At 53.2% G+C, this 132,404-nt stretch overlaps 5 long non-coding RNA genes across 16 annotated transcripts; 4 read left to right on the forward strand and 1 right to left on the reverse strand.

Moving 5' to 3' along the window:
• Positions 1-484: 484 nt before the first annotated feature.
• On the forward strand, positions 485-92,545 carry LOC112677310 (uncharacterized). 11 transcript variants are annotated; one of them, XR_004818851.2, is made up of 8 exons: positions 485-618; positions 7,265-7,472; positions 71,660-71,740; positions 72,288-72,675; positions 76,177-76,418; positions 77,082-77,169; positions 77,616-77,737; positions 89,072-92,545. It is a non-coding gene; the product is annotated as an uncharacterized LOC112677310 (long non-coding RNA). The 11 variants fall into 11 exon arrangements; XR_003146976.3 differs by lacking the exons at positions 485-618; positions 7,265-7,472 and adding an exon at positions 57,069-57,207; XR_003146975.3 differs by lacking the exons at positions 485-618; positions 7,265-7,472 and adding an exon at positions 63,284-63,479.
• LOC118355772 (uncharacterized) lies at positions 49,932-51,396 on the forward strand. Its single transcript, XR_004818862.2, has 2 exons — positions 49,932-50,562; positions 50,709-51,396. It is a non-coding gene; the product is annotated as an uncharacterized LOC118355772 (long non-coding RNA).
• On the reverse strand, positions 56,750-70,126 carry LOC112677311 (uncharacterized). Its single transcript, XR_007413256.1, has 4 exons — positions 69,398-70,126; positions 65,339-65,651; positions 57,098-57,200; positions 56,750-56,870 (listed from the first exon to the last, which is right to left on the reverse strand). It is a non-coding gene; the product is annotated as an uncharacterized LOC112677311 (long non-coding RNA).
• Positions 79,076-87,289, forward strand: LOC125755847 (uncharacterized). Of its 2 annotated transcripts, XR_007413258.1 has the most exons (3): positions 79,076-79,727; positions 80,625-80,711; positions 85,872-87,289. It is a non-coding gene; the product is annotated as an uncharacterized LOC125755847 (long non-coding RNA). The 2 variants fall into 2 exon arrangements; XR_007413257.1 differs by having other exon boundaries at positions 79,076-80,711.
• Positions 92,546-114,449: 21,904 nt separating the features above from the next.
• On the forward strand, positions 114,450-116,911 carry LOC118355774 (uncharacterized). Its single transcript, XR_004818864.2, has 3 exons — positions 114,450-114,584; positions 114,890-115,068; positions 115,532-116,911. It is a non-coding gene; the product is annotated as an uncharacterized LOC118355774 (long non-coding RNA).
• The last annotated feature ends 15,493 nt before the right edge of the window (positions 116,912-132,404 follow it).

Below are 132,404 nucleotides of genomic sequence, written 5' to 3' on the forward strand. Positions count from 1 at the left end.
GGCAGTGCGAGGCTGACAAGAGGGTTGGAAGGAGGTAGTTCTCAGGGTGAGGAGGGGATGCATGGAAAGATAGGACAGCAGGTTGGGACTGCTCCAGGGGTGGAGATGGGGGTTGGGGGGTCAGGATATCTCCTGGGGAAGTGGGAAGCCACCAGGGGGCTGGGCTTTTCAGGGGGCATTCAAGGTGGTCAACTGTTGGCAGCCCTGACCTGGGGGCTCTCTGGGGCAGGTGCACGTGCTCGTGAGTGCCTGTTTGTGTCATGTGTGTAGGTCATCGTGTGTGTACTACAGGTCAGTGCTAGGTCTGAAGGAGGAGGGGGCCTGGAGATCACCAATGCTCCTCCATCCCCCAGTTTTCTTGCTGGGAGACTGAGCAGCAGAGGCCACAGCCTCGTCCCAGCCCCACTGGACTGTGGGAGCTGTGGGAAAGCCCTGGATGGAGGTGGTGGCTCTTCTTACTAAGATTAAACAAAACCCACGCTGGGGCCAGTTCACAGCCCCTGTCTCAGCCTGTCCAGGCTTGAGAATGGAATCCTGGCACTGGAGCCACGCAAGCTGGCCTCAGTGGGGTGGACAAGGGGAGGAGTGAGCAGGTGGCAGGTCCCTGCAGGGTAGCAGGTAAGGGCACCCAGTGACCTCAGTCTTGGCCTCCCCGGGGCAGCCTCACCCAATGCAGGAGGCCCCTGGTGCCTCCAGGGCCCAAGCGCTCTGATCCGGGGACCCTCATCAGCTTGGGGAAGAGGTCCTGGGACTCCTGCTCTGGCCCCAGGGGAGCCCGAGGGGAGCAGCTCGGAGGATGGGTGCGGGGTGGTTTACGGTGCTGGCCGGGTGCCACCCCAGCCGGCGGGGGCCTGCCCCAGCCCCAGCTTCTCAGGCGGCTCAGGGCGAGCCCCCTCCGCTCCCAACCCCGGCGGGCGGAGGAGAGGGCGTGTTTGTTCAGTGCTGGGGGGCTGGGGGGAGCAGGAAGCGGAATTTCAAAGCGGCCTCACCCTTTGTTACCCCTTCCCGGCCCCGCCCCCACACCCCAGGCTGCATTCCAGAACCAGAGGGGGTCCTGCCCCGGGAGAAATCCGCTTACCCGGAGGCTCGGGTTACAGCCTCGGGGCTCGGGGAGGAGCCGGCCCTTCCCGGCCCCACATTCCGGACGGCGGGGCACGGCCACCCGATCCCCACCCTGGGACCCCCTCCAGGCCTCCGGCCCCAGGGGGGAGGGGGAGGAGCTCGGAAGAGGAGGGGATGGGGAGCAGGACTGACCCCTCCCTGCGGGCTCCCGTCAAGGTCGGAGAGAGGGCTTCGGGTCGTGTGCGGGGTCGGGAGCCCCGACTCTTGTTTTCTGCTCAGGAGCTGACCTCAGACAAGGCCTGCCAGGCGCCTCCTGATTTGATGAGGTGGGCTGGGCCGAGGTGGGGTCCTGTCTTTCCAGTTAGGGCGGCGGGGGGCCTTCTTACTTTCCAGTGCCACTTTACATGGGATCAAATGCACTAGTCTTACTGTACAGCTTCACGAGGTCTGGCATTCGAGTGACCGCCACCCGGAACAAGACAGTGAACATGCCACACTCCAGAAAGTTCCCTGGTGCCCCTCCCAGTCAGGCCCCCACCCCAGGCGGAACCCCTAGTCTGATCTCCATCACCTCCTTTGGGCCTGGCTCCCATCATTCATATCTTGGGGATCGTCCATCTCATTGCAAGCTGTCCTTTTTCGTGGCTCAGTTTATTTCATTGTTGTCCCTTCTGTCCCTGGCCATCCCAGTCCTTCTGGTCCCAGACTGAGGAGTGAAGCTGCTCTGGACTTCTGTGTACCTGTCTTCTTGTGGAGAGGGAGGGACTCAGTGGGACACTTTTGTTTGTTCCTTGATCCCTCATAGGAGCATACGAAGACACAGGGCCTTTGCATGTATTATTCCCGCTACTGGACTGCTCTGCTCCCTGTCCTTGGTGTAGGAGTTATTATCCTTTGGGTCTCAGCTTAAATGTCACCTTCTTAGAGAGGCCCTGGCCTACCACCGGGTCTACTCATGTCCCCCAGCCCTTTATTCATTGGCTTCATTGTCTTTGGGGTGCTTATTGCCATTTGCAACCATCTTGTCCCTGTACTTGCTTTTTGGGGTGTGAGGCCCCTACTGGAAGTTTCCTGCTCTCTGAAGGCAGGCACTTCTGCTTCAAGTATCCCAGTGCCCAGCATGACTCAGAGTGGTGACGAGTTAAATATTTGTAGGTGCATCTATAGGGTGGTGGGGACCCTGCTGGGCTCCTAAGTGCAGTCTCCCCTGGGGAGGTTTCCTGCAGCCATGACCCTTGGCCCAGGAGGCCTGCCAAGGAGGGATGGGAGCCAAGGTGGGATGGGAGCTGTGTGGGCCACATTCATACCTTTCTTATCTTCTGGCTAATGGTTTGCCAACGGTGTTGGGTGTTGCGCTTCTAGAGGAGGGGGTGGGTGGGGCCGCGTTCCCCCTCGCCCCTGACTCCTGCCTTGCCTCCACCTGCGCTGCTCAGCGTTCAACTGTTTTTTTTTTTTTTAAGATTATTTATTTATTTATTCATGAGAGACAGAGAGAGAGGCAGAGACACAGGCAGAAGGGAGAAGCAGGCTCCATGCAGGGAGCCTGACGTGGGACTCGATCCTGGGTCTCCACGATCAGGCCCTGGGCTGAAGGCAGCACCAAACCACTGAGCCACCCAGGCTGCCCCCAACTGTTTTATAATCATAGGTACAGGAGGCAAGTCTCTCGGCTCGGGAGCTTTGGAAACCACTGCTGTAGGTGATGGGGAGCCACTGAGTAAGGAGGGGAGTGATATGGAGGTAGCCGGCAGTGGCAGTTGAGCCTGGGTTGGTAGAAAGAAGGGCTGGACTTGGACCAGTTTGCCATCAGGCTGCCATGGGCTGGGGGACTGCAGCCCCTGTCTGCAAGGTTGCTTGATGCCTGAGAGCAGAGTGGGGAAGGACCCACTAGCCCTTGGAACTGGGCCAGTTCAGCCGTTTGGGGGTAACAGGTTGGGCTAATAGCAGGGAGCAACAGACCCCACTCTGAGCTGGGGAGTATGAATCCCCATAAAAGACATTAGTGTTAAAAGCAAATCCTGGCCATCATGTCTTCCAACAGGAGATGGGGGCCCAGATCCTGAGCTCTGCCTTTTTGGCCAAAGGATGGAGGACCAGGGCAGGAAAGGCAGGTGCTCATGGTCAGTCATTCATTCAGCTGGATAGAGGCAAGGACGGGTGAGAGAAGCTGGTGTCCCAAATCCAAGGTGAAGCTGGTTCCCCTCATGCTGCCCTTCCCCAAACCTGGCTTTCCAGCAGGGAACGCCACATGCAAGGCCTCGGGGCAGGGCTCCTGGGAGAGCTGTGGGGCAGGCTGGACAGAACTGGTGAGCTGCACAGGACTGGGACCTCACGGCCCCAAAGAGGCTGCCGTGAGCCAAAGTTAATTCTCACCAGTGTTCTCTGGTGTAGCTTAAGCCTGGATCACCTTTCTGTTCTGCCGCAGAAGCTCCTCACACTTCCCTGTGTGGCACTGCTGTGCAGCAGGAGGGGGAGGAAAGAGCTTGCTTAAAACTCAGTCTCTGGCCCTGCATTCAGAGCTTTTTGTGGGGGCAGTTTGTGGATGGGACCAGGCATCTGCATTTTAATTACCACCCTGTCTCTGTGTCCTCCAGCGGCTGTAGCAAATGACCACCAATTGGGTGGCTTGAAACAACAGAGACATATTCTCCCACAGTTCTGAAGGCCACAGCCCAGGCTGAGTCTCACCGGGCTAACATCAAGGTGTTGGCAGAGCTGGGTCCTCCTGGAGGCTCCAGGGGAGAGTCTGTTCCTGGCCACTTCAGCTTCCAGTGGCTGCCGGCATTCCTTGGCTGGTGGCCACATAACTCTGCCTCTGCCTGTCTTCACCTCCCCTTCTCCTCTTCTGTGTCAAATCTCCCTCCTTCCATTTACAAGAACACCGTGATTACATTCACAGCCGGTCCAGACAAGCCACGATCATCTTCCCATCTCAAGATCCTTAATTTAATCACATATTCCATGTCCCTTTTGCCTTCTAAGGGAATATTCTAGCCGTTACAATCTGGATGTCTTTTTTTTTTTTTTTTTTTTTTTAAGATTTTATTTATTTATTCCTGAGAGATACACAGAGAGACAGAGACACAGGCGGAGGGAGAAGCAGGCTCCATGCAGGGAGCCCGATGCGGGACTCGATCCCAGGTCTCCAGGATCAGGCCCTGGGCCAAAGGCAGATGCCAAACCACTGAGCCACCCAGGCATCCCAATCTGGATGTCTTTAGGGGGGATTATTCAGTCCACTCCCGTTCCTGTAGAGATTCCAGTGTAGAAGGTCCTGATACTCTCATAAGAAACCCCGGTTGGAAGGATCGTCTATTTAACTGATGGCTGCTCTCTTGTGGCTCTCGGAGCTTACAGAAACAGGGCACCATTCAGCATTTATTTAAGAAGCCCTCGTGGAGCTCCCGCTCCGTGCCGAGCCTGTGCTGGATGCTGCGGACATTCAGGTGGGGTAGACCCAGCCCCTCATGCTCTGAGTCTGGTAGAGAGAGAGATCAGGCTCCTGCCTCCCCTACCCCTGCTCCTGCCATCCACCCCAACCTCCCCAGAATGTGAGGGCACTGTTCTGGAGCTACCCAAGCGCAAGGGTGGGCCTTGTCTTCTGTAAGCCAGCCCCTCACTAGTTGCTTGGTTCTGGAGTTCTGTTCTAAGCCACAGTGCCCAGCATCTCCTGAGATGGGGACCGCGGCACATTCGTAAGAGAGGGCCTTGGGACCAGTGGCTGTGGGATGCCCTTTCTCCCTCGTGTGGGACTCAAGCAGGTGGCCTCCACTGTTCCCTGAGGATTAAGCTTTTGCTGCAAAAGGGACAGCACTACCTCCCCCCCCCCCACCCTGGACTGGCCATTCTGTTCTGGTGTCCTTACTGCTAATGCCAGCCTGAGTCAGGATGCCCACTGCTTGCAGCAGGGAGCATCCTCACTGATGCTGCATGTGGCAATGCCACCCGGTTGTCCAGCTGCCCTGCCTTGAGACTCCTCTGATCCTGGCCACCCTCTCCTCGTCAGCTCCCACCTGCCTATGTGCCGTTTCCTGGATGCCCCTTCACCCGCCACTCCCTTTGCTTGAGCCCTCCAATTCTTTGTTCTACAAGGTTCTGCTCAGTGGTACCTCCTCCATCCTATCTTCCCAACCTCCCAGGTTAGAAAAATCACAGTGACGAGGGCTCACCCACACTGCTGAGCCCTCACTGGGCCACAAACTGCCGAATCCTTTACAACGTGCTCTTATCATCCCCATTCTATAGCCAGGAGGTTAGAGCGCTTGCTGGAAACTAAGCACCCACCCTGGCTTTCTTCTTTCTCCCAGGCTCAGCATTTGGTTCCCCGGCCTTGGGCATCCTTTGCCCCTCATGCCTCCCACACCTCAGCCCTGGGGCATGGTGGGGGCTGAGGAAATTCTGCTGGGGACAGCAGCTCAGTGAGCAGGATCTTCTTATCACCTCTCTGATGGGTAAACTTGCAGACAGCACCCTGCAGGGCTGAGTACTGATAGACAGGTTCCAGGTGCTGGGGGAGCTGAGCCAGGAGGGGCATTGGCCGGTGTTGCCACAGACCCTTTAGCAGAGGATTGAGGCCACCCCTCACTGCCATCCCTGTGTATGCCCTGCAGCAAAAAAACATCCAGTCTAATTTTTGCCAAGTTATAAAAACCACTTCTCTAGCAACACTTCATTTAATCTGGCGACAGCGAACATCAAATTGAGTGCCTTCAGAGGGCTGGGAGCCCTCTGCTAAACACTCTGTGTCCTTGACCTCACTGGACTGCAAAATTATCCTCCTTACGAGGAGGGGGAAACAGGCTCAGAGAGGATGGGTGAATTACCCAAAGTCACCTTGCGTGGGAGAGGAGGACGCAGGGTGAAATCAGGGCTTCTGGTCTAGATAGAACATTTCCACTGCACACTTCCATTCATTGCTGCCCCCACGAAAGGCTTGCTAAATGATCTTCAGAAAGGGGTTCAGGGCAGGGGGCAAGAGGGGGACAGGGGAAAGTGCGTGTAGGGGAAGGCCTGGTTCTGGAGCCTGCTCTGCCCAGTCCCAGTGGAGTGACCCCACGCAGGCAGGAAGGAATTTTACTTTTCTAAGCCTCAGTTTCCTAGTCTATAAAATGGGCACATGGTAGTTGTGAGAATGACAGACCTTTTCATGGACTGTTCCTCTGTCTGGGCCATTCCTCTCCGGCTTTTCAGAGGACAGGCTTTTCTCAGACCCCTGACATCTCAGCATGAAGGCCCCCTCCTCAGGAATGCCCTCCCTGACTACTCCCACACAAAGGAGCTGGCACCCCACCTCCTGCCTTGCCCACTGGTTGCTGTCTCATTCACTGCCTTGCTTAGTTCATCCCCAGCCCTCATCACAGGCTATGATGTTCATGAATTCATTTGTTTGTCTGTTGCCTCTTCCCCAGCAGACTGTGTGCTCCACGAGGGCAAGCATGCTCTCTAGTAGTCTGTCCCCAGCATCTGGCAGGATGCCTGGCAAGAGGAGGGGCTCAAAACACACTTGTTGCCGTGGCAAATAAATCACGAGAGATGATGCATATAAAATGCTCAACACAGTGCCTCCTGCCCAGCAATCGCTGGAGAAGTGCTAGCCAATGTTCTTACTACAAAACAAACACAGACACATTTGCAGCCTGTTTACAATAACACTGGGACCTTTGGGTCAGTGGCTCTTTGAGCACCAGTGCCCTAGAGAGAGCGCAGGGTCTGCCGCAGTTGGGGAGCACCCCTCTCCCCCAGGTATGCCTTGCACACTGTTTATTGTTGTGAGAACAGAACGGGACAGGGCCTTGCCGTTGAGGCCGGTCCTGGGAGCAGGGAGGCTGGGCAGCAGGCTAAGTGCAAGGGACCTGTGAAGTCCTCAGAGACACCCTTGTCCCAGCCCAGGTTGGGCTCACCTGTCATTCCTGCCGCCGCTCACCTTGGCAACTTCCCAGCCCCAAAGTGCCAGGGGGAAAAATGACGTTTCTTTATAGAGGATCATCCTCCAGAGTTCATGGCTGCATCTCTAGGACTTAGCAGGCACTTGGCACATAGTAGGTTTCAATAAATATTTGTTTGGTAATTAATTGATGAGATGAATGGAAAGCATGTCTAGGGTTGTGAGTATTCATCCTTCCGAACCGACTTCTTTGAAAAACCCGTGAAACCTTTGGGTCCCTTCCCCCGGGGCCATCTGGAGTGGAATGTGTCATTTCAGGGATTTCTTGGGCTTCTCGGCGCCAAGGTCACCCAGAGAGCTCAGCTTAAGATCCGCCCGGGGGGACAGGAGGGCCCCCGAGATCCCGGGGAGCCCGTGGGGAAGCTGGTACCACGCACGCTGGGGCACACCCGCGACAGGCCGGCGAGGAATGGTGTGAGCGGACCTCTCTCCTCTTTTCTCGGACTTTGTGCTCCCCAGGAAGCCGGTAAGAGGCGAGCTGGCGGGGGGCAGGCGGCGCGGGAGGGGGCAGAGGGGGAGAAGATGCGAGAACCGAGGGGCGGCGTGATGGAGAGGCTGGGCCCCTCGGAGGGCCGCGCGGGCGAGCGGGCCGGGGGCTCCGGGAGCGGGCGCAGCGGCGCCGGGAGGGAGCGGGGCCGAGGCCGGCCGCCGGGCTGTGGCTCTGCCGTGAGCCGCCGCGGATTCCCGGGCCGCCTTCGGGCTCGAGCGCGCCGCCCCGCGTTCCTGGCACCGGCGCGCGGCTTCCTGGCGGAGGCGGGGCCTGCGGAAAGGTTACATTTGCACAAAGTGCGGGGCGCAGGCGGCGCGGAGGGGCTGCGCGCGGGGGGCGGGCGCGGGGCGCGGGGCTGCTGGCGAGCGGGGCCGCGCGACGAAAGGCTTTGGCGTCGCGGAAACATGCGTCTGGGGGCCGCGCAGAAAAATACCAGGTTACACGCCGGCGGCACACGCGGCTCCTCCGACCGGAGCCTCCCGCCGCGGTTCGCGGGGCCTCAGGGTTGCCGAGGGGCGCCCCGACTGCGCGCTCCAGCCCGTGCGCCCGGCCTTGCGCCCCACCGCGGGCGGCTGTGCTCCTCGCGCCCCGGCCTGTGCCCGTTGGGGCCTCGCCCTCGCAGCTCCCCTGCTCTGCCCCCGAAGGCAGGTGAAAGGGCGCCGTTTCCCCACGTCTTAGTGTCCCCCACCCCCGCGAAGGCCGGTGTGGGCTGGGTCGGGGTCGCCCTGACCGCGGAGGCGGGCTGCCGCTGGCATCCGTCGCCGCCTTCCCTCGCGCCTCGCCACTGTCTGCTCCGCTCTCGGCTCTCGAAGGACTGGGCTGTGGCCTCCAGCACCCGACTACACTGTGCTGCGAACAGTGCCACCACCATCCCCCCCCCCGCCCCCCTCGCATTGCGTCATTCTGCTTCCAGACCATCTGCGGCTCCCTATTACCGCCCTCACATTGTAGTTGACACCCTTGGGTCTTGCCCAGCGCCGGGGGTGGGGGTGGGGTGTGATGTCAAAACTCCCGACACCTGCAGTGCCCCCTGCCCCACTGTGGTTGGGGCTGGGAGTAGAAGGGCTTCTGACAGACACCCACCTACTCTGTTTTTTGCTCCCTCTCTCCTTCAGTCTCAGACTCTCTGTCTCTGTCGCACTGAACTGGGTCTGTCGGTTGACTCTATTCATTCTGGGCCTTGCACGGGGCCTGGGAGAAGCCTGTCCTGAAGCAGGAGCAGTCCCCATCCTCAGGGAACTCAGGCCATGGCAGGCAGAGTGGACACTGCCCAGTGGGAAGGTTAAGAGCTGAACTGTGTAGTCCGGTAGATCTGGGTTTAAATTTTGCTCCTTCATTTCCTCGCTGTGTGCGTCCTTGAGCAAATTGCTCTCTGAACCTCAGTTTGCCCAGCTGTCAAACAGGGATGGAAGAGCAGGAAGGGCCACTCATGGGGCTCGGCTGGTGGATTTAAAGAGACAACCTCAGTAGCTCTTGGCATTGTGCACCGTGGCACCCGCTCGCCAAAATATTTTATTACCATCAGGGCTATAGAGAAGGCCACAAATAACTGGAGCCTCATGCATGGCAAGAATTTCAACTGGAAAAGCCTAAGCAAAGGGGTTCAGGAAGCAGATGTTTAGCGTGGGGCTGCGGGGTGGACCCCAGCACTCCAGGAGCAAGCACATCTAAACATCCAAAGCTTGACTACCCAGAGGCACACTCCCCGCACCTGGATCAACCAAGGTCAAGGCTGCAGTACTCCTTTCATTGGGCCCGGGGAAGCCTGGCTCCCTGGCTCCCAGTGTGGCTGTAACCCGGGAGGGCACCACCCTCCACCTAGCTGAAACAGCTTTTCTCTGAACTCTCAAAAGTAGCAGGTGGGGCCTGCTTACTGCCCCCCCCGCCCCCAGGAAGGCTGGCTTCTGGGAGCCCCGAAATGACAGACCAGGGAAAGGGATAGACCATGGAGGGAGGGAGGCCTGTCATGCAGGTCCCTCCAGAGATTAATCATGCCCTTGCAGAAGCTTTGGGCCCATGGGGTCCTGGGCCTCTCAGAAAATCATCCAAAGACCGGACACCTGGGTGGCTCAGTGGTTGAGCATCTGCCTTTGGTTCAGGGTGTGATTCTTAAGTCCTAGGATGGAGTCCCCCACTGGGGTCCCTGCAGGGAGCCTGCTTCTCCCTCTACCTGTGTCTCTCTGCCTCTCTCTGTGTGTCTCTTGTGAATAAATAAATAAAAATCTTTTATTTTTTATTTTTTAATTTTGATTTACTTATGATAGTAACAGAGAGAGAGAGAGAGAGAGGCAGAGACACAGGCAGAGGGAGAAGCAGGCTCCATGCACCGGGAGCCCGACGTGGGATTCGATCCCGGGTCTCCAGGATCGCGCCCTGGGCCAAAGGCAGGCGCCAAACCGCTGCGCCACCCAGGGATCCCAATAAAAATCTTTTAAAAAGATCCAAGGGCAAATGGGGAAGGGGGTAGTTGAGAACATCCTGTGTTCACTGCTGCCTTGTTGTCACTCTGGGGGCCTCAAGAACAGGGTTGCCATCAGAAGGGGTCCCAGCTTTGCTTCTGAGCTGGGGACTTGTTCCAGGCCACTGTGGTTGCCTTGACCCCCTGGAGCCCTCGGCCAAACACAAAGTGACAGTTGACACTGAGTGGCCACTTAGCATGGGCCATGAGGTGTGGACTCTTAGCAATCTGAGGAAGTGGGTATCTGTTCAGTTATTTATTTATTTATTTATTTATTTATTTATTTATTTATTTATTTAATTTTTTAAAAAAGATTTTATTTATTTATTCACGATAGACATAGAGAGAGAGAGAGAGAGAGAGAGAGAGAGACAGAGGCAGAGACACAGGCAGAGGGAGAAGCAGGCTCCATGCCGGGAGCCTGATGCAGGAGCCAATCCCGGGACTCCAGGATCACACCCTGGGCCAAACGCAGGCGCCAAACCGCTGAGCCACCCAGGGATCCCCAGTTATTTATTTTTTAAAAAAGATTTTATTTGTTTATTCATGAGAGACACACAGAGAGAGAGAGAGGCAGAGACACAGGCAGAGGGAGAAGCAGGCTCCATGCAGGAAGCCTGATGTGGGACTCGATCCCAGGACCCCGGGACCATGCCCTGAGCTGAAGGCAGACGCTCAACTGCTGAGCCACCCAGATGCCCCTGTTCAGTTATTTTTTAGATGAGGCTGAAGATCAGAGATCTTAGCTGCTTGTCAGGTAGTTAGTCATTGGTGAAGCGGGAACCTGAAGCCAGCCTTGCCAGACACCAAGGTCTGGACTCAGTTTTAGCTAAGTGGCCCTGAGCCACTTCCACTGGTGGACCCAAGAAACCAGCAAGCAAGCAGTGTGTTGGAGTGAAAATCCCAGTCTAGCTGACAGGCTGCCTCTGGTAATGTACCCATTTTATGGATGAGCTAGCAGGGGCTATGCTTTGGAGACTTGCCCAAGGACACACATCCATAAGGAGTGGAGTCCATAAGAAAAAGGAAATCTTAGCCTATGGGACTGGAAGGAGTCTTGGAGCTCTTCTAATCCAAAGTTCATTTTCCAGACAGGGAAAACTGTGGCCCAAAGAGGACCCAGGCCTGCCCACCCACTGAAGCATCATCTTAGACTGCATGCTCCTCCCCAGGGAAGTGATGATCCCCGACCCTGTGAATTCCACGGAGCATTTGAGAGGAAATGGAAGGTGGACTGCGGAGGGCAATGAAATAAATGGGACCGGGCTCTCCTCCAGAGAACTCCCTGGACTCTCTGGCCAGAATTTCCCCTGCTAGAATTCTCCAGGGGCGGGAGGAGGGAGGGCATGGGGGAGGGGAAGAATGCAGCCTGTCAGCCAAGGTCACAGCCTTTCCTTCTGGGGCCTCCCAAGTCCCAGAGCTGATTTGCCCTCGCTGGCCCTGTGGAGGGTATAGTGGGGTCAGGGCAGGGGAATGGAGGGGCTCAGGGGCCCTTGGGAGTGAGGGCCTCTATTGGTGTCCTCACTTTTAGGAGTTCCTTGCAAACCAGGAGAGAAGAATCTTCCCTCACCCTTTCTTCCTCCATTTGCTCTGCCTCTCTCCCTCCCCTCCAGCATCTGGAGGTGCTTAGTAGAACCCCCTACAGCCAGATACAGCGCCTCGCTTTGGCACCTGAAAAATGTGGGTGCTGCTTACCTTTCTGGGGACTTGGGTTCAGAAGCAGGAAGGCTAGCGGTCTGTGATGCTACCAATGAGGGACCGGGAACCTAATATTCTGATTAAGGGAGTCTAACATCCTGTCCTCCTTGACTTCACCGAGATTTATTAGGCTCCTGGTTGGTGCAGGCAGCCCTGGGCAGGGACTAGGGTGTGGCCAGGAGGAAGGAGAACCCTCGCTGGGGCCCCCAGGGAGCTCCAAGTACACTGTGGGCTCAGCCTAGGAGTCAAAAGCTATGAGTATCTGAGAGCCTTGTTCACACCAGAGTGGTTCTATAGGACCCATGACTTTTCTGGAAGGAGGAAGGAGGAAAGAAGGGGTGTGGAGAGAGGCAGGGGTCACACCAGGGCACTAATTTTCATGTACACTTTCAGCGAATTTAATCTTCTTGGATCTCTCACACCTATGAATACAAATGTCTTAAAATACTGCCCCTAACAGAATAATAGCACTTGTCCCTTTCAGCAGGCCGTGCACCCAAGCATCTCCAGTGCTCTGTGAACATCCATTAATTAAGGCCCAATTAAATAGTTATCATTGACTGAAAACATACTTACTGCACACATGCAACTGGCTATTGGTTTACTGATGTGGCTTAACCCCTGCTATCGCTGTGCTTGAAATACATGACCCGAGGGCATAAGAAGATGGGGTTCTTTTCTGTCGATGTGCAGGGAGCCGCCGGGGAGACTGTCTGCTAGGTGCATCAATTCTAAGCACCCTGAATGGGCCCTCAGGTCTTGTCCATTCCCTGCCCTACTGCCTCCTTCTATGCTGGGAGCTTATTCAGACAGACCATGCATGCCAGACTCTTCCAGAAGAAAGAGTTCTGGAAGTTCTCAGTCAGTAGCAGCCTGGTTACCACTCCCGTCATCTAAGTCTCACCCTTCTCTTTTCTCTCTCTCTCTCTTTTTTTTTCTCAGAGAGAGAGAGGCAGGGGAAGGGAGGGGCAGAGCAAGACGGAGAGAGAGAATCCCAAGCAGGCTCCATGCCCAGTGTGGAGCCCAATGAGGGGCTCCATCCCAAGTTCCTGAGATCATGACCTCAGGGTCAGACACTCAACTGACTGAGCCACCTGGGTGCCCCTTCTCTTTTCTCATTTGAAGAGTGGGTCCCTGTAATTATTTATTTTTTAAAGAGTATTTATTTGAGAGAGAGAGAGTGAGAGAGAACACGAGTGGGGGGTGGCAAAGGGAGAAGCAGGCTCCCTGCTCAGCGGGAGCTCAGAACCCTGAGATCCTGACCTGAGCTGAAGGTAGATGCTTAACCGACTGAGCCACCCAGGTGCCCCCTGAGTTCCCTTTAAACTCCGAATTCAGTAATGCCTCCAAGTCTCCTGTCCAGTGGCTTAGGGATCCTTCTTTGCTTTCTACTAGAAGACATTTCTCCCTGGAAGAAGTGCTGCTTGGCCAAATTCTGTGTTGCTGTCGGGCTTGGAGGAAAGAGGATGAAAGATGTACCATATACTGAGCAGGGGGCCTGCGGTCAGTGTGTCAGGCAGGAGCGGAGCCACCAGTGACCTGAAATTTCTCATCAGTGTTTCTCCAGGGAACTGGGGCCTAGGTGTTGGGTGGCTGGCACAGAGTTCTGTGATTCTCTGGCCATCCTAGTGCAGAACAGCAGGCAGGAGCAGAAGCCCCCACTCCAGGACTGGGGTGATGTGGCACAAGGAAAAGACCAACTAACTGGTCATCAGGGACTCTCTGGAGGTATCTGAGAAGGAGATAGAAGGGAAGTTTGTTTTTCACGGTGGCCACAAATGTGGAATTTGGATGAGTGCCTAGGTACAGGGGAGTCCTAGGACGGTGTGAGACATACTCCTATGGGATTTCCCAGGGCTTCTATTTCTTGAAATTTTACTGTGACATGATTTGAGTTCCACAAATGACAGAAACCAGACTGAATTTGCTTAGGAAAAAAAGGGGAATTCATGAGCTTGCATGAGAAAAAAAAAAAAACAGTGACGGGGCAGGAGTGGAGCAGACATCAGTGAGGACTGGGGCATGGGAGTCAACTTCTTCCAGATTTCTAGCTATTCTTGCCCTACTGCTTCTGCCTGTGAGGAACAGCTCACTGCACCTGGGGTTTGAGGGGAGCTCACCGGTGGAGAGGGGTGCTTTATAAAACACTGATTTATCTTCTTTCCTAGCCATTGCTTTATTTAGGTTTTTTTGTTTGTTTTTTTTTTGTTTTTTTGTTTTTTTTTAGTGAACTTTGATCATCTCTATTTCATATATAGTAACATAAAATCACTCATGGTATTGAGTCTTTTATTTTTTTATTAAAGATTTTATGTATTCATGAGAGAGAGAGAGAGAGAGGCAGAGACACAGGCAGAGGAAGAAGCAGGCTCCCTGCAGGGAGTCCTATGCAGGACTCTATCCCAGGACCCCAGGATCACAACCTGAGCCAAAGGCAGATGTTCAACTACTGAGCCAGCCAGGTGCCCTCTTATGAGTCTTAAAACTTCAACTGTATCTGTACTTTACTTTCTTTTCATTCTTAATATCAGATATCTGTGCCTTTACTCTTCTTTGTGTTGATTAATCTTGCTAGATGGTTGTCAATTTTATTGTCTTTTCAAAGAACCAGCTTCCAGCTTTGTTGATCATTTTCGTGATTGTTGATGTCCTTTTCATTTATGCTCTTATCTTTACTGTTTTCTTCCTTCCAGTTTTTTTTGAGCTTCTTTAGTTAGTTGAAAGCTCTATTCATGTGTGTTTAAATCACTCCTGTTTTAGAGTAAATGCACTTAAGACTATATATTTCTCTATAAATGTCAGTTTAGTTCCAATCTACAAATTTAATTTTGCATTTATCTTTTTATCCTCAAGACCAAATATTTCATAATTTCCATTGTGATTTCTGTTGATGTCTTTGAGGGGGGCTAAGTAAATAATTTCCCTTTTTCTCTCCCGGATTCTGAACAGATAAGATAAAGGTGGGGGTGGGGGAGAGTCATCTTTTTAATTTATTTTTATTTTTTATTTTATTTACTTATTTATTTTAAAAATTTATTTATTCATAAAAAAAACAAAAAAAAATTTATTTATTCATGAGAGACAGAGAGAGAGAGAGAGAGAGGCAGAGACATAGGCAGAGGGAGAAGCAGGCTCCACCCAGGGAGCCCGATGTGGGACTCGACCTGGGACTCCAGGATCATACCCTGGGCCGAAGGCGGCACTAAACCCCTGAGCCACCCAGAGATCCCCTATTTTTATTTTTTAAAGATTTTTATTTATTTATTCATGAGAGATACACACACACACACACACAGGCAGAGGGAGAAGCCAGCCTCCTGCAAGGATCCTGATGCAGGACTTGATCCCGGATCCCGGGATCACGCCCTGAGCTGAAGGCAGACGCTCAACCACTGAGCCACCCAGACGTCCTGAGAATCATCTTTCAAAAAAAAAAATTTTTTTTTAAACTGCTAAAGGTGGAGGGCCTGGCTGGCTCAGTCAGTAGAGCATCCCATTCTTGATCTCAGGGTCTTGAGTTCAAGCCCCACGTTGGGCATGGAGCCTATTTAAAAAACAAAACACCCCCCCACCCCCCGCCCCGCCAAAACCTGTTAAAGGTAAGGTTGGCGGATGAGAGTAGGTGTGACAGCTAAATTGGTGTCCTAACACTGAAAATGGGGATTTGGCAGCCTTAACCCCTAGTCACTGTGCTGCTGTGTGTGGCGGTGGTCTGGTGGTCAGGGAACAGAGAAGGACCACTGCCTGCAGGCAGCTCACTCCAAGAAGAGAAGAGAAGTTGGTCAGTGGAGCAGCCCACTTTATCTTCCCCACATCGACCCATCAGCAGTCGCTTCCTTCTCTGGGCGGAGAGGCTCAGTGTGTTACACTAACTCAGCTCCCTCTGCGTGGAAGGAAAGGTCAGGACAGGAAAGAACTGTTCCTGCAACCATTTCCTGATGAACCCATGAGATCGTTGGGAACATGCTTTTTAGTTTTCAAAGATACATCTGTTGTTGTGTTAACTCTGACTATCTTGTTGTTGACTTATTTTGCGGCATGGTGGGAAGAGAATGTGGTCTGCCTTGCATCCACTCCAAAATTCGTTTAGGCTTTCATTTATGACCCAACACAAGTCAGTTTTGTTTCTTTTTTTAAGATTTTATTTATTTATTCATGAGAGACATACACAGAGAGAGGCAGGGACATAGGCAGAGGGAGAAGCAGGCTCCCCGCCAGGAGACTGATGTGGGACTTGATCCCAGGACCCCAGGATCACAACCTAAGCCAAAGGCAGACGCTCAACCACTGAGCGCTGTGGCACACCCAGGTGCCCCACAAGTCAGTTTTTCTAAGTGTGCACATGCACTTGACCATCATGTGTTGCATTGAGTTGGCTGCAGCTGTGGACATGGGAGTCAAACAACAGAGATTCCTTCTCTCACCGTTCTAGAGGCTGGAAATCCGAGATCAATGTGTCAACAGGTTTGGTTTCCTCTGAGGCCAATCTCCTGAACTTCTCCTATGTATTCACACACCTCCCTCTGTCCGGCACCCCTGGTGTCTGTCTGTCTGTCCAGATTTCTTCTGCTTGTAAGGACACCAATCAGACTGGAGTAGGGCCCCCAAAGGGTTTCATTTTAACTCAGTCACTTCTGTAAAGGCTCTGCCTCTAAATACAGTTATGTTCTGAGGTACTGGGAGTTAGGACCTCAACATGTGAATTTGGGGGATCACAGGTCAGCCCCACACGTGCATTCTCGGTTGGGATAGGTGCATGGATTCCTGCAGGTTCTGTGTGTATTCACACATCAAACTTGTTCATTCTGTCGTTCACATCTTTCATATCTCATGTAAATTTTCTTTGCTTGCTCTGTTAGTTTCTGGGGAGCATCAAAATCCCCATTCCTTTTGTGGATTTCTTGATTTTCCAAAGCAAATCTTCTAGTTTTTGCTTTTCTTATTTTGAGGCTGTGTAGTGAGGTATAGAAAATTTAATTTTTGTTGCATTCTTTTGGTGGGTTGTTACTTCAATCATTCTATAGGGTCCCTATCTCTTAACGTTTCTTGGACTTACGTGTATTTTGTCTGATACTGGTATTACTATATTGGCTTTCTTTTGGCCCATATTTGCCTAGTATATCTTTTCTCTTTGTTTTATTTTCTGCCTTTCTCTTTTCTTTTGCTTTAGAGTGTTTCTCCTAACCAGCATAATATTGTATTTTGTTTTGTTTTGATCCAATATGACATTCTCGGTCTTTTAAGAGGCAAATGAAATCAATTTACATTTATAATGATTGTTGATATATTTAGATTCACATCTACCATTTTATTTTGCTGTCCTACTCACCCTATCTTCTAAAGTTGTTTCTCATGTTCTATCATCTATTAAATCTGCAGTGTTCTGTACTCTCCTTTTTGCTTTGATAGTTTGGAAACTATAGATATGCTTCTGTTGTTTCCCTAGTTGCCCTTAAATTTTTGTTTGTTTGTTTTTTAAAAGATTTTATCTATTTATTCATGAGAGACACACACACAGAGAGAGGCTGAGACACAGGCAGAGGGAGGAGCAGGCTCCACACAGGGAGCCTGACATGGGACTCGACCCTAGGTCTCCAGGATCACGCCCTGGATTGAAGGTGGCACTAAACCGCTGAGCCACTGGGGCTGCCCATAAATTTTTGTTTGTTTTTAAAGATTTTTTTATTTACTTATTTATTCCTTATGATTATTTTTTTAAAGATTTTATGTATTTATTCATGAGAGATACAGAGAGAGGCAGAGACATAGGCAGAGAGAGAAGGAGGCTTCCTGTGGGGAACTGGATGCAGGACTCGATCCCAGATTCCCAGATCATAACCCAAGCCAAAGGCAGATGCTCAACCACTGAGCCACCCAGATGCCCCTCTTACCAATGTTTAAAGCAGTGCTGTCCAATAGAGGAATAATGTGAGTCACACACAGTATTTTAAATTTTCCTGTAGCCATATTAAAAAGCAAAAAGAGGGGCACCTGGGGTGGCTTGGTCAGTTAAGCCTCTGACTCTTGATTTTGGCTCAGGGCATGATTTCAGAGGTCATGGGATCAAGCCCCCTATTGGGCTCTGTGCTGGGCCTGGAGCTTGCTTGGAATCCTCTTTCTCCCTCTCCAAAAAAAGCAAAAAGAAACAGGTGAAAATAATTTTAGTAATACGTTGAACTTAACATTATACATCAAAAATAGTATCTCAAAATGTAATCGTATAGCATTATTAACGAAACATTTTGTATTTTTGGTGCTAAAATCTTGAAACCTGGTATGTATTTCACACTTAACAGCACATCTCAATTGGGACCAGCTGCATTTCAAGTGCTCAGTAGCCACATATGGCTCATGGCTGCTGGATTGGACGGTGCACGTCTAAGATACTCAGCCCCTCTGCGCTCCTGGAGGGTATCCTCTGAATGCCTCCTCCCCTCTGCCTTGTTAACTTACTCTTTTAAAATATCAGTTTTATTAATATATAATTTACATATAATACTCATGCAATTTTGATGAGTTTTGAGAAATGAATATACCCGTGAAAGCTCCACAGGAGTGAAGAGAGAGAACAATTGCTTTTTTGCTTTCTTTCACTCTAGATTAGTTTTGCCTTTTTCCGGAGTTCATCTAGATGGACCTACACCGGATATGTTGTTTTGTTTCTGGCTTCTTTCACTCACCATAATGTTCTTGAGATTCATCCACGTTATTGCACGTGTCAGCAGTTTGTTACCTTATTACTTGTGTTGCAGAGTGGCGTTGGATTGTGTGGATGTACCACTGTTGGTTTCTGCATTCGCTCGTTGGAGGACATTAGGCTTGCTTCCATCTAGGTCAGAGCTGTCATGAATCCGGTTGCTATAAACATTCATGGGCAAGTCTTTGTGTGGACATAGGTTTTCATTTCTCTTGGATAAAGAAACACCTAAAAGAGAACTGGCTGGGTTGTATGGTAGTGATGTTTAACTTTATTTTTATTTATTCAAATTTTTTTAATTTTAAAGATTTTATTTATTTATTTGAGAGAGAGCAAGAGCATGAGAAAGAGAGAGATCACAGGCAGGGGAAACACAGATAGAGGGAGAGGGAGAAGCAAACTCAGGAGGGGACCCCTTTGTGGGGCTCAATCCCAGAACCCCAGGATCATGACCTGAGCCAAAGGAAGATGCTTAACTGAATGAGCCACTCACATGTCTCTATGTTTAACTTTATAAGACCCTGCCAAATGGTTTCCCAAAGTGTTACATCTCTATCAGTATTGTCTGAGAGTTCCAGTTGTTACAAATCCTCTCTCACATTTGGTATGGTCAGTCTTTTTATTTATTTATTTTTATTTTTAAAAAATTTTATTTATTTATTCATGAGAGACAGAGAGAGAGAGAGGGAGAGAGGTAGAGACATAGGCAGAGGGAGAAGCAGGCTCCATGCAGGGAGCCCGATGTGGGGCCTCGATCCCAGGCCTTCAGGATCATGCCCTAGGCTGAAGGCGGCGCTAAACTTCTGAGCCACCCAGGCTGCCCAGTCTTTTTAAATTTAGCCTCTCCAGTAGGTGTAAAGTACTAGCTCATCGTGGTTTTTATTTTTTATTAAAGATTTTATTTATTTATTCATGAGAGACACAGGGAGAGAGACAGAGAGGCAGAGACACAGGCAGAGGGAGAAGCAGGCTCCATGCAGGAAGCCTGACGTGGGACTCAATCCCGGGTCTCCAAGATCACACCCCAAGCTGAAGGTGGCGCTAAACCGCTGTGCCACCGGGCTGCCCCATCGTGGTTTTTAAATTTACATTTCCCTGATGGCTACTGAAGTTGAGCATCTTTTTCATGTGGATGAAAAAATATACATATTTTCATAGGAATGAAAGAATACACATTGGAAAATCTGTATATCTGGTTTTGCGAAATATCTGTCCACATCTTTTAATTGAGTTATTTGCCTTTTCTCTTACTGAGCATAGCAGTTCCTTAAAGTATTTCAGATACCAGCCTTTTTGTTAGATATTTGTGTTGTGAATATCTTCCCCCAATCTGGGGCTTGTCTTTTCATTTGTTTCACTGGCCTCTTGAAGGGTGAAAGTTTTAAAATTTTCTCCCTCACTGTGTGTGCTTTTATGTCTTTAAGAAATCTATATTTGCCAAGATGGAGAAGATTTTTCTCCTATATTTTTGTCTGGCAGTTTCCTTGTTTTGCCTTTTAAATTTATAGCTATGACCTATTTCAGTGTAGTTTTTGTGTAAGGCATGAGGTAAGAGTGGAGGCTCATTATTTTTCCAGGTGGGCATCAAGTGATTCAGCACCAACTGTTGAAAGGTGTCTTCTCTATTGTCTTACTCTGACACCATCACTGATATCAATCAACGGTGTGTGTGGGGTCTGTTTTTGGAATCTCTGTCCTGCTCCAGTGACCTGTTTGACCTGAGGCCAACATCCCATTGACCCAATTTCTGTAGAATTATTGTAAGTCATGAAATCTATTCTTTGTTATTCTTGTCTGGAATTTCAATGCCATCTTCCCCCCTCCCCTCAAAATTCATTTATTCATTTTAGAGAGAGAGAGAGAGGGAGAGAGAGAGAGAAAGCACCAGCAGGAGGGACAGAGGGAGAGGGAGAGAGAATATCAAGCAGAAGCCATCCTGAGTGTGAGTGTGGAGCCCGATGTAGGGCTTGATCCCACAACCTTGAGATCACAACAATGAGCCAAAACCAAGAGAGGGAGTCTTAACCATCTGAGCCACCCAGGCACCTCACCTTTTTGGTTTTTAACAGGTAAGTGATATATAGGTTTATGGCATATCTGCTGAATCTGACTTGACATAGCCCATCAGCCTGGTCCTTAACATCGTCTCTTGTTTTGTGTTCCATCTTTGTGGAAGGTCTTTACTTGCTCTGTCCCAGGTGGAATCTCTTAAGTTTAGATGGAAATTTCATTCTTTTGTAGATACCTGACAGTGAGTGAATGTGTGTGTCAGTTTCAAATTGTGCACATTATCACTTCAAAACAACTTATTGCAGGCTTTTTTTCCCCCGGAAACATTTCCTTCTTGATGTAATTTAATTTTTTGTTTTGTTTTTAAAGATTTTATTTATTAATTTGAGAGAGAGAGAGAGAGAACGTGTGCAAGAGCAGGGGGAGAGGGAGAAGCAGACTCCCCACTGAGCAGGGAGCCTGACCCAGTGCTTGATCCCAGGACTCCAGGATCATGACCTGACCTGAAGGCAGATGCTTAACTGACTGAGCCACCCAGGCACCCCTTAATTATATATATATTTTAAAGATTTTATTTATTTATTCATGAGAGGCAGAGACATAGGCAGAGGGAGAAGCAGACTCCATGCAGGGAGCTTGATGTGGGACTCGATTTCAGGACCCCAGGATCATGACCTGAGCTGAAGGCAGATGCTTAACTGACTGAGCCACCCAACCACACCTTAATTATATTTTTTAATGTAAAAATATTTAGTTAGGATTATATGGTTTTTCTACTCATATGGTGGAGTTGCTGGTCGTCACCCAATATCTGTTCTCTCTATTTGCAATGTAATAGAACTTGTATCTGGGCTACAGACTACTGTGTTTCAACTTATCTTGAAGCTAGCTGTGGTCAATGGGATGCAAGTAGGAGGGGCATGTGTGCAGTTTACAGATCATGCTCTTGAATGGAAACTGTGCCTTGCCCTTTCCCTGTTTCTGCTACCAGGGAGTAGATGCAATGGTCAGCTATCCTGAATTCTGGGTACCAAAGCACCACGGGGATCATGAAGCAACAAAACAGAAGGAGCCTGGGTCCCTGACACCTCAAAGCTGTTATATGAGCTACTTGTGTCCATACTGTTACTTAGGGATAAATAAGATTCTATCTTTGAGAGATCCTGGTGTTTTGGATCTTGGTCAGATCAGCCAAATCTGTATCCTAATACAATAATTAGATTTACTAATATCATTTACCAACTTAGTTTTTGATACTCCTTCCCTTTTGGTTTATATTTCTTCTTGCAGAGAACATCCCTCAGGAGTTTTTTTCACCAAGAGTTTAGGGGATGAAATATTTTTGCCTTTGAACATTTTTTTAAAAATTTTTATTTATTTATGATAGGCACACAGTGAGAGAGAGAGAGGCAGAGACACAGGCAGAGGGAGGGAGAAGCAGGCTCCATGCACCGGGAGCCCGACGTGGGATTCGATCCCGGGTCTCCAGGATCGCGCCCCGGGCCAAAGGCAGGCCTTAAACCGCTGCGCTACCCAGGGATCCCATATTTTTGCCTTTGTAAGTTAGAGTTTTCATTTGCACTCTTCAGTGACACTTTAGCTAGGTATATTATTCTAGGTTAGTAATTAATTTTTCTCAATACCCTGAAGGTATTATTCCATTCTTTTCTTGCCTCTCTTGTGGTTGAGAGTTCTCCTACTGGCTTATATATTATTTCTTTTTTGGATAATCTGTTTTCCCCTTTAGGACTGCTTTTAAGATTTTTCTCTTCATCTTTGATATTCTGAATTACAATGTATCTAAGTGGAATTTTTGTTTTTATTTATTTAGCATGGTCTTTCTTGGTCTTTATTTTGAGAGAGGGAAAGCTCTCTCTGTGTCTAGTCAAGAGTTTTCTCCATATCTTGAGCTGTTACATCAATAGTTATCATTTTCTTATACCCTTTTCTTGATTCATATCCGCTTACTTATATGTTCGGATTCTTTGGGTTATTCCTTTCCTTATCTCTTTGAGGAGTTTAGCATGTTAATTTAAAAGCATTCCTTTTTTAATAAAGATTTTATTTATTTATTTGAGAGAGAGAGGGAGAGAGAAATCACAAGTGGGGGAGGGAAAGGAAGAGCAAGAGGGAGAGAGACAGGGACAAGCAAACTCCCTGCTGAGTGCAGAACCCAATGTGGGGCTTGATCCCAGGACCTGGAGATCATGACCTGAGTCAAAGGCAGATGCTAAACCATCCGAACTACGCAGGCACCCCTCTTTTTATTATTTTCTATACATTTTAGTATTTGCCAAGTTTTAAAATATAATATATATGCAAAATAGCCAAAACTGTTTAAACATTTTATTAAAGACTAACAACATACGCATAGAAAATAGCACAAATCTTAGTTTCAGTTTGATGATTTTTTACAAAGTGAACACATTTTCTGTAGTCACAATCCAGGATGAGAAATAGAATGTTAGCAGCATCCCAGAAGACTCCTCTCTTGTCCCCTCAGTAAGCAACTCCAAAAACATAATTATTAGTCTGGTTTTTATTACTGTTGCCTTTTATACGTGGGATTCAGTGTATTCATTTGTGTCTGACTTCTCACTGTCTCTCTTTTTTTTTAAGTAGGTTCCATGCTCAATGTGGGGCTTAAACTTAGGACCCTGAGATTTAGAGTCATATGCTCTGCTTACTGAGTCAGCCACATGCCCCATGTGTTTGACTTCTTTTATTCAATATTATGTTTGTGAAGTTTATACTGCTGTCTTGTGTAACAATAATTTGATCATTCTTTTTTTTTCTTTTTTTTTTCATTTATTTATGATAGTCACACAGAGAGAGAGAGAGAGGCAGAGACATAGGCAGAGGGAGAAGCAGGCTCCATGCACCGGGAGCCTGACATGGGATTCGATCCCGGGTCTCCAGGATCGCGCCCTGGGCCAAAGGCAGGTGCTAAACCGCTGCGCCACCCAGGGATCCCATAATTTGATCATTCTTAACAGTGGTTAGGATTCCATTGCATGAATATGCCCCAATTTAGCTATATATTCTACTGTTGATAGAAGTTTGGGACTTCCAATAAAGCAAGAAAAATAAATTTAAAGTATAACATTGGAAATAAAGAACTGTCATTAGTCACAGACACGATGGTATAGATAGAAGATCCACACAAAATTAACAAAAAAATTATTAAAATTAGTGAGTTTAGCAAAGTCCCTGGCTAAAATGTCCACACTAATTATAATAGCCTTATAGAAAAATCTTGAAATCTAGTGTGAGTTCTGAAACTTTGTTCTTTTTTTTAAATTTGTTTTTGTTTTTCTGGTTTCTTTGTCTTTTCATGTAAGTTTAAGAATGAGCTTGTTGGCTTTTACCAAAAAGCCCATAAGGGTTTGTTTGGAATTAGATCAAATCTATAGATCAATTAGATCTAGACAGCTTAATAAAATTGAGTCCTCCAATCCATGAACATGGTATATCTCTCCGTTTATTTTGGTATTTTAAAATTTATTTCATTAGTGTTTTCTAGTATTCAGCATACAGATATACCCAAGTATTTTATTTTTTTCCAGGGATTTTTTAAAAGATTTTATTTATTCATTCATGATAGAGAGACAGAGAGAGGCAGAGACAAGGCAGAGGGAGAAGCAGACTCCATGCCGGGAGCCTGATGCGGGACTTGATCCCAGGACTCCAGGATCGCGCCCTGGGCCAAAGGCAGGCGCCAAACCACTGAGCCACCCAGGGATCCCCCGCTATTTCTTTTTTTTTTTTAAAGATTTATCTATTTGTTTGAAAGAGAGAACTGGAAGAGAGGCAGAGGGAGAGGGAAAGAGAGTTTTAAGCAGACTCTGTGCTGACCACAGAGCCTAACATGGGGCTCAATCTCAGGACCTTGAGATCATTGAGATTCATGACCTCAGCTAAAACCAAGAGTCAGATGCTCAACTGACTGAGCCACCCAGGCACCCCTCCAGTTCTGTTTCTTAATTCTAATTTCCAGTCATTTGTTATGAGTGAGTATATAAGAATACACTTTTTTAATATACTGACTTATGTAATCTTGCTAAACTTATTAGTTATATGGTATTTTTTACTTAGACACTTGTGGTGAATAGAAACATGTTTCTTTTTTTCTTTCTTTCCAAGTTATATGTCTTGTTTTCTTGTCTTATTGCAGTAGCTGTTGATTAAGAGTAGTGAGAGGAGATGTTCTTTTCCTGACCTTAAGAGGAAAAAATTCAATCTTTTGTATTTTTTTAAAGATTTTATTTATGTATTCACAATCACAGAGAGGGAGGCAGAGACATAGGTTGTGGGAGGAGAAGCAGGCTCCTTTCAGGGAGCCCAGTGTGGGACTCGATCTCAGGACCCTGGGATCATGCCCTGAGCCAAAGGCAGACGCTTAACCACTGAGCCATCAAGTGTCCCTCTGCTTTTGTAATTAAGTATGATGTGTGAATAATCCAACACCAAATCCTAAACCAGAGGTCTGGATTCTGGGACCTTAGTAAGCAGAACTCAGGTGAAAGTAAAGTGCCACTAATGTTTTAGGGAGTACAATCCAAGAAAAACTGGAGTGAGAGAAAAGGAAGGGAGAGAGACACAGTATGAAAATACATTAGTGAGCTGGCTACTTCTTGATGTTAATCCCAAATGATTGATCTTGTGGACCTGTCTTGCACATGCCTGGGTGTTGAGTGGATCCTATGGCAATGCAAGCACCAGCAGTCACAGGGAAGCCCATGGGAGCAAGAGGCATAAATGCTATCCGGTTGTGCCTGTGTGGAGTTGATTTTTTAAAGTATTTATTTATTTATTTGAGAGAGAGAGAGCGAGAACATGAGCTGGGGGGAGAGGCAGAAGGAGAGAAAGAGTCTTTTTTTTTTTTTAAGATTTTATTTATTTATTCGAGGTGGGGGGAGAGGCTGAGAGAGAAACAGACTCCATGCAGGAAGCCTAACGTGGGACTCAATCTCCAGTCTCCAGCATCATGCCCTGGGCTGAAGGTGGTGCTAAACCGTTTAGCCACCCAGGCTGCCCAGAGAAAAAGAATCTTAAGCAGACTCCACACCCAGTGCAGAGCCCAACACAGAGCTCCATCTCACAACCTTGAGATCATGACCTGAGTGCCACCTTCAGCCTGGGCCATGATCTTGGAGACCCGGGATTGAGTCCCATGTTGGGCTCCCTGCATGGAGCCTTCTCCCTCTGCCTGTGTCTCTGCCTCTGTGTGTGTGTGTGTGTGTCTCATGAATAAAAAGATTAAAAAAAAAAAAAAAAGAGTTCAATGCTTAACTGACTGAGCCACCCAGGTACTGCATTGCTGAAAATGTTTTTATTCTATCCTCACTATTGATTGATATTTTATCTGGGTATAGAACCTCAAGTTTGAAATATATTTTTCTCAGGATTTTCAGGGCATTGGCTTCATTTTGGTCTAATTTAGTGGTGCTATAAGAAGTCTGATGCCATTCTGATTCTTGATGCTTTGTATAAAACCTAGCTTTTTGTCTCAGAGAGTTTGTATGATTTTTCATTTGTTCTTAGTGATCTGAAATTTCACAATCATGTGTCTCTGTGTGCAGATATTTTCATCCATTTTGGATACTTAGTGGGTATTTTCAATCTGGAAAGTCATGTTCTTTAATTCAAAGAAATGTACTTTAATGACTTATTTGACGATTACCATCCCTTTCTATTTCCTCTGTTCTTTCTGGGACTCCTCTTATTTGGTTGTTAGATCTCCCAGGCTGATTTTCTAATTTTCATGTATTTTCTCTCCTATGTGTTGTCCTCTTCTTCTGTTTTCTGAGCTATTGCATCATCTACAAATTTTTCTTCCAGTCCTTTCACTAAACTTTTAATTTGTTCTACTCAAGAGATATTTTTTTTGCTTTCAGAACATTCCTTCTTAATAACATACTGTACTTGTTCATTGTGTGCTATATGTCTTATGTCTTTGATGATATTAATGATTTTTTTTACATTTTTCTTCTTATTATGATTATCTGTGTTCCCTCCAAAGTTGCTTTTTATCTATTTGTTGTTGTCTGACTCAGGGTTAGGAGCCTCCCATGTGTGCCTGGTGATCCTTGGCTTCTGCAAACAGAGGTTGCTCAGAGGGGTACCTGGATGGCTCAGTTGGTTAAGCGTCTGCCTTTGGCTTGGGTCATAATCCTGAAGTCCAGAAATCTAGTCCCACCGTGGGCTCCCTACTCAGTGGGAAGTCTGCTTCTCCCTGTGCTCCTTATCTCACTCATGCTCTCACTCTCTCTCAAATAAATAAATAAATAAAATCTAAAAAGAAGAAGAAGAAGAAGAAGAAGAAGAAGAAGAAGAAGAAGAAGAGGAAGAAGAGGAAGAAGAGGAAGAAGAGGAAGAAGAGGAAGAAGAAGAAGAAAGAAGAAGAAGAAGAAGAAGAAGAAGAAGAAGAAGAAGAAGAAGAAGAAGAAGAAGAAGGAGGTGCTAAGAAACTCAGCTCAGATTTGGCTGCCCACCAAAAACTCTACTGGTAAGGGAACTGGCTAGGCTCCTTCATTGGGAAATTTCTGATGTTCCCATCTTTAGGTCTTTCCTCTTAGACTTCTCCGATACGCATAGAGTTTTCTTTTAATCTCCTACCTGGAAGTTCATTCTAAGCCTGGTTGCCAGTTGGGAGTGTCAATACTCAATGTGAAGACTTTCATTCATTCCCCATTTTCTCATTCATTTCCCCCAGCTGGGTTCACTTTTCTGCAGTAGAGTCCTTTGGTTTTACCCACTCTGGGGAATAAACCATCTGTTTTCTGTTGGAATTGTTGGGATATGACAGAGACAGTCACCTTGGAGGGTGGGCTCTAAGGTTACCAACTACTCTATAAACTGTCTTTCAACAAATTCCTTGTGGTTCAATCTTCCCTTTCACCTCTGCTGCCAGTAGTACTTGGTACTCAATTCCTGAGCCTTTGAGGGGTTCTGCACTCTCCTCACTGCTGGTTTAGAACTCCATTTTTCATATCCATTAAGTTGGTTCCCATTCATTGATCTACTTTCCAATTTCAAAATTATCCCATTTTCTTTGCCATTGTAGTATGTTAAGAATTCCTTTTCTGCCATTTTAAAGGAGTTTCAGGAGGGAACAGTGACAAATGCCTGTGTTTGATCTGCTTCATCTAATCAGAAACTCTGGCTCTTTTTTTTTCATGATATTTAATTCTTTTTGATATTTCCCAGAACTTCTTAGTCATTTTAATCACAGCTGTTTTGTAGTCTCTAGCTCTTGGATCTATCATGTGAGGTTGTGGCAGGATTGGGAGGGGGGAGGGTGTCCAAACCTACTGATGGTTTTATCACTGACCTTCTCTTATTACTGCTATTGTTTGTAATTTTTTCTTTGTGAGCTCATCTGTGGGGACCTTTGTCAGTGGGGTGAGCTTGAGTGAAAGTCAAGGCCCTCTAGTGTCTAGTGAGTATTCACATTTGTTTCTGCCTTGTGCACAGGGCATCTCCAGCCAGAGACCCCTGTAGACATTAAGTTCTTGCTTTCAGGGTAGGGTCTCCAGAACACACCGGGAAGCAGGGTAGTGTAAATTTAAATCCCAAATACCTTGAGGCTAAGTCTGTGGTTACAAATTCCCAGAGATGCCTGTGTCCCATCCGAAGCCCAGGCAGTTGCAGAGCAGCTTCTTGGTGATCTGTCTGAGCAGGGAGTGGGTTTCTTTTTATTTGTTTGTTTTTGATCCTCATCTACCTTTTCACTGAGAAAATAACTCAGAAGAGTCTGGCTTGGAGGTGGGTCTCATTTACAACTCCCTGCTTTGCAGAGCCCAAAGCCTTATTTCTTGTCCCCACGGGGACCGTAAAATCCAATCCTCAGGCTGCTGAGACCCACAGCCCTGCCCGCCTGGTGCGACACAGCAGCCAGCACCAGCCTTCCTGATTCTCGCTCTGGTTTTCAGCTACTTCTTTGTTTTTATCCCTGGGGAGGTCCCTTCCTTTCTGGCAAGCTCAGCCGTGCATTTAGGAGGATATTTGTTATATTTTAGCCACCATATCCAAGTAGTATTTGTAGCAGGATGGTTTTCCACTGTGTAACTCACCATTCTGCTAGAAATGGAGTCCTGTGTTTTTTGTTTGTTTCCAACCTCTTTTGCATCTCTGAATACCTCAGAGCAGAGCATCAGTAGAGGCCTATGAATGTCCGGAAAATGAAATCCAATTGGCATGTTTTCACCTAATTACCTAATTGGTGATTTTGCCAAAGGCCACAGCAAAACTGAGTCAGAGTTGCTGTGGCAGTCCTGCTGTTCAGAGCAGGATCTCAGGGAACATTCAAGACCTATCCTGGGCTGGACTCAACCTACCGTGGGTACCGCATGATGTCCAGCTAGGGCGCCTCAGCACCCTGCCCTCCAGCCACACATCTATTCACAAGCTCTCCCCCAGCCTTCTTTGACCGTGTTGATTCCACCTCTCACCAGCTTTGCTGTGTCTGCTTGCTTGTTGTCCAGCCTCCCTCACTAGACTTGCACTCCCTGGGCCAGGCCCTGTTGTTTTTTCTCTGTATCTCCAGCATCCTCACGGTAACAGTGCAAACATGCGAGGCGTTTGGTAAATGTGTGTCTAATGTGTGAATGAGCCAGTTAGCATTCCCACACAACCAGCTCCAAATGCCGACTTTAGATTTTTACAAAATTAAAGCAGCTGTTAAAGCCCCATCACTAAACCCAACCGTAGCCATCCTCCTGCCTGGCAGACACCAGCCTTGCACCGTAGGAGCAGAACTATCTGGCATTTTAATAGGGAGGTGGCAGGTCATTTGGTATAAAATGGTCTCTTATTAGCCCTCCTAAGAGCAGCGCTGCTCTATCTGGGGGAGGAGGGGAAGAGGGACTTGGTCACTGACTCCTCCTCCAAATCTACCCTCCTCCTCCCCTGGGTGACTGGGGATTCGTGCCCCAAGTTTGGAAAAGAGAGATCTCTTTCCACAAGGAAAACTGGGTGTGTGATTCCCCAAACCTGTGTAAATGGATGAAACGGTTGCAACCACTGGCTCACAGTGTTTACAAAGCACTTTCTCTCTGAAATCTCTCTCTGACGAAGACATACTCTGAAGGGACTTGCTCAAAGTCACACCAGGCCAGGGTCCAGGCTGCACTATTCCAGCAGAGCAGCCACTCACTAGCCACCTATTGCCACTGAGTGAGAACTTAAAATGTGGCTGGTCTGAATTTAGATGTGCCTTAAGTGTAAAACACATGACAGCTTTCAAAGACTTCAAAGTATGGAAAAAAAATCCCAGTAATAATTGTAATATTTGTGACATGTCAAAATCATAATATTTTGGGTATATTAGGTTAAATACAAATATTATTAGAATGAATTCCACCAGTTTCTTTTTACTTTGTTTTAATGAAGCTGCCAGAAAATTTTAAATTACCTATGTGGTTTGCATTTGTGACTTGAGTCCTATTTCTTTTTATTTTTTTTTAAGATTTTTTTTTTTTTTTTTTCATGAGAGAGAGGCAGAGACACAGGCAGAGGGAGAAGCAGGCTCCATGCAGGGAGCCTGATGTGGGACTTGTTCCTGGGATTCCGGGATCACACCCTAAACTGAAGGCAGATGCTCAACCACTGAGCTACCCAGGCGTCCCTTGAGTCCTATTTCTATTGGTTGCTAGTGGTGCAAGAGCAGGGCCTTGTCTGTTATATCCTGCACAGAGCAGGAGGGCAAGAATTCTATGCTGAATGAATGAATGAATGAATGAGTGTTTGTTCAACACCACTTGGTATTGGCTTCTAAATGAAACAGTTCACTTTGGCTGTGAAGGCAAGTCATCTGCCGTTCTCCATCTATTTTCTACCTTCGCATGTATATCCTCTTCATGAGATGCACAGCCATGAATGCAACCAGATTTTAAGAACTGACTCTGTCCTAACTCGGGGTCCCTTGGAAGCAGAGTCTGAGTTAAGTGACCTCAGGAGGCAGGAAAGCAGGGCCAGGCTTGGAAGAGGAATGATGTGGGTATCCTGTCCTGCTGTAGGCAAAGGAGAATCTTATTCAACCAGGAACTCTGGAAGCATACAGAATGCCTCCCAGAATTGTCATCCAGAAGCTGAGAGGTGGGAGCATCTGTCCACTAGCTCCAGGCCTCCATTGCAGGAGGTTGCTGGGGGGACCTTTACTCTCCCACACTTCTAAGATGTGCTAGTGGCTTCAGGAGCCCTTGGGAAAAGACCTTAGGCAGAAGAGCATCCACTAGGGGTGCCTGGGTGCCTCTGTTGGTTAAACATCTGCCTTTGGCTCAGATCATAATCTTGGGTCCTGGGATTGAGCCCCGCATCAGGCTCTTTGCTCAATAGGGATTGTTTCCTCCTCTCCATCTCCCTCTGTGATCTCTCTTGTGCTCTCTCAAATAAATAAATAAAATATTTTTTAAAAGAAAAAGAAAAGCATCCACTTGAGGTGGCACACTCTGACTCGTCAGAGAGTCAGGACTGTCCACTTCATTGCATCAAAGAAAATTCAGAATTGCTGGGCGCCTGAGTGGCTCGGTTGAGTGTCTGTCTTCTGTTCAGGTCGTGATCCTGGGGTTCTGGGATGGCGTCCCATGTCAGGCTTCCCGGTCCATGGGGAGCCTGCTTCTCCCTCTCCCTCTGCCTGCCACTCCCCCTGCTTGTGCTCTCTCTCTCTGTCAAATAAATAAATAAAATCTTTTAATTAAAAAATAAAATTTATAACTGCTACAACAATAGACAAAGATCAGCAGCTGAACGTCAGAGTGGTGCATAGAATGGGATATGGCTTATGGACAGTTTCTGGAAAGCTAGCTGACACCTTGTTTGTTTGTTCATAATGCATTCATGCATTCATTCAGTTGTCAACCAATACTTCTTGTACACCACTTCTAGGTAAAGTCTGGGCCCACCCCAGAAAGGATGACAGAATGAAAGAGAGAGGGTAAGGATGTTCTCATATCAACCAAGTGGAACCTTTTCTAATTCACAAATTGGGTAAATCACTTGCAAACTTCAATCCCTTAATCTTCATTGGTAACAGGGTACTGATGCTGAATTGTTGGGTGACAGCACTCAAAGCCTCTGATGAGGGCTCAGCCTCTTCTTGGGTTAAGCAAGAAATTAACTTAGAAATTAACTCTCCCAGAGGCTGTGTGTGGCTGGCTCAGTCAGTTAAGCATCCCACTGATGATTTCAGCTCAGGTCACAATCTCAGGGTCATGAGATCAAGCCCCGTGTTGGGCTCCCAAGCTCAGGGGGAAGTCTGCTCAAGATTCTCCCTCTACTTCTGCCCCTCTCCCTGCTTGCTTGAACTCTCTCTCTCTCTTTCTAATAATAAATGAATAAATTAAACCTTAAAAAAAAAGAAATTAACTCATTCTGCCTTCCTGTATTCGTTCAGCCTGCAACCCCTGAGTGTCTGCTAGGTGCTGGGTGCTGCACGGTCTGGGGGTGTGGTGGTGAGTGAGAAGGATGCCCTGTGCTCAAGAGCTCACAGTCTGAAAGGAGAGAGGGTGTCACCCTTGTAGAGAATCTGGAGGTAGGCTCCAAGCCCTGAGGAGAGAAGGGAGGGGCTGCATCCTGCTAGGTCCTGGAAAGCTTTCTGGAGGAAGTGCAACCAAACATTCACCCCAAGGCCTCTGGGCCCCAGATGTGAGCTTCTGGCATAGACCAGTCCTGGCTGAACCCCATAACTGGCTACTTGGCAAAGGACATTGGCAAACCCAGGCTGACTCTAGGCCATTTGCATATCATTTGCATCAATCTGCATATGTGGTGGCACAGCCTGGTCTCTTATGCATTTAAATTGCAAGTTATTTGTCTCTCTTTGAAAGCTCTCATTTTTTTCCCCAAGAGGGGCTGGCTCCATCTCCCCTGCTTGCCCTTATAAAGACTGTTGAGTTTGCCCAGCACAATGGAAGGCTCTAGATTTGGGGTGGAATATATACTTTTTATTCCGAACTTCATAGTACTTTATTTTTAAGGGCCCCATGATAGCCTGGTACAGAACAGGGTGTTGGGCATGTGCACCCCATGTTATATATAGGGAAGCTGAATCAGAGAGATTTTGATTGTTTTGTTTGTTTGTTTGTTTGTTTGTTTGTTTGTTTGAAGCAGGGTGCCCAACCTCACTTGGCATGCTGGAGGTAAGTCCATGACTAAGGATCTGATCCCATGGTGAGAGGAACCCCAGAGGTCACCTCTTAGTAGGAGGAAGTTCAGAGAGGGGCAGGGACTTGCCCAAGCCACACAACTGATCCAGAATGCAGCCTTCGCTCCCACAGCTCTGCCTAAAGACAATGGGCCCCTCTGCCAAGCTACTTGTTTTGGCTGCTGTGTCAGTGGCCTGAGCTACTTCAAAGAACATCTTCCCCATAAATACCAAGTGTATTGATTTCTACCTACTTGGGTTGTTGTTTAAGCCTGGTGAGTAAGTGTCACCCAGCCTAGCACATCACATTCAATGAGGACCTGACTTGGCCAGATATGAGCTAGCAGGAGCCCTTACTGGTGATCTAAATGGAGACTTTCTACGGTGCAGAAGGTGTGGTTCACTCCATCGTAGAGGGTGCCGAGTCCCTCCTTGTACTCAGCAGATGCACCCTTGACTTGACTGTGAAGACCAAACTCGTGGACATCAGCTTGTACTTTAAAATCTATTAACAGGGATCCCTGGGTGGCGCAGCGGTTTAGCGCCTGCCTTTGGCCCAGGGCGCGATCCTGGAGACCCGGGATCGAATCCCACATCGGGCTCCCGGTGCACGGAGCCTGCTTCTCCCTCTGCCTATGTCTCTGCCTCTCTCTCTCTCTGTGTGACTATCATAAATAAATAAAAATAAAAAATAAAAAAAATTGAAGAGCAATAAAATCTATTAACAGAATAGGGTGGGAACTTACTCAAGGCCAATATTGAGTCTAGCTGATGGTCATGTCATTTGGAGATCTTATAAGAAGAGAATGATGTAATTCACTGTTAATAACAGCTCCCGGGATCTCTGGGTGGCGCAGCGGTTTGGCACCTGCCTTTGGCCCAGGGCGTGATCCTGGAGACCCGGGATCGAATCCCACATCAGGCTCCTGGTGCATGGAGCCTGCTTCTCCCTCTGCCTGTGTCTCTGCCTCTCTCTCTCTCTCTGTGTGTGTGACTATCATAAATAAATAAAAATTTATATAAAAAAAATAACAGCTCCCATTTACTGAGCACTTTATTGCATGCATGTATGGTGCTGGACTTTCACTCAGGATATTTCCATTCCTCATCCTGCAAGACAGAGACTGTTATTCTTGTTATACAAGTGAGGCCACTGAACCTCAGTGAGATAAAGGACTCTGTTCAACAAAGTATCAGGGTCAAGACTCAACATTGGGAGTAGCTGGCTCCAGACCACAACAAAACCATATTACTTCCAATGTCAAGCCTAAAACTAGACCTAACATGAGCATTAACTTATAAGTCTTAGGCAATATACTGTAATGATTTACAAAGCACAGACTTGCTGATAGTGGAAGAGTACTTATATCAGATTAACCTTCTGCTGGTAACAATGATAAAATCTGGACAAATATATAAAACACATCTGTTTGGAACTACTAGAGAGTGACCAAAAGCAGACAGAAACTGGAGGAGATATGACCCTTGAGAAAAGGAAACCATACGGTGAGAGACACATTTATCTGGCCTTTCCCCTGAAGGCATTCTCCAGTTTATATAGTGCATAGGGGAGTAGAACACAAACAGAAATCAAAAATCTTATTAGCTGAAGAGTAGGAAATTGGAGTTTAGAGCCTCTAGAGAGCTGGAAATTGAGAGAGAAAAATCCCAGAAAAGAGAGCCACTTAGGGAGAAAACTCCCCTAAGTCCTTGGCTGACTCTGGCATGGGTTCTGACACTAAGGAGAAAACACAGCTGGAGGACTGAAAATGCTGAGCAGAGATTTCTGTAGCTGGTTGGCATTGAGGAAACACATTTCCTAGTTCAGATTTCATCAAGTTAGAGTGGTTTGTTAAACACAAGGCTTTTCAGTGAGATCCTGGGAGACAATGACTTAGAAGTAAACCTGTCCTAACGAAGTCTAACACCAAGCCTCTACAAAATCAAGGTAAAGGGCCAAAAATTTAATAGGACAATATACAAAATTCTTCAGAGGAAGATAACACAATCCAGAATTTCTACATTGTATCACACAATGACCAGCATAAATTTAAAAATTGCTAGATATGGGATGAGACAGGAAAATGTGACACATAGACAATTTTTTTTTAAGTCAGTAGAAACAGATCAAAGACAACCCAGAGGGGCACCTGGGTGGCTCAGTGGTTGAGCATCTGCCTTCAGCTCAGGTCATTATCACCAGATCCTGGGATTGAGTCCTGTACTGGGATCCTGGCAGGAAGCCTGCTTCTCCCTCTGCCTGTGTCTCTGCCTCACTCTCTGTGTCTCTCATGAATAAATAAATGAAATCTTAAAAAAAAAAACATATGTTGGAACTAGTAAGTAAACTTTTATTTAATTTTTTCCTTAAATTTAAAGATTTATTTAGTTATTTGAGAGAGAGAAAGAAAGAGTGAGCACACAAGCAGGTGGGGCAGGGAGAGGGAGAGAGAATCCTAAGTATACTCTGTGCCGAGTGGAGCCTGATATCTGGCTCAATCCCACAACCTTGAGATCATGGCCTGAGCCAAAACTGAGATTCAGACACTCAACCAAATGCTGTGCTACCCAGATGCCCTAGTAAGCAAACTTTTAAGTCCTTATGATACATTTGTTAAAGAGTCTATGGGAGGGATACCTGAGTGGCTCAGTGGTTGAGCATCTGCCTTCGGCTCAGGTCATGATCCTGGCCTAGTATTGCGTCCTGCATGGGCTCCCCACAAGGGGTCTGCTTCTCCCTCTGCCCCTCTGTGTCTCTCATAAATAAATAAATAAAATCTTTTTAAAAAAAGTCTATGGGAAAAGGCAATTATAATGGATGAAGACATGAGAAATTTTAGTAGTACATTAGTTTCCTAGAGCTGCCAGAACAAAGTACCTCAGATTGGATGGTTTATTCTCTCAGAAATTTATTCTCTTGGGAGGTCCTTGGGTGGCTCAACGGTTTGGCACCTGCCTTTGGCCCAGGGTGTGATCCTGGGGTTCTGGGATCGAGTCCCACATCAGGCTCCCTCTGTAGAGCCTGCTTCTCCCTCTGCCTGTGTCTCTGCCTCTCTCTCTGTGTGTGTCTTTCATGAGTAAATGAATAAAATCTTAAGAAAAAAAAGAAAAAAAAATTTATTCTCTCACATATCCAGAGGCTAGAAGTCTGAAATTTAGGTGTTGGCCAGGGTTAGTTCCTTCTGAAGGCCCTGAGGAACAATCTATTCCATGCCTGTCTCCTAGCGTCTGGTGAGGCTGATAATCCCTGATGTTCCTTGGCTTGTGTGTGCATCACTCCAATCCTAACCTCCCTCTTCACATGGTATTTTCTTGGTCTCTCTTCTTTTCTTTCTTTCTCTTTTTAAGATCTTATTTATTTGAGAGAGAGGGAGAGAGAGAGAGAGAGAGAGAGAGAGAGAGAGAGAGAGAAAGAGAGAGCATGAAGGGGGTGAGGAGGGGGAGAGGAAGAGAGAGAAGGAGACTCCCGCTGAGCAGGGAGTCTATATGGGGTTCGATCCCAGTACCCTAAGATCATGACCTGAGCCAAAGGCAGACGCTCAACTGACTGAGTCCCCCAGGTGCCCCTCTCTCCTTTTCTTACAAGGACACTGGTCTTACTGGATTGAGGACTCACCTTACTCCAGTGTGGCCTCATTTTACTAATTACATCTGTAATGACCCTATTTTCAAATAAGGTCATATTATGAGGTCCTGGGGCTTAGGACTTCATATCTTTTTTTGGAGCAGGACATAAAAAGGAGATAAGGAAACTTTCTTTTTAAAGCATCAGATCAAATTCTAAACTATAAAATCAATATCTCAAAAGTCAAATGTTCACTGGATGGGATTAAAAGCCATATAAACATCCCCTGGATGGGCTAGACCCAATTTAAAAAGACAAGTTTAAAATTAAAATTAAAATTTTTTAAAGATGTATTTGTCTATTTTGAGAGAGAGAGAGAGTGTATGGTGCAGGGGGAAGAGGGAGAAGGAGAGAGAGAATCTTGAGCAGACTCCCCACTGAGCACATAGCCCAATTCAGAGCTCAATCTCACGACCCTGAGATCACGACTGAGCTGAAACCAAAAGTCAGATGCTTAACCAACTGAACCACCCAGGTGCCCCAAGGACCAATAAATTTAAAGGCAGGTCAATAGGGGCACCTGGGTGGTTCAGTTGGTTAAGTGGTTGCCTTTGGTTCAGATCATGATTTCAAGGGTCCTGGGATTGAGCTCTGAGTCAGGCTCCCTGTTTAGCAGGGAGTCTGCTTTTTCCCTCTGCTCCTCCCCTTGTGCCCTGTCTCCATCTCTTTCTCTCTCTCAAATAAATAAATAAAATCTTTAAGTACAGGTCAATAGAAATTACCCACACTGAAGCATGAAGAAAAAAATGACAAAAATGAACAGAATCTCAATAATCTGTGGGATGGGATTGAGCAGTCTTAACACACATGTAATTGGAGTCCCAGGGGAGAAGAGTCAGATAATAGGGCAGAAAAGAAGTAGGTGATGAAAAAATATTGGCTGAGAATGTTCTGTTTGAAAAAACAGTCAAGGATGTTCAGTAAACCCTAATCATGATAATGACAAAGAAGACTGTACTTAGGCACACCATGGCCAGACTGCTGAAAACCAGCAATCAAGAGAGAATCTGGGAAGCAGCTGGAAAAAAAAGAAAAGAGAAGAGAAGAAAAGAAACAAACCAAAGAACCAAGACAATTATGCAATGAACAATGATGTAAGAGACAACAGACTTCTCATAAAAACAATGTAAGTCAGAAGACAATGGAGCAACACCTCAAAAATGATGAAAGGGAAAAAAATCTATTAGAATGCTCAGTGAAATATCTTTCCAAATGGAAAAAGATTTTAAATTCTTGGGTAAATAAAAGTAGAGAATTTGTTGCCAGGAGACCTGTATGATAAGAAATGCCAGTGCTATGTGGGTGGTTCAGTTGGTTAAGTGTCAACTTTTGATCTCAGCGTAAGTCTTGATCTCAGGGTCGTGAGTTCAAGCCCCACGTTGGGCTCCACACTGGGTGTGGAGCCTATTTTAAAAACAAAGAAATGCCAAAGAAAGGTTTAGGGTTTTTCCTAAGCATTTTACTTATTTTTTTATTTTTATTTTTTAGAGAGGGAGAGAGGTGAGGAGGGACTATGGGGGGGGGGAGAGAGAGAGAGAGAGATCTTAAGCAGGCACCATGCCCAGTGTGGAGCTCAATGCAGGGCTCCATCTCATAGCCCTGAGTTCGTGACCTGAGCTAAAATCAAGAGTTTTAACCAACTTCTTCCCTGGGACTCCAATTACATGATTAAACAATCATGTTTAACCAACTGAGCCACCCAGATGCCCTCATATTAGGTTTAAGGGAAATTATTTACCAGATAGAATTTCAGATTGACAGGGGAAAAAAAATAGCTCCGGTAATGTTAAAGACATAAGTGGGTACATAAGACAATTTTTCTTTTCTGAACTTCTTTAAAAATAATGGACTCCTTAAAGCAAAAATATCAGTGCATTCTGGGATTTATTACATATAAAAGTAAAATATATGACCACAATAATACAAAAGACAGGAGAGGCAAAAATAAAATTCTACTTTTGTAAAGTTCTTACAGAATATATGAAGTAATGTTTTATTACCAGAAGGTAAATGGTGATAATTTAAGAATACATATTGTAGCCCCTCCTAGAGCAACCAAAGATATAAAGAGGTATAGCTAAAAAAGTAAACAAAGACAGAATGGAATATTTATAAATACTTGATTAACCCAACAGAAGGCAGTGAAAGAGGCACGGAGAAGAGAAGGAACAAATAGATGATAAATAGCAAGAGGCTAGATGTAAACCTACCTACTACGACGAGTACATTTAATGTAAAAGGACTAGACACTCCAACGGAAAGGCAGATACTGTCAGACTTGGTTTTAAAAATAGTCTTGTGTGAGTTCAGGGTCTGTAAATGGGAGGATTAAATGAGCTTGTGCATCAGAGCTCTGAGCCCCGTGCCTGGCCCACAGTGGGTGCTTCTTAAGCAAAAACTCTGAGTCTGATTTTACAATCCCATTTTCTGGGAAGGCTGTCAGTGAGCTTCCTGTGGGGAGGCCCCAGTCAGCCATCCACACAGCATCCCGCCCTGCTGAGCATTCATCCACCTGGCCTTTGTGGAACACCAGCTTCATGCAGACAGGCAAGGCCCTCCTCACTGGCAGCTGCGTGTGGGTTATTTGTCCACTTTTCAGGGGCAGGGAATGGCCCTCCCCCCTTTACTCGCTCTAAAGCAGCAGGGCAGGGGAGGTGAAGGCACAAACAAATGGATGATCAAAGCCAGGGCTGGAGCCGAGCTTGCCTGAGGCTGGCCAGGGTCGGCAGCTTGTGCCAATGTGGCGGCCTCATGTTGCCCGGCGCCCACTCCTCCCCTGGAAGCTGCTTACCAGTGTCCAGTGTCCCAGCACTGCCTGCAAGGCCTCTCCCCTGGAGGAGCTCCCACTTTCTGGCCTATAGGGTCAGCCCCTCCCTTATCCCTGGCTCCCACCGCCAAGCCAAAGCATCTCTGGTCAACAGTTGTGGTACAGAACAGCAAGGCAATGTCATGGGGTTGAAGGAGGACAAGGTGCCTTAGGCTCTGTCAGGCCAGGGTGGGCTCTATAGGCCTGGGCTACTGCTTGCTAGTTTGGTGGTCCTTGTGGGTAAGGAAAGGAGGCTGGGGGATCCCGGGCTGTACCTCTTGGTCCCTCCCTCCCCACCCCACCGCACCCCATCTCTGGCCTTTCAATTGAATTCAGAGCTTTGAGGACCAACGTGCTGTTTCTAGCAACTTCCTCCCCTGTCCAGTCCAATGGTCTCCTCCTCCTCCAAATCCCTGGTCACTACCCCACCTCCTCATGAAGGTAATCTCCATCTACCATGATGCCTAACATCTACCATGATGCCTAACCAGTTGTACCTGTTTCTGTCATCTGTATATAAGACATCTTTTGCACAGGATGTTTGTGAGCTTTGTCTATATTGTGGCTTATAGTTATAGATCATGCATCTTGAAAGCTGGCCAGTTGTCTACCACACGGATAGTTTGCAATTCATTTATCCTTCATTTTTTTCTACAGCTGCAGGACAGTTGGGTTCACTCCATTTAGGACTATTACCAATAGTGCCATGGTGAATATTGCAGGTCACGTCCTTTGGTGAACGCACGGATGTGCTTCTTTTTTTTTTTTTTAATTCTTTTTTTTTTTTTTTTTTTATTTACGATAGTCACAGAGAGAGAGAGAGGCAGAGACACAGGCAGAGGGAGAAGCAGGCTCCATGCACCAGGGAGCCCGACGTGGGATTCGATCCGGGGTCTCCAGGATCGCGCCCTGGGCCAAAGGCAGGCGCCAAACCGCTGCGCCACCCAGGGATCCCCACGGATGTGCTTCTGTTGGATCTGTGCCTAGAAGCGGAAGTGCTGCGTTAGAGGGCAGGGCGTGCTCAGCTGGAGTAGACCTAGTGCACGCTTCCCACGGTGGTTTGACCAATTCACATTCCCACCGGCCACGAGGCTTTCTGGTTGCTCATCTGGCCCACCAACACTTGGTACTGTGGGTCCCCCTCCCCGAAGCTGTGCTGGAATCTGAGGTGGTAGCTCCCTGTGGTCCTAACTTGTGTCCCTTCCGATGAGTCATGAAGCTGAGCACCTTCTCATGTGTTTGTTGATCATTTGGATATTCTCTCGTACTTTAATTCAAGCATTTCTTCCCCGTTCCCCCATGTCTTCCCTCTTGAATTGTCTGCCTAGGTCTTATTGATTTACAAGGCCAATCTGCACTGCCCCACAAACTCAGAACCACAGTAGTTGGGCCATGTTCTTACTGGAGCTGGTGACAGGGTTTCAAACAAAAGACATACTAAATCACATAAAATTAATCTGATTTGAATTGATTTTGTATTTGATCAATGTGTCTTGGTTTTATGGTTGTCTAAGAGCTACAGGGAATTTATGCCTCATTTTATGTTGGTACATGTTTAAGTAACACCACGGTAAAAACTATTCAACGCATCAGTGTCAGCCCGTGAGAGATCCCCTTTTCCTCTCGGTAAACAGGAGATTTTCAAGACAGAGATCCAAACTGGTGATTCCCCTGTGTAATGCATCTCAGAGGATCCCTTCTGTCTGAGATGGAGATGAGGCTCCTCAGCCCGACACTGTTGCCTCCCATGCTTGCCTCATACCTGTACCTGCTGCCCATGGTTCTTTCTGAATCATGATCTCTCACACCCCAGGGTGTGTCTGCACCGGCCCCCAGTTCCTGCTGCCACTACCATGGCCACCCCATTGGCTTAGCATTACTTCCTCGCTCAGACCTCCACTTAATTGCCACTTCTCAGGGAAGCCCTCACGAGGCCCCTAAGCACACCGTCCCAACTGAGCACTGTCCTTCTCTGTATAATCTCGATTGTGATTTTTTTTTAAATTTTTATTTATTTATGATAGTCACAGAGAGAGAGAGAGAGGCAGAGACACAGGCAGAGGGAGAAGCAGGCTCCATGCACCGGGAGCCCGACGTGGGATTCGATCCCGGGTCTCCAGGATCGCGCCCTGGGCCAAAGGCAGGCGCCAAACCGCTGCGCCACCCAGGGATCCCTCGATTGTGATTTTTGATTTAATTGTGTCATTCTAGACTGCAAGTTCTATGAAAGCAAGAACAGAATTTTTTTCCCGACTTTTTTTTTTTCCACCAATGTCTGTGCCAGTGTTTGGCATAGAGAGGACACAGTGGATGTTTGTTGAGTGACTTAACGACCCACGCTGCGTGACCCTCTGGCTGTACTGATGCTGAAAGGCAGGGAGGGCCCAAGGTCACATGCAGGAGGGGATGGAAGGCCTGGGGCCAAGTTCTTCTTGTCCAGTCACACGGAATGAGACAGAAAGTCCTCTTTGGCCAGCATCACGGGCCCTGGAGACCACTCAGTATAATCTAGTCCAATTCCTTTGTGCCTCAAATGAGGAAGTTAAGTACCAAAGAGAGGATAATGATTGTCTAGAATTACTCAGTGAGACAGAGCTTGGCTAGGTCTAGGACCCACTTGCCTGAAACTCAACATGCTTTGATCTGCCCCTAACTGTCCCAGAGGCAGGAGACCCAGGGGGTCATGGGAGTGGAGGTCATGGTTCTCACAATCCTGATTGAACGCCTCTGAGCATGGCTGGGTTTCCCCGCCGCATGCAGACAGGAGACTGATGACAAAGGCCTTCCTTGTCCTCCTCCAGAATCTATTCTAGAGTCTCATGGGGCGGTATTGAATTCTTGTCTATGGGAAGGTGGAAGAGGGCAGGAACATTCTGGAGTGAAGACTGGGGATACTCTGAGTGAGGCAGGAAGAATAATTCAGTGAGGAAAACTCTAGCTGCCAGGCAAATGCCCCCTAGTCCCTGGCCTGGTCTGGATGCTGTGATGGGGAGAACTGCACACAGTAACTCACTTAACCCTTTTGAGGCAGAGGCAGGTGACATTTTTTATTTTATTTTATTTTTTTAGATTTTATTTATTTATTCATTCATGAGACACACACACACACACAGAGAGAGAGAGAGAGAGAGGCAGAGACACAGGCAGAGGGAGAAGCAGGCTCCATGCAGGGAGCCCGATGTGGGACTCGATCTCGGAACTCCAGGATCATGCCTTGGGCCCAAAGCAGGTGCTAAACTGCTGAGCCACCCAGGGATCCCCAGATGACATTAAAAAAAAAAAAAAAAGATTGTATTTATTTATTTATTTGAGAGAAAGTGAGAGAGATCACAGAGGGAGAGAGAGAAGCAGACTCTCCACTGATCAGGGAGCCCGATTTGGGGCTCAATCCCAGGACACTGGGATCATGACCTGAGCTGAAGGCACACATTCAACTGACTGAGCCACCCCGGCGCCCCAGCAGATGATATTTTTTAATTAAAATTTTTTATTAAAAAAATAAAAATAAAAAAAATAATTTTTTTTATTGAGCTAACTGTAGATTGAGATGCAGGTGTGAGAAGTGATGCCAAGAGAGCCCAGGTACCCTGCCCCTGGTCGCCCCCAACAGAAAAGTGTGGCAAAACGACAGGCTGATGTCCCAGCTGGGGCATGGGCACAACACAACCCACCCCGCTCACTCAGCCTTCTGCTTCTCCTCCTTTGCACCTGCACTTAGTTCCATACAGTTTTGTCACAGGGTGTCCCTCGGCGTCAGGATCCATCACCACAAGAGTCTCTGCTGCTGTTCCTTTATAACCACACCCCATTTCATCCCCATCCAGCTGTCCTGAATCCCCAACCATGTCTAATCTGTCCAACATTGCTAAAATGTTATTTCAAAAAATGTTATCTGAACAGAATCGCAGAATATGTAACTTTTGGGGATTGGCTTTTCCCCTTGGCAGGTGCTGCTTTTGGAGCCAATGTCACTTTTGGGGCCAGCTCCCATCTACATGAGCTCCTAGTCCCAGGGGGTGGGTCTTGTCATTCCCATTGTACAGCTGAGCAAACTGAGCCCTTGAAAGTCCAGAGCTAGTGCTCTTGATGGTCACTGAAGGGGAAGAGAACACAGGGAAGTGGGCTGTGGGTCAGGGACGCGATGCCTGTCCCCAGCCTTTCACAGCCCCTCTGTCATCCACCCTGTCCCCTGCCTGCCCTGCGGGTGAGCGTTCTCCTGTGTCCCTCCAGGCCCTCCCCTGGGCTGCGTCTGCCCTCCACAGAGACGCGGTGACTGGGGCTGCTGGATCGCAACCCAGTCTCCTAACCCGAGGCCCAGCTTGGGCCCTGAGAAGTTATGCGACTCAAGCGGGCACCCGATCCTCTGAACCTCAGGTCCCCTCTTGGTGAGCCAGGGGGAGGGGCAGGATCGCACCCTGCAAACCCGCGAAGATGCAATGAGGCGACGTGTGAGAAGCAGTCAGCAAAGTGCCAGGCGCAGAGTGAGCCCCCAGCTCACGGCGCAGTGAGCCGCCCGCGGTCCCATTTGGCAATGAATTATGTATGGCCTTCTGGCAGCCCCTCTTGCGCTGGGGCTGGCGTTCTCGGAGCTTCTCCTGGGCCTCTCTCTCCAGTGAGGGGCGCAGGCTCCCCCAGGTGGGCGGGCGGCATTCTTTGTCTCTCCTGCAGCTACTGCTGCCTCCCCCCACCCCACTCTCCAGGCTTCCCTGAGCTTCTGGAGCCTGGTTCCCCAGGATGCCCATTTCACAGGCTGGAGAACCAAGGTCTGGGATCAGCTCAGGAACATAATAAGATGATAATAATAGAAACAGCAAGAGCATCAATAACATCAGTAATGACCATGGTACCAGCAAGGCTTTACTGCGCTGGTCTGATGTGCAGGGCACTTGAACAGGCCGTTGTGCATGCCGGGGACTGGGAGGGCCCCTGTGCAACATTGTCGTAGGTGCTGGCACCCAGTGGGCAACAGGAAAGAGACCCACCCTGGAGGAGCTCGCACTCCACGGAGAGGGAGGGAGAGAGAGAGAGAGAGAAGGCAATTAATAAAGGAGTCCTTGGGCGGCCCCGGGTGGCTCAGCGGTTTAGTGCTGCCTTTGGCCCAGGGCGTGATCCTGGAGACCGAGGATCAAGTCCCACGTCGGGCTCCCTGCACGGAGCCTGCTTCTCCCTCTGCCTGTGTCTCTGCCTCTCTCTCTCTCTCTCTCTGTGTCTCTTATGAATAAATAAATAAATAAAATCTTAAAAAAAAATAAAGGAGTCCTTGATTAAGTTCTAGGTCAGGTGGCAGGTGCTGGGAAGGAAGAGCAACCTGGCTGAGTCCTCGTGGAAGTGACAAAGCCATCTTCTGAGATGTCTGGGGAGGGATATTCCGGAAAGGAGCAGCAAGTGCAAAGGGTGGGGGGCAGGACAGGAACCTGGGTCTGAGGCACTTTCAGGCCGGCTGGCACCATGGGAGGCATCAAATTCTCAGGACCACCCTGGGAGCTGGGCACCACGTGGCCTCATTGGTAAGACAAGGAACTGGGATTGAGTGAGTAGTCATCATCTTTGTTCATCTGCTCTGCTGCGGACATGTTAATGTGTGTGATTACACGAGTTGCCCCACACCTCATTGGGGGGTGTTGGGAAATTGGCAGTATATGTGTCATATCATCTTTCTACAACTGAGAAAATTCTGAGTTCTCGAACCAGGGGTTTGGGGTCAGAGATGACAGGCCTGCGTGATTCAGGTCTACACCAGTAGGCTACCGTACCTTCCTCGTCTGCTTTATGTCCCCTGCCTGCCCCGACTTTCCTGCTGTCCCAGCGTGTGAAGCCCCAGCATCAGATGGGCAGCACAGCACTGCACCATCTGCGGACAGGAGGTGCAATGTCCGCTTGCCCCCAGCTCCCTCTTGGGCCTATGCTGTGCACTCCGAGTCAAGTCTGGAGATGTGATGACCCGGGCCTGTGGCCGCGTCGCTCTGAGGCAGACCCAGAGGTGGCAGGCTCCAAGCTCATCAGTGGATCTGCCAGCGTCAGCCCCTGGCGGCCACGAGAGGTGTTCAAGCATGGGCTTGCGCGTTCTGACATTTCCCTCCATGGTCTGCATCTTCCTTCCAACTCCAGCTGGTGGGGGTGGGGGTGGGGGGTGGGGGCAGAGTGCAAGGCAGCGCATGGAGCGGGGAGGTGGTGCGGAATCAAAATGACTGCAGAGGGAGGAGAGGGTGGAGGTGAGAAGGGAAACCGACTTGGCAGTGACCTCTTCTCGGCCTCCCTGCCTCCAAGTGTGCTCTTCTGAGCCATCCTGTGAAGGTTCTGGATTAATCTTCCCAATTAATCCTCTTCCTAAGCCACCAAACCTTTGCTGCTCCCTATACCTTGCTTCTTTCTGAAGGCCATTCAGTACCTGGCCTCATTGCCTCGGGGAGCACGCCAGGCTACCCTCGCCTCCAGGCCACCACTTCCCATGTCCGGAATGACATGGAAGACACACCTGTAGGCCAGTCCCCAACATGAGGGGAGGCCATCTTTGTATAACGGGGCAGGCCTCTCCATTCCCCCCAGCCTGCCCCCTGCAACATCCCCAATTATCACGGCTCTGCCTGCCTGCCTTAGGATAAGTACCAGCTTCCAGCTGGCTTTGCGATCAAGGCCCCTCCTATCAGCCGGGCTCTCGCCTCCCTGACCCCCACTCCTGTCCAGCCTGAAGCTGCTCAGGGTTCCCGGGTCCTCTGAAATTGACCCCATTTCTCTCTCACTTTGGGACTTTCTTACGTGTGATTCCCTCTGCCAGGAACACCCCTCCCTTCCTTCTAGGCCTAGGTCTTACTCATCCTCCAGGGCAATGTTGATTCCACCTCCTCCAAGAAGCCTTCTTGGATTTAGGGCCCCTCCCCTCGGCTCCCAGAGACCCTGTGCCCCTTGAGCATCATCATAATTTCCACTCAAGATGGAAACTGGCGGACTTGCCAGTCATGGTCTTGTGATGACAGAGCCCCACCTTGGCCTCTGTCTGCTCCAGCCTGGCCAGAGCTGCATGCCCAGGAGGTGCTCAAGAAGGCCCAGAGGGAAGAAGTGGAAAATGGCACAGAAGCTTCTACTTCCTGTCAAGCCTTTTACGGAGAGATCCTGGATGACCAGGCCTCTCTGCACTATCTGGCCACACCCAGCAGCCCTCAGCCATGCTCTTTTAGTCTGTATAATGGACAGAACCCTGGATCCTACCCAACAGTGTCATGAGGCTAAAGGACATAATAAGTGTAAAGTGCTCATCTCAGCCCCAGGTATTCAGTAAGCGTTTAATGTTTGTACCATTGGTAATTACTGGGGCTGGAGCCAGCTTCTGTGGCTTCAAATCTGGGCTCCTCCATTCGCTGGCTCTGTGACCGCTACTTAGCCTCCCTGGGTCTCAGTTTCCTCATCTGTAAAATGGTAAATAATAGGCTCATTCCCTTTCTCTCTCTCTCTCTTAGTGAGATTAAATAAATGTTGGGAGGTTAAATAAATGAATGTTTGTACAGAATTTGCACAGTGGTCAGAGCAGGGAAAGGGCTGAGCAAACGTTGGATGTTATTATTATGGTCTTGACACCCAGAGGGCCTCAATTCTGACACCAGTGAGGAACCTCTGGCTCCTGGGGAATCTTCCAGAGCTGCTGACCTGACCTGGGGTGGGAATAGACCTTAGAACTTGTGAAATCCGACTTCCCACTCCTCACACCTCCTGAAACCACTCCATCCGTGTCTGGTGGTTGGAGGTGCCAAGAAGTGCCACCTCTCCTAAGTCCCTCCTACTCAGGTTCCTCTGGGTTCCCATCTAGGTCTGGATGGAGAGGGGAGGGCAGGGGTGGGGTGGATCCCAGAGCTTCCCAGCTCAGCCCCAAGCCCAGCAAAGTGAGGGACCTCCTGCTCCTGGGCGCCTATAGCCTCCCCCAAGGTCTCCCAGCTGGAGCCAAATGCACAACTGGCCTCTGTTCCCTGGATTTCAGGGGAGGGAAGGGGGTGAGTGTGTGCCCGCCCAAGGGTGGGATGGGGAGAGGGAGCCGGGAAGGTCTGAGCAGGAGGGGCGACCTGGGGGGGGGGCAGCCAGAGAGGAGAAGGGGTATGGGAAATGGGGGGCGTGGAGCTGGGCCGCAGGGCTGGGAAAGGAGCCTCGGGGAGGCCGGGGAGGCGCTGGAGAGGGAGGCCTCATACCAGACACTGTCTAGACGCAGCAATTATTGTCAGCTCGGAACACCCAGGCTCTGCGGGCTCAGCTGAAAGGGAGCTTAACAAAGAGCCAGGAGAGGAAGAAAGCGGGGAGAAAAGCGCCCGCGGAGCCGGCTCCTCGCCTGTCGGGCTCTTTCTCTGCCCGGCTCCCCTCCTTTGTGCTCCACCACGGAGAAAGCACAGCTCAGAGATGCCTGACGGGACGCAGCTCCTCCTGGGCGCAGAGGGCCGGCCCAGGGTCACTGTGCGGGTTTGGGGAGGGAGAGGACGGCGTCCTGGAGGCGGAGGCATTGTGCACTTGTTTGTTTATTTGGAGGGCAGGGGCAGTGGGAACAGAATTCCTGAGGCAAGGGGTGCGAACCCACAATCCCCCACCTTCCTGCTGTGCAGGGCTGGACCCAACACATGTCTCTGAGCCTTGGTTTTCTCCTCTGCTAAATGGGAGCCATACCACTGCCTGGCCAGTGCAGAGAGGGTGGCGAGGCTAACTCTTGCACTTTGGAGGCTGCCGCCCAGCCCCCTCATTATTCCGAGGCAGAAATTCAGCCCTGCAAGGGACCCTGGTGGGACAGGCCACTTCTTCACTAAGGGCCTAACCTCCATTGCTTCTCTGCCGTTGTCATTATTATCTTCATTTTGCACACGATGTGAGGCACACAGAGGCCAGAGCCACTTGCCAGAGCTCACAGCCAGTCATCAATGGGTTTGGATTCAGGTCTGTCCCTTAACTGTAATCATGACTTTATGAGGTCATGAGCCACCTGTGGGGGAGTGGCTAAGGGTAGGTGGAAGGACTGATGGGAAGGCCACAGGCCATGTGGCCTAGGGTGTGCAGGGAGGTTCGGAGCGGAGCTGCGGGTGGCCAAGCTCTGCCCCCAGGTGCTGCCTGGAATCAGGCTTTGGCGGAGCCACTCCCTGGCACAGGCTGAGCAGACCTGCCTTCCCATCCTGGGACAGGACAGACGGGACCCAAGAGGGAAGTGGGTGCGAATGATTCCATGATGCCGCAACAAGGCCTCCTTGGCCCTCAGCAGGCATCAGGGTACAGACATTGCCCACCAGCCAAGAGCCCAGGACTCCTGGCTTCCTGCTCCTTGGGGCGGAGTCTGATCCTGGGTTCTAGAGTAACAAGAGGTGGAGAGGGCAGTGCCGGATTTCCAGCCATGGGTGGGGTCCTCCATCCATCATCCTCTGGTATGGCCAGGCCTGGCCATTCCTGGTACTGCAGGGGCTGGATGTGTGCCCCCCTTGCCTCAAGTGGAGGGCAGGCCACTCAGTGCAAGGGACACACCCACACCCACACACCCCCTCTTCCAGGCAGCCCAGGGAGTTCTGCGGGTCTGGACTCCTCATTCTGCTCTATGGAACTCTCCCCAAACATCTAGCCACCTCCATGACAAGGGCCACAGTCTCGGGCCACACTGATCCTCTCTGAGGCTCTGTCTGTGCCCTGGGACTCCATCCACCGTCATGTCACTCTTCACCTAGTTAGCACTCCAGGTGCTCCGGGAGCCCTCCTATGACCCCCGCTGAGATTAGGCCCCTGGGACCAGCCCTCCAGGCCCACTGCCTGCTTGTTGTTATTTAATGCATTATTCCTAGTGGTTTGTGCAGCCTCTGCTTGGAGGCAAGACAGCAGCCCTGTGTGGGCCTGGCTGTGTCTCTTGTTTGTCATTGTGTCCTAACGCCCCTCCCTGGGCTTAGTTTTCAGCCAGGCTCTGCCCCAAGGCTGGAGAAAAGGAGTCCTGGGTGCCTTATGCCCTCTCCTCCTTTCCCTTTGGGGACCATGAGGTTTTGGGGGCAGCCCTCCTGCCCCCTCCCCCAGTGGTTACTGCTTGGGCCAGGCCTTGTCCCTGTGCTGCCTGTCGGGTGGACAGCTCCCTAGGACTTCCACTGCCTCAGGGGACCCCACTCTCTCTTGGCACAGCCCTGGGTTGGTGATAGCCCATAGGGTGCTGCTCTCAGGAAGGCAGCCAGGGGTGGGTCCAGCAGGAAGGCCCCGGCCGAACCGGGGCAGAGAGAACAGCTGCAGGGGTGCAGTGAGGGCCAAGGAGGGTGGCAGTGCCCCCTTCACATCCATTCCCCTCCCAGAGACCCCTGCCAGCTGGCCTCCCTGGCTGGACTGGCCCTGGCCCTGCCTCTCCTTCCACTCCCTTCCATCACCCCCTGCCAGCCCCTCCTGCCCTGCCCCTCCCTGCCCTCTCTTCTGCTCTCAGCCTCTCTCCTCCCCTCTCCCCATTCCCCTTCCCCATCCTCTCCTCTCCTCTCCTCTCCTCTCCTCTCCTCTCCTCTCCTCTCCTCTCCTCTCCTCTGCAATCCTCTCTTTTTTCTGAGTCCTTCTCCCTCGCCTCCTTCCTTTCTTCTTCCTGGGTTAAAAATAATCAACTTTCTGGGAAGCAGCAGCTCCTGCTGAGCCGCCCTCCCCACACTTGGGAGCCCCTGAGAATAGCTTTCTGCGGTTCTCAACTCCAGCCCCTCCTCTCCCCCACCGCCCCCTCCCCGCGAGCTGACTAATAAGCCCGGCCGCCGCGGCCCTGCCAGCTCGGCTAGAAAGGCTTTAACCGCTTCGTTCCCGGATCGCGGGCTGCCGGGAAGGAGCCGGGGACGGACAGCCCGGGGGAGGGCGGGGGCGACGGGGAAAGGGTGCGGCGGGGGGGGGGAGGGGGGGGGGCAGCGTGCAAGCCCCAGGCTCCGAGCGGCACGCAGCAGGCGCTCAATTAATATCGAACTTTGACCTCTGGTTAGGAAACCTCCAAGTCCAGCTACTTCTGCCACGAACCCGGGGCTTGGTGGCAGCGAAGGGACGGAGGGCGGGTGTCGGGCGCAGGTACCCAAGGGGGGAGGGAGGGGCTGACGGGTCGGGCCCACGTGGAGGGTGGAACTGGGCCCGCGAGGCTCCCTCCGCTTGGCCCCGGGGACTCCTCGCGCCGCCCGCTGACGCCCGGGCCAAGGGCGAGGAGGCGCTGAAGACTCCCGGGATCCCGGGACGACCACCTCCGCTCCGGCCTTTAGCCATCACCGGCTCCCACCTTGCAAAATGGGAAACTGAGGCCCGGAGGAGGCAAGAGGTCTCCGGGTCCCTGCTGGACCTTAAAGGACCCAGGGCTTCCTCCCCCCTATCCCCCGGACCCTCCGCTGCAGCACCGGGGTATACCGCGGGGATGCGGCCGGGGAAGGGTCCTCAGGGTCAAAGGTGAGGGGTAGGTGGGGAGAGGGAACGTGAGCGGGGCGAGGTCCCCGCCGGCCCCGCCCACTGCTCGCGGCCCCGGCATTACCTCATCGCGGCGCGCGCCCATTGGCTGGTTCCCCCGGAGGCCGGCCCAATGCGGCGGAGCTGGTTAACCCGTCCCGCCCCGCGGGCGAGTCCCGGCCCTGCCCCTCGTCCCCGCGGCCCCCCGCGGCCACCGGGCGCCCAAGGGCCACGGAGACCGGGGAGAGGTAAGGTGTGGGGGCAGGCCTGGGCCGCAGGGCCGTGATTAGAGCGCAGGTTGCCCGGCCTGGCTCGGGCTGCTGTCCCGCTCCAGGCTGTGTGACCTTGGGCAACCGGCCTCACCTCGCTGAACCTCCTCTGCTTGTTTTCTCAGCTGTAAAAAGACGTGAATGATGTAACTCCTGCCCTTCCTAATTCCTTCCCCGAGTACTTGCCAAATGCTGGGCACACGTGGGCTCCGCGTTCCACATTGCCTCCTCGCTGCGAGAGGTACGGTTATGATTATGGGTTTTCAGAAGTGGAAAGAGGCTCAGAGCAGCGAAGCCGCCTCCCAAGGTCACACAGCAAGAAAGTCACAGAGCTGGGATTTGACCTCAAGTGTGTGTGTGTTCTGAGCTAGACTCCTACCCTCTGCAAGATACTGGTTCTGCCGGGAGGTGCTGCTTCTAGGAGCTTCTGATGCTGCAGGAGGGACAGGGCCCACATCCTTGCGCATTAGACCACCACAGGCCCCTGTGAACAAAAATACCAGCCACAAACTGGAAAGCCACCGCCTCTGGGGAGGGAAGGCTTCCTGGAGGAGGAGGGGCTGGAGATGAATTTGCAAAGGGTAACGCAGACATAAGCAGAAGGACTGGATAGAGCACAGTGAGGTCAAGATGCTGGGAAGGAAGCCTGGAGGATCCCCAGGAGTCTACCTGCTGGTCAAGGTCAGCCACTGGATGGCTGTGCAGGGGCCCAGGGAGGCTGCTTCTCTCTGGGCAGTACTGGCGGGCAGGAGTACAAGCAGAGGTCTAAGTATTCACAAGTTATAAATCAAGCTAATAAACTGCTAAATAAAATATGTTCCATCCTCCTTCTTTGATAAATACGCCTTCCTAAGGTCAAATACAAACCTAGAAGGTTGGGTTTGTACTTAGAAGTCTCAGATTCCTGGGATCCATGGGGAGAGACAGCCCCGCCCACTGGGCCCACCTTTTCTTTCAGCCTCCTCCCAGGTCCTGTCCTTTTCTATGAGGGGCTTTGTGTGCTCTGGCACGGACACTCCAGCCTGTGTGCATAAATTCTGTCCACATCCCCTGCAAACAGCCACCTCTGGGCCTGCCCTAGAGCTCAGGGGTGTCCAAATGGCCAGCTCAGGCCATCCTCAGGAAGATGGACCCAGGAAGTGAGCTGGGGGCCATTGAGCAGGGAATTCCAGGATCCCAGTGCCCAGATCATGGATCTTGGTGGCAAAGATTCCTTGCCCCATGAGGAAGGGCATACTGACAGAAGGGACTGAAGCGCTGTTCCCCAAAGCCTGGAACTCAAGCCACCAAGGTCCCTGGGTGCAGCTGCAGCTGGAGTGGCCCAAGTGGGATGCACGATCTTTTCTCCTCCTTCAATTTCCAGAATATCAGTTCCAGCCATGCACCTGGACCCTGGCTGGATCCCAAGTCCATCCTGGATCCCCCCGCCCCCAACTACTAGCTCAATACTTACCCAGACCCTAGGAGCTTCCCACCTAAAGGAGTCCGTTCCCTGTGTCTACAACCTTTGCCCCTGTATGGGTTGGGCTCCCACTCTCCCTTGGCCCCCCTCCCGTCCAATGTGCCCTCTAGGTCAGCCAGCAGATCCTTCCAAAATGCAAGCCTGACCACTTCCTTCCCTTCTAGCCATCCCTGGCTCTGTGGACTCTGTCATTCCCAGGCACCAGATGTCTGACCCCCTCTGCCACTCCTCTCTTCTCTTCACCTTTGGTCCCGATCTCCAGCCGTGTGGACCTTCTGGGGGAGCTTTAAGTTCTCTGTGCCCCAGTCTTCATGCATGTTATACCTTCTGCCCAGTGTTTTCTGCCCCTCTTCTTGCCAACTTCAGATCTCAGGCATTTCCCAGCTTGACTGTGAGCACCAGAAGGGCAGGCTTGGTCTTCAATGTTGGCAGGGTGCCTTGTCCAGAGTAGGTGACCCTGAAGGTCACCACTGGGCAAATGGGTTTGTACTGAACTAGAAACCCAGAGACTGGCAATGACAGATTACCATGAACATCTATTGCATGCTCACTGCGTACCAGCCCCCCCGTTGTTAAGCATAGTATGTGTGTTCATTCACCTGTTTCTCACAACTGCCTCTGTCATTCTACAGAATGACGAACTGAGGCACAGAGGGCTTAGAGACTTAGGCTGACAACTGGCAAGGAACAGACCCAGATTTGAACCCGGGAAGTTGAGTTGCAAATCTCGCCCCCATCTAGTTTCCAAATCCAGTTCTCATCTAGCCCCAACTGGATCAGAACCTTGCTGTGGGTCACCAGGCCGGTGTCTCCACCTCTCTGAGCCAAAGCTTTTCTGTAGGCACAACATACAGAAAAGTTGCCAAAGTGGTGACTCCTGAGGTCTCTTCCAGTTGTGACATCCTGGGGTCTCAGAGCCTTTATCCAGGAAGTTCCCACTGATGATCTGCCTTTTAGTGAGCATCTGCTTTCAGCACCCCCTCCCCAGGTCTCATGCCAAGGGTTTCTGAGGAGGGCCTGGGGGTGATACCCAGGAGTTGGGAGGACGGAAAACAGTTGGGTGTGAGTTAGGCAAGTTGGGCGCTTCACAAACCTGTTTCTCTGCTCACAAGACCAGAGCCCCTTGCCGCTAACCGGGGAGGGGGGGGGGGGCTTTTCCACACAACAATCGCTTGGCCTGAGGCATGGGATTTCCCCTTCCCAGCCTCAGTTTCCTTATCTTTTGTGCCTCATCTACACTGCAGAAGCTTCAAGGGGCTGTTGGAATGCCTCACAGTACCTGGCCCACATGGGTGGGTATGGTCAGTTCTTAGAGGCTGTGGTGGATTTTCCTTTTTGATTTTTGAAAGATTTGATATATTTATTTGAGAGAGAGAGAGAGAGCCTGCAAGCAGGGGGAGTTGCAGAGGGAGAGGGAGAAGCAGGCCCCCCACTGAGCACAGAGCCTAGTGTGGGGCTCCATCCCATGACCCTGAGATCACGACCTGAACCAAAATCAAGAGTCAGACATTCAACCCACTGAGCCACCCAGGTGCCCCTCAATTTTCCTTTTTTTAACAGGGTGTCCCAGCAGGCAAGAGTTAGGGCCCATGGCTCCCCCAAGCAAGTTGCCCTTGTGTTTCTAGAACTCATCTCCATTTGAAACATTCCACCCCAGAGAGGCAGGAGCCCAGAGTACACAGTTGGGTAACCAAACTGTCCCTGGCAGTCTGTGTCATCCTGGCCAGCTGGCTCTGGGCCTCCAGTGAACAGGGACCGCTCATACCCTCCTGGGGTATGAGCTGCAAGGTACTGGAGTTCAGGCAAAGACTACAGGCCTACAGGGTCTAAGCAGGGCAGTCAGGGGCCAAGGGCGCTTGGGGTGGTCAAGCCTGAGCTTTACACACATCATCTGGAGGATTCTTCACAACAGCCCTGCAGGATATGCACCTATTTTACAGGGGTCGTCATAACCTGGTGGCTCACAGAGGGACAGGGACCTGCCCCAAGTCACACAGCCAGAAGGAGGAGTCTGGACCTTGCTCATAATTACTCTGCACCCTGCTTCAGACCAAGGTGTTCCAACCACATTCATAGACAGGACGAGTGAACTAAGAAACGTTCTGGAAGAAACCCTGGGACACACACAGGGCCCAGGTACAGAAATGTTTGTAAATGAGCCAGGGTGCCCCTTCTTTTCCATCCCAGCACATACCCCACTCACCCCTGCTATTGCAATCATGTCCTGCTGCGTTTGTTTGTTTGTTTGTTTGTTTGTTTGTTTGTTTGTTTTTTACTGGCTTGTGGCCCTTTGACTCCATAAGCCTCCAAGGCCCAGAGAATCAGCCGTTTTGTCTCTCACCATACACCTTGCACGACATTCCAGGTGGCGTATGGAAGCTTCCCATGAGCACCTGTGAATGAAGGCATTCGAGCAGCAGATGGCTGCTCCACCTGGCCAGCCCTTCTGGGTGCCTGGCCAGTCCCCTTCCCACCCTGGCCTCTGTGTCTCCATCTCTCCATAGGAGGTGGGTGATCCTGCTGGATGGAGGGAAGGCCCCCAGCACCCAAGAGGCAGCCAGGACGAAGTGGGCATGTGTGGGCGTTGGGCAAGTCATCTTTGTCTGTCTCCCATAAATGCGTCCGCCTCGGTGAAAGCAGGCAACTCTGCTCCTTCCCCATGTTACTCATCTTACCCTCCTGGTTCTCCTGATTCTGGTCACCCACCAGGAGAGGCTCGCCCTCCTGCCTTATAAGCTTCTCCCAATTCAACAGGGTTGGGCACTGGGTGGTGTTCTGCCGGATGGAGGAAGCCATCTGAGGCTCCAGCCCAGTCCCCCAACCTGCAAGGCTCAGCCTGAAGAGGGACTGCTGTCCCCAAGGCGGGGTGCTTGGGACAGACAGCCAATGCTTCCCAAGGGAACTCCAGGGATCCCTCGGTGGCTCAGCAGTTTAGCATCTGCCTTCAGCCCAGGGCCTGATAGTAGAGACTGGGGATCGAGTCCCACATCAGGCTCCCTGTGTGGAGCCAGCTTCTCTCTCTGCCTGTGTCTCTGCTTCTCTCTCTCTGTGTGTGTCTCTCATGAATAAATAAATAAAATCTTTAAAAAAAAAAAAAAAAAAAAAAAGGAACTCCAGCCAAACCGCCCACCTCCGAGGGCTCAGCACCAAGTGCCTCAGAGACCCAGTCTGCAGGAAAGGCATGACTGACCAGGGCGCTCACCTGGGCAAGGGCTTCACCTAGGGGATGGGTGGCATCCACCAAAGCTCAGTTCAGCCATAAATTCAGCCCAGCAGGGGCCTGAATGGCTGTGCTAATGGCAGTCACCATGACATCTCTGAGTTTCTGTAAAGTACATTCAATGTTACCCCATTTTACCAATGGGAAAGTTGGGGCCGCAGACCTTAAGGCTCTGGCCCAGTTCACATCACCAAATATTCCTGAGGCGCTGGGCTGGGGCTGGTGGGGGTGCAGTTGCAGGACAAGGACCGATCGAACATGGCCCTTCCTCTTGAGTTGCTGTTGCCTGGGTGGGAGGGGAGCTGAGCAAAGCCCAGGTGAGTATGAGCTGTGGGTAAGAAGGCCAGGCCAGGAGCAGCTCTACAGGGAGTGAGGAGAGCCCCTGGTAGAGATGAGGTGTGTACCCACTTGAGGAGGCCTTGATTGGAGGTGACCAATGTCACCAAGGGAGGGGTCCAGGGGTCCAACCACTGGCTGCACGAGACTTGATGCAAGATTCTGTGCTTGAAGGGGGAAGGAAAAAGTGGGTCCCGGCCTTCCTTCAGTGAGGGCATAAATACCATGATGGAGGTAGGGGGTCAACATTAGAAGTTTTAAGAGCCCAGAGGCAAGGCCCCAATACAGCCTCGATGCATGTTGATGGTCTGGGTGTGAACGTGTGTGTATGCTGTGTGGTCAGGGTGTGTAAGGTGTACCTGTGAGTCATCTGTGTGGTGTGCGTGGGGGATGTGTGTGTGCAGTCTGTGGCATCTGGAGTGTGTGTGCCTTTGGGTCTGTGCCTTTGTGTGGTGTAGTCTGTGACCAGGGGTGGGGTGAGGGGAGTGTGTGCTGATGTGTGTCTATGTTGTGGGATGGTGGTAACTGGGACACCCTCCAGGAGACAGGGTAAAGAGAGCTGGAAGAGGAGATGTCCACCTGGAAGATGGGAAACGAGGGTGAGAGTCTGGGGCCAGAGGGGAGCAAACAGCATGTGCAAATCCTCAGGCAAGAAAAGGAAGCCTGGAGCACCAGAGGAGTCTCAGTAAGGCTTGGGGGGGGGGGGGGGTAGGGAGAGGCAAGGGTGCGGAGGCAGCAGGGCAGGCTTTTCTCAGCACCAGGGGCAGATATTGGATGGAGGTGGTAGTGCATCTGGGGAAGAGCCACAGCCCTGCATCCCAGATTACAGACTTGAGCCTAATCCCCACTCAGCCCCTGAGAGCAGCAGCCAAAAGGCTCTTAGTTCCCATCTATAACTTGGGTCCCGAGATCATGTGTGGAAGGCCCAAGAAAGAGCTTAAGATTTGCAGAGGTTTGGGGCGTACCCTGTGCAGCTCTGGTGAAGGCCTGAGGGGCACCTCTAACAAGGTGGTGGGCTGTGGCACAGGGCTCAGCTTTTAGCACCGCTGGCCTGAGGGCACAGAAGAGGGAACAGGAAAGGAGTGGGAGAGCTGAGATTTGAACCTAGGTGTCCGGATTCCAAAAGGGCCTCCTCGCCCACCTTCAAGAGTGACCAGAATCTTAATCACGCCCGAGCAGCCCATAGGGTTTGCACAGCCACGTGGCCTTCCTCGGTTTTCTTCATCTTCATGGATTCCACAGGGTTAGTATTCGAGATGATGGTGGCTGCTTCAGGGATGAGAAAGCTGGCCTGAGTCCCATGGCCTGGCGGGACTCAAGCCCCTCCAGTCCTGCCCCAGAACTCCCCGGGCCCCCATAGGATGAGGGTGGGGGGTTTCTGGGCACCTGCTCCAAGCCCTTCACCGGGCCTTGCACGTGGCTACAGCATGTGGCCTAGCAGAAAGAACGTGTGACTCCCGGCCCAGGGACCCAGCAGAGCTGTGTGACTTGCCCACCTGCTGTGTGACTTGGGCAGAGCCCCTTTCCATCTCTGGGCGTGGGTTCATCCAGCTGCACAACTGGCTCGGAGTCTGCGAAGACTTGCTGAGCATCTGCGAACTGGCAGGTAAGGAAACACGTTCAGAGAGCTCAGAGGAGCCGGCCGAGATGAAGCCAAGGGCAAGAGGTGACGCGGGGTTTGGACCCCAGCGCCCCGGGGCTGACGCCCACCCCCTCATCCCCCCACCCCCGGCCCCGCGGCAGCACCGGGCTGAGGGGCCCCACGCGGTTCCGGGCCGCGCCAGCCTGACGTCAGGCCGGGGCCAGCGGGGCCCAGCTCGGCACAAACAGACGGCGCGGCCCGGGCCGGGGGCGGCTATGACTCAGGGCCCCGAGCCCGGCCGGGAAGCGGAAAGTTTTGTGCCGATGACATCACCGGGCGGCGAGGGCGGGAGGGGGCCGGCTCCGGGAAAAGGCGGCCTGGCGGGCGGCCCGGCCTGGGGCCGAGCGCGGAGCGGGGCGCCGCGGGCGGGGCGGCGGGGGCGCGAACCACCGCCCCCAGCCCCGAGCCCCGAGCCCCGAGCGCCGAGCCCCGAGCCCCGAGCCCCGAGCCCCGGCCCGCGGCCCATCCCGCGTTCGCCAGCGAGGAGCGGGTTCCACCCGCCTGCGAGGACGCCGCGCTCCCCAGCGCTCCGGAGGCAGCCGCATCCATCCTGCTGCGTCCCTGCATTTTAATTACCGCCGCATTAATATTCATGAGCCGGGACTCGAGGGGGACCGCGGGCTGTCATTTCCCTCGCCCGCGCACCCCCCCACCCCGCACCCCTCTTCCCCGGCTGAGTCGTGGGTTTTGTTCCTTCCCGCTCCCAGCCCCTCCCGTACCAACAGTTGGTGCACAGCAGATGGGGGGGGGGGTTAAGTGTGAGCAGGAGTGTGAGCAGGTGTGCGTGTCTGGGCAAGAAGGGCAAGGGCACAGGGTGGGGGGCTGAGCATGGGATGGGCCAGTGAGGTCTGTGTGTAAATGTGTGTGCTTTTGCCTGTGTGTCTGCTTGTGTGAACGTGAATGAGCATGTGCCTTTGTGAGGGTGTGTGTGCACTACATGTGAGCCGGTGTGCACTGTGTGTGTGTGTGTGTGCACGTGTGCACACGTGCCTGTGTGCCTCTGGGCAAGCCCAGCCACTACGTGCAGGTCTGGAGGGGGCAGCTGTATGTGCAGGTCTGGCCTGTGGAAGGGGCAAGGCTGGCGGGGTTAGCAGGGCCTGACTGTACCATTGGGGAAACAGGCCTGGTGAGAAGCTGGGCCTTGTCCAAAGTCACCCTATAAGTTGGGGGCACGGGGCCCAGAGCCCAGGCCTGGCTATCTGGCCATCTCCCCGCAGCCGGCCCTCCCTATACTGTTGTTGATAACAATGGCAGACAGAGTGTGCTGAACTGACACCTCTAGTGATCTTCCCAGTGAACATGTGCAGCAGGTGGTGCTCTCAGTCCCCTTTGCAGATGGGGAAACTGAGGCAACTGGTCCAGCTAGTCAGTGGTGTGGCTGGAGCTCAGAAATGTCTGAGTCCAGAGCCCCTGGCTTTAATGACCTCAGCATGCTGCCTTCTGGGGAACTATGTGGGGAGGTCCCCACCGGGGTGATGTGGGGGTACCTGGTGTGAGGGTGCCTTGGGGCTCCAGGCACTGCCCATGCCCAGGCAGCAGAAGAGGTGTTTCAGCAGAAACATGGCTCACTGTCTGTGTCCCTCCCCAGGGGGTCCACTTTTCTTAGGCTTTCCCTGTGCCCCCCCCCCCAGCCTCTCCCAATCCCAAAGCCTGTCCCAGCCACCCTGCACTTTTGGGGCTCCCCAGACACAAGAGGTCTGTGTTATAAGGAGACAGACAGACAGACAGACATAAGGCTCTCAGCTCTCCTCCCTGGGCTGGGGTCAGACAATCATTCATTCTTTCACTCAGGCTTTCTTGTGCTCCCCAACATATGCTGAAGCGTCCACTATGTGCCACTATGTGCCAGTCACTGTCCTTGGCACTGGGGTTCTCTGAGTTTATGAGTTGCCCACACTGCTCTGTTTCCAATTCTGGTCATCTCTCTCTGGGATGGGGGCCTCTGGGCTCTGACAGGGGTCTTTTAATCTCCATGTGTGCATGCTCACTAGGGATGGGCGGGGGTGGGGGGGCTGGCGACACCTGTGCACAAAAGGCAGCATCCCACCCCAGCCTTGCCACAGAGGTCCAGTGTGCGCATGAGCTGGGACGCCCAGGCAGGAGAGGGCTGTGTCATCTTTGGGCTGCTGGAGAGCCGGAGAGGCCATGCTTAGGCAGCCTCAATGTTTCTCTCTCCATCTGAACTTGTCCTTCTCCAGCCTCCAAGCCAAACGATCCCAGGGGCTGCTTGATCTGTCTTTCCCTGGGTTGAGCCAAGGCCATCCTCTCTCTCATACCCACCCTGCTCCAATCCTGCCCTTCTGAACGCCCAGAACAAGCTGATTGTTCCCTCTTTGCTGTCATGCAGGGCTGGGCTGGAACTCTCATCCCAGCCATGTCTCCTGAGCATCTTCTCTTCTCCCCGGGGAGCTCCTTAGGAACAGAACACAGATAAGGAGACTGTAGGGGTGGTCTGGGGTTCTCTGGGGAGGAAGTAGTGGCTTCACTGGGTTTCACAGGTCGAGTAGGGGTTTCCTGTAGATGGTGCTCAGAGGGGAGGAGAAGCATCCCACGCAGAAGGAACGGCTCTGAGGGGGAACTATAGCTCCTATTCCAGAAACAGGGCAGGCCCCAGGCACAAAATCTAGGGACACCTGAGAGATAGATTTTTCTCCCGAAGAGCCCGTGGCAGTACAGCCTAGTGGTAGGGACTTTCAGGTGATCTCCCCACCTCATAAGAACCCACTCCCCCCTCACTGTGAAAGCTCGGGTGAGTGAGCTACTAAGCCCCCAGTTTCCCATCTGTTAAATGGGGAGAACAACACATTTTTTAAAGATTTTATTTATTTATTTATCTGACAGAGAGAGAGAGAGAGAGCGTGTGCACTGCGCACACAAGCAGGGGGAACAGCAGGTAGAGGGAGAGAGAGAAGCAGCCTCCCAATGGAGCAGGGAGTCTGATGCCGGCTGGATCTGAGGACCCTAGGATCATGACCCAAGCCGAAGGCAGATGCTTAACGAACTGAGGCAACCAGGCACCCCTACTTTTTTTTTTTTTTTGCTGTATTATATTCGGATTAAGAGACACCACCAGTAAAGCACCTAGCACAGTGCCCAGTGCTGCTACAGGGGACAGTCTGTCCTCAAGGACATAGGGGGGCCCTGGGATAACTGCCCCATTTAGCATATACAGTAGGACTGAAGTATCAGCCTGTGCCCCGCAGCCCAGCCACTGGGCAGATCAGGGAGGACAGACTTCTGGGAGGGGTAGGGACAGGCTGAAGCCACCGCCAGTCAGACAAGGAAAAGGCTCTAGATTAAGAGGAGGGTCCCAAACGCCCCCCCCTTGCCTTGGCCCCCCCCTGCCAGATTGCCCATCACTCAAACAGCCGGGGAGCCAGCAGTCAGAGAGGCGGCCTGCCCACCAATCCTGGCTCACTCCAGCTTCAGCCTCCCACGTCTCTCTGCCTCCCAGCTCCCCTCTTCCTTTTGAAAATGTCCTTTTTTTTTTTTTTTGAATAGTTATACCTGTACAAGGCAAAAAAAAAAAAAAATGTTTTTAAAGGAGGCACTGTAAAAGTTTGTGCATCCTGACCCTGGGCTTCTAGTCATTTTGTGTATGTTTCCAGGACATTTCACAGCTTATAGAATTCTCTTTCTAAAACTCCCACAGAATGATGTCCACCTCTGCCCAAGACCTTCGACCGCTCCCCATTTTTACAGAGCAAAGGCCTAAGGCCTTTGCAGCCCAGCCCCAGCCTCAGCAACACCCCTCCTGCTTCTCTCCCCACTGTCTTCCTTGCCCCCAAGGGGGGGGTTACATCTTCTCATGCAGCCAGGCGCCTGCCCTTGCTGCTGTGCCAGCCTCCACTTAAACCCTGGTGCTTTTCTTTTTTCTTTCTTTTCTTTCTTTCTTTCTTTCTTTCTTTCTTTCTTTCTTTCTTTTTTTTTTTTTTTAGGATTTTATTTATTTATTTGAGAGAGAGTGAGAGCGAGAGAGATCCCAGAGGGAGAGGAAGAGGGAGAAGCAGACTCACTGCTGAGCAGGGAGCCCATTGCGGGGCTCCATCCCAGGACCCTGAGGTCATGACCTGAGCCGAAGGAAGACAGACGCTTAGAGCCACCCAGGTGCCCCTATGCTGGTGCTTTTCATATTTAACTTTCAGGAGGGTCCCATTGGAGTCTTGTGTCTAGACTCAGTTATGAGCTTCTGGCAGGCTGGACCAGGCATCCTTAATTTTATTGCCACCTACCTCAGTGTCTTACGCATAGTAGGTGCTTGAAATGTTTTATTTTTAAAAACATTTAACTTGCTTTTCTTTGGAGATTCAGCCAACAGATAAGGGTTTGAATCCTTGAGAAAGTGAATTGACCTCTCTGTGCCTCATTATTTCATCTGGAAAATAAAGTTAATGATAAAAGCTCCCTCCAAGAGTAACTGTGAACTAATAGCTCTAGCCTGGAGCAGAGAGCAGTTGACATGTTCTACTCATTAGTACTACTCACTCTACTCATTCATACTCAGTGTTACTCGATCTTGTCTTAGTCTCATCAAATTTGTCCAAGGTCATCTGTCTGGTCTGGGGCAGTGCTGGGACTTGACCTTCATTTCCTCCTCCTCCAGTACTCCTTATTTCCCTCTGCTGAGTGAGGGTCACAGGCCACTGTCCCTGTTTCTGATAGGAAACACCAGGTCCAGAGAGGCTGAGTTGCTCACCTGAGGTCACACAGCCCGGTGAGCAAAGCAAAGGTCAGGCTGTCTGCCAGGTCTGCAGGGTCCCCAGGCCACTTGGAGCAGGGACCCTACAGCCCCCACAAGCCCAGCAAGACCCACCATCCTGTGTGAGTGTGTGTGTGTGTGTGTGTGTGTGTGTCTGCTCCTCCCGGTGGCCAAGGAAGCCTGGTGGCTTCTAAGATTGGGACAGTCACTAAAGCAAACAGCCCCCACTTACGGAGATTTGGGATTTGGGGAGTGCTGTGCTAGGGCTCACAGGCATCATCTCTTTAATCCTCTCAGTGATCTTGTTACCCTGTTTTCCCGGGGTGCTCATTTAGACTTCGGGGGTACAGGCGCTTGCTAAAGGAGGGGTAAAGCCCTGAGCCCCACACTGACTACAGGCGACAGTGGGGTTTTCCCGTGCTGGAGCGGCTCTCGCGCTAGAGCTGGGGGCCAAGTGACCCCCCTAGGGTTGGGGTGCTTCCTGGGTCTCACAGAACATTCCCAGGATCCCTCCCTAGCCCTGGCCCTGCAGCGCCTACCCAACTGCATCTGGGAGCCGCACCCAAACTCTTCCAGGCTCTGCCAGGGAGACTGGAAATTTCTGCTCAGCAGCTTCTCCGGGATGGTTTCGACACTCAGCTCAGTGGGGGGTGGGGAGGAGGAGTGAGGCTGCTCAACAGGCTCAGCTTTCTCCAGCTCTGCTGGGGTGGGGGGAGGGATGGGGGGGGTCACACAGCTTCCCGATCCGTCAGAAATAATAATAACAACAACCAGCTCCAACAACAGGGACCGCGTATTGAGAGCTTACTGTGTGCCAGGCCCTGTGCTAAGTCGAGACTTTCATGGCCTCATGGAACCTTCCAGTGCCCTGGCCAGGCTGGCAGAATTAGTGACCCATCTCACAGATGAGCAAGAAAGGCTTAGAGTGGTGGAAGGGGCAGCCCCAGGCCACAGAGCTGAGAGCCTGAGGCCAGGCCGGTGACATTCCAGAGCCTCCGAGCAGATCTAGGTCACTAACTGGCTGGGGGCTGAAAAAGCTAGAAGAGGCCAGGTGGGGGCTGGGCTGGGGGAAATGCTGAGGGTCCCTTAGGGAAGCTGAAGTACACAGAAGACATCCATGACTTGACCAGAAGAAACTCTGAAGCCTCGGGGAAAGCATGCTTGGAACCCGGGTCTCTGTTAGTATGTAGGAGTGTCCTCCTGGGACACAGTGGGTCCCCCTGGAGTCTCAAGGGGTCTGGAAACTTTTCTCTATTACTGGTCCTGGTAAACTAATGACTCCAGATCCATACCTCCCTCCCCCCAACACTCTTCATCCTCCCCCCTGCCCGCATCCCTACCCGGATGGCTGGCTGGCTCGGCATGGTCAGATGGACAGGCAGGCGTGGTGCCTTAGTGGGGCTCCTGGCAAAGCGCCCTGCTCTAAATCTGCGCGATGGCTGGGGTGCCTGGACTGCGTGCCTGGCCCTGAGCCCCTAGGCCCCAAGTCAAACCGGAGGAATGTGTATGGGGGTGTCTGGAGAATCTCAGGCCTCAGGTAAAAGAGAAGGGCTGTGAATCAGGCACCTGGGGCGGGGGTGGGGGTGTGGGGGGGCAGCTGAGCGACCCGCAGCAGTGATGACCATCACTGGACTCAGGTCCCCAACCCGTTAAATGGGCACACCGATCCCTTCCCTCCAGGGCAGGTGAGGGCCCAGTGGGTTCCTGGGGAACAACGCTGGGGGCCAGAGGGGGCCACCCGAGGCCTCGCTCCCCACCCCGCCCCCGCCGGCGCTGTCTCCCAGCCCCGGGCCCGGCCGCCTAGGGCGAAGCGTGCAGGGCGCGGCGGCGGCGCGGGCCCAGGCGCCCGGTTCAGCGGAAAGGAATGTCTTGCTCGGCGGGGGAGGCCGCGGCCCCCGAGGCCGCGTAAACCCCGCCGCCCTCCCCGGGCCTCAATTATTGCGGCCCTAAAGCCCGGCTCGTTCCGCCAACCGGGCCGCTCGCCGGGTCCCCGGGATGACTCATCCCCGCCCCCTCGCCGCCGACTCCCCCTGCCCGCCCCGCCCCGCCGCCACCCGACCCTCGCCCCACGCTCGCCCAAAGCCGGGGAGGGTCTGCGGGGTTGGGGAGTGGGTGCGCCCCGCCCCCACGCCGCTGCGGCGCGCCCTCCCCGCCCCGCCCCTCCCCCGCGCCCCCTCCGCGCGCCGCCCGCCCGCTCCCTCCCCTCCCCTCCCCCCTCCATAACTCAAAAGCTTGTCAAGCTGGTTCCAGACTCCTGGCGCCGGGCTCCGCTCCAGGAAAGAAAAAAAAGGAAAAAGAAAAAGGGAAAAAGCCGGCGCGAGGGAGCGAGAGGGAGAGAGAAAGGCCCGCGGAGCGCAACTGTGCGCCACTTGCGCGCTCGGCGCCGCGGGCCCCCCCCACCCCCCAACCCTAACGGGGAACCCCGCACCCCCGGGCAGAGGCCGCGCGCGCGGCGCGGATCAATTATTTATGGGCGAATCAATTATTTAGCTGTCCCGGGAAGGGGAGGCGGCTGCGGAGACCACCCCGCCGGAGGTCGCGGCTCTCCCGCTGGGCCTCGGGGGTCGGGACGCGTCCCCTAGCCGGGGCTGGGGGGGCTGGGGGGGCCGGGGGTGTCGGTCCGAGAAGGCTGCCTCGGGGTGGGCTCCGGGAGGAGCGCGGGGGAACCTGCAGAAACCTCCCAGTTGGGCCGGGGCGGTTGGGGGGTGGCGGGGTGAGAAGGAGCGGGCTGGCGGGGGCGGGGGCGTGGGAAGAGCCTAGCCTGTGAATTCTTTCCTTCCTCGCTTCATGCATCCCCGTGCTGCTTGCGAGCCCTCTGCTGCCACGGAGCCCACACAGAGGGCTGTGGTAGGAGAGGGTTAAGAACTGCAATTTGGAGTTAGAGCTGGGTCCGAATCCATCAGTATATTGTATTCACCCCTGCTGTGTCCCCTTAAGCTAGGAACTTGCCCTCTCTGAGCCTCCACTTCCTCTCGGGAGGGATGAAGAGGAGCAGCATGAGGGCTTGAAGGAGGTGGTGTGGGGATTCAGGGAGGTGAGGCACCTGGGCAGGGCCTGGCACGGAGTAGGCATGGAAGGAGCACTTCTCATACTGGGGGGAAGACTCCCAGACCCCCAGTATCCCTCCCTCTCCCCTCTCCCTGCTGTGAGTTCTGGAAAGCCTTCATCCTCTCCTGGTTTGAGACATTTGAAGGTCATTATCAAAGCCATGTCAACCCCAAGGCCTCGGCCCAGGGCCCTTACCTCTGGCTGGCTTCTCACCAGCCTGGTCCTTCAAAGGCTAGTGCATCTGGCAGCCAGAGGGGTCTGCCCCAGGCTCAATCTAATCCTCTTGCTAGTCACTTCCCTCCTCTACAGCCTCCTTCCCTCCCCCATGTCCTCCATTCTGCTTCCTACCTGCTCCTCTCTGCTTCCAGCCTGGGTGGGAGAGGTTTGGAGTCGTGAGGTCATAGGGGCCAGGGGATGTCAGAGTCCAAGTGGGGCTCAGCTCTCAGGAAAGTCCTGGCCTTCCAGGGGACAAACTTTGCTCCTGTCCAACGAACTAGTCTGTTCTCTTTCCAAGGCTCCGGAAGTTGAGGAGGCTTCTGTTTCCAGACCCAGGCTTGCCAGGGGCTCACTGTCTTGTCATTAAGTCTTCCAACAACCATATGAAGTGGGCCTCGGCAGATCCTGGTTTGTGGGGCCCAAGGCTTTTAGAATTGGGGGGACCCTGTTTAAGAAAAATAATGTGAAGTAATGAATACACATTTAAGCCCAGGGGCCTTGGCAGGGCCCAGGCAACGAGAGTCCCTGGAGCTAAAGGGTCCTTACTTTCTTGGCAAATCACCACTGCAGGTGGCTGGCACCATTGTCATCCCTTTGCAGAGGTGGAAATAAAGCTTAGGAACAGGGAAGGTGCCGGCCCAAGGTCACACAGCTTGGAAGGATAAAGCTGAGCTCCGAGCTCATCAGCAACACTGAACGGCCTCAGTGCATATACCACCTTACTGCCTCATCTACAAGGAATCCCCCACCCCCGACCCCTCACATCCCCAGCACAGGCAAGGTCAGGCACAGCAGCCTTTGCTTCCAGACCAGCCCTGGCCCCTCCCTCCCAAGGCCTTCATGCCCTAAGGCCCCAGCCTAGGAGACTTTCTGTCTTGTGACAACAACCACACAGTGCCAGGAGGTAGGTCTCTTCTGACCTTTTGAATTCCCACAGCTGTCCATGCTCATTCCAGAACTCAGCCGACCCTGAGGGAACACCCCCTATCAGGCGGTGAGCTCCCTGGGGGCAGGGGACTGTTGCATCTTGTTTGGCTTCTGTTTGGCTTCGTGTTTCCCGGTCTGAGCTTCTGGTCCCAGCACAGAGGCACAGAGTAAACGTGCATGGTGCCTGTCGCTGGAACATCTATTCCCAGCTTGGGAGGAGGGGCAGCGGAGGCAGATGTGAGGCTGTTAAACTGCACGTTCCTGGGGCCTCTCCAGACCTTCTGAATCAGGCTGGGCACTGGGCCTGGGGCTCTGCATTTTCCAGCTCCCTGGATAAAGTAAAGCTCACTAAAGTTTGAGACTCACTGACTCAGGAGCCAGAAAGGGCAAAATGTTGCATCAGACCAAGCCCCTCTCACAAAGGGGATTCATCCCCCCCTAACTCTGGCTGATTTTTATCAGTGTACCAAGCTCATCTTCCAGCTGAGAATGAATTGTTTCTTACACTTATTAAAGACCTCCTGTATGCCTGGGACTGGATCTGAGGCTTCAGATACTCAACCTCAGTGGATACTAAAAAAAAACCAAAAAAACAAAAAACTTCTAAGAAGTGGGGACAATTATTATCTCCATCTTTCAGATGGAGAAACTGAGGCCTGCAGAGGCAAAGTGACTTGCAGAGGGACAAAGTGTTGGGGAATGAGGAGGCTCGAATAGGAGCATAGTCTACAGGACCAATGACCTCAGGAATATAGCTTACAAGGGTCTAATGAGAATATCTAGAGTTGAGAGTTTATCCACCAGCCCATGAACAGCTTGGAGAATCAGTCATGCTACAGTCACGATAAGAACCTCAAGCAAAGCTATGCAATGAAATTAGGCCACAGACCCCAAAGAAATCTAATCAAGTAGGCCTCCTCTCCCTGGTATCTTCGAGTCAGCTTTTGAGGGGCTGGGGGTTGTGAAAAGATTTGCTGTATTTGCTTCAGGCAAATCTTTGCCTTTTTCTCTGTCTGCAGTTTTGGTACAAAAGGGAAGGATCCAGGCCAGCAAGAAGAGAGAACCAGGGTGGTGGTGGGCAGGTGGGCATTGCAGGCCACCATGACTCCCTGGGCTTATCTATGGGGCTGTTATCACTTTGCTTCCCCTGAACCAGTGCTCTGTGCTAATTCTCACTCTAGGAGGGTGATCAAGGCATCAGGGAGATTTCAGGTGGGGAGGGGCCAATTTAGTGGTCACTGTGCCTATTGCTGGAGGGGCCAGCTGCAGCGAAAAGTGTGGACTTGCTCTAGGAGGACCCCGAAGACAGAACCAGTGGAGGCCACCCAGAGAGGTCGGTTTTGCCTCACAAGATAAACTAACAGGGCAGCCTTGTAGGTAATGAGTGACCCACCTGGGGAGGTATTCAAGGACAGGCAGGGCTGTGTGTGTCAGTGTGTATACAGAGCCATGACTCAGGAAAAGGATTGGCTAAGGCTACTACTTTGAGACCTTTTTCAATGTCGGGACTGGGAATTTCCATTCCTAACATAACTAACCAACCCAAGTAGGGCTGATGGGAAAAATTTACAGAGAAGAAAGGTGGCAGGGTAAGGTGCCCAGATTAGGAACCCACAGACCCTAGTGAGGCACCCAGGGGCACTGAATCAAGACCCCTCCCTTGGCTTCCAACAGAACTGCCATTTCTTGACACTCAAATGTCCTCATTTCTCTTGCAATCATCTATAAATGTCCAAGAACCCTTCATTATAATGATTAATAATATATTACGATGACTGACGATCACTAACCATAACACTCATAAGCATGAATGGAGCAGTTACTGAGACAGGCTCTGTTCTAAGTAAATAAATAAATAAATAAATAAATAAATAAATAAATAAATTTATTAATGTATATAATTGACATGAAAGTCCTATGAGCAATGTCTTTACTTCTACTATCATTCCCATTTTACAGATGAGGAAACTGAAGCTAAGAGAGTGACATGAGAAGTCCTAGGACTCAGAGCTGGGCTCAGGAGGGGAGCTGGGAAGTGCTGGCAGAGGGCCAAGGAGTGGCACGCTGCCCTCCATCTATGGGGCTGCTTCTGCCCTCATGGCCCAGAACTCTGGCCACTGTCAACTGCAGTGGCCCAGGGTAGCAGAACCCAGAATGAGAATGGGGGAAGGGGCCATCTCCAACTTCTTCATTTTACACCAGGGCAGTAGGTATCAGAGAGTGGAAGAGACTTCTAAAGGTCATCAGCAAGTCCAGTGGCCACTGGGTCTCCTGAGTCTTCCTGATGGGCTTCTCCTACTGCACTCCCACATTCCACTCCTCTTTATTTATTTATTTTAAAAGATTTGTTTATTCAGGTGTCCCTCCACTCCTCTTTAAAAATGATATTTGAAAAATCACCATTAGGGACACCTGGATGGCTCGGTCAGTTGGGCATCTGACTCTTGGTTTCAGCTCAGGTCATGATCTCAGGGTCTTGGGACTGAGCCCCGTGTCAAGCTCCAAGCTCAGCTTGAGATTCTCTTTCTCTCCCTCTCCCTCTTTCCCTCTCTTGCTCATACTCTCTCTCCTCTCTCTCACACACACACAAATAAATCTTTAAAAAATGAAATTATAAATAAAATTAAATGGGGGGCACTGAAGTGCCCTAGTTAAGCATCTGCCTTTGGCTCAGGTCATGATCCTCCCTGGCCTCCCCTAGTTTGGCTCCCTGCTCAACATGGAGTCTGCATCTCCCTCCGGCTTGTGCTCTCTTTTCTCTCTCTAGATCTCTTTTAAATAAAAACATATCTTAAAATATAAATAAAATTTAAAAATTGTCAGTAGTAGCATATTTCTAAGAAAACATTATTGAGGGACAGCTGGGTGGCTCAGCAGTTGAGCATCTGCCTTCAGCTCAGGGCATGACCCTGGAGTCCCAGGACCGAGTCCCACATTGGGCTCCCTGCATGGAGCCTGCTTCTCCCTCTGCCTATGTCTCTGCCATTCTCTCTGTGTGTCTCTCATGAATAAATAAATAAAATCTTAAAAAAAAGAGAAGAAAAGAAAAGAAAACATTATTGGGTTGGATGGGTGGCTCAATGGGTTAAGCAACCGGCTCTTGGTTTCTACGCTGGGCATGGAGCCTGCTTAAGATTCCCTCTGCCCCTCCCTCACTACAAGTGCCTGCAGGCTCTCTCCCTCTCTCTCTCTCTCTCTCTCAAAAAAATAAGAAAATAAAAAAAATAACCACACGCACACACACACACACACACCACAAATTACCAAAGGAAGCAGAAGACCCGTTGCAGGTGAAGCAGTGATGTGCCCAGAGATTGTTTCCCTGCTTGCAAAATGGGAATCAGGACAGTGCTTCCCTGCTGACCTCATAGGGAGGGTCAAGGTTAAAGGGAACAGTGGGTATGAAGCCACTAGTAAACCGGAAGATATTATCAAAGTGATCATCTTTGAATGTTGGGCGTAGAAATTAGAAGTACGAGCTGCAGCTCCTCCCAGGGAAATCGAACTCAAATTCAGGGCTGCTCGGAAACAATCAATTCTTCTAGGGTTAGAACCTCCCTAGAAAGCACCTATTTCCTCATCTGTCCACCTGGAAGTCACTCACTGAGCCGTCACCTGTGTGCAGCAGTGCGTTCAGCTCAGCGGCCTCAAGCACAGGCTCTGGGTCACTCTTCCTTGGCCTGAGTTAAAGGGTCGGCTTGGCCACTCCGAGCTAACGCCAACTTCCCTGTGGGAGCCTCAGGGTGTCTGTTAGGATGCAGCCTAGCTCTTCTGGCAGAACCCAAGGAACCCGAGCTAGAGGAGAGAAGAGCTGATTTCCTTGGTGTGTCAGTCTAGGGGGCTCCGCTCTGGGAGCTGGTCCAGGGCCCACGCTCCTTCTGTCTTCCCATCTTGTGCGGGATCGCCTCCGTGCACAGGGTGGAAGATGGCCGCCGCCTCCCCCTCCCCAATCTTTCCTGGGAGTGTTGGGAAGACCCAGGAGGTGGAGACCACCCCTTCCTTTTAAGGGAAGCTGGAAGGGGCTTGGACACCTTGCTTGTGTCCCATTGGCCAGAACAGATCACATGGCCGTGCGTAGTTGCAAGGGAGCCTGGGATATGTAGTACTTAGCCTGGCAGCCCTGGACCTCTTTAAAACCCCGGAGGGGGATGTTCTGTTACTAAAGGGAAGATGGCAGAATGGATACTGGGCAACAGCCGGCAGTCTCTGCCGTGTAGGATTCAAGGAGATACTCTGGGGAGACATTCAGCACAGGGCCAGATATACGGCCCTGCTCAGGGAATATGTGACATTAATTGGTATCATAAGTGTGTCCTTTTCACTTTCCCAAGGGATCCAGGGACCTTGGGGTGGCTCGGGTGGCTTCGTGGGGGCTCCATCCCATGCCCTCCACCCTCTAGGTGATCAGGAGAAGCACCGAGAGACAGCAGACCCCAGCCACCCCACAGCCCAGGCCACGGAGGATCTCAGGCCTCCTGTCTCTCTTCACGGAAGAAACAGGAAAACAGCCTTTACTTCAGGGCTCAGAGACAAGGAGAAATGGTGACATTGGGGCCCTTGCAGCCCTGCCCCCCGGCTGCCTCTGAGGAGCATGGCAACCTTTGTTGCTTTGTGACTCAAGGCCGGGTCCGCTCTGCTATGTTCTGGCTCTCGGACGCTGGTCAGGACACCAGACAGGCATCCTTGTCCCCCCAAACGCAGCACCAGCTGATTTGAGCTCAGAAGCATTCCCTCCTTAAATATTCTCCTCTGAACTCAGAGCTCTTTCCAGCCCTAGGAGGACTGACAGATGACATGGGAAGGTGTGTGCTGTGTCCCTACAGGTCCAGCTCCCCCCAGCCACCGAGTAGAAGGGTCTCTTCTCCTGCAGACGCTGGGTTCAGTGTCAGGAGCTGCGACCCCCTGATCAGATGACCCTGACTCTGCCTCTTAGTAGCTGTGATCACTGACCTCTCCGATTATAATGGGGATGATTAGGGCATCTGCATCTCCATCTTACTATAAAGATTTATAGAATAAACCACCCAAGGTGTTTGTGGAGGGAAAAGGTTCACTGAATGATGCCTGCTCAGATCAGGATTATGCCAATTATTTTCTTCCATGCGTTCCATGCATGCCTGCCACCTGTCCATGCCTCCTGCTGTCCACATCCTAAGCCTTTCCAGAGGCCCCTGGATGGATGGGCAGGTCCTCCGCATATGCCAGCTTTGCACCCCAGCATTCACACTTTCCACAATCATGATGAATTAATCCTGTGGGTGGAACACTGCCTTCCAGACAAGGAATCCCAAGCCAGCAGGGATTGTGACTATTTCATTCACGCAGTACCCTAGTGCCGGGCACAGGTCTCGGCGTGACGAGGATTCTAGGAAATGCTTGTGGAATGAATGAATGGATGGGCAAATGAATGGGCGGATGGATGAGCAAGGAGTTTTGCCATTAGCCTGAGGTTGTGTATCTAAGAGCAGAGTTTACAGACTTGGAAAGACTCTGATTTGAATGTCAACTCTGTCATTGACTTGCTAGGTGACCAGAAGCAAGACCCTGCTTCTTCACTTGATCTCAAAACTGGACTGACCCTCTCTCCTCGACTACTAGAGAAGTCAGGTTTGGCTAATAAAAGCTTTCATTCGTTCATGAACACAGTGAATCCACAAACATTTTCTGAGTGTCCTCTGGGTGCTGGGGGCCCGGGCTGGGTGATGGTAGCTGGGGATAAAAAGGAAGACCCTGTACCAGAGGGGGAGGGGGAGGAGGGAGAGACCCTCAGGTCCATCCTCTGCACAAAGGAAGTGGCTGAGGCCCTCTGTCCGCATCCTGTCCTCCTCAACCCCCCATGGCCCTTCCATCTGTGTCCTTTTCCTTTGGCTCTTTCATCTGGGCTTGGGCAGGGGGCTCTGTGCCCCCAACCCCCACCTGCAGCCATTTCCTGCCCTCCTGTCATCTGCTTCCTTTGATCCTTTTGTCAAGAGACTTCTGGAAGCCTCTGGACCATTGGCAACCTTGGCAACCTCCTCCCCTGGGCTGGTCCTAGTCTGTTGACCCCACCGGGACAGGGGGTCAAAGTGGGCTTCTCTTGGGATGCTGCCCTGGAGGCAGGTGGGTCCTGGTGTCATTCATTCATTCATTCATTCATTCATTCATTCATTCACAGGTCCCAGGCCTGTGTGGGGCTCACAAAGTAAACAAGGCAGTCATGGTCCCTGTCCTCATGGAACCCCCAGTCCTTTGCACACCAAGTGGATTCTCCCCAGAGCTGCCACAGCAGGAGTGGCCCGAGGACCCAAGGAAGGAACACTGAGCTAGAAATCAGGCCTCTAGCTAGCACCATTATCTCTGAGCCTCGGTTCCACATCTGGTGCGTGGGGGCGGCTGGAGATAGCACAGGACCACATGCTCTGCAAGCTCTCCCAATCTGGAAGATCATGAGAGGTCATGGGAGTGCCTTGGCCTTGCCAGAATGGACTTCCCGGACACAGGAAGGAGCCTCCGGAACCAGCAGAGAGGCAGGGGAGAGGCCAGAGGTCCAAGTATGAAAAGAGGTAGATACCCATCATTGGTCAGAGAGTGAACGGGGCCTTGGCCTGTGCCCTCCACTTGGCACGGGCCTCCACGCCTGGCTCGGGGCAGGAGCTCAGCTGATGCTTGTCCGGGGGCTGCCATTTACTGAGCACTTACCATGTGTCAGGCATGCCGGGCTGAGCTATTTACACCAGGTCCCAGTCTGTTAGCTCCTCATGCTGGTCCTATGAGATAGATGCCATTATTCTCCCCATTTCAAAGATGAGAAAAGAGAGGCACAGAGATGAGTTCTGCCCAGGGCCCCGTGGTTTGCGGATGGCAGAGCTGGCTTTTGAACTCTACTGACCTGACTTCAGCCCCTGTGCTATTCTGTCCCTTGGTGAATGACAAGGGGGCTGGGCTCCAGGCATCAGGACCTTGGGCTCACCTCTGCCCTTTCCATCTTTCCCCTCAGTGGTTTCAGCAGGGTGGCTGGTGAGATGTCACCCAGGGGAGATGGGAAACAGTCAGGAACCAGAATAGAGGGCAACCCAGGTGGCTCAGCGGTTTAGCACCGCCTGCAGCCCAGGGCGTGGTCCTGGAGACCCAGGATCGAGTCCCACGTCGGGCTCCCTGCATGGAGCCTGCTTCTCCCTCTGCCTGTGTCTCTGCCTCTCTCTCTATGTGTGTCTCTCATGAATAAATAAATAAAATCTTAAAAAAAAAAAAAAAAAGGAACCAGAATAGAGGCCCACCTCCCAAGGGAGGTCGTCCAGAGGACAGCAGCGTGGGCTGACAGTAGTCTTCTTCCCAGCCCACCCCCGACCCCTGGCGACCCTTTCCTCTGCAAACCCAGGAAGGCCCAATCCATCCATCCACTCGTCCATTTGTTCCCTCATTGGCTCAGGATACACAGATGAGCAAGTGTCTGTCCCCTGGAGGACTGTGTCCTTAGGGAACATCCTGAAGGACAGCCAAACGGACACAGGTGAACAGGTGAGGGAGGTAGTTGGGGGCGTGGTGGGGGGAGGCAGGCAGAGGAGGGAATGTGGCCTGGGGGAGAGGCAGGATGGCTCTTGAGGAGGTGACATCTGAGCTGAGACCTGAGGATCAGGAAGCAGAGGGCTTTCAGATATCAGGACCGGTGAGTGCAGAGGTCAGGAGGGTGGCAGGAGAGGGAGGGAGGGCAGGAGGGGAGGGACCCGATGGGGCAGCAGGGTCGCGATGGGCTGGCACACTGAGCCAGAGCTCGACACCTTCTGGGTAGAGCGTGTAGCTGTCACGAGCCAGTCGAAACCCGATCGAGTCCTTTAAAGTTTCCATAGGCTTCCCAGGGGCTGCATGAGTAGGAGGCTGAGGAGAAGGGGACATGGAGGCAAGGAGGCCCAGATGAGGCTGGTGTAGGGGGGAGATGATGAGGCTAGACTTGGGCGTGGCTGTGGGCAGGGAGAGGGGATATGCTTGCCTGTGACTGGGCATGGGGGTCAAAGAGGACTCTGACTTTGGGGACCTTCACTTTTCAGCATGTGGAGCCAGGGGACAGAGGAGGGCCGGAGGCTGGGGTGAAGGGGCCAAGCCCTGGACTGCAGCTCGACTTAGACTGTCCAGGGACTCGCAGGGCTGTCACCGCTGCCCACAACCCACCCCCAGCCCTGCACCCCCATTCTCTCATGATTGATGAAGGCCCCATGCAGTGTTTGCTCAGCTGGCTGAGCCCTCTGGGGCCGGCTGCGGGTCTGTCCGTGCACATCTGTCTGTCTCGGGGAGGAGGAAACCAGAGGGGAGGGGAGCTGAGGCAGAATGGAAATCCACCAGGGTTGGGAACCAGGCCCTCCCCATTCTGCTTTGCTGGAGTGACTCACCGGGGGAAATGGACTAGTCCAGACCAAGAGCCCCTGCTGGCTACGGGTGGTGCAGGCCTGGGGACTGGGCCCCCACCATTGCCAGCTGTTTACCCTCAAGGCCTTCCACCTGCTAGAGACCCCAGGCTCCATCCAGGACTGTTCCCCCTGGGGCCTGAGGAGGGCAGTTTTCGGGTCACAGGCTCTGGGGGAGCTGTGGGGCCCCAGGACTGGGAAGATACCACCCTGCCCGCTTCTCCTCCATGACCTGACTCAGACATGGCCCCACCACCGACCCATCACCCCCTTTTTGCTCTCCTCCCTCACCCCTCTGTCCAACAAATCTAGCCTTTAAGGCTTTTTGTTCAGGCCACTCAGCCCCTCTGTCTGCCTCCCCAGACCGGCCCCCCATTATGTCTCACCTGGATATCTAGCAGCGGCCTCACCGGGTCTTCCTGCTCTTACCTTTGCCCCTGCACTCCCTGCTACTCAAGGCAGCCAGAGTGATCTTTCTGGAAGTGCTACTGAATATGTCACTTCTCTGTCTCAAACCTTCCATGGCTTTCCATTACCCTCAGCCTGACATGGAGACTAACACAAAGCCAGAATGGCGTGACCCACACTGACCTCTCTCCCTCCCTCCCTCAGTGCTACTTTCTGTAGCTCCCTGCTTGTGAAATGGAGGATTTTTCAATTTTCCTAATTAGCCCTGTTTTAGTCTCACCCCCTGGATCTTTGCACATGCTACTGTGTCCTTCAGCAGGAGCATCCCCACAGCCTCTTGCCTGGCTGATCCTTTTTTTTTTTTTTTTTTAAGATTTTATTTATTTATTCATGAGAGACACAGAGAGAGGCAGAGACACAGGCAGAGGGAGAAGCAGGCTCCCTGCAAGGACTCCGATGCAAAACTCCATCCCAGGACCCCGGGATCATGCCCTGAGCCAAAGGCAGGGACTCAACCACTGAACCACCCAGGTGCCCCTGCCTGGCTGATTCTTACTCAAGCTTTTTAGACCTCTCCTTCTCTGCCCTCTCCCCGTCAGAGCAGGCTGGGTCAGGGGCCTCCTCCAGGCCCCCATGAGACCTTGGGCTTCCCGCAGCACAGCCCTGACAGCCCTAGACAGGGCCTCTCCTTCAGGGCCTGTCCATGCCCAGAATCTGGTAGGTGTCCGGGAGAAGGTTCAAGGGCAGCCAGGGAGGACCGCTGGGGAGCAGGGCTGAAACAGGCCCTGCTCAGGCCTCCTGGTTTTTTTTTTTTTTTTTTTTGTTTTTAATTTTTATTTATTTATGATAGTCACAGAGAGAGAGAGGCAGAGACACAGGCAGAGGGAGAAGCAGGCTCCATGCACCGGGAGCCCGATGTGGGACTCGATCCCGGGTCTCCAGGATCGCGCCCTGGGCCAAAGGCAGGCGCCAAACCGCTGCGCCACCCAGGGATCCCTGCCTCCTGGTTTTGTATGGGGAAAGGAGAGGAGGGGGCTCTTGGAACAGTTATTACAGCAAATGTGATGCCCCCCCCCCGCCCTTCCAGGGCTCTGGCATAGTGCCACAGAAGATCCTCATCCCCTGCCACTAATGGAGGAGGCAGCCGGAGGTCACCACCGGGCCTCTACCCACAGGATGATAACAAGGCTGATGAGCAGTGCTCTGTGCTGAGGGCCGCACCTGCCTGAGCTCATTCTGTCCCTTTATCACTCCCAGTTCACAGACTAGGAAGCTGAGGCTCTGCGGGGCACAGTGACTTGCCCAAGGTCACTCGATCCTGCCAGAGCTGGAATGGGAACCCAGGATCGCGGCTGCTCACCACAGCTGGTCACCGGTCACCACCTGGCTGAGGGTGGACACTTCTCCCAGACTCAGCAGGCCTTGGTTCTTCCTCCGAGAAATGGACATCCCAAAGCAACGACCATGCAGAGGGCGTTTGTGAAATCAGTGTGCTGCTGGTTAGTGCAGTGGCAGGTGAAGTTTCCAGAAGAGGAGGGTCAAAGAGGGGCAGTGATGTAGCCATGGTCACAGAACACGTGGCGATCTGTATGGGCCTCTGAAGCCAAGGCAAGTGGTATCCAGTGAGATTTTTCTCAGTTAAGCTCCTCTCTGTAACCACAGCCATGGTGACTGGCCTGCTGGGTGTGGCCTATTCAGCCCTGTTCTGAGGGAGTCGGGAGACTCTGTGGTGACAGGGCTGTGGCTTCAGGCTCTCTCCCATCCTGGGCAGGAGCAGGGGTAGGGGATGCAGGCGGGGAGGCACACTTCCATCCCACTAGGGGAGGCAGCTTCAAAGGGACCATGGAATCCTGAGCCACTGGAGGCTAGAGCCTCCTTCCCTGCAGAGGCTTGGGGGACTCAACATAGCACTTTACCTCCCCTTCCCTAGCACAAAGCTGGGAAGCTCCCCTGGGAGCCTTGGTGGCAGCAAAGGAGCCAGGGACTGGTCTGCAGCCTGGCCTGGCCCCATGGAAAGAGTACTGGACAGGGAGTCTACATCAGGCTCTGGCATGGCCTTGCTGCACACCTGGGCCATCGTGCCCCTCTTGGACCTGGTGGGGGCACCACTGGTTTGCCCTGGATGGAGCTAAGTGGTTAACATTTTATTCCTGAATCCTCAGAACCATCCCTGTGAGGCTGCCAGTATAATTCCCCTGCTCTCTGTGAGGCTTGGAGGAGTGAGGGGACCCACCCAAGTTCACACAGCAGGTGAGTGACACAACAGGAATTTGGCTTTTCAATTTATGGAGGTCTAATGGACATAACAATAACTGCAGAATTTGAGGGGCTTGGGCATCTATATATGCCCAGAAAACCATCATTGCTATCAGGGCGGTGAACATATCCACCGTCCTCCAAAAGTTCTCTTGTGCCCCTTTGTGGGACTTCCTGGTCCCCAATGTCCCACAGCAGCCACTGAGATGCTTTTTGTCACTACAGGTTAGTCTGCATTTTCTAGAATGTTCTATAAATGGAATCACACAGTATGCATTCTTTGTTGCCTGGCTGCTCTCACTCTGCATTCGCGACCTTGAGATTCCTCCATGGTGTTGCGTGTCTCAAGAGTTCATTTCTTCTTACTGCTGAGCCGTGTTCCATGTCAGGACGTACCACAAACTGTTGAGCCAGTTGCCTATCGATGGGTTGTTTTCCAGTTTTGCTGGAACTCCAGTTTTCCATGAAGCTTCCATGAAGATTCGTGCGTTAAGTCTTTGCATGGACCTAAGTTTTCATTGCTCTGGGATAAATGCCTTAGAGGGGAATCGCCTGTCCTGTGGTAAGTGTACGTTTCAATTTTTAAAAAGCTGCCAAATGTTTTCCCAAGTCGCTGAACCACTTGACATTCCCACCAGCCATGGAGAAGGGTCCTAAAGGGGGATGGGGACTGGAATCGAGGCCTGCCCAGCTCCGGAGCCATGGGCCCTCACTGCCAAGCCCCAGACCTCCCCAGCCCTCCCTCCTAGCTGGCCTGGCTCCCTGGGCTGGCTGGCTAGCTGGAGAAGGAGCCGACGGACAGCAGGGGCTGAGATGCTCTCCACCCGCAGGAGCAGGTGCCCCCTGCCCACCTGCCCACTGCACTGGCCCCCCCACCCCTGCAGGTCTGGCTTCCTCTTTGAGCAGGGCCATGCCTTCCCAAGGGGCCCAGAAGCTCCTGGAAGGCAGGGCTGGGCACATAGTGGGCTCAGGGGAAAGGCCAGTGTGTGGGGGGGAGCTGCAGGGCTGCACCCTCTGTGGACCCCTGTGGCTTCTGGCTTGCAGAGGAAGGAGGGGGGTCTCCCAGGCCAGTGACAAAGGCTTCTGGGGCATTGGGGGGGGGTGCTGAGGATTTTATTGGGCTCCTTACCAAGGCTGCAGGGGAGAGGGGTGTGTGTGTGTGTGTGTGTGTGTGTGTGTGTGTGTGTGTGTGCTGGTAAAAGACAGTCCCTTTGAGCTCCGAGAGAGGAGAAAGAAAGAAGCCATCGGAACCTTGGCAGAGGGGGAGACACAGAGACAGAGACCCAGAACCGGGGAGAGAGGCGGTCACAGCCAGGAGGGGCCACTCCCCCTGCAGACCCCGGGGAGGGGGAAGGAGGCGGGAGGGGAGCGCGAGGGGAGCAGGGCTTCTTCATTAAAAATGAACCCCCGGAGCCGGGCCCGCAGCGGCCGAGGAGCCGGGCTGCCGGCGGCCTCCCTCTCGCTGGAGCACAGAGGCCCGCGCCGGCTCCAGCCGCCCGCGGCCGACCTCACGCGTCCTCAAAGCCAGCCTGGCCCACTTCCCCCGCCGGTTGCCACAGCAACTGAGCTCTGAGTAATCAGCCGCACGGTGACCTTTCTTCCCCCGGAGAGAGGGAGGGAGGGAGGGAGGGAGGGCGGAGGGAGGGAGGGAGGGAGGCAGCGCTCGGGAGGGGGGAGGAGGGACGAGGGAGAGGAGGAGGGACGGGAGGCAGAGAGGAGAACAGAGGGAGAGAGATGAAGAGGAGGAGGGGGGAGGATGGAGGCGAGAGGGGGGAGCGACGGAGGAGGAGGGGAGGAGGAGGAGGGAGGCTGAGCGCGGTCAGAGCAGTAAAAACACTGCATCTGGGGTCTGGGGGCTTTCGGGGATGGAGCTGGCGTCGGAAGCTGGAGAGAGGAGGGGCAGCTGGCCCTGCAGCGCTGCGGTGGGGGTGGGGAGGCCCCCCACACTCCCTCACCCGCCGCCCCCCAGCTCTCCAGGGCTGCCTCTCCCAAGTCCTGGGGGGTTGTGAGAGCATGAGCAGCCCCTGTGTGCTCTCTGGCTCAAAAGGTGCCCTCTCCCGGCGGCAGCAGCAGCGTGGACTCCCCCATTCCCCAGATGGGAACACTGAGGCCAGGGAGCCGGTTGGCAGTTTCAGGTCCGGGTGCTTGAACCCTATGACACCTCTTTCTGCCTAACTGCTTACCCCTGGGAGGCGAGCTGCAGCCAGAAGAGGTGGGGGTGAGTCCTCCACCACTCCCACGTCCCCCACTACCCAGGTCTCTGGCCTCAGTTTCCTTGGTTGTAAAGTAGAGATCCTGGGGTGGGAGGGATGCTTACTGCCCAAGGAGACAGCACTGGTTAAGGAGGATCCAGGCAGCCTCTACACCCAGATTTTTTTTTTTTAAGATTTTATTTATTCATTCATGAGAGACAGAGAGAGAGGCAGAGGGAGAACCAGGCTCCCTGCAGAGAGCCCGATGCAGGACTCATCCCAGGACCCTCCCAGCACCTCCCAGGACCCCAGGATCACCATCTGAGCCAAAGGCAGAGGCTCAACCACTGAGCCACCCAGGTGCCCCTACACCCACATATTGATTTGAGATTCGCTAAACATAGAGAGAGCAAGGCAGGTAGGATGGGAGACCCAGACAGGCTGTGAGCTGAAGGAACCCGGAGAGGCATGGGTGCAGAGGGGAGCCCCTGGGGTTCAGGGGCACCACCCTGAGAGGGCACGGAAACTTCGTGGGCCCTGCTATCCTGCCAGCCCACCCTCGCTCCTCCGTGGCTCCGCAGCCCTGGGCCACCACCAGGCCCATCACCCGCCTGGCCCTGGGGACCCGCCAGCCGCCTGTTTATGAGGCGAGCCAGTCCTGGAGTCACAGCCGCGCCCACGGGATGGGGGAGGGACGACAGATGGTTGGAGGTGCCATTTTAACCAGAGTCTGCAGCAGTTGGGGAAGGAGAGGGGGGAACCTAGGGCTGGAGGGGGGCTGGGACCTGGCATTGCTGCTTCCTCAGGGCCTTCGGCTCCTACTTCTCCCACCTGGGCACCTGTCCCCAGCTCTGGTTGCTCACCTGACCCAACAGCCCTGTCACTTGGGCTGCCCAAACTCCTGTGGACTCTGTGGGTGCCCCTTGGGTCTTATAAGGTGTGTGGCGAGGCCGGGACAACATTGGCAATCTCTTAAGTCCCTACCACCCACGAGGAGAACCCCGTGACCACCCAGCATGCAGCGAGGATGCGGCCACTGACCAGGGACTGCCAGGAGCTGGCAGGGGAGTAGCAGGAGGGCTCATGGGCTGTGGGGTGCTGAAGGTCCCAGAGTCCAGCCCTCGGCTCCAGGCTTCAGCTGGAGTACTCAGGGCACATGAGGAGCAAAGCTTGGGAGGGGTCCATGTTTCTATCCTAACTCAGCACTGAAGTTAATTCCAGAACTTCTCCAGACCTCAGTGTTTGCTTCTCCATCAGGGAAGGGTGTCGGCCCCACCCAGTGGGCTGGCAGGCAAATCACCTACTTTGGTGAAGGAATGGCAAAGCGAGGCTCATCTTTTACAGGTGAGGAAAGCAAGACTCAGAGAGGCCAGACTGCTCACCCAGGGTCACCTGGCTGCTGAGGGGAAGCCCCGTGCCCTGGGGTGTGGGGAATGAGGTGCATGTAAAGCTCAGGCTGTGAGCCTGCCTGTTCCCTGGGGTTCTTGGCTCCCTAGAACTTCCTCATTCCAGAAACCTGCATGCCCCAGAGCTTTGTGAAATAAGGGACAAGCCCCACGGGTGGCCATTTGGCCCCAGGGCAGGAATACTAGCATTGTCTCCCGGAGCCCACCTGGGGCCCCACGCCTGGCTGAGCACCCAAGATCTCTGTCTTGTCACAGAGATCACCCTGGGAGATGGGTGCAACCCATCTCTCTGTTTTCAGATGGGGAAAGTGAGGCTCAGACGGGTGCAGGGACTTGCCTCAGACCCCACAGCACTGAGTGCCAGAGCTGGGATGAGAATCCACTTCTGGGACCTCAGAGATGGCCTCTTAACTCCAGACCAGATCAGCCAGGCTCGACCAAACTCGAGGGACTGTTCCCTGTGTTGGACTTGGCTATGAACAGAGTTCCCTGGGCACCATCAGAAAATATTGATGGGAGCTGCATGGAAGGTCCCTGTGGTGCAGGAAGGAGCAGGCTCATCACAGGATAGGCACGTGGCTGGGTGAGACTGGTCAGTAGGGTTGGGAGGCCATGTTGCCAGGAGTACTCACAGCCCAGGAATCTTTTCTGATCTTTGAGCATTGAGGGGCAGGGACCATTTCCCTTCTTTTTTTTTTTTTTAAGATTTTATTTATTTATTCATGAGACACACACACACACACACACACACACACACAGAGGCAGAGACACAGGCAGAGGGAGAAGCAAGCTCCATGCAGGGAGCCTGACATGGGACCTAATCCCGGGTCTCCGGGATCAGGCCCTGGGCTGAAGGCGGCGTTAAACCACTGAGCCACCCGGGCTGCCCCACCATTTCTCTTTTTGACAGATAAAAAAGCTGAAGTCCAAAAAGGCAGGATGACTTACTACAAGTCCCATTGGGCTTTAGGGACAGAATCAGGGCAAAGGGGGCAGCCCCGAGTGGGATCGAGTCCCACTTCTGGCTCCCTGCATGGAGCCTGCTTCTCCCTCTGCCTGTGTCTCTGCTTCTCTCTCTCTGTGTGTCTCCCATGAATAAATAAATAAAATCTTAAAAAAAAAAAAAGAATCAGGGCAAAGGCAAGATTCTTTGACCCCCAACCAGTGTGCTTTTTTGCTGTGTGTCAGTGCTACCCATCCACTCACTCATTGATCTCTCCTCCCATCTATATACCCCTATCTACCTACTCACCTACTGATCCATCTACCCAGCCTCCGTCCACCCATCCATCCACTCACCCACCTATCCAGTCATCTATCCATTCTCTCATCTGCCCACCCATGCATTCACATGTCCATCCACCCACTCACCTATCTACTTACCCATCCATTCATAGAACCTGTTCACTTATCCATCTTCCCATCTTACATCCATCTACCACTCACCCACTACTCATCCATCCACTTACTTATCCATCCATCCATCCATCCATCCATCCATCCACCCATCCGTCCATCCATCCATTTATTCATCCCTCCCTCGCTCCCTCCATCCATCCACACATCCATCCACTATCCATCTACTCATTCAGTTATCTAGCCATCACCCATCCAATGACTTTTCACCCACCCAAGTATCCATCCATCTAACCCACCATCCATTTATCTCATTTTATTTTTATCCTATAACCATTCTGAGTCTTGTTTCTACAGCCTTTAGTTAGGAAACATATGTTCAGGTGAGCTGGGCGCTGATCCTTCCTCTCTGCGGAGGTGCACCAACTCCCCAAACCCCCCTTTCAGCATATCAATTCCAGAGGTTGTCATAAAATGGACCAAGAGCCATCAGCCCAGGAGCCAAGGACCAAAAGGATTGTTTGGACCAGGGATGGGGCAGCTTCTGCTCCTGCCTCTAACATGCTGTGTGACAATTGAGCAATTGCGAACTGAGAATAATTGTCCGGTCCTCTGACAATTGGAGGAACAAGCGGAAGCTTTAGAAAGGCAATAGCCCTTCACCAACATGAGGGAGAGTTTTTTTGAAGGGGTTAGTAGGGCTCAGTCTTTGAGGCATACTCTCTCTTATTACTAAAACCTGCCAGAAAGTTCAGTTGATTCTGCTCAGACCAGCTAGATAGTCATTCATTCATCCATCCATTCGTTCATTCTGCACCAACTGTGTACTAGGGCCCATATAAGACTCCAGGGATCTAGAAATCAATACAGATAGCTTCTGCCCTCAAGAAATTGGCTGATACTTGGCTCTGAACAGAAATCAGTCACTTCACATGGGTTCTGGTTGAGGCTTGAACTTAGTCCTGGGGGACTCGAGGAATGTCAGCTGTGGGCTGCGCAGGTGAGGACGGAGTCCCCGAGGGGGGACGTACTCATGATCTGGAAGGACAGGGCCGAGGGTGTGGAGAAGGACGTGGAGGCAGAAAGGAGAGCACATGCAAAGTCCTGGGGGCCCGGGGGAAGTTCTTTGAGTACCTACTAAGTGTCAGGCACTGTAGCCAGTGTTCCCACCTCATTATCTCAGTGGATCCTACCCACGATGCTACAGGGCTGGCAGGATCCTTTTGCACATTTCACTAATGAGAAAGCTAAGGCTCAGAGAGGACCAGCAGCTTTCCCAAAGGTGCACAGCATCCACACGCTAGATCTGATACACCAGCCTAGGCCTGTTGGTCTGACTCCGAAGTCTGGAGCCTTTGCCCATTCTCCCTCACCTTGAGCATCTCCTCCTCAAGGTGAGGGTAGGGGAGAAAGCACTCTGTCACCACTCATGTCTTTCAGGCAGCTTAGGAGGCTCATGCATTCATTCAATTAACAAATACTTACCCATTCCTCCTCCGGATCAGGGATCAGGCCAGGAGGTGTTGGAGGGTTGAGCAGTGACAGGACAGGACCCTCCCTGCTCTGGGGCCGGCAGGGGGGACTCCCAGTTAAGGGGATGCTCAGGGGACTGACCTCAACCTCAAAGCCCTGAGTCACCCAGGCCTAAAAATAAACCCAGGTGCCATCCAAGCCCAAAGAGTGGGGACCACAGGCTCCCAGAGCAGAGGCTGGGGAGGCATCAGGCAGAGCTGTCAGCTCGGAGCAGGCTCCTCTCATCAGCATGGGGCCCCAGCCTCCCTGCTTAAAGATCGCCTCGGGTGCTCTCTTAAAGATGCTAACGCTGCAGCTGACATTTGGGAGATCCTGGCAGGCGATCAAACCCAAGCTGAAAATCGGAGCTTCTGGGCGGGGGCGGGGTGGTGGTCACCAGGCAGCAGGGACCCAGGTTGGTTGGAGCTGAGGGCGACAGGGCTTGGGCAGCTGGTACCGGCTGAGTCTGTGCCTCCAGCCTGGCCCTGCGTGGCCAGGCTGGGTATCCGGCTCTCTGCTGGAAGAACTCCAGGACACAGAAAGCAAGGACGCAGGAGGACAGTGGATCAGGAGACACTCAAGCTTCTTAGCCTTCTTAGCTCAGCCTCAAACTCTAGCTCACTGTCAATAATCAGACCAACTGGCTAAAAACATAAACAGAGTGATGAGTTATGGAAAAGAGGTAAGATGGAAAGAAGTTGCTGGTGCTAATTCCATCTCTCGCTGTACCCAATGCTGGGTCCCTCCCAGTGCAGAGAAGAGAGTGCAGCAAGGAAGCTGAGGGTCAGAGGGAGGAGTTAGGAGAGAACATCCCCAGGCCACCTCCCACCTCTGCCTTGGACACCATTGCCCTTCCACAGACTTTGACAAGCCTGAGCCAACCTCATCTCCTTTGTCTTCCTTTATATCCAGTCTCCTTCTGCCCACCCATCTACCACGATCCACCCACTCCAACCCACTCATCTAGCCAATCTACCTACCTTCCACCTAATGGATTCACCCACTGCTCTTCCACCTGTCCAACCATCCATCCATCCAATGAATCAATCATCCTCTTCATCCGTCCATCCGCTGACTCGTCCACTCAGCCCATCCATCTCCCTCCGTTCAACCGTGTCCCCTCCTGATACCAACATCCATTCATCCATCCCTCCAAATGTCCATCCATTCTCCATGCGTTTGGGTCAGGCCATGCTGTGCACAGGAGAGGTGCACCCAGCTCAGTGTTAGGGGGTCAGGAAAGGCTTCCAGGAGGGAGAGCCCTCTCTGCTGAGACATGAAGAATAAGCAGCAGGAATCCAGGTAGAATGTGGAAGGGAGAGTCTTCCCCAAAGAGATGGGAGGCGAGAGACAGAGACACTCTGTAGCCGACCAGAGAGCTGAGAGAGGCTGACTCTGGGGCTGAGTGGGTGGCAGGCCGGGGCCTGAAGCTGGGACAACTTGTCTGGCACAGAGTCAGGCCCACGGGATTGTGGGAGGGGAAGTGAAATATTCAGTCCCATGGCTGTCTACTGCCCTGATGCCTCCAGATGGGCCCCCTCCGGGTCCTGCAGCGCTCCCACCCACCTGTCCCGCCTCCGAATCCCAGGGATGCTCACAGCCAGATATCCCTACAGACCTCCCCTCACAGGCTTTTACTTAGTGTGTGGGAATTCTAGAATTCTAGCTTCTCCGGGTCAGAGTTGTGCCTTATCCTTCTTGACATCCTGTTCTGCAGCACTGAGCCAAAGTTATCCATAAATAAATAGATAGATGATAGATAGATAGATAGATAGATAGATAGATAGATAGATAGATAAATAAATATCAAGAGATAAAAAAATTTTTTTCTTTCTCCAACCTCTCTCCTCCCTCCTCTTGGAGAGCCCTTCCACACCCCCAGGCACCCTGTCCTAAAGCCCCTGTGCCGTCTGCATCTCTTTCCTCTTTCCCAGGTGACCTCGCCTTGTCGGGTCGGTCACCCAGATCTGTCAGTTCCATCTGACAACCATGAATCTGTCACTCTTCTACCTGCTAGGCCACCAACCTCCTCTGTCCTCCCACTGCTCTCCATCCAGGACATGTACAAGAGGCACTCTGAGAGAGGCTCTAAAATTTAAACTTGACCACTCTAGTCTCCTACTTAAACCTTTCATGGCTTCCCATGGGCTTCTGGATAAAGCCCTAGGTCCCTGTCATTGCCTCTATGACCCTTCCCAAGGTGGCTGATGCTGTCTTCTCTGGTCTCCAGGTTCATCCCTCAAAAGATATGAAAGCCATCAAGTTCACTGCTGTCTATACTGGGTCTTCAAAGCCACCCTGGCCCTGGCTGCTGGACTGTCTCAGCCAAAAAGCCTAGAAACATCCTGAGTCTTCAACTCCCTGCCCGCCCCTACACTTGACTCCTCTTAGGCCTCACATTCTGTCCCCATGAGCCTGGGAGCAGTCAGTTCCATATTCTCAATGTCACGTCAGGCACCCAGTTGGCCCTCAGGTAAAAGAACATATTGCTCAATCTACAATAATATTAGGGTTTACCTCCAGACTCTTTCTCCCCATATCTGACCATTTCCATTTGCAATTCGTGCCTGAAACCAAAGCCAACTGCTTGGCCTCTTCTCTGCCTACAAAACATTTTTTACTGATTTTTATGGCTACAAAAAAAATTTCCTTCCTGTCTTCACATTCACAGGAAAGAGAGAGCCCTGGCCCTGACTCAGAATTGGATTCTAGCTGGAGGCGTCCTCTCCGAGGCTGGCTCTAGGGAAAGGGTTTATCTGTTTGTTCCCTGACCTTGAGCGGGGAGCTAAGGCAGCAGGAAAGGGGACACACAGGAGCGGGGAGGGGAATGAGGAGGGAAAGCTGGAGCTGTGGCCCTGGGACCCCGCACTCTGCCCCAGGGACCAGCTAGGTGACAGGAAGGGAGAGAGAGGGAGGAGACAGGCCGTGCTGCCTGCAGCTCCTGCTTTTGGTCTCCCAGGATCTCTGGGTTGCACGACCTGCCTAGTCCCATCCCTGGCTCCCCCAGAAACTGAACAGACCAGGTATGCGGATTGCTGTAGGGAGTCCTCAACCACGCAGGTAGAGAGCAGCTTGGCCATCCACACACCTGAGGGCCAGCTGTGACTGTCACACCCCCAGTGCCCCATGGAGGGACTCGGTCCAGGCAGCCTGGCCCGGCACAGCCAGCCCACAGGGTAAGGACAGTGGCACTAAGGGAGGCAAGAGACCAAGAAATAGGTAAAGAAAAGAACCCTTCCTAGAAAGGGTCTTCTTCCAATTAATATGTGACTGAGTTTGAACTCAAACATGTATTGAGCTCCTTTGCCAGGATCCTTACCATCCATGAACCGACCATCTTTTCTCCAACTGAACTGTAAGCGAACTTCGAGTCCAAACTATTTATTTCCTCCCAAATAACCTTTCTCTTGCTACAAAAGTAAAGCATGCTTTTTGTGGATATTGCCAGAGGGGCCTCCGGGTGGGTTAGTTGGCTAAGCATTCATGATCCCAGGGCCCTGAGATCGAGCCCCGCTTCTCCCTCTCCCTGTTTTGCTCTCTTGCGCTCGCTTTCTGTCAAATAAATAAATAAAATCTTTTAAAAAAGCGAGATTGCTGAAAATGCAGATGAGCTCAATGAAGAAAATAAAAACACTTTTAATCCCATCACCTGGAGATGACCCGGCTTTTTTGACATTTGGAGGAGTTGGATCCCCTCCAGCGTCTCCATATCCAACATCTTGGTCTGGAGTCCCATACATGATTGACACGTAGGAACAATTTTGTGTCTGATTGTTTACCTTTTTATTCATTATTTATTAATTCCAAAAGTACCCATTGAACCCAATGTAGTTATCAATTTAGTGGTGTTTCAGATTCTTAGAGGGTGTCAGGAGAGGTATAGCACCTAAGATACTCAGATACTCATTGTGAGTTAGACTCCATGGCCAAACCCTTCTCAGCCCCTCTGCCAGGTAAGTGGTCAAGGCCCAGACTTGAGTCCAAATCCTGGCCCCATCCCTCACCAGCTGTGTGGCCTTTGGCAAGTCCCTTAGCCCATGCTACCCAAAGTGTGGTCCACAGACTGGTGTTGGCCCACGCACTATGTGTTGACATCATAAGAAAAGCACCAGAACTGAGCATAATTTAGAAACATTCATTCCAACCAGACACTGTTCACATCCAGTTGTGATGTGTTCATTACAATAATATCGTTCCAGGCAGATTGGAAAATTGTCTCTACAAGTTCCTCCACCTCAGATAGCTCGAAAAGCACAGAGTTAGCCTACTCTGTGACTCAGTTTCTTCAGTAGTAAAATAGGAATAATCATGGTCCTTAACCTCATCAGATCCCTGGGAAGGGTAAGTGAACTAATTGGTGGAAGGTTCCCAGGACAGTGGTTGAGCATTGCAAACTCTCATTAATGTCAATGCCACTGGTGTTTTGCATATTTTCTGTATTCTGCGTTGAAGATACCCAATTTCTGGGAGCGGGAGGAGAAGGGCTAGAAAGGGGAGTGGACCCTGATTAATGCATCCTACCCTACCCCCCAGTTTCTATGAGTTTTAGTCAATCCTTGAGATTGAGACACCGCTGTGACCTGCCTTCCAGGTCTCCAAAAGAACCATGGCGTCCTGTGTTCATCCACTTACCAGGTATCTATAGACCACTTACAGAGTGAGGCCGGAGTGCCCAGTGGCTAAGAACTCAGAACACTGGAGAGACAGGCTCAAATCCCAGCTCTGCTCCTTACTAGCTGAGTGACTTTGGGGGCATCACTTAACCACTCTGAGCCACAGTGTTCCTGAGTGAGGGCCCGGAGGGGTTCCTGAGGTCAGAACTCAGGCCAGGCGGGGCCCGGGCAGATGATCCCCACATGCCTGTAGAGAGCATGACTATACAGGGTGCTCCCTGGCTGTGTGCTCAAATGTGACCATTGTGGGGACCTCCTGGATATCCACCCTCAGGGACTTTTTGTGGACTAGGGAAGAATAGGTGGTAGCTTGAGATGCCAAACTTGCCAGGTATTACTTCTAGAAAAATGAATGAATTTAAAAACTTTGAATATTGGAAAGTGGAGAGATGTAAACATATAAAGGTCTCCAGATAAGAAGAAGGCTTGCCAATTAGACTTGTATTGTATGGAACAGGGGAGCTCCCCTAATGGTCTCTTCTCTGCAGAGGGAGGCCTGAGCAGCCTGGCTAAGCCACGTGATGCCTCTGAAAGCTTCTCTGAACAGCCTGGTGTCACTTCTCCTGATTCACTAGCTAAAGCAAGTCATGAGGCTGAGCCTGACATGGGGGGTAGAGGAATGCAACCCCTCGCGAGGCCTGCACTCACATGGCAATGGGGCAGGCATGGATAATCCTCTCATTGGAAAGACAGCAAATAATTGGGAACAATGACCTACCTACCATTGTGGCCACAAATATTCCTCTCTCTTGCACAGATGTGGGTGATTACAGACGGCCACCGATTGCCTCATTTCTCCCACGAAGACATAGTGTCTTCTCTCCTCCTCTTGAGAGATTCCTGGCTGGTCCCAGGACTGGCTTCGAGGAACATAACAGAGCCAACATGATGCTGTGTAGCTTCTAACATTTGAGCTTCTCGATGTGCTCCCTCTTGGAAGCCAGCCACCATGTGAAAACCCACTATGCTGAGAGCAAGCCCAGGAGCCATATGGACAAGGGAGACCAGTGGGCAGCATGAGGGGTACCAGAAGCATAAAGGAAGCCTTCCTTAACCCTCCAGCCCAGCCACCTGCTAAATGCAGCCCTAGGGGATGACCCCAGCCCATGGCTCTCTTGCTAAAGAGATCTATAAGTAGGGGGAAAACTTGAGGGTCTCCCACACAGTTATAAACTGAATTGTGTCTCCCCAAAATTCATATGTTGAAGTCCTAACTCCCAGTGCCTCAGAAAGTAACCACATTTGGAGCTAAGGTCTTGGGAGAGGTAATTAGGTTCAAATGAGGTCATCAAGGTGGGGGCCCTCATCCAGGAAGACCAGTGTCCTCATAAGAAGACAAGCACATGGAAAGACACTAGACCCAGGTGTGGACACACACAGGAGAGACCTCGTGAGGACACAGCAAGAAGGTGGCCGCCTACAAGCCAAAGAGAGAGAGAGGTCTCAGAGGAAACCAACCCTGCTGACACCTTGGACTTCCAGCCTCCAGAACCGTGAGAGAATGAATTCCTGATAAGCCGCTCAGTCTGGTATTTTGTTATGGCGGCCCTGGCACACATATCCACACGCCCACTACTCAATGCTGGAATGGGGACAGCATACCCACAAACACTGTCTTCTAGAAGGGGTAGGAAGAGGAGGCAAGTCCTTGGCATCGTGCGCCGCAATCCTGAGTCCGCCAGGTGGAGACTGCCAGGGCCACCGCCTCCAGGGTGACACAGACACTCTCCAATGGGCCCCACGGTGCTCCCTTGGAACTCTTTCTGTCCTCTGCTCTCCGAGGCCCTTGTGTGTGGGGGGCCCTATGGGTGGACTTCCTTTTCCATCTCGTCCTTGGCCACATGGAATGAGGACCCAAGGGCCCTCATGGAGGGCTGAGCAGATCTTTCCATCTGCTCTCTTCCCTCCGGGGCCCACATGTGGTTGTAAGTCGTGAACGGTCACAGCCTCTTTTAGTGCAGGCTGGCAGCTCTTTTGCCAGTGTGATCCTCTTCGAAACTTAGCTAATGTTTTATCTCTTTGTCCCCACTCAGCAACGTATGCTAAAGACGCAGCCAAATTTTCTAGGCCTGCTTCTCTAGACTTCATCACCAGAGGTTTGGGCAAAGCAGGTAATGGCCACATCTGGATGTCGTCTTTACCGTGAGACCGAATCTCAGCTGGACTCCATCACACAAAGCGCTTCTTAGTTGCATTATTTTGTCCTCGGCCTAGAAGATTCTTTATTGACAAGTTGTGGATTACCCATTTTGAAAAGTCTCTACAGAAAGTTTAAAATTCACACTTGGACTCCTCAAACAATACTTTTCTGGGGATGCAGATAGTTAAATTTAAAACTCGTATCTGCTCCAAGATCGTACTGTGCATTCCACATACCAATATGTCAGAAGGTTTACTAAAATGTCATCTGTAACTCGAATTTGAAGAATCAACCAACTGCCAGAGGGGCGGGGACTGGGTCTGTTTTGCCCACTCATCTTGCAAAGAGCAAGCAGGCTTTTCCAAAAATGGCCCTGGGTTCTCTAGGTTTCTGGAGGACAAACTGCTGGTGTGTGTGTGTGTGTGTGTGTGTGTGTGTGTGTGTCTATGTGTGTGTCCCAGACAGTATCACCTTTTTTCACTCGGGGACGAGATGTTTGTGTCCAAGCTTGCTCCCATAAGATGGGTGGCCTTCTTGCAATGGCATCGCTCAACTTCCCATGGGCTCCAGGCCACTGGGCCTTGGGCTCCTGGATCTCTGGCTTCCTTTCTCTGTCACTGGACAGAGATGAGAAATAGCTGTATTTTTCAACGCTGAAAATCCAGAATTTCTGGGCTCTCTCTTTCCCTTTCATCCCTGCTTGCAAATAGGCTAATTCCCTTCCGAGTGCATCTCTTTTCTGTGGTGTCTTGGGAAAAAGCAGTGCACGAGTTTGCTAGGGCTGCTGTAACAAAGTAGACAGAAATGTATTGTTCGCAGTCCCAGAAGCTAGGGGTCTCCACTGAAGGTGTCAGCAGGTGGCTTCCCTCTGACGGCCACGAAGGAAGGCTCTGTTCCAGGCCTCTCTCTGGCTGGGGGATGGCCACATTCTCCCTGTGCCTTCACATCACCTTTCCCTGTACATGTGAGTGCGCAAACTTCCCCTCGTTCTGAGGACACCAGTCATGTTGATTAGGGCTCACCCTGGTGATTCCATTTTGCTTTAATTACCTCTTTAGAGACTCTCTCCAAATATAGTCACATTTTGGGGCACATGGGTGTCTCAGTGGTTGAATGTCTCCCTTAGGTTAGGTCGTGATCCCGGGGTCCTGGGATCGAGTCCCGCGTTGGGTTCCCTGCAGGGAGTTTGCTTCTCTCTCTGCCTATGTCTCTGCCTCTCTCTCTGTGTCTCTCATGAATAAATAAATAAAATCTTTAAAAATAAGAGACGACAAATATAGTCACATTCTGACAGTCACACTGCCGTTGGGGCTTCAATGTATGAACTGGTGGGGGGACATGATTCAGTCTGTAACATGCAGCAAATAGCAAACAAGATATGCCAAACATTTCTTTTTCCCCAGCTCTTCAGCTAAAGCCCTAAGTGCCGTATGGTATGGGCTTTGTGAGTTACCTGTACACAGGAATTCTCACATGTTCCCTGCCGTATGACAAGGTCACCCTCGATACCTTCAGTAACTCTTTTCTTGTCACCTGATATTTGCTCTGAGAGCCAGAGCTACATATTTGTTGGGGCCATTATTTCTAGGTGCCAGTTTCCATATTGGTCAGATTTTGCTAGGCTATGCTGCGTAACAAGCATCCCTGAAATATCAGTAGATCACAGTAGCCATGGTTTGTTTCCATTCAGGTTTACTGTTGTCGACAACATGCTTGCCCCACTGTCCCATCTCACTACCTCACGTACCATCTTCATGCTGAGATCGAGGCTGAAATTGTAGCATCTCTACAGAATACATCCACTGGAAAGAAAAGGGCTAGAGAGCTGCATGTCCCCAGGAGAGCTGTTCAAGTTTCTGCGGGGCACTGGCATATATGGGCACTTCTTCTCACAGTTTATTGGTCAGAGCACGTCACATGGCCAAGCCCAATGTCAACGGGCACAGAAGTATGTTCTGCCTGTAGGGAGGCACTGTGAGTCACTGACCATGGGCCGAGAGGCACGATCTTCTTAGGGCAGGGAATTACTGGCAACAGAGGCAGCATCTGCCATGATGGTTTTTCCTGTTTCCCTTTTTTTTTTTTTTTTTTTTGAGATTTTCTTTATTCAGGGGATCCCTGGCTGGCTCAGTGGTTTAGCGCTGCCTTCAGCATGATCTTAGAGCCCGGGATTGAGTCCTGTGTCGGGTTTCCTGCATGGAGCCTGCTTCTCCCTCTGCCTGTGTCTCTGCCTCTCTCTCTCTCTCTCTCTCTCTGTGTATGTGTGTGTGTCTCATGAATAAATAAATAAAATCTTAAAAAAATTTTTATTTATTCATTTAAGAGAGAGAGAGAGAATGAGAATGTTGAGGGGGTGGGGGACAGAGGAAGAGGGAGAAGCAGACCCTGCAAAAGCAGGGAGCCTGACGTAGGGCTTGATCCCAGGACTCTGAGATCACAATCTGAGCCCCAACGGCAGCCACTCAATCATCTGAGCCACCCAGGAGCCCCCGCCATGATAGTTAACACCGGTTAATACTGACTATGCATAGGGACTTTGTGCCAGCAGCTTCATTCACATCCTGAGCTCATGGATTTCTTATCATAGCCCCATTTTATAGTTAAGAAAATTGAGGCCTCCAGAGGGGAGGAGACTTGTTCATTTTCTAGCATCATCAACCAGATCCATGAACATACCTTGAATAACTCTGAGGGTCCACACACACATGAGGTCTTGTTCCCACCTCCTCTCTCCAGCAGTGGGTGAGAAAGTGGGTGGAGAGGCAGGGCCAGCTCACCCTGTGTCCTGCTGGGACGGACACAAATGTTAGCTGGGGACCTTCTCAGCTGGGGTGGAGAATCCTGAGTCAGCTGCGCCCCTGCCTGGGTGTTGGGAGAGCCTGTTCGTTGGGGAACTCACACCCTACCTTCCTGCTCAGCTCTGCCCTGCCCACCCTGCAAATCTAGGAATCTTGCCAGAGCCAGGCAGGGCTGGGAGGGGGGTGCGGTGAGGGTCTGCATGAATAAACACAGCTCCTCTTGGAGGGAAGGGAGAAATGGAGACGCTCCGGCCTGGAAGCTCATGTGGTAGGTACTCTGCTGATCACCTTCTAGCAGAAATTCCTTCATGTTCCAAGTACCTGATGGCTTGAGCTTTTTCTGGTTTACTTGTTTGTTTGTTTGTCTGTTTGTTTGGAGGAGGGAAGGAGGAGCTTAAACAAGCTTATGACCTTATTATTATTATCCTTGTTTTACAGACGGGATACAGGGGCCCAGAGAAGGTAAAGCAACTTCCCACAGCCAGGGGTGAGGGACACTGAACCCTAACCCAATGCAGGGGGGTGGATGAGACAGCCCTGCATTCAGTGGGGTGGGGCCACCTGGGAAACTGGTTAGAGACTGAGGGTCTCTTTTGCTCCCTGGGGCTGTCCTTGGGATTTCTCAGGTGGCCCAGACCCACAGGCCTGTCCTTCGGAACAGGAAGACAGGTGTGACAGTGATTCTTGGGGAGAAGGAGCTAGGCCAGGGGCCCGAGGTCATGGGAGAGAGTGTCTGGCTGGAGCTGAGGGCACAAAGGATGGTGTGAGAAGGACACCCCAACATACTCAGGACACACACACCACATGTGCCACTTTCACGTAGTGTGCATACACCACACATACAAATACAACACGCACCACACATTCTGTGCACACATGGCACACGCACACCCCACACTGATGCTTGCACACACCCCTCATGCTACATTTACTCTACTGCACACACCACACATGCTGCATCCCCACAGAACACACATACCCCTCACACACGGCACACACTACCACAGGCTTTCTCTTGGTTTTGACAACCAACTCGGAGGTCTTCTACGACTTCGGATTTTTTAAAATGTTGTTATTAGGAATAATAATTTAAAAAATAATCTAGTGGGGGCGCCTGGGTAGCTCAAGGGTTGAGCATCTGCCTTTGACTCAGGGCGTGATCTTGGGGTCCTGGAATCCAGTCCCACATCGGGCTCCCTGCAAGGACCCTGCTTCTCCCTCTTCCTGTGTCTCTGCCCCTCTCTGTATCTCTCATGAAGAAATAAAGAAAATCTTTAAAAAAAAAAATCAAATGATAGCAAAACTTTATGAGATCCTGTGTGTCGGGGAGCTTGCTGAAGGCTTTGGGGGATCCCTCCCTGAGTCCTGCTCAGCAGGTGCTAGTGTGATCCCCATTTCTTGGTTAGGAAGCTGAGAGTTCTAGGGTTCAGAGCTCAAGACTGATGGAGCTGTCACCGAACACGGCTCAGCCTGTCTCCCAAAAAAACACACTGTGCATGTTCCCTTTGATGCACAAACAACAAAAGCCCTACCTCACGGCAGACAGAGCTCTGGACTTCCTACCACCACCTCCCTGCTGACTTAGGCACCATGTGTGGACACGAGGCGTGGGATTCGTCTCCGGTATGGGGAGGCAGTTTGGAAGGAAGAAGAGTCAGAACCTGGGAGCCATGGAAAGTGTAAAAGAGCAAGAGGAAGGAGCTTGCTCCTGACATCCCTCCACTTACAGAGCACAGACCATCCCCACTTCCTCACTGAAGGACCAGGACAGCCCAGGCTGGGTCCTGTCCCCAGGCCTTGACATCCCCAGGCCCTGGGTAGCCAGGTGAGGGTTTCCTTCCCTGGTAGAGATGATGGCCACGCTCCTGCTTTCCCTGAGGTCACCTCCCCCCAGCCCTGGTCCTAGCAGCAACCCCCACCCCTCCGCCTGCCCCGCCCACCAGCCTCTCCCTGTGGAAGGGGATGGAGGCCCCACGGCCACCGGCTGTTCCCTGCACACTCCATTCAGTTCAGCAGCCCCTCTGATGCCTGCTGTAGAAGCCTGGACACAACCCTGATGCCCAGCCACTGCAGATCAGCCGACCGCGTGTGGGCACACGTGCACAGGGGAATACCATGAGAAAGAACTTGGAAAGGAGACTACAGTGTGTCAAAGGAAATAAACTGCTAACCAGGATGCATAAGACTGCCCGACTTCCACAAAAGGCTTATATGTGCTTGTATTGACAGAAAAATCTGGAAGACTTTGTACTAAACTCGACACTGATTATCTGGGGAGTGGAATTGTGAGGTGTTGGGAGGGAGGTAATTTTGCTATTTTCTTTCTACCTTCGGTATTGTAACAAGGCATCTCCTTTTTTGTAATTAAAAAAAATAAGCACATGTTGGTAAAGGTGGGTAGGGAGTGGGATATCCTGAGTCTCTGCACCTTCGCTTTGGGCAAGAGTGGGGAGCTTCCTTCCACAGGATTGGGCTGTTTCCTCCTCCCCTGAGACCTTCCTTTCTGTCTTCCCCAGCAGAGGCCCTACCCACTGTTTTTAACATCACTCCCCTGGGTTGGCACCAATGGACATTCACACATGCACCACAGAGTCTTGGCCTTGAGAGGCCTAGAATCTGGGACAGGTGGACCTGTAATCTTCATAATGTAAGTAAGAACCACCATGGTAAGGGTGGGGCACTGCATGTGCTCCAAATGCATGAACTCAGTGCACCCCAACTGTAGTTGGGTGACTTTTCTCATTTTACCAAAGAGTAAACAGTCTCAGAGAGTGGCCCTGGGGCACAGACCTGGCCCCAGGGCCCTGGGGGTTCGTGTGCCCGAGCCTGCCTCCTCAGGGACAAAATGGTCTGGCCACTGAGCCTCCAGTCATCCCCAAGGAGCAAGAGAGACACCAGACAAGGAAAGTGGGTGTGGTGCTAGAAGGCCATCTGGTGATGGGGCTGCCCCCCATGCCCAGGGCCATGCAGTGTGCCTGGTGATTTGGTCCTGGAAGGAGGTACCATGGGCTCCATCTGAAGGCCAGACAGAGGATGGTGGCCAAGGTCACTGTGCTGGCAGGTGTCATGACCTGCGTTCAGGCCCATCTCGCTGCAAAGACCTCATGGGCAGCCCCAGGCCTGCGCCCACTGCTGTCTCCGGCGCCTGCCCGTGCTCAGCAGGATCCATAGGATTCCCTCCTTGTCCTGGTTTTGCCAGAGTGACCTTGGCTGTGCCATTCTCGGTTTCCAAGCCTCGGTTTCCATACCTGCGCAGGGAGAGGGCAGCCCTGGGGGTGTCCTAGCTCCCTCCCGGCCCCAATACCCTAGACTTCCACCTCAGGAGCCTGGAGGACCCGGGGCGAATCTAGGGGCCAGGGCTCTTTTCCAGCTTGAATGAGGAGAGCACCCTGAGCCCAGCAGCCTGGGCCAAGTCCACCTCCCCACTACCAGCCTTCAGCACCCAGACCCCCGACCCCAGAATCAGGCCGACCGCCGCCCTCCGACGGGTCCCAGCCCGCGGTGCCCTCCTTCGCTGACACGCAGCCCCAGCTCTGCCGCGGGGCTCGGAGAGAGGGGGAGAGGGGGAGAGAGAGGGAGAGCGCCCAGCGAGCCGCCGGGTGGGGGGGGGAGTAGAGAGAAATGCAAATGTTTTTTATCCTCCTTTCTTTTAAATGCTGAAACCAGCCTTGACAGCCTCTGAAAATAAATGGCACCGACTCGCTGGGATTTCAAATTCCGTGATTAAGGGCTGAAGCAAATACTTTTTCCCTCCCCCTCCCCCCGCCGCCCCCGCCCTCCCTCCGTGGGCTGATAGAGCGGCTCGCGGGCCCGGGGACAGCTTTTTGCGAGGCTGCCAGGAGCTCTGATACGCAGCCTCCCGCCGCCGCCAGCGCTTCTGCTGCGGGCTCTCGGGCTGTTTATCAGCAGCGCTCACGCCGCCAGCGCCCAAGCGGCTTTAAATCCCCGCCCGCCCGCCCGCCCGGCGCCCCCTCCCCGCGCCTGCACGCCGCGCACGGGCACGCACACGTGCACACACACACACACGCAGAACACACACGCACATGTGCGCGGAGGCGCACACACACGCACGCGAGCTCACGCGCCAGACACTCAGACACGTGCACGTGCACCCAAGACGCACACGCACGTGTGCACAAAGGCACGTTCGCACGCACAGGGGCCACCGCACAGTGCACACGCACACCCCTGGTCCGGAGGGCCCTGCCTGTCCTCCAGGGGAAGCCGCAAAGCTGTGGGGATGAGGAGGGTGGGGAGGAGGGGATGCACAGAGGAGGGGGCAGGGGTCTGGAAGGAGACAGGCTTTCTGGGGTTCAGAGCTGGCAGGGGCTCGGGATCTGCCTTTCTCTGGGTGGCCTGGGGGGGGGCAGCCTCCACTGCCCTCCTCTCTTCCACCCTCACCCCCACGGCTCCAGCTGCCTCCTCTTCCTCCTTCCTGCTCAGATTCTGCTGGAACTGCCGCCAGGCACCCAGAGGGCCTGCTGCCTGGAGTTCTGGCTGCTGAGGGGCCAGACCAGCTCTGGGTGGTCCCTTCCCTGGGATTTGGATGGATTCCCCATCTGGAAAACGAGGGGCCTGCACAAGACAGGTCTCCTGTGCACCCAACCAGCACCAGGCAGCCCCTCCTCTTCACAGAAAGCAGGGGGGCCCAGGGGGGCATCACACAGCTGGAGAGAGGACAGTCAGGGTTCACCATCTGGCAGGTCTGAGCCGATGGGGGCCTGGGACAGAACCCTCCCCTGAGTCCGTGGGGGTCACCTCTGCTCACAGACAACCCCAAGTGACTCCCTGGCTTTCTGGTTGACAGCCTGCTTGGCCTTCTAGATAGTACTGGTGGCTGGGCGGCAGCAGGTATGCCCAGGTGCCTGCTAGAGGGGCTCCACTTCCCAGGGAGCTGACAACTGACGTGAGGTGTGGAAGCAAGGTCTCGTTCGGGTGCCCCCTGGCTGGGTTACACCAGCTCCCTGCAAAGTGGAAGGTGGGCACAGCCCCTCAGGGACACCGATGGGGATCCCTGGCACCAGAGGACTCGTGGCAGTGCTGGGGCAGCAGGGGAAGAGGAACCATGGGACATGAGGCTGGTCTCCAGGCCCACTCTGCAGAAGTGATGCACCCCTGCCCACACTTCCCTGAGCACACGCCCTGAAGCTAGTGCCTCCCTGGAGAAGCTACCACGGGGAGACAGGCGGGGTAGACAGTTTACGGAGAGTAGCAGGGTTGGTGAAGACGGGGCTCCTGCTCAGTGGGCTCATCTGTACTTAGCCGAGGGGAACCCCACTGTCAGCATACCCATTACACAGGAAGACAAGCTGAGGCTCAGAGAGGGAAGGGACTTGCCCAAGGTCTGCCAGCGGGGAAGATACAAAGTCAGGATTCAAACCCATTTTACCCCATTCTGCCCCTGAAGGCAGAGATGTGCCAGGAGGGGCACCTTCTCCTTCCATGTAAAACCCTTCGACTGAACAGTAGGAAGGTGCCAATATTCAACCATTTTGACCTATGTAAGCCTCAGTTTTGTGCAGTTCCTATTCAAGAGCTGCACTCATGGTACATCAGGGCAGTTCCTGGTCAATACACCCCCAAAAGCCAAGGAACACCAAGGACAGAAGTGGACCGTGCTGTCCCTCCTTCATCAGTAGAAGGCTCTCTTGGGTGCCTCACAGTGATCTTGGCCCTACTGGGGTGGGAGCTTCAAGTGACCTCCATCTGGAGATGGGGCCTGGGAAACCCAGAGAGGGGAGGCATCGTTCTCAAAGCCACACACCACAGTACCTTTAGACCTGCCCTGGAGTCTCTCCCTCACATCTCCTAGCTCTAGACGCTGCGACTCTGGGAGTTAGGATGCCAGACTTAACAAATAAAAATACAGGACACTGAGTTAAACTTGAGTTTTGAATAAGCAGCGAACATTTTAGTTTGAGTATATCTCATGCAAATACTTAAAGTAAAATAATTCATCGTTATTCTGAAACTCACATTTAACTAGATGGCCTATATTTTACGTGGCAGCTCTGTCTGGGGCTCTTGCTCTGAAAGCAGGCTTTGTTTTGGGGTGCTCTTCAAACCAGGAACCCCCAAACAGGCAAGGACAACACTGGCACCCCTGAATTAGGGACCTGTCTAGATCTAGGAAGAAGGCTGAACCGGGCTCTGTGGGCTGCTGCCTAAGGAACCAGGGACTGGAGGCCACGGTCAGTCATGAGAGCCCAAGGTTCCACACACAGACTGGAGGGAGGGATAAAACGAAAGGAAAGCTGGGACTTTCCAGAAAACCGTATGTGCAAATGCTCCTTCCACCCCCCTTCCTTCTGGCCTTCCTCTCCCATAGAGTCCAGAAAATGAAAACACTCAATTTCTCAGCCTCTCTTGTAGCTCTGGGGTGGGCATGTGACCCAGTTCTGACAAATGAGACGAAAGTAGAAGAGCCAAGGGAAGGTTTCCCTTCCTGAGTTAAAAGGCAAAAGTTTTAAGGAAAATATACTTCACTCTGCCCCCTTCCTCCTGCCTGGAAATGTGGATGTGATGTCCAGAGGTGGAGCAGCCATCTTATGACCAATGGGATGTTCCCAAGTACCATGTTAGGGGCCAGTGCTGGATGCTTGGCAAACCTTCCAGGTCTTCATGCAGAAGAAACATTCGTGGAAACTCCAAATGCTCCTTTTGGGGGAGGACATTTCTTCATCCAAAGATTGTGTCCTTCATAACTTTGGGGTTTTAAAATATAATTTATTTCATGTTATGGGATTTTTAAAAAGTTTATTTATTTATAATCTCTACATTCAATGCCCCAGCTCACACTCATGACCCTGAGATGGGCAGCTGTATGCTCTACAGACGGAGCCAGCCAGGTGCCCCGATGATGGGATTTTTAATGCGTGTTTCTTTGTTTTGTCTGTTCTCATTAACATCCTCCCCCAGCAAAATGTAAAATCGGCATCACCCCATCCATCCGCTCAAAGTTTCCTTTGCAAATTGTGTTGGTCTCTGAAACCTGAAAGCTTCAGGAATGTGCCCTAGAATCCTTCAACTCATTGGTGCGCCCAGGCCCAGCTGGGAGAGGAAAGCAGAGGGGAGGGGCCGCCCCTGCCAGAACCGGGAGCCACACCCAGGGCCACTGTGCCGGGTGCCTGCACTTCAGGCCCGGGGGCCTGGCACCAGAGAATGTTCTCAGCCTGTGCTGTGCCTCCTGCTGCCCCCTTGCCACCCCGTGGGGGTGTCTCCAAAGGAGCGGAACAGCTCCTGAGGAAGGTACAGCCCCGAGCACGAGCACGCCGTGTTCGGAGGCCAGCCAGGGCCTGTTCCCAGCTGGGGCCGGTGGACCGTGCGTGCACACCTGCTCCAAGGCCCGGTGGCCTGGCAGGTCCCAGCCGGGGACAGCCACACTCAGCTCAGCAAACCCCGAGAGGGCCAGAGACAGCAGGCACTCCTAGCAGCCAAGTCCCCACTCCCAGGGGCTGTGCAAAAGGCCTGGGAGACCCTGGCGACCCAGCCAGCAGGAGAGAGAGGACCTGGGGAGGTGGGGGGAGAGTGAGGGGGGAAGCAGCGGGCGGAGAAACTGCTCAACCAAGGAGATAAAAGGAGAACTCGGCGCTACACTCACAGCATTTTAAACCTGCTGCTCCTGCCACCCCGCCCCAGTGAGAAGCAGGGAGGGAGTTGCCTGGTGGCCGAGAGGAGGGCAGGGCAGAGTGGAGCCAGGTCTCCGTGCCCTGCCACCCCCGGACCATCCTGCCCCAGCAGGCCCCCTGAGAACGTTCCAGGCCGTAGAGAGCAAGCGGCATTCCCTGGCTGCGCAGACCAGGATGCCCTGAGGACCGCCCCGGGCACAGGGAGGGCGCAGGTGCCGCTGTGGGTGTGGCCCCGGGACCCTGCGTCATGCCAGAAAGGTCCCCCAACCGATACAGCGACACCGGGCACCCCCTGCCCCAGCCCCCCAGATATGGAAACGTAACAAGGGGGCAATTTGGTTCTCTTCTTGGGGCGAGGCCCGGCTTCACGGGGGGCCGAGGGTCATGGCCACCTCGCTAAATGTGTCCGCTTCTTCCAGCCCCGGCACCCTGCCCAGCCTGCTTGTAACAAGGCAGTGAAGAGTGTCAGCTAAGGTCTGGCTGCCATCAGACAGGGTTGGATTCAAATCCTGCTGAGCCGGACGCTCCCTGGCTGGGTGATCTTGAGCAAAGAGCTTGCCCTCTCTGAGCTTCCACTTCCTTTCTGTAACTGGGAAGATGATGTCCATTCCCAACAACTGCCACGAGGGTTAATGTCAAAGAAAAAGGCTTTGGCCTGATTCGTTCCAGAAGTTTCCAGCGTTTCCGTGCCCATGGGGCTCCTGAGAGAGGCCTCCAGATCTCTTATTGTTCAGGGAAGCACAGGCTCCACTTGCATTAGGGAGGATTGATCTTATTTTTAAAAGAGTTGAGGCCACTTTGCAATCAGAACCCTCATGGTTGGAGCAGAGAAGATCCCAGGAAGGGCTATTAATCAAGACGCCTTAAGGACATGCAAATCAGGAGACAGCTCAAGTGATTAGGGTGTGTGGGGGCCTGGGGTCCAGCCTTTGTCCCTGCCTGAGGAGAGAGAGCTAGAGGCCCTGCTGGGGGTGGCAGCCAGTGGGCCTCCATGGGGCTGGGGACAGTGAGTGGAGGCAGGGGGAGGCGATGTAAAGGTGGCCTCAGGACCACGATGGCAGTGCTGATGGGCCACCCCTCCTGGCTTCCTGCCTTCCCTGCAGGGCTTGTGGGGGACGCCTTGCCAGGCCTGGATGGGCCCCTCTCCCTCAGATCAGAGAATGGCTCTTTGGGAGAGATGTGTGTCAGCAATGTGGCAGCATCTACAACACGAGGGAGGGAGGTTCCCACCCCGGGTGGACCCAGGGGTTCCACATCTATGGACCTGACCTCAGGAAATAGGTGGGTGCGTGCACAAGGACACCAGTTAGTGAAAACATCGGACTTGGACGCCTGGGTGGCTCAGCGGTTGAACGTCTGCCTTCGGCTCAGGGCATGATCCCGGGGTTCTGGGATCGAGTCCCATGTTGGGGTCCCTGCGTGGAGCCTGCTTCTCCCTCTGCCTGTGTCTGTGCCTCTCTCTCTCTCTGCGTGTCTCTCATGAATAAATAAATAAAATCTTAAAAGAAAATAAGAAACACTGGACTCAAATAGTGTGCAACAGGGAGATTGTTTGAGCTGGTTACAGGACGTGTTTACCACGGACTTCCTCGTCTCCCTGACAAACCATGACTCAGATGTGGGGAGATGGCCACAGCATACTGTTCAGTGACGGGGAAGAATGCAGGTTGCAAAATACTAGGTGGTGAAACCCATCTTTGGGGGAAAGAAAAGGCTATCTCTAGAAAAATCTGTAAGGCAGGGTAGTCACAGAAACGTCAACAGTAGTCACTGTGGAGGGGTTAGATTTCAGGTTGTTGTTACTTTTTTCTTTTGTATTAATTTTCTGATGATGATGAACATATATTACATGTGAAATCAATAAGGCTCTTTTTTCAAGAAAACTGCTCCGTGGGGGCTCTCGGATGGCTCAGTTGGTAGAGTATATGACTCTTGATCTCTGAGTTGTGAGTTTGAGCCCCACGTTGGGTACAGATATTACTTAGAAATAAAATCTGTATTTAGGGAGCCTGGATGGCCCAGTCTGAGGCGTCTGCCTTTGGCTCTGGTCATGATCCCAGGGTCCTGGGGGCTTCTCCCTCTGTCCTTCCCCCTGCTCCTGCTCTCTCTCTCTCTCTCAAATGAATAAGTAAAATTGTTAAAAATAAAAGGAGGAATAAATAAAATAAAATAAAATAAAATAAAATAAAATAAAATAAAATAAAAAATAAAAGGAGGGCAGCTTGGGTGGCTCAGTGGTTTAGCACCAGCCTTCAGCCCAGGGTGTGATCCTAGAAATCCAGGATCAAATCCCACATAGGACTCCTGCATGGGAGCCTGCTTCTCTCTCTGCCTGTGTCTCTGCTTCTCTCTGTGTGTGTCTCTCATGAATAAATAAATAAAATATTTTTAAAAATGAAAGAAAAGAAAAACAGAAAACCGCTTTGTTGTCGACATTTCCCTGGGTCTCACCAGTGAGCACTTTCTCTCCCACAGAGCCGCTGTCCACTACCCAAGAACAGGTAAGCCAGGGACTGGGTGGGGTCACTGCCAGATTCTTATCTTCCAATGATGCAGAAAAACAGGGAATATATAAACATCAGATCATTATATTGAATACCTGAAACTAATATAGTATTGTATGTCAACTATACCTCAAATACATTGGCGTGCATGGTGATCATCCTGTACGGGGTGTCTATACAAGTCTTGTGTGAATCCAAATCTCTTTCCCTAACACCCTTGGGCCAGAGGTATTGGGGGGAACTCCAGTGGTTCCCTTTAGCGGATCAATCTGGTGCATACAGCAGATGCTGGGTAACACCCGGCAGAGCCTGGGCAGCCTCCGCAATCACAGCCGTTGGTAGCTCTGCAACCAAATGGACAAATGTTCACATCAAGGAGAATAAATAAAACCATACATAGCTTCCTGTCAGTTGAGGTCAGGTTTTGCCTCCAAATGAATTTACCACTGTCCTACAAAAGAACTTAAGGCATTCGGATCCTTTATTAATTTCAGAATCCCAGCCAAGGGATGGGGGCCAGGTCAGGATCAGGGCTCGGGCTCGTTGGTTGACTATTTCCTGTTTCTCCGGAAAGCAACCTGCCAGTGGCTCAGGGTCCCAGCTTGGTTTAATGGTCTGTGGTCACCATCTTCAGATTCTTAACACATTTTGAACAAGCGGCCCCTAATTTTTCTTTTGCATAGGGCCCTGCAAACCACCTGGCGAGGCCTGGCACAAGTCAATTGCTCAGTTAGTACCGGTTCAGTGAATGAAGGGAACATCATCTCTGTCCCACTGGCTTCCCCCTTCCTGATTTTCTATCAGCGTGTGGAAGGGAAAACCAACCTTCATCCAGGTCCTGAGTGGCCTACACGCTAGAGAGCTTCATGTGCATGCAGATTCTCAGGGGCACCAGATCCTCATTCAGAATCTCAGGGGGAGGCGTTTGAGTTTCTAACTTGAACCCCCAGTGATTTAGACTCACACGAGATTGAGAACCAACTGAGTGATTGTTTTGAAGGCAACCTGGCCCTTTCTGTCTCCTTTTCTAGCTGTGTGATCTTGGGCAAGTTGCCAAACCTCTCTGAACTTCCTAAAATGGGCAAGCCCTACCAGGCCAATTGTCTGGGAATAAGCCCCTTCCTGCCAGTTTTCGGGGAGCCCCCTGGGGGCCAGGCAGCCTCATCTATCTCCCCCTGCAGTGCATCCCCAGCACCCAGCCCTGGGGGTGGGGGAGCTGTCATGCAGAGAGGCCAGGAAATAGGTCCTGTGTGTGCAGACAGGAAAGTAGGCTGAGTCCCCTAGCTCGCGGGGCTGCAGGAGGATGGGTGAGGGCAGCCAGAGGGTTTGTTGGCAGAGGCCGGGCACACAGTAGGTGCCACAGAAAAGGAGCTGTTGTCTCCGGTCTCACTCCCTCCTCCCAGGGCCATGGCAGCAAGTGAGCCCTGCTGGGGCTGGAGGCTGAGGCAGGAGGGGAAGAAGGCAGGAGCCAGGAGGATGGAGTCCAGGCACGTCCTGATACCAATTAAGGCAGCTCTGGCGCAGGGGGGCTTGGTCGGCATTTATCAGCCTGCCTGGGAGGGGCTGGCAAGCTGTCCTCCCGCTGACGGATTAGACAGCGGACAATTAGGTTTCAGGCAGGCGCTCCCTCTCTCTCTCTCTCTCTCTCTCTCTGTCACACACACACACACACACACACACACACACACACACACACACACATCCCTTTCTCCATCAGGCGACAGAACCCAGCTGGGTCCCTGCCCAGCCCCAGTGGTAGGGCCAAACAGACCCAGAGCTGCCACCCTAAGGAGGTAAGGTATTGCCTCTCAGGGAGGATAACTGGGGGCCTCCGTGCCACCCTCCACCCACGAGGACCACACTCAACACCCCACCGTCCTCACCCCAAGCATCATTTCCAATGGGATCAGGAGAAATAGCCTCTCTCCTTCCCCAACCGGAGCCTCTGACCCGTGGGTCCCCGTGGAAGGAATGTGTGAGCAAGGAAGGGCGCTTTGAAGGACTTCGCAAACCCAGAGGAAAAGTCTTCAAGATTCTCGAATGTTTTATGTTGCAGACGCTCTGGGATGAGTCAGAAACACCAGAAGGGATGAATGACATAAATTTTCCTTTGAGAAAGGCAGAATCTGGCGGGACCCTGGGGCTGCTCGGCCCCACAGCTGCAGGCTTTGCCTCTGTCCTGGTCTAAAGGCGCCCTTGACCTCTGCCCTGGTCTTGGATGCTTCCCGCTAAGATTGCCTCCTGCACCTGACCCTGGACGAGCTCAGGCTGAGCTCATCAACCTCCTCCCTAGGCTCTCCAAGCTGGCAAATGGCATCGTGGTCAGCCCCCTTGGGCCTGAGCTGGAAATCCGGGGTCAGCCTCATCCCCACCCTCCCAGCTAGAATCATCCCGGCTGTCCCTTCACCTCCTGGAGCGTTCTCAAATCCACCCTCTTCTCTTCTCTCAGTCCCACGGCCACCAGCCCGGCCCAAGCCCTGACCATCCTTCACCCGGACACTCCACGGCCCTGCCCTGGGGCTCTTCTGCTTCTCCACCTTGTTCCAAGGAGTCGTGGGAAAGGCCCTCCATGCGAGCAGCTCTGCTCCGGTGTCCGTGGCTCCCACCACCCTCAGGAGACATCCCAGCTCCTGGAAGCCACTCTGCCACCTCCCCACCTCCCCATTTCAGTGGCTTTATACGCTCTTCCCCTCTGTAATGATCTCCTTTATGTATTGGATTATGTGGTTGAGGGGCACCTGGGTGGCTTAGTCAGTTGAGCGCTCAGGTCGTGATTCGGGGGTCATGAGATTGAGCCCCGCAGCAGGGAGTCTGCTTGAGGATTCTTTCTCCCCTTCTACTCCCCACCACTCTCTGCTCATGCTCTCTTTTTATTCTTAAATAAATAAATACATTTTAAAAAATGATGACTTGGTTGATGTTTGCTGTCCTCCATCTAGCACTGGAATGTAGTTGGAAGTTGGGCAAGGACCAGCTTTTTTTGTTCACCTTTGTCAGCACCGGCACCAGAGGGACTCGTGACCATGACCATGAGCCACCATCTCCTGAAGGCCATACTTGTCTCTTGGCCCTCTCTGCCTGGAATGCACCCCGCTCACCTGCCTCCCTTCAGCCACTTGCTGCTCGTGGAGCTGCAGGTTGGATGTCACTTCCCGAAGCCTCCAGACCTTCCAGCCAGGTCCTGCCTCCGCTGATCCCAGCCCCATGACCAGAGTCAAAGTGGCCAGTTCCCTTGTCTTCCCCTCCCCTACCCCCTGGGGGGAAATTCTTGGAGGCTGTTATGTGTCTGGCACAAAATAGGTGCTCAATAAATGTTTACCTCACAAGTGAATGAGCCCAGAATGCTGGCTCTCTTCCCAGCAGAGTCCCTGCCTTCCTCTGGCCTGGTGTCCCTTCTGTCTGGGGTGCTGGGGGGCCAGGGGCCAGAGCGCACATGACCAATCACCAGGCCGAGTGACGCAGACAGAAATTGCTCTGGGGACACCTGTCCCTGGGGACTCTGCCCTGGGAAGGGGGCAAGGGCTTCTGGGAAAACCAGGTCTGGAAGGACAGACTGGGGAGAAAAAGGAGGGAATATGAACTGTATAGATCAAGAATTGCTCCTGGACACCATGCCGGGCACTTGACACAGGTTCACTTGTTTATTCCTTGGAGCAAGAGTTTTGCCCCCCACTCTCAGAAGAGATGTGAAGCATGTGCCCGGGGACCACACAGCTGCACGTGGCGGGTCCAAATCCAAGCCATGGGTGGCCAGTGCCAGGGGCCTGGTCCATTCTGCCTCTAGCGTGTCAGGGGCCACTGTGCTACCCTCTGCCCCACCCCATCCTTCCTGCCAGTGTCTGCATAAAATCACGTGGGCTGGATGGAGCCTGGTGAGTGGGACACGGAAAACACCTGAGAAGCCTGCAGAAACGAACCTCGTTGCCCCAGAAGCGGCAGTGGAAGCCTGAGGAGAAGAGGGTTGGTCACCCACCCTCTATGCCTCCACTTCCTCGTCTATAAAATGGGGACATAATGGCACCTACTTCACACTGAGGATAAATATCTCTAACATGCTTAGGACGGCACCTGGCTCAGAGAAAACACTGTGCAAATGGTTTGTTTTTGTTTAAAGATTTTCCGTGCAGACAGCCCGACGTGGGACTCGATCCCGGGTCTCCAGGATCCTGCCCTGGGCTGAAGGCGGCGCTAAACCACTGAGCCACCCACGCTTCCCAGGTTTTAAATAAATCAGTGGGGAACTTGGAGGGTCCGAGTCCAGGCAGAGGGGCTGAGGAACCCAGGGATGGCCAGGGACTGAGCCCCTCAGCAGGCCTGGGGCCACTAGGAGGCATTGGGATGGCTTTCCTGGGGGAGGAGGCAGGGGGAACTCATGGCTTTGCTCTCCCCAGCTGGTGGCTGGAGCAGATCCCTAGGGAGCCCCTCAGATCTGAGGGCAGTGGGCAGCCCTGGTGCCTGGAGGCTGAGCCACTGGAGACTGCCCAGCATAGCCCCTCTGGATCTAGGCTGGAGAGGGAATGAGCATCCTCCTCCCCTTCCTGCACATAGGCTCCTGGGTCAGATCCCTGGGAAATGAGAGGGGGTAAGGCCACTCCCTGAGGGTGAGTTAGGCAGTCAGGGTGAGGGGGTGAGGCCCCCCCATCAGTACTTTGAGGTATGAAATCATGAGGACACTCCAACGCAGAGGGATGGCAACAGTTCCTGACTAGGTGTCATCGGTGGGTTGGTTTTTGGTTGACTCCATCATCCACCCCCTCACTTGCTCATTTAACACACGAAGGGCACCTACCCTGTGGTTTGGGGTATAAAGCTGAGCACACAGATGCAGGGCCTACCCTCAGGGGACCAACAGGCCAGGGGACACACTGGACACGCTCACTATCCCCGCCAATAGGCCACAAAGGAGAGGTGCAGGCTGCTGCAGAACTGGCCCCCCACCCCCAGCTCCCTGGAGGTCACAGCTGCTTTCTCTGGGGGCTGGCCCGCCCGTGAGGGGTGAGTAGGGGACTTCTGAGAGGCTGAGGCCAAACACAGCCTCAGCTTCCACATTTGTAAATTGGGGTACTGCAGGCTCGGGGAACCTCCGTGATGCCATCAGACCAAAGAAAAGGAACTTGGGAGACACCTGTGTGGCTCAGTTGGTTAAGTGTCTGCCTTCAGCTCAGGTCATGATCCCGGGGTCCTGGGATCAAGCCCCACATCAGGCTCCCTGTTCAGCGGGGAGTCTGCTTCTCCCTCTGCCTGTGGCTCTGCCTACTTCTGCTTGTGCTCTTTCTGTCAAATAAATAAAATCTTAAAAAAGAAAAGGAACTTGGTCCTTTAAGAAGTCCCTACTGAGGGCAGCCCGGGTGGCTCAGCGGTTTAGCGCTGCCTTCAGCCCAGGGCCTGATCCTGGAGACCCAGGATCAAGTCCCATGAAGGGCTCCCTGCATGGAGCCTGCTTCTCTCTCTCTCTCTCCCTCTCTCTCTCATGAATAAATAAATTAAAAAAGAAATTCCTACTGATTCCTCAAATGGGGAGGAGGCCTGTGAAGGCCGGGAGGTGCAATCCTACCTGGGGATCAGTGAGCTATTCCCAGGACCCCAATAGACCAAGGTCAAAGGCAAAATTCGAGGCTGTCAGACCCCTGACAAGCATGTAGTCAGGCCACCTGGCCCAGAGTCCTCTCCTCCCATCATCTCCTGACTTAACCCCCAGGCAGGGGCCCCCTCACCTGCGGGGTCTCATCAATTCCTCTCAATCCCCCAAGGGAGGACTGCAGCCAGAAAGGTCAGAGTTCTACAGCGCCCAAAGTCCCCTCTTGGGCTGTGGGGATCATTCTTGCTTGAGCACCAAATCGCCCCAAGACACACACACCACCCACCCTAAATGCGGAGCCTCCATAAAGCCCCTTATTAAGAAATTGGTCAATTTCCTGCTAATTAAAATAAATACTATGCCACATTAAAGGCCAATTAATTTTCGGAGCTGCCAAGGAACTAGGGCCTGGAAAATGTGTACCCCACCCCCCCTCAGAAAAGGGCAGGGCCTATGGGGTTGGGGGGAGGTAGGAAGCCAGGACCAGTGGTGACCCGTGACCAGGCTGGCAGCAGGGGCTGCTGGGCGGGGCTTCCCAGTCCAAGGAACCCCCCACAGCTCTAGATTGTATTTCTCCCAGGAAGCCCTGGACCAGAGACCAAGTCTCCTGAGCCAACCCTGCAATCAAAAAGCAAGCACTTTCTCCATAACAGGCACCCTTAGTTTCTGAAAAAGACGGAGTTCTGGGATTGTGGTCACCAGGTCTTGCACCCCTAAGTTATCTCACCGGCCCCCACAGAAGCCCTTGGAGGGAGGTGCCATTGCTCTTCCTTTTCCGCGGAGGATTTTACCACAGCCTAAACTGGCAGAGTAGTTGCTATGTCCACATGAGAACACATCTCATCACTTGTGTTTGTTCAAGGCGAGGCTGACCTGCTCCTGCATCATAAGAAATCTCCTGTTCACTGAGAGTTCTGCACATGCCAAGAGGCCTACTAGGCACCATGCAGTTGTCATCTCACTGAATCCTCACCAGGGCACGAGGCTCAGAGAGGTTCGGTAACATGCCCAAGGTCACACAGCCTGCCCATAGCTTAGCCATGGCAATCTGCTGTCTTTAAGGTCCAAGTTTTTCCATTTCCTCAAGGTCAAATCCAAGGTCGATGGGTCTTCTCCTCTCCTGGCAGGGCAGCAAGCTAAAGAAAAGAACACTGGGTTCACCACATGACCTTGAACACAGCCCTTTCTCTCCCGGGGTCTCAGCTTTCTCATCTGCCAAATGAAAGGGCTGAAAGCAATAACCCCCTGACCCTATTCAACTGGAGCATCCTGCAGGGACCCTTGGTCTGGGGCAGATGGCTGGGAGCAGAGCATCCAGCCGGACTGTAGCAATAGCCGCCCCTCTGCCCGGACAGGGAGACCTGGCTGCCTCCCAGCGAGCATCCAGAAGAAGCCCAGTGAGAGCAGTGGGGACAGGGGCCCAGGCAGGGCTGATCCCAGAGCACCCCCTCCCTGGCTGTCTCCATGTTGCAGACTGCTCACCAGGCCGTGACAGCGACCTCCTCTCTGACCCCAGCAGCTCCTGTAGGATCCGGGAACCTGCTGCCCACCTACACCCTCCTCTCTGCTCCTCACCCAATCCCTGAGATCAGCACTCTGCCCAGGCCAGGAGTAGAAGGCAGGGGAGGCCCGCCAGGGAAGGGCAAGGAGAAGTCAGGGGCTGGGGAGAGCAGATGGCGGGGGGCGGGGGGGGGGCTCTGACCCTCTGTGGAGCCCCCATGTCTCCCCCTCCTGCTGAGCTCTAACTTAGAAACCCCAGCATTTCACAGAAGCTTCTCCCTTGGGAATCATCAGAGAAGCACTGAGGCGTCCTGTTTCTCCTTGATAAGGAAGGAGAGTGGGAGTGGTCTGCTGTTTGCTGTGAAGCTCACTGCTTCGGGGAGGAGGCTCCAATCACCCAGTCCCCTCTGAGGAGCACCTACTGTGTGACAGGCACAGTGCTGGGCACCCAGCACTGGAGAAGGGATTGGCCATGGCTTTCGTGCCTGAGAAGTCACCCTGAAGTAGGAGGATCAGACAAGGAGGGAAACGCGGACTCTACCCCAGGAACTGCCACTTGGCTTTGTGTGCACAGAACTCCGGACAGCTGTCAGAGGTGTCAAGCAACTTGTCCATGCGGTCCTATGGGTGGAGCTGACAGGCCGACTGGGGTTCAAGTGCTCAAGGTCTTTTGCATCGTGCTGTCAAGTTTAGAGGCAATAGTAGTAACCGTGACAGTAGCTGCCCCACCGCTGAACGGTTACCGTGTGTCCAGCACCCACCGTGCTTAGCCTGCCTCAGGCCCTGAGGCTCCCTGAACCTGCCAACAATCCCAGGAGGTGGGTGCTGTTAACCATCCCCATCGAGGGATGAGGAACAGAGGCCCAGAGAAGCTGCTGGCGGTCAGACAGCTGACAGGGCCAGGCTGGCGCTCGGACTCTGGCTCCTAACTCTCACCCAGCAGCGTGCGCCACCTCTAAGGAGTGTGAATTTCTGAGAGCCATGAGGAATTTTTAAGGGGCGTGGGTAGCATGGTCTCAGTGCCCTGAACCCCTAAGTCAGGCTCGTGGAGACTTGGCACGTCTGCTTCCTGGGTCCACTTCCCAGCCTCGATCTGTTCTCCTTTTTCCTTCTGCTCTTTGCTCAACACCAAGGTTTGGCCTGAGTCTTCTGCCCCAGCCTGCTGTCCTAGGGCTGTGGGGGGCCCTCAATTCCAGGGCTTTGGTCAGGGCATCCACCGGTTCCACTGGTCAGGGGTCTCAGCCCCTCCGGCCCTTCCTGGGGACCCCGTGTTGTCCACTCTCTTCCCTCTTGCCTGCCTTGCTCCAGGACAGCATCAAGGGGGTGTGCCTGGGATGCGACCTCCCACCGGAGCTGAGCAGCCCTCCGGAGCCAGCAGAGGTGGCCTTGCCTTGGGGTGCTGCCCCTTTATACTTCCTCTCCCAGCCTCCAGCTGCCTCAGCATTGTAGGCATCACAAGACAGCAGATGTGGGAGACCCTGCAGCATGTCCATTCTCCAACCACCCCATTGTGCAGATGGAGCAGCCGAGGCCCAAACATGGACAGTCTGCAGAGCAGCTGGGCACCAGGCTTTCCTGCACTCTTGCCACAGCTCCAAGATCCTGGTCTTTCATCCTGTTCCCCCACCCCGCCCCTGCCCCTGCCCCTGCCCCCCAGGGCCACATGTTTACCGAGCACTGTGTGTTTTTTTGCACAGGGCGTATCACACTTGGTCCTCACGTAAGGCCAGAGGATGGTGGGTTAAAATAGGAAGTCTGGGGGATCCTTGGGTGGCGCAGCGGTTTGGCGCTTGCCTTTGGCCCAGGGCGTGATCCTGGAGACCCGGGATCGAATCCCACGTCAGGCTCCCGGTGCATGAAGCCTGCTTCTCCCTCTGCCTGTGTCTCTGCCTCTCTCTCTCTCTCTCTCTCTCTGTGACTATCATAAATAAATAAAAATTAAAAAAAAATAGGAAGTCTGGGCTCTCCTGGCTCCTTCTACCCCTAAAAATACAGAGTCCCATGATGTCAGCATCTGAGCCTCACAAAGTAGTAAAAAGAGGCAGGCAGTAGGGGGTCAATGACCTGCCCAAGTTCATGTAACAGGCCAGCCACGGTCACCAAGGGTCTCCTGTCTGTGGTCCTTCCTGTTATTCAGTGTTAAGACCAGAAAAAGCATTGGCCAGTGCTCCCCTTCCTGTGTTCGTGGCAGACATTACTAATTGACCTCAGGCTCTCTCAGCCCAGATGCAGCCTCGGAATCCTTCTCAACACAGGTTTCTCACTAGAGCCTTAACCACGGAGAGTTGGTGATCAAGGTGACACCCCTGTTCATCATCCTTCCCAGACTTCAGGATCTAATCTGATTTCGTTCCTGGCTGGGGGCCCAGCACATGGCATAGGTCACAGTAATCAACATTTGTTGACGGGGGAGGGAACAAATGGTGACCACTGAATGGATGGCACGGCCCAAAGCCAGTCACTCTAGACCCGTTTCCTCTGTAGTAACAACATGACGACGACAACAACAGTAATGTCCCAATCGCTGAGGCTTCCCAGGTCCTCCAAGGCATTTCAGCCGAGGTGAAGGATCACTCTGGGAGATCGTGTCCCCAGGGCCACATCTGAGGCCACCACCATGTGGCACAGTCAGGACCAGACCCTGCCTGCTGGCCCAGTTCTCTGCGCCTGACCCTGTCTCAGCTCGTTGTTTCCCATCTGACCAGTTGGAGTGGATCTAGTCCTGAACTGGAGACACCGCGGGGGTCGAGGGCAGATCCTAGGGACTAGGGCAGCAGTGGGTTGATTAGGAGCTTCCTCACCCTACTTGAAATTTTAGAATCGCAGAAGAGGGGAGACCGCAGTGCACCCCCTTCTGTGTCCACTGGCCCAGAGGAGGTCGCCGAGAGAGTTCAGCTGAGGTGGGTCTGCACAGCCCAGTCTCAGAGCCCCCAAGATGTCCTCTTTCCGGGCATCCTGTGAATGCAGAGTTGGTTGTTTATTTAATGCCTTCTTTAGAATGAGAAGCCCTTGGAGTGAGGGACCCTGAGCACCTAAGTTAAGATTTGGGTCAAAATGGGTACTCGATAAATACTGGATGAAGGGATGGAAGGGAAGGAGGATTAAGTCATGAATACATGGATGGATGGATGGATGGATGGATGGATGGATGGATGGAGTGAGTGATGGGTGACTGTCCCCTGCACTGGGAGGGATCCAGTGACCCACGCAGGGAGGAACAGAGGATTGACTCTGAGGTGTGAGCAGGCAGGTCACCCCAAGGCTCCTTCCCCCCTCCCTAGCATTTTCATTAGGACCCATCTGCTGCACCTGGCCCCTTGGCCCTCGCCCCTGAAAGATACAGACGCCTCTGCTGACTTTATTAAGGACCTATTAACCCAGTGTCTTTCAGACCTGGGTTATAGAAGCCAGCCCTGGGCAGGGCTAATGATGCTATCACTGCAGACCTTGGTTTAGAGCCCCAGAGGGGCTACAGTGGGGAGGGCTAGGAACCTAGGGTTACAGCGAGGGCTTTAGAGCCACACAGGTCTGCCTGCTTTAATCCTAGCTCCTCTGCTAATTGGCTGTGTGGCCTTGGGCCACTCACCTGCCTTCTCAGAGTTGCCGCTTCCTCACGTGTAAAATGGGCCAGTGATGTGCTTGTTTGAGAATTTACTGAGCTAACGCATTGTATCACTCGGCACAGAGGAAACACTTGCTATCACCAGTAACATCCTGAGAACCCTCTGGAGTCAGGCAGGGCAGAGGACTCACCCACATCAGCCACCTGACCCCTTTGGGATAGGCAGGTGCTGTAACCCTCCCTAATTTATGGATGAGCAAACTGAGAATAACAGGGAGATTAAGTCACGCAGCAGCCACACAGCCGGGAGGTGACAGGGCCAGGATTCAAATGTAGGCAGTGGACGTCACAACTGGGCAATTTCCTCCCTGGCTACTGAGCAGGAACAAAGCCTAGGCTGGGTGGGTGGGGCTGGAGGGGCACCTCTTCCACCTCCAGTGGCCCCTCTAGCGCCTTGAGGTGACAGCACAGCAGAGCAGAAGGAGAGCTGGGATAATAACAGAGATTTACAGTTTCCAGCGCAATTAACTGCACCATCTGGATGCCACACGTCCACCTGGGTGTGTTAGGAACCCCAACCCTTCGGCAGAAGTGGCAGGAAGGGATGGGAGGGGGTGGGGGGAGCTCTCACACACTGCCAGGTTGCCAGCAGAGTCCGTGTGGGGCCCACCTGGCTCCCCTCAAGCCCCACATACCCCTGAGGGGATCTCGTGCTAAGGGAGCTGGGTCCCTGCCAGTTTCAGAAGAGTCCAGAATGGCTGAACCCAAGGATACGAATGCAGAGGGGGCTGTGGCCTGAGCCAGGAAGAGGTCAGAGGAGGACCAGTAAGAGTGACAGTAACACAAACACGATGCTTGCTTTCAGGAGTGCATGACGGTCCAGGACTCAAGCACCTTGTGTTCTGTGCCACGTTCCAGCCTTGTGATCCCCAGCAAGTGGCTTTGCGTCTGAGGACCTGTCCTCTCATCTGTGAAATCAGGAGCATCGTGGTACAGATCATGGCTGTCCTCACGAGGGCTGTTTTGAAGGCTAAATTGGATAAGGTAATGTACAGACCCCAGTGAGGTGCCTGGTGCAGAGTAATTCAGGGGTTACTGTGATTATCATCCCGAAGATGGACCTGCCCTAGGACAGAGCCAAGCCCAGAGTCTCAGGGCTCCCAGGTGGCAGTCCTGGGTCACACCAGGGAGACTGGACAGCCCCTTCCAGCTCCAACAATAGTGCCGTGTTCTGAGTACCGACTCCGCGCCAGTCGCTGCTAAGAACATTTACGCATCACTTCGAGGGATGATCACAATGTGGGAGGCGGGCATTGCACTGTCCCTACTATCCAGATGCTCAGGCTTCAGTGGGGCCTGAGCTGGGATTCATCCCCAGGACAGTCTGGTCCTGAAGCCCTGGTTCTCAGCACCAGCTACTGCCTGCCCTTGGACAGAGGTGGGGTCTTCTCTTTACTGTCGCAACTGCTCCCAGCTCCCTTTTAACTACGTCTTCGTTTCCTTCTAGAAGGAGAGGGCTAATAACGATGCCAAGTCGGCATGGTGGACCTGACATCTTCTGGATGTTAGAAGCTTCGCCTTCAGGGGATCCTCTGGCACACGTGGAAAGGGGGCCAGAGGAGAGAAGAAGGAACATCAATCCATGACCGCCCCCCACGTTCTTTCCTTGGTTCTGTGGAGGCCAGGTGGCCAGAATCCCATGGCCAGCACAAGGCCACCACACAGGGGACCAGGCTGGCTGGGGATGCGGGAGGGGTGCAGAGAGAAGAGCTGGAGGAGGTTTGAAGCAGTGGTTCCCCCTTCCTCACACACTGGCTCCCTACATTCTCATCTGGTCAGCCTGGACGCTGCAAGTCTGAGTCCACCCCATACGAAAACAAAAGCGTTATCATTTCCATTAGAGAAACCCCCAGAGACATGAGCTGCTCTGCTTGCCTTCCCTCTTGGCCAGTGTGGCCAGGGCAGGGGCCAGGAAAATGAAAGCTGTCCTGCCCAGGGGAGAGAGGTCCCAAAGTCCTTGGCCGGGGCCCTCTCCCGGGCCATACCCTGGGGAGCAGCCCAGAGGGCCTGGCGCCCACTTACACCCCCCTGCCTGCAAGGAGCAGTGCCAGATGGGGAGGCTCCGGCTCCTGGCCTCTGCCCCAGCTCCGCAGGCCCCGTGACCTGTCCTCCTGGGACCCCCTGGCCTGTCCATCTGAGGTGACCCTTCCCCCTTCCCCGCAGAAACCCAGACCTCTGACCCTTATTAAAAACAAACCAAACAAAATCTGGAAAGAAAAAAACCCTCCACAAACAGCCTGGGAGATGATCGTGTGTCTGCCCAACACACACACACACACACACACACACACACGCACACGCACACGCACACGCACACCCCAGCTTCAGACGTGCGCGGCTGCAGCCAGGCTTTCACGTAAACAAGTTGCTGGAAAGTGCTTTTGTTTATGAAACATTTAGGTTTCCCTCAACTTCCTTGGGGGGAGGGGGTGGACTGGTTCATAGTTTTCTGGCCACCGGGGAGCGGAGAGGGAGCCTGGGGCTTGGCGGGGTTTCATCTCTGCCGGTTGGGATCTGGGGAAGGGCAGGCGAAGAGGAGGCGCAGGAAACCCGGGAGGGGGGCCCGGTCCCCGCAGGGCGTCAGGCTCCGCGGGGTCGCGGTCGGCCCGGACTCCCCTCGGCGGCCCCCGCACGCGGCCCGGCGCTCGGACCACACGGGGGACGCCGGCCGGTGCGTCCCTGCCCCCTGGGCTCCCGCCTCCAGCGCCGGGAAACCGACGGACAGGCCGGGAACAAAGGCGGACAGCACAGTTTTGCTTTTTTTCCTTTTTCTCCGCCGCCCCCCCCAACCCCCCCCCGCACCCTAGCGTGCGGCGGGGCAGCTCCCGGGGCCGGGCGGCGCCGGGGCCGCGGCGGGTGCCTCCGAGACGCCCGCGCGGGGCAGGGCGCGGGGCGCATGCGCGGGCCCGGGCGCAGGAGGCCGCGGCCGCCCGCGCAGCCTCGCTCGCGCCGGTCTCCGTGGCAACGGGCTCGCGGGGGGAGGGGCCGGGCGGCGTGGGCTGCGGCGGCTGCTATTTCTGCCGCTTCCTGTTCCTCGCGGCCACGTCGCCATGGCAACGGTGTTACTCACCGCGGCCGCTTCCCGGCTCGGCTGGCGCGCGTGACCCCGGCCGCCCGCGCCCCCTCGTCTCTCACTTGCGGCGCTGCCCCCCCGGCCCCCGCCCCGCGGCGTTCTCTTCCGGGACCCCGGTCCGCCCGGCGCGCCCCGGCGCCCCTCCTTCCCCCTGCTCCCCGCCCCTCTCCGCCGGTGCCCGCGGCCCGGGAGGGAGGGCGGAGGGGGGCGGCAGATTGATGGGGGACGCTTATTAAAAAACATTGTAACCGTTTCCGTTTTTATTACGTTGACAAGGGAGCGTTATTTACTGTTATTGTTTGCCGAGCGGGCCGCGCCGGAGCGCGGGCGGCCTCCCGGGAGCTCACCTTTCGGGCGGGCAGGGGAAGGCGCGGGGGGGCGGGGGGCGCCCCGAGCAGACGCGGCCCCGGGGGTCCCGCCCCGCGCCCCTTCCCGGTCAGCCCGGCCGACCCCCGCGGCGGGGCGCGTGTGCGCGGGGAGGGACCGCAGAGCCCGGGTGACTCGTGCTGGAGAAAGGCAACAAAACATAAAAAAAGGAACGGATGACTTCATTCTCGGGAAGGCTCGGTCCTACGTGGACCAGTTTCCTGGGGACTGTGGTGGAACAGCTCCGCTGCCGTTGGAAGCACTTAACACTGAACCAGATAAAGACCAGAAAATTCTCAGCCTTGCCCGAGCCGAGCAAGGGCAGGGTTGGAGGTGCCGAAGCCCTGGGCGTGCAGGGAGGAGGTTCGCATTCCTGCACCCCCGCTGGGGCTTGGCTTCCCCACAGCGCCCCGCCTCCCCCACTTACACAGAGGCCGGTACCCTGAGAGGGTGAGCAACCGTCCCAAGGTCACACAGCCCGTGTTGGTTTTGCCTGAGATACCTGCAGGGACAAAACCCGTTAGAGGCTGGGCAACGAAAGCCATAGCTGGACTGGGAGCCTTGGAATCGGGTGAGGCTCAGCTGGAGGCCTAGCAAGGGAAGATTAACTCGGCAGGTCTAAGCTCTGGCTGGCCTGGCTCCTGCTTACCCCACTGGAGCCTTCAGCTGGGGGGTTTGCGGGAGGTGTGTCCACAGGGATCCGATGGGCCTGAAGGATGCCCCCACCCCCCAAGCCCCTGCTGGGATGCTAATCTCATCCTGCTAATTAAAGTTTGCAATTCTGTCCCTAACTCAACTCCCCACTCTTGAACATTATTAGCTGAAAGGCAAACAATTGCTGCTCCAGACCAGAGCCAGAGGAAAAGGGGCCTCTGGAGTTCACATTATAAAAAGGATTTTTAAAAAGATGTTTATACTTCTAAACAAATGACTGCTAATGAACAGACCGGGTTTTGGAAACTGAATTTTCAGAGGCCCTCCCCCTAATCCGTTTTGTGTTTTTATCCCCCTTCCAAGGACGGGAGGCTTGGGATTTGGTCACCACAGCCTCTCCTGGTCTCTTGGCCTTAGATGATCAACCAGGGCTTTTCCAGGGCCGGTTTCGCCTCTCCAGACTCTCTGGAGTCTAAAGCGACAAGCGGCTAAGGCCTCTGGGTCTGGGGCGCCACGGCAAGATAAAGTTATCTTCAGCTCTGTTCCCAGCATCCACCAGCTCTGGGCTGCGGAGCCCTCCCTGAATGCATGAAGCTAAAGTCTTGGGCTCTGAGAAGAGTACCCCACACCCCCACCCCTGTCCTGCCCCAGTACTTTGCTGCCAGCTCCCTGATACGGGAAGGCTGCACCACCCTCCACTCCTCCCCCCCCTCCCGGGCTGGCCTTCTAAGCACAGCTTATCTCTGGTCACTGGTTTAGAGTTTAGCTGATGTGAGATTCCCGCCCCCCCCCCCCCCCCCCAGGCCAGGCAGTGTTTGAATAGGACTGAGATGACAGATGACACCCCAGTATCATCCAGAGCTAGGAAGACCTTGGAGATTATGCAGCCCAAACACTCCTGCTTCCCTATTTTACAGGTGGGCAAACTGAGGCCAGAGAGGGCAAGAGACCTGACCAGATCTGCCAGTGGGTAGAGGCGTGACCTGGACCTAGACCCTGGCGCCTTGCCTTCCATTAAGGTGCTCACTGCACCACTCTGATCCTTCTGTGGAATTATCTGTAGGATCAGAAGTTCAGGAGCTGAGGGGGCAGCAGGCTCTGAAGTCAGACTCCTTGAGTTCAAATACTGCCTTTTTTAAAAAAAAAGATTTATTTATTTATTTATTTGAGAGAGAGTACAAAAGCAAGTGGGGGGAGAGGCAGAGGGAGAGAGAGAGAATCTCAAGCAGACTCCCCAGTGAGCACAGAGCCCCATGCAGGGCTCCATCTCATTACCTGAGATGAAATCAAGAGTCGGATGCTTAACCTGCTTAACCGACTGAGCCACCCAGGCACCTCCAAATACCTTACTTCTAAGTGATACCTGGGACAAATGAATTCTCTTTAAGTCCCCATTGTCTTATGTGTTAAGTGAGGATAATAGTACCAGCCCTGGGTTGTCTTAAGGAATAAAGGTGGTGCAAGAGAAGTCCTGGGACTAACACCAGTGCGTACTAGTACTTAACTAATGTTGGTGATGATGTTGATGGCTGATGCGGGGGAAGGAGGGATACTGGCTATTGTAGTGGGTTGAATGGTGGCCCCCCAAACAATATATCCACATCCTCATCCCCGGAACCCGTGAATGTGACCTGATTTGGAAAAAGCATCTCTGTAGATGTCATGAAGTTAAGGATTTCGACATGCAATCACCCTAGATTACCCAAGTGGGGCCTCGGTGCCATCACAACCGTCCTTATATGAGACGGAAGAGAAGACCGGGACACCGAAGGGGAGAAAGCCAGGTGCAGAATGAGGCAGAGAGGGGAGTGATGAGCCACAAGCCCAGGAAAACCTGGAGCCACCAGAAAGAGGAGGGAACAAGGAAAGATTTTTCCCAGAATCTTGGGAAGGGATGCAGCCCTGCTGACACCTAGATTTTGGCCTTCTGGCCTCCTGAACTCTGAAAATAATCTTGGTTTAAGCCACCAAGCTTGTGGTCATTTGTTACACAGCCAGGGAACTAATACAGGGGGGATGCTGGCCGTGAGGCTGAGGGGGTGGCCGTGGTGGCCGCAGTGATAGTGGTAGTGATGATGGTGGTGCTGGTGATGCTGGTAATGGCTGTATTCATTTCCTGGGCTGCCTAACAAAGTGCCAGCCACAAACCGTGTGGCTTAAAACACCTGAAACGTATTGTCTAAGAGTTCTAGAGACCAGAAATCCAAAATGAGATACCAGCAGGGCTGTGCTCCCTGGAAGGTGCCAGGAAAGGGACTGTTCCAGACCTCTCTCCGGGATCCTGGGGCCCCAGGTGTCCCTTGGCTTCTGTATGCATCATTCTCACCCTCCAATCCGGGGTCCTCATGTGGCATTCCCTTTGTGTATCTTCGAGTTGTCTTCCCTCCACATGTATCTTGTCTGTCTACACTGCTCCTTTTTATAAGGACACCATCATATGGGATCAGGGCCCGCCCCAGCAGTCTCAGCCTGCTTGATCACCTCCAGAAAGACCCTATCTCCAAATACAATACGGTCACATTCTCAGGTGGGGGGTGGGGGCAGCAGTGGTGGTTAGGACTTACACATATATTTTTGGGAGACACAATTTACTCCAGTGGTGATGGTGGTAGTGGTAGAGGTGATGGGCTGATGGTGGTGGTGACAGAGTCGAGAGAGAGGGACAGATGGTGATGGTACTAGGCCTCAGCCCTGGACCCCCAAACTCTGCAGGAGCTACGCAGGAGCAGTGGTCAGTTCACAGGACGCTCTAGAGCCCAGGAATCTGTTCCCACAATGAACTGCTGGCCGGGCACATCCCTCTGAAGGAGCAGGGAAATGTGGAAGATGATCCCAGCACCTGTTGGCCTTGGGGTGGACCCAATACCTGGGACGGGCCTGGTTGCTGAGAGTTGTATTCTGGGGCCACTTCAGGCCAAGGGGATGCCAAGGGGATGTCAGGGTGAGGAAGGAGGGGCTCCCTCTGCCTCTGCCTCCTCCCTCTCACCGAGGAAGGAGGAACGTGCTATTTTTGTGTAGAGCCAAGTCGTGGCTGGCCCAGCTGCCAGAAACCTCCCTGAGAGCAGGGACTGGGTTTGCTCGCAAGCCCTTCCCTCCTCTTTCCCCCGGGGCCCCTGATAGAGATAAGACAGGGGGCATGGCCACCTGTTTGAAGCACTTTCTCCACCTGCCCCTGTGTCCCTCCAGGGAGCAGAAGAGCCTTTCTTCGGGAGCCCATGGCATAGGCAGACTCAGCCCTGATCCCGGAAAGCCAACGTCTCCAGCAGAAGACAGGGCTGGGCCGCTGGTATTTTCTTACAGGATACAATTATATTACCTCCCTTCTCAACCTATCTTTCTCTAGCTTTCAAAGAGATAGCCTGATAAGGACCGTAGCCCTCATTCATTCATGTGTCCAATTGTGACAGTCACCAACTCCACGCTCTTGCCAGGCACCCTCCCATGCACCAGGAGACCGTGGGCGACAGGACTGGCTTTCCACGTTTGTGCCACTCATGTTCTAGGGAAGGGAGAGACAAAGAACAAACAAGCAGGCCCATACCAGCATCCAGGGAGTAAGACAAGTTAGAGAGGGAAGGAAAAGAAGGGTGAGAGGCTGGGCTGGGGTTTAGAAATAGGCGTCACTGAGGTGAGGAGGTGACCATGGTGACCATGGACTCGGTGCAGTGAGGGAGTGAGCCCCAGGAGAGGTCCGCAGCAGGGAAAGCGGCAGGTGCAAAGGCCCTGAGGTGGCTTGTCCTGCTGCCCTGAGCCCTAAGGCAGGGAGCAGAGTGCGCAAGTCACCTTGAAATCTCAGATTTTTTTTTCTAGGTATGCCTAGAAGCCAATGCAGGGTGGAGGGCAAGAGTGAGTCAAGGGTTGATTAGCGTTTTTAAAGAATTTCTGGTTTCCAAGCAGAGCACAGACTGCAGGGGCCGGAGGGAAGCTGGGAGGACAGTTTGGGGGCTGACGGTGTCCAAGCAAGAGATGGTGGTGGCCTGGTCCAGGACAGCAGTGGCGGGGAGATAAAAATGGCTGAATGTAGGGTGTATTTTAAGAAAAGCCATCAGGATTTGCCAAAGGATGGGCCGTGGGTGTGGAAGGAAGAGAGTCAAGGATGACTGCGTCATCGTGAACAGTGGGAGGTACCATCTCCGGAGATGAAGAGCAGTGGGGGTGTGGGGGAATGGAGAGTTGGCATTTCTGAAAAGCTTGTCTGATACTCACATAGGGTGTACTTAGAGCTGTCACATGCTGTCGCTTAATCCACATAACCCGCCAAGGGGCAGACCCTACTAGTGTCCCCCTTTCTCAGATGAAGAAACTGATGCCCAGACAGGCTAAGTGATTGACCCAAGCATGGGAGCTGGTAAGGATACAACCCAGCTAGTCTAATTCCAGAGCTCATTTTCTCATTTGTTCAATTGTTCGTCCATCTGCTCATTCATTCATTCACTATCGTGTGTACTATATGCTAAGCCTTGCTCCATGCTCTGGTAACGCAGAAGTTCTTTCAAGCTCTGGGCTATGGATGAGCCTGGGAGGGAGGCAACAGTGAGCAAGCCAGATGCAGGCCCAACCTGCATGGAGCTGCCTTTCTTTTTTTTTTTTTAAGATTATTTATTTATTTATTTATTCAGAGAGAGAGAGAAGCAGAGACACAGGCAGAGGGAGAAGCAGGCTCCATGCAGGGAGCCCGATGTGGGACTCGATCCAGGGTCTCCAGCATCACGCCCTAGGCTGCAGGCGGCGCTAATCCGCTGCGCCACAGGGGCTGCCCTGGAGCTGCCTTTCTATGACAGGCAGGTGCCAGGCAGAGAGGAGCACAGAGATGAGACGCTCACAGATTGCTTTAAGTGCCAATGCAGAGGGTGGCGGTGCACTGATTCAAGGCCGTGAGAGGGGCGCATGCTGCAGGGTGGTTGGGGCCGCCGGGGAGGAGGGAGACAGGTCAGAAGCAGCCAAGCCAAGAGCAGGAATATTGGCATTCCCAGCAGAGGGAAAGGCAAATGCAAAGGATCTCTTGGCAGGAGAGTCAAGAGGGACCAGGGCCAGGGAGTAGTCAGGGGGCTGAGACACCAGCCACCAAAGGAGGCCAGCTGGTCCAAAGGCAAATGAATGGGGAAGAAAACCAAAGCAGGGGGTGAGGGGTGCTGGCCCCACAAAGCAAGTAGCCCTGGGACTCCCAGAAGGACATCAAGGGAGCAGACACCAAACCTGAAACGTGTGTGCAGGCCACCACCCCAGTGGAGCCCGGGAGAGGGGTGGCCCAGACCCAGAAAGGGTGAGAACACCCCCTAGGACTTCCGCTGTCCTTGAACCCAGGGCTGACCCCACAGCTGTGCCAGAAAGTACCAGACGATTCCACCCCAGGGTTTGGGCTACCCGTGGCTCTTCCAGGCAGAGCAGCATCCACCCTCTGGCACCGCTGAGTCCAGGAAAAGCCAGGCTGAGCCAGAGGTCAAGTCATTCACTTGCTCACTTACTCATCGGACAACTAGTGATACCTCAATGCATCCTAGCCATCCTGGGATGCAGCAGGAAATAAGACCAAGTCCCTTCCATCAATGGGGGTGCAGATTTATAGGTAAATATAAATAAAGTCAGGTAGAGGTACAGGTGCCATGGGGAGCAGGGACGTACAGCCAGACAGAGGAAGATGGCTTTCCCTGTGGGAGCTAGAAAGGTAACTCAGCTTTTGGGACTGAGCCCTGCTGAATGCTCCCTTAGTCTGGGGGTTCTCCTTGCTCCCACAGCCACGGACAGGCCCCTAGTGAAGAGGGTTCTCAGAACCTCCTACCCTCTCCTTCCCACACTCAATCCTTCCTCCCGGCTCTTGCCCATCCTTTCCTTGGGGAGCTGCCCATCTGGGGGTAAAGCCAGATTGGCAAGCAGAGCAACTTCCCCATGATGCCCGGAGCCCGTGTCAGAGCCAGAAGGGGTTTAAGGCACCTGCTCCCCAGCCATAGTGGGGGGGAGGCTTAGCTCCCACAGGCCCTATCCCTCTCCTCCCCACCACCTGGGCACATAAAGGGTGTGTGTGGGGGAACAGGGCCCCTGTTCAGTCCTCCAGGCTCAGGAGGCTGAATACTTCTTGGGGGGGCCAAGGGTAGGGCCAAGTATTTAAAAACACACACCCAATAGATAAAACAAAACAGCTAAGGACAGCCACTCCCATTTAAACCCTCAGCCCTAGTTGGGCTAGTATTCCTGGATGATCTCAGCGCAGCCGCACCCCCACGGGGGGTTACTCTCATTAGCCCCCTTTTACAGAGGAGGAAACAGAGCCTCCGTGGAGCCGATGACTTGCTCGTGTGGTAAAGCCAGGACTCTAACTCAGGGCGATGACACCCAGCCAGTGTTGGTGGGATGGTGGAGAGACGGGGACTCGTCAGGTGGATGGCAGCAGTGCCAGCAGCTCCCACAGATGCCGTACACGGAGGGCTGGCAGCTGGTTAGCCTCATGCTACAGGCCAAGAAACTGAGAGCCCCTGGGGAAGGAGTCAGTTACCCCCAGCATTGCACAACTAGTGAGAGGGGGGTAAGACTCGAACCCAGAACTGTCAGATTCCAGGGCCCAGGCTCCGGTGAACCTAGAAGAATGGGAGGGGTGAGTTAGGTGAGCGGCAGGCCTCGCCATGTCCACATGGTGCCTAGGTGGCTGCAGGGTGTGGAGGACCGGGCACCTTCTGGGCCCCCCCGGGGGACACCCACGCGGGCCTGAGGGAAGGCCAGTCTGGCTACTCTCTCCTCGCATCATTTCATTGTTACAACCTATGCTGCCCCAGCCTGGATCCAACTCCCCTGCCTGCAGAGCCATGCTCAATGGTGGGTCTCTGCAGTATGATGACAACCAGGAGGGCACTCTGGGGATATCGGCTTTCCAGAAGCTTTGGCCTGCTCAGGGATGCCCCTTGCCTCAAGGCTCCAGAAAAGGCAGCCGCCAAACCCTGGAGCCCACCAGGCCTAGGATCCCATGCGAGCCCAGACTTAGCTTAGACTGAATTAGGAGGTGCCTCCAAGGGTGGGGCCCTGGGGAAGAGGTGTGGGGTCCCCTTGCTCCTCCTGGGGCCATCCCTCACCTCCATCACTGCTGTGGTAAGGATGGGTGGCAGAGCCCTGAGGAGCAGAATGGGGAGAGAAGAGGAGGGGAGGCGGGGAAGGGGAAGAGGTGCCCAGGGGACGGCTGGGGGCCCGAGAGGAGGGCTGGGGGGCCTTCGGGGGCCCAGATGGACAAGGCCAGCACTTTTTCCATGTACCATCCTGAGTCCGCATCCCACCCTGGGGCTGCGGAGAGGCAATGGCCAGAGGTGGCTCCTCAGCAGCCCCCTCCCCAACTGACCCCAGGAGAGGACTGGCACTAGGAGGACAGACAAGAAGGACACAGTGGGGGCTCCCAGGGCCTCAAGCTCCCCGCCCTTGAGTCCCCGGATCCCCAAAACTGCTCTCCCTACAGCACCAACCTGTGTTGGGGACTTTGCCTCTGTGGGCCTCAGAGGGCTTGGAGGTGCAGAGCTCAGTATGGAAGTAAGTGCTCAGACAGGCCCGGGTGCTGTGCAGAGCCGGCAGGGTGTCTGAGCCCAAGGTGCCTGGCCTCTCTCAGCCCTCTGCCTCCTCCACAGTGCCCAGCTGCGGTAACAGTGAACAGAGCTGTGCAAACTGTGAAGTGCGGAGAGCAATGGTTTGCTTATCTTAAATGGTCATCCACAAAGGTGAGTTTAGGTTTGTGCCAAATTGGAGGGGAAGGGAGGTGCATGGAGAAGAAGCCCCTGAGGGACCCAGACCACCTGAGTCAGGAGGACTCTGCAGCCTGGACCCATGGAAGGGTGTCCAGGAAGGGGGTACAGAAGGTCCCACTGGGGCCAGGAGTCTTGGAAATGCATGAGCGTCCTGCAGGTTCACCCTGGGGACAGAGGCTCGGGACCCCCCCCCCCAAGCCCCAGGATCCCCACACAGTCCCCCACTCCTGTTGTCCAAGGGCAGGAGGACATAGGAACAGGGAGGAGGCCAGGGTCCCGGTCCATGGGGGATTTTCCCCTTTTTTGCTAAAGACAAGGAGGGGTGAGGAGAGAGGAGAGCAAGTGGGAGGCAGGGAAGGAGAAAAACAAGGGGAGAGAGATTGGAACCTTGAGGGAAGCAGCTCTAGGAAAGGAGTAATGAGAAGAGGAGGGAGCAGAAGCAAGAGGCAGCTCTTCCCGGCTTGTGGAGACAAAGGCCTGAAGGCCTAGGAGGGGAGAGGAGGGGAGAGGAGGGGGAAGAGGAGGGAGGGGGAGGGAGGGCACAATGTGCCTGGGCTCCAAACCAGGCCAAGACCCTGCCCCTCATCCAGCTGAGGCTCTGACCCAGGGGAGAGGGAGAGCGCTCCAAACTTAAGAGGGAAAAAGTCTGCCAGCTGCCCTTGGGGCTGTCACAACAGATAAAACCTCATCCAGGCTTCACCAGGAGCAGCCCTGCACACTAATGCACAGCAGCGAGCTAAAAATACTGGCTTGAGTGGGGAGGAGGGTGACAGAGGGAGGAGGGGGCAGGAGGATGGAGGAAGGAGGGAGGAAGACAGAGAGGAGGTAGGAAGGTGGGGAGGAGGGAGGAGGATGGGGAGGATGGGGAGGATGGGGAGGAGAAGGGAGGAAGAGAGTGGGGAGGAGGGAGAAGGGGAGAGATGAGAAGGACAGAGAAGGATGGGGAGGAGGAAGGAGGGAAGAGAATGGGAAGGAGGGAAGAGGGAGAAGGATGAGGGTGAGGGAAGAGGATGGGGAGGCGGGAGCAGGATGGGGAAGAGAAAAGGGAGGAAGGAGAAAGGAGGAGAGATAAGGATGGGGATGAGGGAAGGGGAAGGGAGGAGGGAGGAGGTGGGGGAGGAGGAAGGATGGAGAGGATAGGGAGGAGGGAGGAAAGCTGGGCTGCCGGTCTGGGCTGGGGCAGCCCCGGTGTTCCAGAGTGTCCTAATGACCCAGATGTGCGGCTGCAGGAGATGGCTGCTTCGGGAGCTGCAAATCACCGCCCCCAGCTGCCCTGCCTGGGACAGGGTGAGGCGGAGAGGAGAGCACTGGGGAGAGGCAGGAGCAGGGAAACCTAGGAGACCAGCTCTGAAGGGCAGGGGTGAGGATGGAAAGGGAGGTGGGAGGAGGGGGGCAGAGAAGGAGGGAAAGAGGAGGGAGGGAAGAAGGGGGATGGAATGTCCCTGGGGCTCTGGGGCACGTACCTGCAAGGGACCATATGCTCCACATCTCCCGCCTGTCCTTCGCCTTGGATACTGGGGAGCTTGGCGCTGGGTATCTGGGTTGATCAGGTGGGCCTGTCCCCAGGCCTGCCTCCAGTAGCGGCTCCTCTTTGGTTGCCTGAAGAATGGGCCTGGTCTGGCTCCTTGAAGAAGACCTGCTGGTGATGTAAGTGGGGCCCGGAGCCCAGCCCCAGCAAAGCCTTGACATCTGGTGCCCAGAACATTCTAGAGAGGGAGGGACCCGTGTCATCTGCATTGGACAGATTCACTCATCCATTCAACAGCATCCATCGAGCACCTTCTCTGGGCTGGCATGTGCAGGGTGCTGGGGGTATGGGGGAAGTGCCTGCCCCACATGGAAAAGAAGCCCTTAGACCCATAACCACGCAAATAAGGGAGAGAGAATATTAGCAGGGCAATGATGGGAGGGTGGTCACGAAGCCCTCCCAGGAGATAACATGGACCTAGACCTGAGTTTTAGGCCACAACCTAGGTCAGAGGATACAGCCTAGCAAATATCCAGAAAGAGGGGCGCCTGGGTGGCTCAGTTGGTTGAGTGTCTGACTCTTGGTTTCAGCTCAGGTCATGATCTTGGGGTTGTGATCTCGGGGTCATGGGATCGAGCCCTGCATCAGGCTCTGGACTGGGTGTGGAGTCTGCTTGAGATTCTCTCTCTCCCTCTCCCTTTACCCCTCCCCCTGCTCCTTGTAAGCTCTCTCTCTCTCTCTCTCTCTCAAATAAAGAAATAAAATCTTTTTTAAAAATCCAGAAGGAAACCAAGGCTGAGAGGCACAGTGAGGTGGCTAGTCCAAGTGGTCAACAGCAAGGCAGGAATCAAACCCAGGCCTAGCTGAACTCCAGCCAGACAGGTGACCCCATCTCTCCTGCCACTCCTGAGCCAGCGTCACGAAGGGCCAGGTGGGTTGGGAGGCCAAGGGCCCCAGGGCCCTAGAGTCGTGTGAAGCAAGGCCTACTACCTCTCCTTGGTTCCTGAGCAACCTGGAGGCCTCATCCCTGTGCATGAAGCACAGTCCCAGCATGCCACCATCTATGGAGCTGTCCCCGCGGCGGTGGGCAGATGTCCCTGTGCATAGGGACAGCCACCACAGGACTTGAAGGATTGGGGTACACTGGGAAACCTTAACTCTCTGCAAAGCAAAGCCTCTGCTTTAATTCACTAATCTTTTTTTTCATTCTGAGCTGCCACCCTCGTGCCAGGAACTGTCCCATGGCCTTGTGCGGGCGGGCGACACGGTGGCCTCGGGGAGTAGGAGGAGATTTGGTCTGAGCCCCAAGTTACTCTCCCTGGCTACAGGAATTCAGGCCTGGCTCCCACCATCCATGTGCCTCAGTCTCCTGTTCTCAAAACTGGGCTGTCATGAGGTGTCAATGAGAGATGCCTGCATGTAAAGCTGGGCACCAGCCCAGAGCACACACAGTTGGGGTTGGGGGTGCAGCTCAGCTCAGACACCCCCTCCCTAGAAATGACCATCTTGACCACCCTCACCCTGCCGCTTTACTTAGTTCCTCAGCAAACCCTCTGGCTGCTATGTTTGCACTCAGGGAGCCTTGGGCAGTTAGTTGACCTAACGGCCTGGGCCTCAGTTTCCCCATATGCAAACAGAGAGGGACCTTGGTAAGAGAGCTGGAGGTGACTAGCCATCAGTCCCATGCCCTCAGGCCCCGGAGCATCCTCAGTCTCCCCGACATCGCCTTCCCCTTCTCTCCCACTGGACCCGAGCCTCCTCTGGGGGTGCCTGCCTCCCCTGCACCCCTGCATCTGGTGCCAGGCCCGCATTCAGCTCCTGCTGAGCTGGCTGGAGCTTCTCCCTCCCATGCCCCCCCCTGGTTTCTCCGAATTCACTCCCTATGCTTGGGACAGAGCACAGGGTCCCAACCCTGCCCTGGGACAGGATAGAAGGGCACCAGGCCTCCTGCCCTCTCCTGCTTGCCCAGCGGCACCACCAGAGCTCTTCCTGTCCCCTCGTCTTTCTCTGTATCTTCCATATCTTCCAGATCCTCTCCTCTGCCACTGTCCTGTGCTCTGCCTCCCTCCCCCTCAGAACCCCCCTGGGTCCCCAGCATGGGGGTTGGGGATGGTGACAGCGGCCACCTGCTGCTGGGGTCTCCTCACACCAAACACAGAGCCGGAGTGGGCTCTGAAGAGGAGCAGAAAGAAGGAGGAGGAGACAGAGGGTCTGAGAGAGACCCAAAAATGATCACCGGGGAGACTTGGCAGCTGGACTGAAGTTATATTTAAGTTCCATGTCTCTGGCCTTTCCTTATATTTTTATCCTGCTGTCTTGCTAACCATTTAATGCAGCCCCTGATTCTTAGAGTTTTCCCACCCTCCCGGTCCCCCCCAGGCTGCCATGCTCCCTCCTGCAGCTCCAGCTGTGTGCATGTGCATGCATGTGTGTGCACACGCGTATTGTGTATATGTGTGCACACGAGTGCACGTGTGTGCATGTGTATTGTTGCACTGTGTGCATGTGTTTGTTGTTGCATGTGAGTGCATGTGTATGTGTCTACCTGTGTGTGACTGAGGCTGGGGAGTCTTCCTCTGGGGACCAGAGGGAAGGAAGTGTTTTCGCCACAGCTGAGCAGACCGGACAAGCGCCCAGGTCCCTGGCACCCGGGGCCCAGCGGGGCTTCGCCGAGGTGCAGAGGCTGGCGAGGCTGTGGCGGCTGTTCCATCTCTCCCTACTTCCAAACTCGTTGGAATTACACACCGAGCATCCATTTAATTAAGTTTTCTGGTGTGTGGCATAATGAGTCAGCCACAGGATGGTACAGGGTGGGCGGTCCCTTCCCTGCTCTCGCCTGTTAGAATCCTCAGCCCTCGGGCCACAAAATATGGCAAGTTTGTGATATGGGGGCTGGAGGCGGCAGGTGAGCCAGCGGAGCTGTCACCTCACCCCCTGTGCGGCCTTCTGCCTCCGTGTGAGGGCAGTGGGGCAGGTGGCCCTGTTATCAGGGAACCCCCCTTCCCTGGTGCCGGAAGCTGAGTGCGGACGAAGCCCTGGGAGACCTGCTCCTTCACGGGGACCTCACAATGGGGCAGGGTGGGGCCGCACGGAGCGAGGGATGGGCTGTGCCCTTGCTGTAGAGTCAGTGGCTTAGCCACAGTGGCCCATCTCCAGGACAGTCACCCAGGGCCTGTTAGCCACAGGGCTGCTCAGCCTCTCGGCCCCAGCGGAATCACAGATGTGCAGGGCGGTGGGGTGCTCCCCTCCCGTCCACCCTGACGCCTTCATCTCTCCCACGTGTGCGGGCTGGACCTCGGGAGGACAGGCCAGAGGCCTGGCGGCTGCTTCTCCAGCCCTGCCGGGACAGGGGGGACAGGTCCCCTGTCCGAGGAGGAGAAAGCTCTGCGCTCCTGGTGGCCCACTGAGCGGGCGGGACGCTGTCAGTGCAGCTCCCCTGCTTAAAAGCACCTCGCATGGCCACCTTGTCTGGGCCCCCACTCCCTCAGGCATGGACCTCAGCTGTGCCCCTCACCCCTGCTCCTAGCTTTGCCCCCCACTTCCAGCATTGCACCCCTCAGGGCCGAGTGAGCCTGAGTGGCTGCCGACGCCCTAGCCCTGTCCTGCGTGCCCTGTGACATAGGTCCCAAGCCTGACTCACCACCACGCTCCCTGTTTTCCCCCTTCTCCCTCTCAACTCAGGCCACCCACAGGCCCTGCTCTGTCCTCCCAAGTGGCCCTGGGCAAGATCGATCACCTTGCTCAGGACACTGAGCCCCTGAGGGCAGCCCGGTGTTTAACCGATCACCGTGTAAGGCTGGGTTCAGGACACAGGATGAAATCATAGAGCAAACATTTATTAAGCTCTTATTGTGTGCCAGGCCCCATCCTGTCCACCAGGCTTTGCTTTACATGTGAGTGTTCAGGTTCCGGCTCCCTCCATCCGCACTCCTCCCCAGCCTCCTGTCCAGGGAGGGATTGGAAAGCCGGGGTCTGTCATCAGCGCACACGGGCTTGGCCACCCTCTAACAACCTCCCACCATCCTGCCAGCCAGCCTCCTGTTCCCTCTGTGATCCAGCTTGTTGATCTTCCTGACCGTCTCCCATCCAGCTTCCTCTAACCTCCCATCACCATGTCCGTCCTCCCTGCTGCTCCCCTAGCCAACCACCCACCTGTATCCCATCCATCCTCGCTACCTCCCAAGCCCCAAGCCTTCCCTCAGGCTTTGTCATGTCCCCAAGCCTGCATCTGGGCTGTCCCCTCAGCCAGGTATGCCCCCCTGCCCTGGAAGGCCTGGCCATAAGCTCTCCTTGATCTGCTGGGCACCCCATCCCTGAGCCCCGCCCCTGCAGCTCCAGCTACTCTGCCCCTGATCAGGAACCCGCGGGCATCACTGGGCTGCCATCTCGTTGGGCCCCTCTCTCTGCAGTGGCAGGAGCAGTGCTACCTCAGGGGTACTCATGGGGGGATGCGCCTTGGGGGATGCAACTAATTTTAACAACAGCCTCAGGAAAAGACAAATCTGTCCCTTTTTTCTCCCTTGGGGAGAAGAAATGTATGTGTGTGCACACGTGTGTTTATGCACACATGATGCAGAAGCCTCCAACACCAGAAGGCAGTGACTCAGGCACCACCCAGCCACATTGGCTGACTCATGGCACCCAGGGATCTGCGGGTGCTCAGACACCCCAACTCCTGGCAGTGCTTGGACAGGCCTGCCCTGGTGCCCAGCAGTGTTGTGGTGACCTTTGACCTGCCAGGGAGGCAGCTGGGCAGAGAGGGGTGTGGGAGAGCCGGGCCACTGGCAAGCCAGGTGCCCTCGAGCCAGCTAGTGACCCCCGTGGACCTCAGCCGCCTCCCGCAGTCAACTGAGGAGGAGGCCAGATGAGGTAGGGAGTGTGCTGGGCACATTGCAGGTTCCCCGACCCCCATGTCCCTCCTCTCCAGACGCGGGCTGACTCCCCAGGCCAGGCCAGCTGACGGACAGACAAATGAGGGCATGTGGCACGGACTCTGCACGGACCCACCTTGGAGCTTGGGGTCCTTGCGGGGCTATGAAGC

This window comes from Canis lupus, chromosome 9 (genome assembly GCF_003254725.2).
Source record: "Canis lupus dingo isolate Sandy chromosome 9, ASM325472v2, whole genome shotgun sequence".
NCBI lineage: Eukaryota > Metazoa > Chordata > Mammalia > Carnivora > Canidae > Canis > Canis lupus.